Source organism: Rosa chinensis, chromosome 7, assembly GCF_002994745.2.
Source record: "Rosa chinensis cultivar Old Blush chromosome 7, RchiOBHm-V2, whole genome shotgun sequence".
Taxonomy (NCBI): Eukaryota; Viridiplantae; Streptophyta; class Magnoliopsida; order Rosales; family Rosaceae; genus Rosa; species Rosa chinensis.
In genome coordinates this window covers 54318817-54462995 of record NC_037094.1, presented here as the reverse complement: position 1 = coordinate 54462995, position 144179 = coordinate 54318817, and the positions used below count along the sequence as shown (strand labels likewise).

General features: G+C 39.4%; 4 protein-coding genes and 3 long non-coding RNA genes across 15 annotated transcripts; 3 read left to right on the top strand and 4 right to left on the bottom strand.

Annotated features, from left to right (window-relative positions):
* Positions 1–18224: 18224 nt before the first annotated feature.
* LOC112178181 (zinc finger MYM-type protein 1-like) lies at positions 18225–19592 on the bottom strand. The gene has a single exon (XM_024316367.1). It carries the CDS (start codon positions 19590–19592, stop codon positions 18225–18227), a length of 1368 nt encoding a protein of 455 aa, XP_024172135.1.
* Positions 19593–19673: 81 nt separating this feature from the next.
* LOC121050538 lies at positions 19674–20258 on the bottom strand. The gene is made up of 3 exons (XR_005803280.1): positions 20119–20258; positions 19945–20027; positions 19674–19825 (listed from the first exon to the last, which is right to left on the bottom strand). It is a non-coding gene; the product is annotated as an uncharacterized LOC121050538 (long non-coding RNA).
* An 8287-nt stretch (positions 20259–28545) lies between these two features.
* LOC112180819 lies at positions 28546–29966 on the bottom strand. Of its 2 annotated transcripts, none has more exons than XR_005804050.1 (4): positions 29835–29966; positions 29667–29720; positions 29084–29471; positions 28546–28945 (listed from the first exon to the last, which is right to left on the bottom strand). It is a non-coding gene; the product is annotated as an uncharacterized LOC112180819 (long non-coding RNA). The 2 variants fall into 2 exon arrangements; XR_005804051.1 differs by having other exon boundaries at positions 29667–29717; positions 29835–29965.
* Positions 29967–40652: 10686 nt separating this feature from the next.
* Positions 40653–44373, top strand: LOC112179341. Its single transcript, XR_005804250.1, has 3 exons — positions 40653–40805; positions 40912–40988; positions 43918–44373. It is a non-coding gene; the product is annotated as an uncharacterized LOC112179341 (long non-coding RNA).
* A 33452-nt stretch (positions 44374–77825) lies between these two features.
* Positions 77826–118552, top strand: LOC112179015. Of its 7 annotated transcripts, XM_024317312.2 has the most exons (9): positions 77832–78058; positions 78151–78480; positions 79494–79565; positions 87099–87572; positions 87672–87821; positions 93608–93664; positions 109686–109768; positions 117897–118144; positions 118316–118520. In XM_024317312.2, the coding sequence occupies exons 2-9, from the start codon at positions 78162–78164 to the stop codon at positions 118503–118505; spliced, it is 1593 nt and encodes a 530-aa protein (XP_024173080.1). In that variant the 5' UTR covers positions 77832–78058; positions 78151–78161; the 3' UTR covers positions 118506–118520. The 7 variants fall into 7 exon arrangements, with proteins under 7 accessions (XP_040367172.1, XP_024173078.1, XP_024173079.1 ...); XM_024317310.2 differs by having other exon boundaries at positions 77830–78058; positions 78147–78480; positions 117897–118521; XM_024317311.2 differs by having other exon boundaries at positions 77831–78058; positions 109689–109768; positions 117897–118520.
* Positions 118553–123892: 5340 nt separating this feature from the next.
* LOC112180577 (pentatricopeptide repeat-containing protein At1g03100, mitochondrial) lies at positions 123893–127435 on the top strand. 2 transcript variants are annotated; one of them, XM_040512177.1, is made up of 2 exons: positions 123893–126914; positions 126994–127435. In XM_040512177.1, exon 1 carries the CDS (start codon positions 124176–124178, stop codon positions 126561–126563), a length of 2388 nt encoding a protein of 795 aa, XP_040368111.1. In that variant the 5' UTR covers positions 123893–124175; the 3' UTR covers positions 126564–126914; positions 126994–127435. The 2 variants fall into 2 exon arrangements, with proteins under 2 accessions (XP_040368111.1, XP_024174898.1); XM_024319130.2 differs by having other exon boundaries at positions 126991–127435.
* Positions 127436–127769: 334 nt separating this feature from the next.
* On the bottom strand, positions 127770–138744 carry LOC112179740 (suppressor of mec-8 and unc-52 protein homolog 1). Its single transcript, XM_024318216.2, has 16 exons — positions 138593–138744; positions 138151–138361; positions 137123–137275; positions 136199–136247; positions 135606–135689; positions 134696–134799; positions 134263–134349; positions 134121–134174; positions 132271–132366; positions 131559–131686; positions 131080–131206; positions 130948–131007; positions 130727–130834; positions 129473–129573; positions 129040–129091; positions 127770–128169 (listed from the first exon to the last, which is right to left on the bottom strand). Exons 1-16 carry the CDS (start codon positions 138619–138621, stop codon positions 128071–128073), a joined length of 1542 nt encoding a protein of 513 aa, XP_024173984.1. The 5' UTR covers positions 138622–138744; the 3' UTR covers positions 127770–128070.
* Between the last annotated feature and the right edge of the window lie 5435 nt (positions 138745–144179).

The window sequence follows — 144179 nt, the reverse complement described above, 5'->3', positions numbered from 1 at the left end:
TTGCGAGGTATAGGGAGAAGTTCTGCTAGCAGAGTTGCGCTTAGCGGCGACTATCTTGCTTGCAAGATGGAAAGGGAGAAGTTCCGCTAGCGGAGATTATTTCGCTTGTAAGATGGGAAGGGAGAAGTTCCGCTAGCGGAGTTGTGCTTAGCGGAGACTATCTCTCTTGCAAGGTGGGAAGGGAGAAGTTCCTCTAGCGGAGTTACGCTTAGCGGAGACTATTTCGCTTGCAAGGTGGAAAGATAGAAGTTACGCTAGCGGAGTTACGCTTAGCGGAGACTATTTCGCTAGCAAGGTGGGAAGGGAGAAGTTCCGCTAGCGGAGTTACGCTTAGCAGAGACTATCTCGCTTGCAAGGTGGGAAGGGAGAAGTTCCATTAGCGGAGACTATTTCGCTTGCAAGGTGGAAAGGCAGAAGTTCCGCTAGTGGAGTTGCGCTTAGCGGAGACTATTTCGCTTGCAAGGTGGGAAGGCAGAAGTTCCACTAGCGGAGTTACGCTTAGCGGAGATTATTTCGCTTGCAAGGTGGGAAGGCAGAAGTTCCGCTAGTGGAGTTACGCTTAGCGGAGACTATTTGTCTGAGTCTCCCGATAATTGATGATTTTCCTTTCCGATGGTTACTTTGAGTAGACGTTTCGTGTGACGGCGTTCGACACGTGGCCAACATGTATTGGGTTAGCGTGTGGATTTATGTCTCTGCATCACGCCCATCGCCTCACCATAAATGCGGGTAATTATTGATTTTGTAACCAAGGCATCGTCTCGGTTAACCCGGAGAGTAAGTGTAAGCGTGGGGCACATGGACGGTTATCGTGCGATGTCGTTTTTTAGTGGACGGTCTAGATTGGGTTGATGTTGACATAAAAGAGAGGGAAACCTGGTGGTATGGCACTTTGGACTTTGATCTAGTATCGTCGTCTTCAAGCTTCTCTTTACGTTCCGAGAAGAAGATTGCTACAATTCTGTTTGAAGCACGAAGGTCTCCTGCAGTGAAGACAAGCGCCTTCGCTCGCACCAAGGTTTTCATCTTTGAGGTTGGTATTTTGAATCCTATCCCTGTTTTATTGGATTTATGTGTATGCCTCTATCAGTTTCTGGGTTTTCGATTTGGGGTGCTCTGTTCTTCTCTAGCGTGATTTGAGGGTGTGAAGCGAGTTTTGGTGTTTGATAGCGAGTTGGGATTTAGGGATTTGCTAGATGGTCGAATCTGGGTTGAGTGTATGGGTGCGCTTTGTTCTTGTTTTGGCATTTTCTGGGCAATTGTTCTTGATGTTCTTAGATGCAACTGAGATAGGGATAGTTTAGATCTTGTGTGAACTGACTGGTTTGGGTTTTAGGGTTTGGGATGGCTAGCGTTGTAGAGATCTCAAGCAGTGAGGATTCTGGGTCTGACGTGTCGCTCAACGTGGCGGATAGGGTGTTTATTGACACGTTGCGTCCATCTGCCCCTGCAGGAACCTCACTGTCCGATCCACTAGACATCGAACCACTACAAACCAGACCAGCGGATACTCCAATGGGTCGTTTCGGTCGTCCAGAGAGTTCTAGGGCACGTGAAGATGCTGCTGCCCGCAAAAGACGTGAGGAGCGGCTAGCGAGCAATAGTGCGGCTAGCGGCTCCGCTGAGGGGGAAGATGTAGGCGGAGAAGATGTAGAGTCAGCGTGGGTCCTTCGCGATGGGACGCCAGTTGACAAGGCGGGAGGTCCGATGACGGCGGCCGCCGTGGAATGTCTGAAACGCGTGTTTCGTCTTCCCGGTGTGGTGAAGCTGCGGCCGCCTACCAGAGATGAGAAAGCGTCCATTCTGTCGGCGGGGCATGCTGCTGTGCACGAAGCCATTTTCCGCCAAGGCGTGACGTTTCCCTTGCTGCCCAACCTTCAAATCTTGGTATGCGAGTTTGGCCTCGCCTTTGGGCAAATTTGTCCCAACATGTGGCGGCTACTGCTGGGGTTGAATTCTCTGTGGTGGTTGTCCGGTTGCGAATGACTGACTGTGGCGGAGGTGCTGCATTTTTATGAGCTAATGTATGTGAGGCACCAAGGCTGCAGTGGTCAAGTCAACCTTACTTGCCGCCAAGGGGCGCCCAAGCTAATCGAGAATCTAAAGGATTCCATGTCCGCCTGGCGGGGTACCTTTTGTGTTGCTACGTCGGGTTGGGAGTATGACGTGGGGGCGAATGAGGGCGAGCCGACACATAGGATTAAGTCGGAGTTTCAACCCATCTGAGGTTGACGCTAGGTGATAGGACCTGCCTCGGATTTCACCCCGAAATCCGAAGTGGCCCTGCGGGGCCCAACTTAAAAGAAATTCTACCAAAACTTTGGCGGAACTTCCCCTAAAAGTAGGCTACTCAAAACCTGTAGGAAAACATTTACACTTCTAAATCATCCATCCTTATTCTCCTGGAGCCACCTGCTCCCCAAATCACAACTCCAATTTCACATATAATGGTCTCAACCCCAATACAATATTGATCCCACAGATTATCAGAGCAATACGAACCCACTAGGTAACAACGAAAACAGAAATAGAATGAGTACGCGGAAGCAATGTTGTTGGCTATGCCTCAACTCCATGTACGCCCGACCTCAATTAACCTAGCCTGCAAACTGGGCATTTGAAAACGAAGGGCCCAGGGGAAAAGTATTGAAAACACGTTAGTGTGAGTGGACAAAAAATAAACAACTAGTTAAATAATTTAAAAGGAGTAAAGTTGTAATACTTTCCCGCATTTATTTAAATTTATAAAACTTCGATGCATGCAACGTTTATAAAACATATTTCTTTAAACCAGGGAACTGGAAACTGTAATTCAAACCTGCTGAGTATCGTATCATCGGACTAGACCCCGCTAGCCCAGAAGTAATATAAAAGTAGGGGAAGAAGATAACCATGCGAATGAGCCTCCCAGGCTCGGGTGATAGCCTCCCAGGCTAAAGTACTCCCATATACTCCCGTTATATACCCACACGCCACTAAGTGTAGCGATTAGGATACTGGGCTTTAGCATTACTGTCACAAAGATAGTAACCAGCGCCACAAAGGCGGACGGGCTTCGGTGATCCCATCACCTCGCCACAAAGGCGGAAGATCAATGCTAGCAATGATACTAGTCACCCAAAGTATGGCAAAAGAAAATCCGAAAACCACATAAATCCATAAAGCTTCCCCAACTCTCGCAAATGAATTTCCAACGACGTGTCCCACACGTTAGGAGTATCGCAAATCAATAGTAGAACGGCGAGATCAAACAAAATCATAATTCTCAAACCGAAATCATTACTAAGGCATTCCCAATGACAAAACCAAAGATCGAATAAAAAAACAAGAATTAATTCCATCGAAATCCCATTTCGAAAATCTCTCAGAAATCTCAAATCGACGAATAGAAACATAATATAAATAGTATAATTCCGGAAATCACCTCGGAAATAATTCGTCGAAAATCATGCTTTCAAATAAAAATCATATATCAGAGTTACTTATCGAAGGCTCAAAATCCATTTCCGAATCATAATTGAAAATAATGTATAATTAATCTCCGAAAATAAATCATATTTCCAAAATTAAATCATAAATCCAAATCCGAGTATAATAAGTTCATATCCGAAACTCATGAAAAATCAATGTTAAATTATAATCCAAGACAAAATATCATGCTCGATAAATAAAACAATAATTAAATAAACCAATAATTTCAAAATAAATGCATGCATCATTTACTTAAAAACAAAAGTCCACTCACAGTTCTATTCCGACGATCACGTATACGAGTTCCTTCATCGAGCAAAAGCTCGGTACCTCGTTCTGTACACAATTATTCGTACATAAATAATTACCGGACAGAAAATAATTTTACGATAATCAATAATTAAGTCTCAAAACCCAAAACCTCAACTTCTCCAATTCTCTTCCACATCCAACCAAACTTCTCCAACACTGCCCACTCGTCGATTTCAGACTATATAACAATTATGGAGAAAATCCGACAATCGGATTCACAATTAACATTAACCGAAATTCAAATCTTTAGAAATTTATAACCAATTCAAAACTCCACCAATGCTCACCAAACTTCATATATAAGCTCTATGATAATTATAGAATTCAACTAGCCAGAAACTGAAATTAAAAAGCTACCCTAGCCGCTGCTACTGCCGGCCACAGAGGCGGCACTGCCGCTGCTGCCACTAACTCCAATGGCCACCAAAATTTGGCAGTAGCACCTTCTCAACACACCCATTAATTCTTTCAACTACAACAAAGCCAGAAAATGCCTAGAACTACCTCAACAATTAAGGTGAAGATTATACCCGAAACGTGAACAGTGTCAAGAAATTCAAAACTTTGATTCGTCGATTTTTCCTTCGATTCGTGGAACAAGGCTTGGAGGAATGCCACCCCCGTTGCCAGGCGAGTCGATTAAGTCCAGGAAAGCCTCCGGAAATGGCCGAAATCTGGAAAATTGCACACTGCTATAGTAAACTTCAATAGTTCGATTTGTCATTTTTCCGGCCACAACTTTGCGTTCCACCACCACAGACGAGTCGAGGACGGAGAGATAAATCGAATGGTGGTTGCAGCTCGCTCCCAGGTGGCTGGACGCGAGCTTGATGATGATGAACAATAACTGGAGATGAGAGAGAGAGAGAGAGAGAGAGAGAGAGAGAGAGAGAGAGAAAGTCGAATTTATACTTTCTACCATCTACAGTAACTTTTGTTTTTCGCTCATAACTATCGCATACGAACTTCGATTTTTACGTACCACATATACATGCGTTCGGTTTAACGTCCTCTATGACTTTCATGAAGTACATTTTCTCAAATTTTGACCTGAACAAAAAGTCAACTTTTTAGGGCCACAAAAGTATCGAAACGACGGTAAAAGTGAAAGTAGTTATTGTTTACCATTCAAATGACTAGTAAACGGGTAAATTAAGATACGAGACGTTACACTAGGCCCCTTTGACTTTTGTTAGCGGTTGAGCTGTATCAATTGCCTTTGCCATACTCTGACGTCTCTTAAATTTATGCAGCGGGCCTTCGCTTCAACTTGACACGGGAGGAGCAGTGCCACCTAGCGAGGATCAGGGGGTGTTGGCAGAACCAGAATCTTCTAAACCTGCGCCTTCTTACCAGTTGGGAGCTGTTGGTGGACTTGAGATTGACTCGCTCCGTTGGTAAGAGCCGCCCACTAGCTAGTGAGGTTCTTTTTTTTTTGTACATTGGTTGACTAACTTGGCGTTATTTGCACAGATTCACCGCCAGGAAACAAATCTAGCCGGGACACTTTTCAGAAGTCCATGGATCGTGAGGAGATGGATGATTTCCTGGAAGATATGTACGCCGCTAGATTGGCCGCACAATAAACCACCGTCGACTCTCAGACATTGGCGGTGAGTCCGTCTGAGGTTCCGGTGGTGCTGCCGATGCCGCACTACTCGCACCTTGGTCCCGATGGTGTGCTTGTGGTCTGGACGGAAGGGCCTACTGAAGGTGATGCCGAGCAAGGAACTGTCGACGGTAGCAGAACAGCCGTAGTTCCCGTTAGGACGAAGAAGGTTGCAGCTCAGTGGCGGGGGCCTCTGATGGGGAAGACTGTGGCGCAGCCAGCCGTGACAATAGCCGGTCTGGAGCCACATGCGCCACCTAGGGCCGCTGGCGCTGGCGCCAACAGGTGGTCTGGCGAGGGAAGCGGAGGCAGAATGATGATGAGGGTGAGGAGGAGGATGATGTCGTGCCCATAGGGGCCCCGCAACAGAAGAAGGCGAGGAGGGATGCTTTTGGGGTGACGGTGGCCGTCGGCGGAGAAGTGCCGTCGGGCGGGCTGGATTCCTTTGCTGCCTATGCCGAGTTCCTGACCGACTCAGAGCGGGAGTTTTTGTTTCATCTTTGTGAGTGGTTGGGGTTTGGAGGGTTGGATGGGTCGGTCCGCCCGACCACCATTCAACAGTCGGCCTACAGCTCGGCGTTCGGGCACCTATCTGTCGGACTGTACGAACTTTTCCTGGCGGAGTCGAGCCAGCCTTGGGTCGAGCGGCAGTTAAGGGAGGAGATTAAAAGTCTTCAGGGGGAGCTGGCGGATGCCCAGGCTAAGGTGGTTGACGTGGAGCGACGCCTGACCAAGGCGGAGTGTGACGTTCTAGACGCCCGCGGCAAATTGAAAGTGGCCATCGATCGCCATGTTGATCGGAATGATGCCATATCTCGGCTGGAGCAAGAAGTAGCTTTGCTAAAGGATCAAGCTATGGCAAAGGAAAAGAAGGTTGAGATCCTTCAGCGGGAGTCAGTCGCCAAAGGTTCCGAGCTGAAAAATCTGGAAGACAAGGTTGCCCGCCTGCAAGCCGACCTGAGTCGTGTCAAGGCCACCGCCGTGGCGACGTTCAAGCAGTCCGCCACCTATAAGCAAGCCCTGACCGAGGCGGTGAAGGCTGGTGTCACCGCCAACCTGGACCTACTAAAGCAGAAAGGTGCCATAGATTGGGTTAAGGCGTCGCAGCCTATGAGTGCATCATGGCGGCTGACCGTGCAGGCGAGAGGGTCTTCCGCTGACGCAGGTGGGGTGCGCTCTGGTGGCGGAGAGAGTGGTCATGCCCCTGAGGACGACTCTTAGCGGACCCCGGCGCCCACCCAGTCTGAAGTGTCCCGGGCTAACATTTTGGCGGCGCACACCAGCCCGGATGGGACCATTATGACGCCAAGTCCGACAGACGATGGCTCCGATCAGAGAAGCTGCCAAGTTAACGCTCCACTGCCCTTGAGTGAAGAGGCTGATGCCGCCGACCCAAACAATCCCTGAAGACCTGTTTGTTGCGTGCCCCCCCTTTTTTTGGAATGTAATGCCACTGATGGCCCTTGCTTTGTACGCTTGTTTCGGCGAGTAGCGCCGACCCTGAATATATGAAAATTTGTTTTGAAGTATCATATTTTTGTTTGATGACTGTTGTTTGAATGTCGCTACACCGCTAGAGAATTCGACTTGTGCTTTTGTCACTCAACGAAACATTAAAGGAATTAAAATTGCTCCAAGTGCACGTTGTAGCTGACATGGTCCGCCGAATGTTGTTGGCTGCCAGTTCTTGTGCTAGACTTGGTGACAATGGTTTGAATAATTCCTCGTTTCATTGATAACTGATATGTCAGCGTTTTACAAAAAGTGGGGTTGTACCCTTTGGGTAGCTTCCCTTAGCTAAATATTGAGTCAAAAATTTAGCTAAGTCAAGATGCTCTAGGGTAGCGGCATGACTATTTGTAGTAATACCGAAGGTGTTCGGTATTCCATGGGTGGGTCGTTGTGACGCCATCCTTGTCCATTAGGTAGAAGGTGCCGGGGCTAGCGACTTCCACAATTTTGTATGAACCTTCCCAAGTTGGGCGGAGTGCCGTGGGCGATGGAATGACCTCCTTCATCACCCAGTCCCCCAGTTGGAGGTTCCGGGCCTTGACCCTGGCATTGTAGAAACTTGATACCCGTTGTTTGTTTTGCAAATTGTGCAGATGGGCTTTGTGTCGTTTCTCTTCTAGGAGGTCCCTGTCGAGGTTGATGCCTTCGCCGTTGGTCTCGGAACAATAGCCTTTGACTCTAGCGGTTGGTTGAGTTACCTCGATAGGTAGGACGACCTTAGTTCCGAACATCATGCAAAATGGTGTTTCACCAGTGGCGGAAGTTGGGGTAGTCCTGATGGCCCACAGAACTTCCGGAAGTTTCTCCGCCCATAAGCCCTTGGCGTCACCGAGCTTCTTTGTTAGCAGCTTCTTGATTATCTAGTTTGCTGCTTCGACTTGGCCGTTAGTTTGGGGATGAGCGACAAATGCAAAACTCATTTTAGTGCCTAGGTTAGCCGTGAAAGATATGAGTTCTTTGTTGTTGAACTATGTGCCGTTGTCTGTGATGATTGTGTAGGGGACGCCATAGCGGCAGTAGATGTTCTTCCAGAGGAAGTGAGTTACCTTGGCGGTAATTATTGCCGTTAGTGGCTCCGCCTCTATCCACTTGCTGTTGTAGTCAATGGCGACTATAATGTACTTGAACTAGCCCTTGGCGGTCTGGAATTTTCCCATCAAGTCCAGGCCCCAAGTTGAGTGAATCCATGGACCAATGATGATCGACAGTGGTTCCACCGGGGCGTGTGGGAGGTCAGCATATTGTTTACATTTGTCACAAGATTTTGATATCCTCCTGGCGTCGTCACCGAGAGTAGGCCAAAAGTAACCTTGTCGCATTGTGCGATTGGCCAAGGATCTAGCGCCCGAGTGGTTTCCATATTCCCCGCCGTGTATCATTGCCAGCACAACCTTTCCCTCTTCTGGGGTTAGACACCGGAGGTTGGGATGGGTGAATCCCTGGCGGTAAAGCTTGCCATTCTGGATGTTGTAGTGGGTTGCTCTCCGCTTGAGCTATCGTGCTTCAACTTTGTCTTTTGGCAATGTCCCATTGCGCTTGTATTCGATGATTTCGTCCATCCAACTAGGATTTACCTCGATGTTGAAGAACTCCGCTAGGGTTTTCTTGAAGCTTGGCCTGTCCAGACATTCCACCCTTGTGTCCGCTGGACTTTGGTGTGGCTGGGTGGTTGCTAGTCTTACCAGTGAATCAGCCTTGGCGTTCTTTTCTCTAGGGATCTGAGTGATGGTGTGAAATTTGAATTTTTTGAGGAGTGTCTTGACGTATCCCAAGTATGCCGCTAACTGTTGGTCCTTGGCCTAGAAAGTGTCATTGACATGGTTAACGACAAGTTGGGAGTCGTTGAATATGTTAACACTGTCAACTCCTAAGTCGATGGCGAGGAGTAAGCTGGCAATGAGCGCTTCATACTCCGCCATATTGTTGGAAGCTTTGAAATTGAACTTTAACGTGTATTCCACATTCAGTCCCCCTGGGCCTGTCAAGATGACTCCGACACTGCTTGGCCCTGGCACAGGCGGAGCCGTCCACGTGTAGGTCCCAGCCAGATTGCTGGGGGGCTGGTTCTTCAGCAGTTATCATTTCAGTGCTGGGCTCTATGCTGGGTTCAACTTGTCGCTCGGTGAGCTCAGCAATGAAGTCCGCCACCGCCTAGCCTTTAATGGCGGTTCTTGGTTTATAGTCGATGTCGAACTCGCTGAGCTTAATGGCCCACTTGCTGAGACCGCCCGAGTGTTCAGGGTTCTGCATTACCTGCCTCAGCGGTTGGTTTGTTAAGACATGAATTGTGTGGGCCTGAAAGTACTGGCGGAGGCATCTAGCGACGACTATAAGTGCGAGAGCGAGCTGCTCCAGGGGGGGATATCTTGTTTCAGCCCCATTAATGCATCTGCCTTGCGTAGAATACGGGGAGCTCATCCTGGCCATCCCGCTGGACAATGGCACAGCTTATCGCCGACAGTGATACCGCTAGGTATACATATAGTGTTTCCCCCTGCACAGGAATGGAGAGGAGTGGGACTGCTGCCAAGTACTCTTTTAGGCTCTGGAACGCCGCCTCAGATTCTGGGTTCCAGTCAATGACTTTCTTGTGGGTTGTCTTTAGGACTTTGAAAAATGGGAGACATCTGTCAGTGAGTCTGGTGATAAACCGAGAAAGTGCGGTTAGTTTGCCCTGGAGGCTTTAAACGTGCTTCTTCCACTCTGGTGCCTTCATGTTGAGGATGGCCTGTACCTTGTCAGGGTTGGCCTCTATGCCCCGTTCATTGACTATGTAACCTAGGAATTTGCTGGCGGTGACGCCAAAGAAGCATTTTTCTGGGTTGAGACGCATACCATAGGCCAAGAGAATGGCGAATATGATTTTGAGGTTTGCCACTTGTTCGCTGGCCGGCTGGCCCTTATGCTTTTTACCAACATATCGTCCGCGTATACCTCGATGATTTTGCCCAGATGTTCGGCAAACATGGCATTCATTAGCCGCTGGTAAGTTGCACCGGCATTCTTCAAACTAAAAGGCATGACATTGTAGCAGTACAGGCCCTTATCGGTGGTGAAAGAGGTGCATTCCTGGTCATTGGGGTGCATCTTGATCTGATTGTAGCCGGAGAAGGCGTCCATCATGCTGAGCAGCTCGTGTCCAGCGGTTGCATCGACCAGTTGGTCTATGCGAGGTAGCCGGAAGCTGTCCTTAGGGCATGCCTTATTAAGGCCCTTGAAGTCGACACACATTCGCCACTTTCCGCTTGGTTTTTTGACCATGACCAAGTTGGAAATCCACTGAGGGTAATTGACTTGGCGGACGAATCCAATGCTCTGGAGCTTGGCCACCTCTTCCCCTATTGCACGGTACCTTTCCTCGTCAAAGGCCTGTAGCCGCTACTTGACAGGATAGGCCGATGGTTTGATACTTAATTCGTGCGTGATGATTTCAGGGGAGATTCCTGACATGTCTGCGTAGGACCATGCAAAGACAGCGGCGTTGTCACGTAGAAACTGGGTGAGTTCCGCTGCTACCTCCGGGTCGAGCTGAGCGCCGATATTGACTGTCTGCTCGGGGTGCTTGTCGGAGATGCTGATAACCCTCAAGGATGTTTCTGGGTTGACAGGCTTTTTTTTGACATATTTCTTCTCATCATCTCTAGGGTTTTCAAAGATATCTGGTGCTCGTGCACGGTTTCCTCCTGTAAGGATCTCGTGGCGGCGCGTCGACCACGACACGGTTGTTGAATAGCATTCGCATGCGAGCTGTTGACTTCCCTTCACACAGGCTGTTCAGTTGGAAGTAGGGAACTTCATGAGGAGCATGTATCCGGCGATGATGCACTTGAGCTTGTTAAGTGCCGGTCGATCAATGATGGCATTATATGAACTGAAGCAGTCCACAATGATGAACTCTGTGTGGATTTCCGCCGTACGTGGACTGGTGCCGATAACCAGTCGCATGTAGTCAGAACCCAATGGTTGTGTGACATCACCAGAGAAGCTAAGCAATGGCTCATGATCTTGTAGTAGTTTCCTATTCCGCTGAAGTTTGTCGTAGCAACAATTGAAGATGACATTTACAGAAGATCTGCTATCGACCAGGACCCTTCCCACTGACCATCTGCCAAGTATGGCGTTGATCAAGAATGGATTGTCGTGGGGTAGGTGTACTCCGCGCTCCTCTTCCTCTGAGAAGGTAATGGGCTCCCAACCAGATTTTGGGAGTTTAGCAGACCTCTTATAGCGGATATTACACACCTCCTTGGGGTGGTTAGCACGTGCATAGCGTTTTTTTGCTCTGTGAGAGATATTGGTGATTGGAGCCCCACTGTCGATGGTGTTGATGCAGACCATGGGCTCAATGTTGGCGATTACGAGTGGTGGTTGGTGCACCTTGAATTGCTCCATTTTCCCGTCGCGGTATAATGTTTCAACAGCCGTTTTGAGAGCATTGCAATTATTGGTGTTGTGACCGCTGTCTTCGTGGTATTTGTACCACTTACTTGTGTTCTTGGGCTTTCCCACCCTTGGGGTTTCCCCATATGTGATAAACTCCGCTTGTGAATGGATGGCCGCCTCACCCATGACATGGTCATATGTGGCATTTGGGTGGTTGTAATTGAGGTGGTAGAGAAATGGACCCTTGAGTAGTCCTTGCTTGAAGGCGGCTAATGCCATTGTTTTGTCAAGATCGCGACATTGAGATGCCGCCGCGCGCCACCTGGTGACGAATGCCTTCAATGTTTCCTCGGTGCCCTGCTTGACATTGAATAATTAAGTCGTGTTATGGTGTCTGGCGGCCAGCAGGATGAACCTAGAGAGGAAGGCGTTTGATAATGCAATGAATGAGTCGATGGACCCGGGCGGGCACTCAAAGAACCAGCTCATTGCCTCACTGTCGAGCGTTTCGCTGAACAAATGACAGAGGGTGGCGTCATCAAATCCCTTGTTGTTGGTGACTTTTTTGAAGGTGTCCATGTGGACGAAGGGATCGATCATGCCGCTGTAATGTGACATTTTTGGTGTCTTTGCATATGTTGGTCTGACGGCCTGCAGGATCCTGGCAGTGAATGGTCCTGGCCTAGATGAGAAGAGCGAGTTAGGTACTAGCGCTGGGGCGCCTGCCTCTGCCCGGATCAACCTTTGCTCGAGTTGCTGCATTCTTTCCAGAATTTGGGCTGTTATGCTGTCAGTGGGCTTGTCCTGGAAACTCCACTGCCCTATCTCCTGCCTGTGAGCAGGAGGATTTTTCTCAGTTCTGGACCTAACTGCTGACCGGATGGTGTGAGATTGTGACTCCGCCTCCTGCTCCATCACTAAGCGGGGTAGGGGAGGAGGACCCATTCTCAACAGTGGTACCTGCATCTATATGATGGTAAGGGTGCCCCTCTGCCAGTGTTTGGTTGACTACGTCTGGTGCTCCGCGATTGCTCGCTTTGCGCTGGGTTGGCGTTTGCCTCTAATGCCCTTTTCAGTTCGTCGAATTTAGACAACAATGTGGCCACCTGCTTTTGGGCTTCTGCCTTCTCTCTGCGCTCCTGCTCATGCTCTCTGTTTTCCTTGTGGAGATCCGCTAGTGCCAGCTCATACATAGCGACGACGTCCAGGCCTGGCGGGCGACTGCCGCCCGGTTGCGCATCTGCTATTGTTTGGGTGGTTGGGACTTGCTGAGTTATTGGCGGATCCACATCGTGGTTTGCCGGGGTGTTGAACAGTGCACAGTTAACGTTGACCGTTGGGTTGACATTAACCGCGGGGTTGGCGGGATGGAAGTTGGCAGATTGATCCGCTTGCTCCTCAGCATTTCCCCCACTACCGTTAGCCATGGTGATTGTGGTGGGATGGCTCTTGTTCAGGTTCCCACAGACGGCGCCAATGTTAATGCTTAAGACTTAGCGGTAGCTAAATCTTGTTTAACCCTGATCCGATGGGCGGATTGATACTTGTGATGTTCTCAAAGCCTCCGCTACCTGTCAAGTAAAATACAGAGGGCATCAGAGGGAGACCGCGCTGGGCGGTCTTCTCTTCTCCGATGCCTAAGTTAGTCAATGTATTTATGTTGACAAAGTAACAGTAGGTAAGTATTGAATGTGTAATTAATGAGGAGAGAAGAGAGAACCTTTTATAGGTGAAGAAAGGGATGATCTTCTTCATGTTTTCGATGTGGAACTGATATGCTTCAGTCCCCAGCTTCTGGAGCTTCTGATGCTGTCTTGGCATAGCGCGTGGTGGCGTGTCAGCGGTGATCTGGGGGCAAGCCAGGGCTCAAGCGGTAGCCTGCTTGGCTGTGCTTCCGTAGGTCACTCCTTTGGCGGGAGTTGGTACCGTTGGCGGTAGCATGAGCGTGGCTCATTATAGCTAATTATGCTTGCAAATGCCTATGTAAGTATAGCACCCTAAGCCACGCCGTGTCAGAGCATGATATTGATACCCTACGGTATCGCTGGAGGCCTGCATCATTTGAGAACAGCAAAGGAAAAGGTGCAGATCGGTGCAAGTCTCACCCTCTTCTTTCTTGCTTTCTTCCTCTCCTCCACTGCTCTCCCTCTGCTTCTTCCCGGTCTCCTGATGCTGCTATGTTCTATTCCTTCGTCCTCCCCTTATTGTCGTAGAGTAAACTCTATATGTAGACAACTTTGTTTGCCAAGATGACATGATAGTGATGGAGTTGGACTCAAAAATATTGTCACGAAGGCTGAGAGTTTGTGATTTATTTGGAATCAACAACTCCACCTTTATTAACGCGTATACTTCACCTTCATTGTTGTATTCTTCTACTTGTCTCTTTTGAATTTGAACAAAGCTAGGGTAACCCAACGTCAGATAAGACTTCTAGAGTTCTGGAAGAAGGGTGCTTCTTTTACGCTTTTTTTGTTTACTTCACAGAAAATATTTTTCTTTATGAGCTTTTGAATTTTTTTTTTTTCGGTTTCAACAGAGTGAAATATTAATTCCAACACATTTTATACTTGGATCTTTTGAACCCTGATTGAGGTCAGAGGATCTTTCTTTTTGCTATTTTTTCTACAGATTTTGATCTTGGGGTGGCGATTTTACAAATTTTCTTACCAGTATACTTACCCGAAGGGATCTTCAAATGCAAAGAAGAAGAAACTATGAAAACATTCCAAAATGTGAATGTACTCAATGCATCCAAGTCATGTACATACAATGAAACAAAACCAATTTGTATGCATATGAAATAAAAAGCCAACACAATTCAATTGCTACATATTGCAAGTTCATCAGAAAACAAAGCAAAGCTCGTAATGCTGAAAACAGAAAGGGGCAAATTCTGGATATTTTATAATGCTTAATTTAGATAGAAAAGGCCAACATAGCCTTTGTATACATATTACATCTGAGTATATAATACGAAGGGGTGTTTCTACAAGAAACCAAAGTTGATTTGAGATTGCACACCATAAACTTTGCAATAGTGTTGCTTAGAGGTACCTTTTCATTTGGGGATCCTAATCAAACCTTAGGTTGGTTCCATAAGGTGAAATGCAGCAAGGATCTTCATTGTTTCTCACTCTGCAATCCAATACCATCAAGCCATTATACAACTTCTTCGATAAAGGGTCTCTGCCTGGGATTGGGATCTAGGCATTTACAGGCAACATCAAGTAACTCCAGAAGCTGCTTCTCATGATCCTTATTCCAGATGATATAATGGTAAAGCCAACGATTGAAGTGTTACTAATAATTATAAAGCCAAGTATGAAGTACATCTATAAGACATTTCCAATTCGTTATACTATTTTCTGGTGAGAGTAGAACACAGAGAAAAGAGTAGGTCAATAAACCACTAATCATATAATATTTGGATGCTAAACTCTAAACTCTCATGACCAAATTCTAACCCTCCTATGCTTTATGTTTGAAGTATAAGAGAAATTAGCAATCTTTGAACAATTCCTAATACTGTTCTACAGAGGAAAATGAATCAGTGGATTCCAGATACCACTCAAAATCAAAGCATGAAAATATGTGCTCAAAATATTCAAGCTGCAAAGACGCAATTGCAACATATATGCTCAAAAAATATTGCTCCCATTCCGACAGCTCGAATCACCACTTTGCAAACCCATATATTTCTCTGGATTCCCATTGCTCTGGACCTCCAAACCCGGATTCGAATTCAACCCATGTCTTGATGAATCCACCACATTCTCCCCAAAATCACTAGTACAAATTCACAATAGGCTGTCCTACCCAATATTGCTCTAATAACCTCCTGCCCTATGGACATAAGGAATACAAGATTCCTTCAACCACTGCTTCACAGAGCTAGTCAAAGTGGGCAGCACCATTTTGTTACATAACCATTCTCCATAAATCAGTCTAATCACATCCACTATCAAATTCAATGACAGTGATATGCAATATCATCAAGACAATCCAAATTTCTGGGATGCAACTCATCACAAGCTTGGTGTATATAATTCGAAATCTAAAATCATAAGAAACCATGTATCTTGATTGGAAGATTTTCCTTCAATTTTGATAAGCTCAATTTGCTTGCCATCAAATCCGATACAGAGGAACAGTGTGTTCGTGAAATTATTCAACCCCAAGGTTCTAAAAAACGCTAGGCGCTAGTCGGACGGTACCTCAAGGACTAGCGCCTAGGGGCCTAGGCGGTTTTTATTTTTTTAATTATTTTTATGACATATAATTATATAAATAAAAATATCTAAAGTCTAACAATTAATTATAAATTTAAAAATAGTTAAAATATAGAATAAAATTAAGAATTTAGCAATTACACATTTGTTATATGACATATATCCTTTTATTTAGATTGAATTTGTCATGTCAATATTCAGTAGACTATTTTAGTTGGTGTGTTGTATGACTACACTATTTTAGTGGGTGTTGATTGCTACACGTCTGCAAACTGCATGTATATCCTTTTATAATATTTGCAAATGAAACCTCCTTCGCTGGGTTCCAATTTCTCTCTCTTCTCTTCCTTCGCCTCACTGCATCTCCAGCTTACAGTCCCACATCTGAGCGGCCTCACTTGCACCAGAACCAAATTAACCCTCCCCCCCCTCTGTCTTTCTCTCCCTTCCTCCCTCTTTAATTTCTAGTCATCGCCGGAACCACTACTGTCCAGTTAAGTCACCGGTGCTGGGTTGTCAATTTTGAATCAAGGGCTTAATCGAGGACTGGGTTTAGTTCAAAGAAGTCTCTAAATGGTTTTGATTTTTGAATCTTCTTCTTCGTTCTTTTGATACCTGACTAGAATCAAAAGAAAAAAAAAACAAAATTCAGCGCCCAACAGATCCGCCTAGGCCGCCTACCCTCCGCCTAACCCGCCTAGGCGGCCGCCTGGAGGCCTGACGCCTAATCACTTCGCCCAGGCCAAAATCGGAACAGGATGCCGACGCCTAGCGCGTAGGAGCCGCCTAGCCCATTTTTTAGAACACTGTTCAACCCTGATGGGTACTATTCTCTTTGATGAAGACGATGAAGAAGTTGATAACTCATAGACAAAAACAGAATTGGGAGTGAAATCTGGGACAAAACCCTCTAATAGAAACAGAAAACGAAAGCCCATAAAGGAGATAGAACATAGAGATTAGCTAGGGAGGAAGATGAGAGCCATAAGGAAATCGCGAGGTTCAAATTCAATTAAATCTTCTCAGATCCAAAAAAGAATTGCAGACCCTATTCTTTTCGGCCTTACTCGAACGTGATGGACGGGCTGGAGGACTTGACTGTGGCTGATTTGATTAAACCAGACTCAAAGGACTAGATGGTGGATTGGCTGGAAGAGGTATTCTTTGCTGATGAGGTTGAAATGATTCGTAAAATCCTTTTCAGTTTGTGAAATCCAGAAGACCGGTTGATTTGGCATTTTGATAAACGTGGTTTGTACTCAGTGAAGAGTGGGTATCATGTAGCGAGATGTGTTGCCTCTTTGTCCTCTCATGTCTCTACGTCTAATTCACAGGGGGATACAGACTTGTGGAGGCGAGTTTGGCACGCTAGCAGGGCCGTCCCGTGACAAAGTGAGGCCTAAGGCAAAAGTAAGAGAGGCTTTCCTTAAAAAAAAAAAAAAATTAAATTAAAAGGTAACAATGTTGACAAAGACAAGAAGAGAAATTTTCATTTGAAGATCACTCTTCTTGCCTTTTGGGATGCAAAAATGTTGATTAAGTTAGTGTATTTAAACTTTTTGAACAATTTTCTTTCAATAGGTAACATGGCTAGTCCATTCAATCTTTCTTGTGACATGGTTGATCGTAAATATGATTTTATTAGTTTTAATTTTGAAAAGCTTCTTTCAGCAGAAGCAACTGTAACAGGAATAGTTAATAGTATTCTATAAGCAATCATGGTATTTGAGAAACAATCACATCTTTGAACAAAGTGCAGAACTTCAATTGGTGTTTCTACTTTTCCATCTAAATTTTGTTTAGCATTTTAGTTAACAATCTTAATTCTAAATGCAGCTCTGAACCATCTATATCAGAAACATTATCATGAGTAAGAAACTCTTCAAGTTTGAGACACTTAACTTTCAAATCAGTATCAACTAATGACTTTAATTATTTCACATCACATAAAAAACCAAAAACACTTTCATATAATTGAAATTGTTCAAATGTACTGTGAAGGGAAGATATGGCTTGGTCTACTATATATAAAAAATACTCAGTCCTAAAAGTATCTTCAACAAATAATGTTAGTTCATCATTTGCATTCTCATCAAATTGTTTTTTTCTACAAGTCCTACGTTTTTCACGGAATATAGGTTCTATTTCCATTTCAAGTGCAATCTCTCTAGCTGAAATCATAGTAGATGTAAATCCATATTCTCTATACTTTATAAAAAAAGAAACCAAGCCTTCTAACAATTTAATAGCATCACCAATATCCATGTCTTTAGATTGTAGCTTTTTACTAACCAAGTCAACAACATATTGCATATCATACCAAATAATCATGCCTAATAGAAATTCAAAGTTTGCAAAAGCATAGTCTGCTAACATTTCAGCTTCACATTTTAGTGCACCATCTAAGTCATCTACATTTGCTAATTGTTGTAAAGCAGCTCTAATTTGTGGAGCTTGATATCTAATAGCCTTGACACTTTCTACCCGACTTTCCCATTGTGTTGTAGCCAATGCTTTGATAGTTAAATCACTTACATTATCTTCTAAAATTTTCCACCTCTTTGTTGAAGAAGAAAACAATACATATATTTTCTATACAATTCTAAAAAAAGTTTTAGCTTTAGGACAAGAGCTAGCCATGTCAGAAAGCACAAGGTTCAGATTATGAGAGCCACATGATGTGTAGAATGCTCTTGGATTAATTTCTAACAACCTTTATGGACACCTTGATGTTTTTCCTTCATGTTAGAACCATTATCATACCCCTGCCCTCTAGCATCATTAATATCAAGTTCTAGTTTGGCTATAACACTTATAAGTTCATCAAAAAGTCCTTTTCCAGTGGTGTCATCTACTCTTAAAAACTCTAAGAAATATTCTTCTAATTTTGCTGGAGTTTTTGATATATTCACACATCTCAAAATCAAAGTCATTTGTTCTCTTTTACTAATGTCAGGAGTACAATCAAGAATGATAGAAAAATACTTTGCCTCTTTTACTATTCTTAGGATTTCAGTTTTAATTTTAGAAGCTAAGAGATTTATCAATTCATTTTGTATTTTAGGTCCAAGATAATGACTATGAATTTCATCTTCTTTTATACGCCGAAGATATTCTTTCATTATTGGATCAAACTCTCCAATTGTCTCAATAAAACTCAGAAAAATTCCATTGTTTTCCTCACCTATCTTCTCATTTGTTCCCCTAAATGCCAAATTGTTTTTAGAAAGACCTTTAACAACAACAATAATTCTTTTCAAGACTTTTCTCCAATGAGCTTTTTCTTTGTTAACTTCTTGTTGTAGAGCTCTATCAATCGTCTTATTTTTTAAGAGTCTGTCAAACCAACTACACATATTAGTGACATGTTGAATACTTCTTTCATGACCTTTAAGCCTGTCACTAAGATTTTGCCAATCTCTAAATCCTTCATTAGCTAACTGACTTCTACTATTCTTTGCATTAAATAACTTGCAACAAAAACAGAATACTCTATCTAAATCTTTTGAATAGACTAGCCATTTTCTTTCACGAATTTCACCATTCGATGATCTGCAAGTATAGTGTTTTGAAGCAAAATGTCTAGACTTTTCATCTTTGGGAAAGTCTAAGTCCTTGTGCCTAACAGGACCTTTTTCTACTAATAAATTTCTTAAGTTTGCATCAATGTTTTTCCATTGGCTGGGATCAAAAATATTTGTGTTAACATCATTGAATTGTGGCACCCTTTCTACTAAATTTGGTTCAACACCCTCTACCAGATTTTCTTCCACACTTGGTTCAACACTCTCTGCTAGATTTTCCACTACATTTGGTTCAACACTCTCTGCTAGATTTTCTACCACACTTGGTTCAACACTCCCTGCTACATTTACATTTTCAACTACACCTTCTTCGACAATTGGCACTGTATTCTCTACTGGACTTGCTACTATCTCTTTTACTGATCCTGTAGCTTTTTCTTTGACAGTAATATACTTATCTAGTGCTCCTTTTTGGGATTGAATTAGCTTTTCTATCCTTCTCTTTTTCTTAAGTTTATCAAATCCACATTCAAACTTCCTAGTAGACATATTCAGTACTAAAACAATTAAACAAATCAAACAACTATTAACCATTCAAGGCTTCCAATAAAAAAAAAACAAACAGGCATTTCAGATCCAACCAAAACAAGCAAATTCAAACCCAAAACAAAGAGAACAATTCAACCTTTCCAAAAAGATAAAGAACAAATAGAACCTAGTTTTATTAACCACAAACTTTGTGACTTGAGGCCTCGACAGCTTGTTGGAATTGTATCACCTTTCTGATTACATAATTAGAACAGAGAATGAAATTCAGAAATTGAGGAAGAGAAATATTGCTTCTATGCATCTATGAGGGTTTGTCAATGGTTTAAATAGATATAAAAGGAAGAAATATTACCGTTTATCTTTGAAAGAAGCAGAGGGGAATCAGAAATTTCTGAATCAACAGCAAACGTTCCATCTTTGCCCAAATTGGTGAAACTGAGAACAAGGCTTTTGGTTAACTTCTTTTCTAATCCCAGAATGATGAAGAAAGAGGAAATTTTGGGGTGTTTAACCCAATAACACTTACCAATACAAAAGAAAAGGAGGAAATTTGGAGGCCTCATATAGTCACGGGTCTTTCTTCATCGGTCTCGATGATGCGTTGTCTTCAATGTAGAAGACTGCGTTCTGGCGTTCTGCGTTTTATTTATTTTGGGTTCTCTTTTTTTTTTTTCCTTTTTTTAACATATATATATATATATATATATATATATATATAATGAGGATTTTGAGATGAGGCCTTCCCCAAACTGAGGCCCAAGGCCACTGCCTTGTCTGCCTTGGTCATGGCCCGGCCCTGCACACTAGAGTACAACCAAAGGTGTGAAACTTTGTGTGGAGACTTATCAAGAATATTGTGCCTACAAAGGTTAATTTGTGTAGGAGGGTGAACTTGGATGATCGTACGTGTCCTTTCTGTAGGTGTGAGACTGAGACTACGTTGCATGTGTTGAAGGAATGCAACGTGAGTGCATGCATGTGGCTTTTCAGCTCCCTTGGGCTGCGTGCTAGGAACCATGCCACTAATTCCATGAAAGAGTGGGTATTGGATATGCTGGAAGTCCTAAATAAAAGCCAGGTTGACATTTTCTTCATGCTACTGTGGGCCATATGGTCAGAAAGAAACAAATTGGTCTGGAATGGGGGTACGTTCAACCCCATGCACACCGTTACTTGGTCAATGCATTTACTGTCAGAGTACCAGCGTTGTCATCCTGAGAAAAGCCCACGCATGAGCCCTAGAGGAGCTGCAGCTAAATGGATGTTGATCCCGTGGGAGACTTAAAATAAATCTTGATGGTGCCTACAAGAGTAATGAAGGGTGTGGAGGTATAGGAGTAGTAGTCCGGGATGATATGGGCGTTTTCCGAGGTGCATGGTCAAGAGAGATACCTTATATGTGCTCAGCTTTCCATGGTGAAGCGGAGGCCTGTAGGACTGGATTGCTTATGGCCATACATCAGGGTTGGAAGCAGGTGGAACTTGAAACCGACTGCGCTATCCTAGCTACTGCTCTTAACCAACAAGTGGAGGATAACTCTGAGGTTAGTCGGATTCTAGATGATTGTAAGAATTATTTACATTGTTTTGATTGGATTAGAGTTCGACATGTTTATCGTGAAGCAAATAGTGTGGCGAATAGATTGGCACAACTTGCTAGTCTAGATCATGTTGTGGATCTTTATTTAGATTAGGCTCCTGCTTGTATACATGACGTTCTCTATGAGGATAATTGTAACGCAACTATGCTTGCTCGGGGTTCAGGTATTACGTCCCCCTCCCGATGAGGCAAAGTTTATTTAATAATATAAATAACGAACGTGGGACTGAGCCTCCCAGTTAGGCTGGGTTCTAAACCCCAATTCAAAAAAAAAAAAAAAATTGCAGATTACCCGCGCCCAAGGCGGCGAAGCAAATAAGAGAAAATAGATGAAGATGCAAGACACCTAGTTTCTAAACATCCCTCGTACTTGGCATGTGCTACATCATGCAGCCGCAGTAAAAGGAGTTTTACTCGAGCTCACTTTTTTAGGTCAGGCGTTAGACAAACGCAGCGTGCATAGCACGCGCTGTTAATCCCCAGTTGGATACCCACCTTGGGTGCCGGGTGGTCAGCAGACACTCCCCATTGACTTTTAAAATCTTGGGGAAGAATAGTAATGAAATTTTCCAGATGCATTGACTCCAGAAGCACATGACTTAAGATACCGAGGCTGCCACCACAATAATGCACGGGCCTCACGCATGAATAGCGGGGGTTGCACTAATTAGATCTGTGAGAAGTATATATAAGTTATTTAAATATTGATATATGTGATGACTTTTAGAATCTCAATGAAGAATAGTGATGACATTTTCCAGATGCATCGACTCCGGAAGCATACATGACTTAGGATGCCGAAGCTGCCACCACAATAATGCAAGGGCCTCACGCATGAATAGCCGAGGTTGCGCCAATTGTTTGTTTTCTTTTCTCTGGATTATTTTCACAGACGCTGAACATAGAATTGTCTTTGATAGGTTGACAGATTATGGCAGCACCAGTTGTACCGAACTGAATTGTTCCTGAAGTTCTCAAGTACTATAACTTTGAGGATTGGAGCATACGGGTCAAGACCTACCTGTTGGGGAAAGAACTCTGGGAAGTTGTTGAAGGCTGAAAACACTAGATGGAATAATAACTAGATGGTTTTAAGTAGTAAACCTAGTTTTGTGATTAAACTGCTCAAAAATGAAGAACACACGAATTGCTAACGCAGTGTAAACCTCACCACTGAGGAAACTTCACTGCGTGGCTTTTAACGTAGCCAACACGAGGAACAAATCCAATATGAATCAAATTGTTACAAATTACAAGTCGTGGTATTCAACACAACCACATTACAAGCAACAACGCTTAACTTGTATACAATTTGAATAACCTATTCTGTAAACTCAAATCTCTCAAAGTCAGGTGAGCTTTGCAGAATTAATCTTTCCCTTTCACCTTGTATCAAGGACACACTGATCTCAAATATGATATAAGAGAAAGGATGCAGAGAAATGAACAAGTAAATATGAAGGAGAGTTTTTCCAGAAATCAGTTTGTGAAGACTAAGCAACACATGAAACAAACAAAATACCTAACGCCCAAAAACCCCTGTTTTTCAATACAGTTCAAAGAACCTTTTATATAGGGCCGGGCAAAACTCCCCCTCTGTTAAATCTCTTCTTGTCATCAAAACAGGATAAATAAGGAAAGGTTTTTAATCTGTTTTGAATAAACAATCGAATCTTTCCTAACCAAAATCAGTCAATATCTTAAATTGATATGCATGTTGAAAACCTTTTAATGCAGATGAGAATGTCAAATCAATTTAACCAATATGCATATCAATTTAAAATCATGCAAAATGATATGGAATGAATACCATATTTAACTCAAGATCAGTGAGGTGATTCTCCTTGATCTTCTCTTCAAGATCCGATTATGCACTCTTCCTCTTTGTTTCCTTGAAGCACCGGGAAGGCAGGAGAATTACTTTTGCACCTTCTGTTTTCCTTGTGATCATGGGAAATCATGTGTTGAATGATAATAGCCCAAAATACTTACAATCTCCCCCTTTGGGCATTCCCATTCAACACATGATTGTTCCCTCTTTTTACCCTGCATGTAGACACTAATCACTATTCAAAAGGTGCTACTTGGATTAAGGAATCAGTTTCCATCCTTTTCCAGATCCAAGTTGCCAAACTAGATATCCAATAAAATAGTAATAAAAATAAGCATCCCAAATAGTTTGTGCTTATGCACTTACAATCCCAAAAACTAAAATAAATTTTGTCCAAGAAAAGTTAAGATGCAGAAACAAGTTAAAAAAAAAAAGAAAAAAAAAGAAAAGGTGAATAGGTTCTTTTACTTCTCCCCCTTTGAATGGGAAGGCACATCGAACTCCTCCAGCATCTTGGTCACGGTGTCTTGAAACTCCTCGCTGTCCATGGAAGAGTCGCTGGCCTCCTGTGCATCGTCCTCTTTGACCGCGGTGGACGAACCAGGGGTGTCAAACCTGGGGGGTGGCGCTGCATGTTCCGGACTTCCTTGAGGAGGTTGGTCAGAGTGTGGTTGGTACGAACGAGGAGTGCATATCATCCATATCATTAGTGAGGAAAGCGATGCGCCAGTCAGCCACCAGGATCTTGTCATGAAGACTGTCCAGAGAGACCGGAGGAAGAGGAGGTGCATTAGAAGGCTCGTCAGGTGGAGTCGGAAGAGGTTGACGAAGAGGAGGGCTGCGACTGCGTTCGCGATGCATGCCAAGATGGAGGATGATGGCCCTAGCAGTGGCCTGGCGGCCCTCCTCAAGAGGAGGAAGACGTCGGTGTCCTCCAATGTGTGTGGTGATCTTAGAGCGAACCATGATGAGAGAGGAAGAAGAGGAAAAGTCTGCACACTGAGACAAACCAGAGTGAAATCCGAGAGAGACAAGAGGGACATTATATATCGGACCAATAGGGTGATAGAAATTGAAGAGACATGCCGGTTGGAGGTAGCGTCTCCTGGAAGGAGAGACTTTATGACAATTGAGGGTTCCTAGAAACACGCATGCAAATAACGTCTCCCCCTCAACTTAGGCTTAACCAGTAAGGAAATTAAGTGTAACCAGATGGCAATTAATTAGAGAAAGACCAAGAGAAATAGAGATTCCCACAATCTGCAATTATATCACACAATCTATTTCCCTGCTAAATATCAAAGCCATGAATGCAGTTGGCATATCGCGATGAGAAAGGATAGCATAGTTGAAGCACAGAGAGCATAAATCACTCAGTGAAGGACACATATTTCATAGCATCAATCATGATGTATTCTAATAACAAATTGAATTGGTACTCAAAGCTAGTGCTTTTTTGTGTAAACAAGTGACAAAGTGAGTAGTCAGTATGTGGGGCTGAGAAACAGGTTTAGAGACGGAGAGAAGAAGCGAAGTAGAAAAAAAAATTTACACAAGAACTAAGCTCAGGAGATCTCCTAGGAGAATTAGGAAACATTGTTCCCAGGTACATATTTTAGTTAAGTCATTGACTTCTTTAAGTGTTAACAACAAAAACCCATGTAACAAGACCCTTCTCAACAACTCCCAGACCAGACAATCTTAGGGTACTAAGCATAACAAGGATGCTCCATGGAAAAAGTCCGGAGTTGTTGTTTGCATTTTCATATTTGACGTACAAAAATCACTCACCAACTCGTTTCTTGCAAACCTTGGAAAGTTCACCACAACCAAGGCCTGATTACTTTGAGTGATGGGATACAATTATCCATTCTCGTTTCTTACAAGCCCTAGAAAGTTCACCACAACTTGGACTTGATTACTTTGAGAAGAGGGAATGAGACAACTAAGCATTTTAGGAAATTCTCCTACTTCACCGATTCTCTCTTGACAAGAAACACGAAACATGCCACCACATAGAGCTATAAGTGAAGTGCATAATAAAGTTACTTGATTAAGTGACTAAACATGAGTACACAATTATTTGTCCAGAATAAGGCATGATAACAATGGACGCTTAATCGATAAAATATGCAATGCACTTTCATTTTTCCATAATTAGCCTCGGGAATTTTCTTTGTCCCAGTGGGCCTGGCATTGTTATTCAAGAAAATCTTATTTTGTCTCTCAGCCACTTGCAGTAGGCTTATCAACTTATTGAAGGTTGTGATTCTTTTGTTGTCATAATCCAACTGATACTGGTTCGCTAGTATAAAAGCTGAATTAGGAAAGGTGGTAAGAGTCTTGTAGATCATATCATCTTCTGTGATTTCCCTTCCACAAAAATTGAGACGTGCTTTTAAGCGCAACATGTCCTTGTTGAAGTCATTGACCTTTTTATACTCAAGCAAGCGGATTCCATTCCACTGAATAGCTAATTCTGGGAGTAAAGTGTCATGAATGTTCCCAAAACGTCCTTTAAGGGCATCCCACAATTCTTTGGGTGTCTTCAACTGAAGGTACTCCCAGCGTAGGCTAGGATCAATATGTCGCCTCAGAAACATTAAGGCATCTGCTTTCACCTTATTAGATAGTTCATCATCATTGGGGTCAGTAATGGTGGCAGTGTAGTCTTTTGCCACAAATGCAGTTTCCATATCAGAAACCCAACGATGGTACTCAAGTCCTTCTGAGTCCAAAATGTCAAACTCAGGTCGAGTTGGATCAGTCATCTACATAAAACAAGAGGGAAGATATAAATTACGCAGTCATAAAGACATCCACGTGAATTATTTTCCAAAAATATGAATTATATTTCAAGACCAAGATTCGTAATGGTCACATTTTTTTCGATGCATGTGAAAATACTTTATCACAGTAAGTGTGTATTTATAATGCGCATGAACTTTCATTATCATGGCAAAACGCAATTCTTTTTGTATAGAATTCTAAACAAGTAATAATCATAGCACTTAATAAATAATAAAAACATAGCATATATTAAAATAAACTACATGGCATGCTCAAAATCACAAATATATACCAAATATATATGTTACACATAATAATAGTAATAATATATCATGCGAAAAATAAGATGTAAATAATAGTATAATACAAAGCATGCGTAGACATAATTTATATAAGCGTAAATAAAATAAGGACATGCTCAAAATTTCATAATAAAAACATCATCAATAAAATATAAAGCATGCTTAAACATAATTATATAGATAACAAGGCATGCTTAAAATGATCAAAATTATCTTAACTAAACATGCTTAATAACAAAATAAAAGCATAAACAATGAAGTATAAAACATGCTTAAAAATGGAAAACATAAATAGATTTCACATGCTTGATTAAAATCATAAAGACAAAATAAAGAAAAACGTACTTGATTTGGAGAAAATAAAACGATCCTAGCGCACGCGCGTGTTGATGCAGGCGTGCGTAGTGATGTTTTTAAGCTTGAGAAAAAAAACTTGGCTGCTTCCTCTCTCTTTTTAGCAGTGGGCCTTGTTTTTGTTTTTTTTCTTTTGGGCCGGGTCACCCTTTTTTTCTGGTTCGGGTCCTCCTTTTCTCTTTTCTTTTTTCTATTTTCTTTTTTTCTTTTCTCTTTTTTTCTTGACAAAGATGGGCCGGAGGGCCTTTTTTTTCATTTCCTGGGCCGCCCTTTTCTTTGGGCCGGGTTTTTTTTTCTCTTTCTCTCTTTTTTTTTTTTTTTTTTTCCTCCTCTTTCTTTCTTCCTCCTGGTTCTCTCTTCTCCTTCTGGGCAGAGAGGGTGCTGTCGATTTGACCTCCTAGTGTGCAGCAGTTGCAGGGCAGCAGCGCCGGGGCTGGGATGTGACGGGGGGTTGGACAGGCGCAGAGATCTGCAGGCGGATGAGATCTGCAGGTGCGGGGCTACTGTCAGGCAGGTCGGGCACGCTGGAGGCCGGGCTGAGGTCGGCTGGCTGGTGAGGAGGGTTGATGCGGGGCTGCTGGGATCTGCAAGGTTGAACGAGCGCGCGGGCTGTTGCAGGCGGGGCTGGGCTGCTGGGCTGTTGCAAACGAAGGACGAGGCCGGTTTGGATTGGGTCTGGCCGGTTGTGAGCTTCGCGGCGGGGAGGAGAAATGGGGATTTGGAGGATGGGGGCCGATGGTGTTGACGCCGGGGCTGCTGGGTTGTGCAGGTAGTGGCGGTGCAGAGAGCAATTTCTCTTGGTTGGGAGGTCGATCTGCTACTGCAGAGTTTTTTTTTGTTTTTTTTTTGTGTGAAAGCGGCAGAAAAGAAGAAACTTTTCTTGTTTAGGGTTTTGGGTTTTTTTTTTTCTGACGGAAATAAACTAGAAAACTAGACTTTTTTTTCTTGGCTATTGGCTCTGAGCGTGCTGATAACGTGTTAAAGTAAAAATGAATTGGAATTGGTCTACTTATTTCATTCATAACTCCTTTATATAGGGATAAGATTACAACGGAAATATCAATTACATTGATGATACTAAATGCTGATTGAGCTGTGATTTGTAATTGCTTGATTCCCTCTTCGTCTGTTTCTTTGACGAAGGCACATAATGTGCTTTTCCTTTAACAAAAAATTAAATTTAGTTAGTTAATTTTTGACTTTTGCTCCAGCAGTGTTAGCAAAACTAAAAAAATTAAACGTGGAGTGTTTAGCTTTTTGTTATTTTCTCTCACCTCTCTAGCTAAATTTAGCTAGCGATTTTAACAAGTCAAATTTTATTTTCATATAGTTATTCTGCTAGAGTACTAAATTATCTACAATTAGTCAAAATTTTAACTTTTTGTTAAAATAAGTAGTCTGTTGGAGATACCCATTGCGGATATCCGCGCTTATTTAGTCTAGAACTCTGTCTAGAAGATTCACATGCGGTTCTATAAGAGCGTTTCCAACAATGATACAGCTATGAATATAAAAAAGTGAAATATAACTAGTTATGATCCAGCAGATCGAATACCTAAATCTAAAGTCAAATTTAGGTTTTAGTTAAATTTTCTCTCAAAATATATGTTTTTTCGTTGCGGAATATGTTAATTGGGGAATTGGTGTTGTGGGAGAGATTTGGGTTGAATTTGAGAAGTAATGGAGATAGGGATTTTCGAGGTTTCGTTTAGGTTCGTAATTATTTTATCGGATTGCCGTTTACGGAAATATAATTGTGTACAGGGCAATGTCGCGAGCTACAGCTAGATGAAGGAACTCGTTTGCGTGGTCGCCCAATAATACTGTGAGTGGACTTTTGTTTTAAATAATGATGCATGCATTTATCTTGAAATTATTGATTAATTTAATTATCATTTTATTTATCGAGCATGATATTATGTTTCGAATAAGAAAAAAAACAAAAACAAATTTGGTCCAAACCATATATTTTGATCAAGAAAAAAAACATAAACAAGAACCATATGTCGATCGATTGATGCAACTGAAAACATAATTACGTATAGAATTTAAGGCCAAAATTAAGCACAACAATATAACAGATATTGATAAATCCCTATCGAAAAAAACTGATATTGAATTATTGATAAACATATCCAGAATTAAAGCATACTAATTAATAATAGTTTGATCTGATGGATCCACCAGTACTCAAAGGATCCAATAATAAAAACCAGACACACAGCAGTACCTTAAGAGGATGGTGATGAACTCAACTAAAGCCTACCAAATTCATGAGAGACCGAGCCTTGAAGAAGAACTAGAACCAGTACCTAATCAATAACAGAATGCTAATAGTGATGTCGTTCACAGGATTTGCCTCGACCATCGGGCTGCCTGTAAAATTCCTGTGACCCAATACTTGAAAGTGTTGAGCTTCTTCCTTTCATCCCCAGCTTGATCATCTTTCAGACTTAACCCTAATCGAGCGAGAAACCTGTGCTCATTCAGTACAGCCAGAGCATTGCAAAATAGCAGTCCAGCCACAAATTAATAATCACCCATACAACCCACTTAAACAATCACCCAAACACATATAATTCCAAACAAAATACAGATTTGTGTACACACCGACCTTGAAGATAAGAAGGAGAGAGTGTGGGATTGGTGGCCTTCTAATACAGCTGATTGGTCTCCAAACCCGAGTCGATGATGAAAGGAGCAGCAAAGCAGCAGGGCCGGCCCTGATATTTCCGGGGCTCTAGGCGAAAAAACAAAAATTGGGGCTCCGTACCTTCTAATCAATTATGAACAATAGCATCCATCATCCCTCTGTTCTCTGGGTTAGACTTAATCAACCACCAATTTTTCAATTATAGTAAGGTTTCATGGATTAAGTTTATGTTAGCAGCAGAGAAGAGAGACTTCCATGTCCCGGATTATGTTTATGTAAGCAGCAGAGAAGAAAGACTTCAATTTCCAAGAGTCCAAAGACATAGAGATGGTCATGATTACCCTGCACGCTGTACACTCATCAACTCATTAGTATTCAAAACCAAAAGTCCAAAACGCAGACCAATGCAGCATAAAGAGAAAATCAATACTCCATTTATGATTCATGAGCAGAGAATGAAAAGAACCAAAAAAGAAAACTGACCCAAAAATCTTAATCATTGAAAAGTATGATTTGAATTGCAAATTTGCAAAGAAATACATACCCAACAAAATTGCTATATATTATTCTCCGAAGTCACAGCAATCGCTCTTTCCTTCTTGCCAATTCCCAAATTTGCCAGAAATTCAGAAAAATTAATAGAAGACCAACTGACGAAGAACAAGAAAATCAAATAATAATTTCAAATGATGATGATCTGATGATGAATTACCTGCCAATTATTTAAGATTTTAGAATTGGGAATTTGGGATTCTGGAGGTAGGAGCCGAAAGGCTTGAAGAAGAACAAAACTACAAAAGTCACGTAGCCGCGTAGGAGAATAAGAACGAAAGCTATTAGTCCCCCAGAAAGACTTTACTCCTTTTATATATATATATATATATATATATATATATATATATATATATATATAACATATGCTAAAGCTCAATCCACTGTTCTACTGTTTATACTGTTGACAACTGTTCATAAACGTGTGAAAAGACAGTTTTGCCTTTTGTGTTCCATCAATTACCGGCTGCCACTCTGAGTGCTATAAACACTGTACATGCTGAAGTACGGTTTTACCCTATATTTTTCTTGATTTACGGCCTGCCACTGTGAATCTGGATTAGAAGGTTAATAGATTTTTAGCATCTTCCCTCACGAATTTAACCTGAGAAAGAGAGAAACTTGGACATGCTTCTCTGCTCGGCTTAATTTGAGGTTAAATTCGTGCTTACCCAGTTGGTAAATAGATTGGTTTGACGGTGAAACTACGAAACTCCAGAAACCAATACCTATTGATCTTCCTGACCGATCTCCCATCTCCCACTGCTCTCTTACTTTTCAGGTTCATCAGACTTCACAACAATCAGGTAATGAATTTCCTTGCTACGTTTTGTGTGCATAGAGACTTGGGTATAGTTAGATTATGTTAGTTTTCTTGAATTCCTTACTACGTTTTGTGAGTTTTTTTTTTCCCCATGTGATTGATGGTTTCCTGGGTCTGGGTAATTCAGAGACTTAGGAGTGCGTGTTTATGAATTTCTATGTTAGATTGGATGTAGTTTCTGGGTTTTTTTTTTTTTCTCCATTTGTATTAGTGATTGGGAAGAAAAAGAAAGAAGAGGTGAAATCTTTATTTTGGTTTTTATTTCCAAAATACTGATTTCTCTTGAAACATTATATGGATGGATGGATGGGTTTAAGATAGCATTACGTTTTGTTTTGTTTATTTTGTCAGATGGAAAGTTTTGTTTTGTCAGTTTTAAGATAGGATTATTTTTTTTGTTTGATCACATACATAACCAACTTATGTACGAGAGCCATTCGGTACTCTAGAAGAAGGTAACGAAAGACATTTAAGTTTCAGTAATGAATTCCTGTCAATAATTAGAATTTTGATCGAGTTTTCTTACTCAACATTTCAATTTGTAGGCACAACTCGTTGGATGGTTCGTCAGCCTGAAACAATGGTTAGTATATTTATGTACATTGATGCATACATTTATTTGTTTTTGAGTTGCACCAAATTTAACAAGGGTTATAGTAATCCATACTATTTTTGTGACATTTTTCCGGTGTAATTGCAGGCAACTCTGGCTGATACGTTTCTTGCTGACCATGATTAGCTATCTGACAATGAAGCTGATCCTGTGAGTATTTTACAACCTTTCTTATGAGAAACTTATAATGCTTTTGTCCTTTATTAGGACTTGGCAGACTTAGAGACACTGAACTATTTAATATGGATACTGATGTGCAAACATGGAAGAAGATGTTGATGCAAGTGTGTTTCAGAATGACTCTTTTACTTATTCTCAGCAAATATTTTGGTCTCCAAAACTTTAAGTCTCTGTAAGCTTAAAATCTAAACAAAGAATAGAGAATCAGGGGAGGACTCAAAGTTATCTTTTATGAGAGTCGTGAGCACAAAAGAGTGAGAATATAGATTAAATAAGCTAAAAAACGGTAAAAACCATTTAAACTTCAATAGATTTAGTTCCATACCCTCCTAATATAAAAGTATGAATTAAAATTATAGTGTTTAGAATGCCATTCAGTACCATTTGCTCTCCTTGCTGTTTCTTCTATTTCTATTTTATTACTGGAATGTGCATATTGACATGTAGGTAACCGAAGCTTACAACTTGAATTCATTTACTGAGTTCTTTTCTTCAAAACTTTTTAGATATATGCAGATGAATTCTTTTTATTACATATGAATAGTATAAATTTTGCGGGGAAGAGTCATAAAGCAAAACATATCTTGGTCGGGTACTGTGCAACATTTAATATTATAGTTTTACCAAAAAACTCAGGGCCTCTATTGCAAGAAAACATACAGTATATAGTATTCATCATACATGAAATTGCTTAATGTATGAGAACTCTACATAAAAAATTCTAACTACAATTGACGTATCACACAAATAGCTTTTCATTCATTAGATGTCTTTTTATAAACTGTTCTAATGGTTTCTCTATGCTAACTAAAGCCTGCATGTATTTCTCTAACTTTTTTTTTTAGATGAATTCCAATTATGGTAATGTACTGTATATATAATCATCAGTGTTGTTGTGTGCTTATTCTAACTCCTACTGTTTTTTTTTTCTATTCTGGTTGAAAGTTACATCTTTTTTCTCTTTTGATTTTTTGGATAATAATTTGAGTAGTGTAGTTCAAAATGTACTCGAAGTTTCATGCTTGCAGTCAGTAGTTAGACACAACTAGAGTAGTTTAGCTTTTGCTAAGATTAGTACCTGATTGTAAGTGGTATTTGAGAAGGCTTAAGGAGTAGAGTATGTGATTACATAGACATTGTCTAAAGTGGCAAGTTTAGGTTTCAGATTTCTCTTGATCTTTAATATGTGGGTTTTGACTTAACCATGCGTTTTGCTTATTGTTACAGGAAGGACGCCGTGCACATTTCATCGAAAGAGACTTGACTGAGCTGGTGAGATGTTGCAGCTGGGGGGGGTGGGTTATCAATAAATTGATTGAGTTGGGTCTTGAGGGTAAGCAATTTAGAGTTCCTTTTTTGTTTTTAAATAGTTTGCCATATTTTATGCTCTTAGTGAATGTTAAGTGAGCAGAAATTTTTTAATCAACAATATCCATTTGTGGCTGCAGATTGTGCAAATTGTAAAAGTAAATGGAGATTGGAATTGGTCTACTCATTTCATTTCATAACCCCTTTATATAGGGAGAGAATTACAATGGAAAAAACAATTACAATGATGACATTAACTACTGATTGGTTCGTAATCCATGCTGATTGATGTTAATTAGTAATTGCTTGATTCTCTCTCCGTCAATCACTTTGACGATGGCACACAATATGTTTTTCCTTTAACACTCCCCCTTGTGCCAAGTCAAAAACGAAATGGTGCATGAGTTGTTGCCTCACTAAAAACCTTGCCAAGTAACAATAAAAACCCTGTGGGACAAAAATACACCTTGGTTGAAGGAAAATAGCACAACGCACCTTTTACATTTGAGTATGACATGTGTGTGTTAGACTCCCCCTGACGTCTACACCTCCCCCTAATACTTACATTAATCTAGGGAGCTTGAAAAGTCTTCGCATTCCTATGCTTTTCACATGTTTCTCAAATGTGTCCTTAGGCAATGATTTGGTGAACAAATTTGCCACATTCTCCTCAGACCTTACTAGATTCATTTGAATCTTGAGGAGAGTCTATTGTTGCTGATTGTAGGACAACTTTGGCGATATGTGTTTTGTGTTATCACCCTTAACATAACCTAGCTTCATCTGTTCGATGCAAGCTGCATTGTGTTCGTAAATGCAAGTAGGCTCTTCAGTGGTAGAACTCAAACCACTAGTCCCTCGAATATGTGCAATGATAGCTCTTAACCATTCACACTCACGAACCGCCTCATGTAGAGCAATGATCGCAGAGTGGTTCGAGGAGGTAGCCACAAGGGTTTGCTTGGTTGATCTCCAAGATATCGCCGTGTTCCCATTGGTAAATACATAACCAGTTTGGGAACGATATGTGGGTCAGATACGTATCCAGCATCAGCAAAACCGACCAAAACGTCATTTGGCGTTTTAGTGTAGTGAGTGGCGTTTTCGCCATCTACATTTCCTTTAGGGATTATAGTTCCATCTGCGGTCCCTCTTGTCTCTCTGTAGGGAAAGAACAGTCCCAAGTCAATGGTTCCTTTTAGGTATCGAAGATGTTCTTGATACCATTCCAGTGACGCTGCGTTGGCGCTGAGCTAAATCTAGCTAACAAGTTCACTGAGAATGCAATGTCTGGTCGAGTAAATTGGGCTAAGTACAATAATGCGCCTATTGCACTTAGATAGGGAATTTCAGCTCCCAACACTTGTTTGTCATCTTCCTTTGGACGAAATGGATCTTTCCTTGCATCCAAACTTCGACCGATCATGGGAGTGCTAGCAGGATGTGCTTTGTCCATGTTATATCGCCTGACTTTTGGACATATGCAGACTGGTGGATTAATATTCCACAAACTCGATGTTCTAGTTCAAGACCTAGATAGAATCGAGTTTTCCCAAGATCCTTCATCTCAAATTAGGATTTCAAGTAGCTCGCGGTTTCTCGTATTTCATCAAGAGTACCAGTTATGACATGTACTACTACAATTTGCAAATCCGGAACTTGTTTTCTTTATGAATACGCAGGGGCATAATTCATCGTTCTTATATCCTTTCCTAATCAAGTAGTCACTTAAACGGGTATACCATATCCGTCTGGATTGTTTCAATCCGTAAAGTGAGCGTTTCAACTTAATTGCAAACGCACTCTGTGGTTTAGAGTCACTTGACTTGGGTAATGTAAGGCCATTAGGCACTTTTCATATATATCTCTGAATCTAGATCCCCATAGAGATATGCAGTAACCACATCCATGAGCTGCATTTCCAGTCCTTCGGAAATTACTAAGCTAACTAAGTAGCGGAACGTTATAACGTCCATTACGGGAGAGTATGTCTCCTCGTAGTCAATTCCCGGGCGTTGTGAGAAACCTTGCGCCACAAGGTGAGCCTTGTACCTCAGGACTTCATTCTTCTCATTACACTTTCTGACAAAGACTCATTTATGTCCTACAGGCTTTACACTTGGTCAGGTTAGCACTACCAGACCAAATACCTGTTTCTTTGTCAGAGAATCTAATTCTACCTGGATTGATTCATTCCATTTAGGCCAATATGCTCTTTGTTGACATTTTTCAACAGAGCGTGGTTCGATATCATCATGCTCTATGATTCTTTGAGCAACAGTATATATCATCAATGTGTATGGAAGATCTTTCTATCAACTCATACGTACTCTCGTAATCCTTTGAGATTTCTTTGTTCTCTGGAATCATTTCAAACATCGGAGCGTCCTCCAGTATTGATTCATGGACATAACTATAATCAGAGACAATCTCATGAGAGGGATTCTATACATTGATGATTGGTTTGTGCCTTACTCACCCTCTACTTCCTTGGGTGAGTGTCAATCGAACCAAGTGACCTCCCCCTCTTCCTTGGGGAGCCACGGCCTCAACCACACCTCCACTAAGTGCGGTTACAGTGCCTCTATCTTCGGCACCGTGCCCCTTGTTGGGGACTTCTAACCTTGCAGGCATATTTGCAGCTGGTATATGTGATCTCGTCACTTTTACGATATCAGTAAACGCATCAGGCATCGAATCTGCTATGTTCTGAAGATCGATTATTCTTTTCACTTCACTTTCACTTTATGAAGTGCGGGGATCAAGATGAGACAGAGTGGGGACAAACCACGACAATTCCAGTCGTTCCCTTGGAAAATCCTTTTTCCTATCTCCCCCTAACGACGGGAAGACTGTCTCATCAAAGTAACAATCCGCAAATCTCTCGGTAGAGAGATCGCCTGTCAAGGGTTCCAAATAGCGGATAATTGTTGGGGATTCGTATCCAACATAAATACTTCATCGTCTCTGAGGACCCATTTTGGTGCGCTGTGGGGGCGCAATAGGCACATATACTGCTCAACCAAATATGCGTAAGTGTGAAGTGTCAGGCTCATATCCAGTTACCAACTGGTACGCAGAAAATGGTTGGCTAGTTGTGGGTCTTAAACGAATAAGTAAAGCTGCGTGCAATATTGCATAACCCCATGCAGATATAGGCAGGTTGGTGCGCATAACCAATGCCCTAGCCACCATCTGTAGCCTTTCGATGGTGGCTTCTGTGAGACCATTTTGTGTATGCAGATGGGGTACAGGATGCTCTGCATCGATCCAAATAATGCAATAATCATCAAATGCTTTTGATGTAAACTCTCCAGCATTATCAAGCCTTATAGACTTGATAGGGTGATCAGGGTGGTGAGCCCTTAAACGTATAATCTATGCTAGGAGTATTGCAGCATTTTTGTGGACAAGAAAATGACATGTGACCAGATTGTCGAAGCATCCACCAGAACCATAAAGTACTTGAATGGTCCGCATTCTGGATGGATAGGTCCACAGACATCCCTTTGTATTCTTTGTAAGAATGGAATGTTTTGTTTTCTAGCTTTAGCATAGGAAGGTCTTGATCCTGTTTTTGCTAAAGAACAGGCTTTGCAAAACGAGTGATGTGACTTTGAAATAGTCAATGAGGCATAATGGGAGGGAGGTAGTGCTTCTGGTACTTCAGAAGGCAATGACTGCATTTGAGCAATACTAGAATCGACACCTTGCAGTGTGGCAGATTTTTCTCCCATTTTTCACTCGAAAGAAGGGATGTCCGTGTGAGTTCTTTTTAAAAAACGGATCATCATGTCATGACCTCGGTGCCATAGGCGGTCATGCAAAAGCCTGTATGAGTCAGGGTCCCACATTTCATTGTTGGTGACAATATAGGATTCAATGATCCAAATCGTAGTGAGGTACAGTTCACTAGATTGACTCATAAGTTTCTCTAAAATGTGTTTCCTTCCACATTCATTAGAGTTAATATCAAGGTATTCAGTTCCATTCTCACGGTGTGTTGTTACATTATAACCGTTGGCACAAATATCTTTGAAACTTAACAAGGTTCGATTAGCTCTTGGTGCATATAGAGAGTCTGTGACTTGAAATGTTGCGCCATTATGCAGCAAAAATTTGGCAGTTCCTCGCCCTTTTATTAGTTGTGATAATCCAATCATCGTAGTCACAGAGGAATTATAGGCTATTAGTTCAATGAATAATTGCCTATTTCTTAATATTGTGTGGGTAGTCCCACTATCAATTAAGCACTCAAGTTCTCCTCCATTCATTCCTACAAATAAATGGGAGGTATTTAGAAAATATAACTCATATTCTTTAGAGTATTTCTTATTTGCGTAGAATGGTATTCTTTTCATTCTAATAATTTTTCTCTAGATGTATTGCTTTACATCTTTATAGTGCTATGTCGAACCATGTAAATATGTTTAGTAAATAAATTTGAATAAATTCAGTGCTTCAGAATAAATTCAAAATTTATTAATAAGCCAACGATAATCAAATCAAGGTCTTGTTCTAATCCATCAAACCATTATTGAAATAAACTTTAAGACCAAGTAATAGTCTAATTAAGAATGAAGCATTATGCCTTCACAACTGTCTTTGGAAAATAAAATGAATAAAGCAGATCAGTCAAGATTGAGAGCATCCATTGACTTAGCAAGTTCCCCTTTGCCATTGGAGTCTGCAACTGTAAGGTTGACGTCTAGGTCATGACCTCCTTCTTCCATATAGTGAGCCACTTGTTCTTTAGACTCTATACCTCTTGTAATTGGCTGCTACTCTGTTGTTTGCTTGGCAGTTCTTGTACCAACGCCCAATGAATCCACACCTATAGCATGGTTCATTGTCAACTTTTTCCTTTGGCATCTTGTTTCTATGATCCCCATGTCCTCTTTCCACGTGGTGCATTGTTGCCACGTGGGTAGGGATCAGCACGTCTAAACCCCCTTGCATTGGAGTTATTTCCACCTTTCATTTTTCCATAATTAGCTTCGGGAATTTTCTTTGTCCCAGTGGGCCTGGCATTGTTATTCAAGAGAATCTTATTTTGTCTCTCAGCCACTTGCAGTAGGCTTATCAACTTATTGAAGGTAGTGATTCTTTTGTTGTCATAATCCAACTGATACTGGTTTGCTAGTATAAAAGCTGAATTAGGAAAGGTGGTAAGAGTCTTGTAGATCATATCATCTTCTGTGATTTCCCTTCCACAGAAATTGAGACGTGCCTTTAAGCGCAACATGTCCTTGTTGAAGTCATTGACCTTTTTATAGTCAAGCAAGCGGATTCCATTCCACTAAACAGCTAGTCCTGGGAGCAAAGTATCGTGAATGTTCCCAAAACGTCCTTTAAGGGCATCCCACAGTGCTTTGGGTGTCTTCAACTGAAGGTACTCCCAGCGTAGGCTAGGATTAATATGTCGCCTCAGAAAAATTAAGGCATCTGCTTGCACCTTATTAGATAGTTCATCATCTTTGGGATCAGTAATGGTGGTAGTGTATTCTTTTGCCACAAAGGCAGTTTCTACATCGGAAACCCAACGGTGGTACTCAAGTCCTTCTGAGTTCAAGATGTCAAATTCAGGTCGAGTTGGATCAGCCATCTACATAAACAAGAGGGAAGATATAAATTACGTAGTCATAAAGACATCCGCGTAAATTATTTTCCAAATATATGAATTAGATTTCAAGACCAAGATTCGTAATGGTCACATTTTTTTTTTTCGATGCTATGTGAAAATACTTTATCACAGTAAGTGTGTGTATAATGCGCATGAATTTTCATTATCATGGCAAAATGGAATTTTATATGTCGTATTACAAAAATAACTATAACACATTTAATAATAAATAAGACATAGCATATATAAAAATAAACTACATGACATGCTCACATTGCACAAATATACAACAAAATATATGCAACATATAATAATAGCAATAATATATCATGCGTAAAATAAAATATAAATAATAGCATAATTTAAAGGCATGCTTAGGAATAACTATATAAGCGTAAATAAAATTCACAAAACATGCTCACAATTGCATAATAAAAAAAACATAAGCAATAAAATATAAAGCATGCTTCAACATAATTATAAATCATGCTTAAATATAATGATATAAAACATAAATAATAAGGCATGCTTAAAACAATCAAAATTATCTAATTAAACATGCTTAATAACAAAATAAAATAAAGGCAAAAACAATATGGTATAAAGCATGCTTGGTTAAAATCATAAAATAAAATAAAGAAAACATACTTGATTTCGAGAAAATAAAACGACCCTAGCACACGCGCGTGTTGATGCAGGCGTGCGTAGCGATGTTTTTTGGGTTTGAGAAAAAAAAAACTGTGTTTGCTTCCTCTCTTTTTTTCTTTTTTTTTTCAACAATGGGTCACAAAACCCTTTTTGTTTTTTTTTTTTTTTTTAATTGCTTTCTCTCTCTTTTTTTTTTTTCTGGGCCGCAGGCCTGTTTTTTTCTTGTCTGGGCCACAAGGCCTGTTTCTGTTTTTTTTTTTTGTCTTAGGCCTCAAGCAAGGCCTGTTTCCTTTTTCTTTTTTTTTCTCTGGGTCGGTTCTTTGGGCCAGGTCCCTTTTGTTTTTTTTTTTGTTTTTTTTTTTTATATAGTTTTTTTTCTCTTTTTTTCTTTTTTCTCTTTTTTTTCTCTCTCGCTCTCTTTTACCTTCTCTGCGTCTTCTTCCTTCTGGTTCTCTGATGAGTGGCTGGTCCTGCGAGCAGTGCGAGGCTAGGCGAGGTGGGCAGGAGGGGGGAAGGCCAATCTGGATGCGCTAGGCTGCTGGGATATGCAACGATGCAGGGCGGCTGCATGGCATGGGATACGCCAGGCTGCGGGGCTGGGTAGCGACTGGGCTGCGGGCTGGGCAGCAGTGTGTGCATATGGGAGGCGCGCAGGGGGAAGGCCGATCTGGAGGCTGCGCAGGCCGGGGAGTGACCTGGGCTAGGCTAGAGGCCGTGCGTGCTGCTGCAAGGCTCAAGGCGCAGGCGCTAGGCGGGGTTGCAACATGCGTGGCAGGCTGGGCTGGCAGGGAGGATGGTTGATGCGGGCTGTGCGCGGGGCTGCTGGGTGTCGCACGTAGGGCAGCAGCGATGGGAATGGCAGATGGGTGCAGAGAGTAATTGGTTAGGTGCCAGCAGCGATGGGGTTGCGGAGGAGGGCGCGGAGACTGAGAATTGCAGATGGGTGCAGCACGGGAAGTTTTTTATTTTTATTTTTATTTATTTATTTGACAATTGGTGGTGGCGGCAGAAAAAAGAAGAAAAAGTTTTGTTCTTCTAGGATTGTGATTTTTCCTCGATGGGAAGAAGAAAGAAACTAGAAAATTAGGATTTTTTTTCTTTTGGCTATTTGCTCTGAGCGTGCTGATAACGTGTAAAAGTAAATGGAGATTGGAATTGGTCTACTCATTTCATTTCATAACCCCTTTATATAGGGAGAGAATTACAATGGAAAAAACAATTACAATGATGACATTAACTACTGATTGGTTCGTAATCCATGCTGATTGATGTTAATCAGTAATTGCTTGATTCTCTCTCCGTCAATCACTTTGACGATGGCACACAATATGTTTTCCTTTAACACAAATGAGGTTATCAATTATAGTATTTGCTCAGTGGAGTTTAGTATCATTTTGTTTGGTATAGCCAAATTGCAGGTACATGTTTCTCTGTAATGAAATTTGCCTAAACATAACTTTAATCCACAATTCTCTGGATTAATATAAAGCTTAAATTTGTATGATTCTGTAGGCAGAGAATCATAAATGCCTAACTATAAATTGCAGCAAAGTTATGGTTAAGCAAGCATTCTAATTTCCTGATTGAATTATAGCCATAAGAGAGAGCAAAACTGAACTTTTAGTCAACTGCATATTTTATGTTCCTTAACGCTTTTGGCAATGCAATTTGGTTATATCAAATTTACCGGTTACTTTCATTATACATAATACGTACCTGCATTTTCTTGATGAAGGAGATGTGTAAATTATTTTGTGAATTTTGTAGATTAGTTCTACTGGAGGTCCTATGTTCTGTATGTATAATGGTTTTAGCTATTTATACTTTCTGCTTCCTTGAAGAATTAATCATGGTTGGGATCCCTGATCAGCAGAATAATTGGAAATTTGAAACTTCCAATTTCAAATATTCGCATCAGATATGAGGATGTTGAGAGGTAAAAAGAAAACTATAAATTTCCTCCTTATCCTCCTTAGTTTTTATATCTTGCATGTATGCCTTATGTCTTCAATGCTGTAGCAATTTTGGTCATCTGTTTGCAGCAGGCATAACCTTGGAGAGACTTTCAGCCATGACAATTGATGATAGTGAAAAGAGACATTAGAGCTACTTTTAGAAGGTTATACTTATATAAGAATCAAGTTGCTAATAGTAATTGGATTGTTTTCATTAATTTAAACATCTTAGACTTTTATTTTGTTATCGTTGTAATTTATAACGATTAATGTTGTCACGCCCCTGATTTTATACACAATAAAAATCGATATATAACCCCATAATTATATATGCGTGAACGTTCAGCCATCAATACAAAATACTTAGAAACTTTTTCCCTTTTAACCCAAGTACATATTGATGCCCTGAACCCACAATTCCAATATTGACTTGCTCCACAGAGTCACATATACATGAGCTTATGAATTAAATTGTCAACAACAAAATAAAACGTAAATGCTCTTTAGAGCTCATTACAAGCGGAAGTCTTTATAATAGTAAAGTCACAAAATTGACTTCTTACCGTTAAGCTACAAGAACACTACCTCAGCATCAGCCACGATTAACCTGACCTGCATAAATAACCCCTACACCGTTTGAATAGTGTCCCGGGTTGCCACACAACAAACCCGGTAAGCTTTTGCAAGCCCGTATGAGTAACTCAAAACCACACATGCACAACTCGCCCAACGAGGAAACCCATCAACTCGTAAAAAGGGACACACACCCTGTTTTCCCAAAAGAAACAATAAAGGTCATACCGTGACCAAATCATATAAATTGAAACTCTGACAATTAAATATGATAAACAAGTCCTCCCAGGACATTTAAAAGAAAGAATCCCCGAAACTCTCTTTTAAAACACATTCTCAAATCAACACAAGTCACCCCGTGACAAAATCATAATAATTGAAACTCTGACAATTAAATATAATAAACAAGTCCTCCCAGGACATTTAAAAGAAAGAATCCCCGAAACTCCCTTTTAAAAACACGTACTCATGAGCATCAGATAGCTCCCCGCTACCCCCCATGATGTACCATGGCAACAGACTAGAGCTCTAACTGATCGTATCCACAAACCCGGCCAAAGGCGTGAAGTCCCGATATATATGCCTGAGGTCACTCCCAGCAACCCCTAATCCTCAGACCTCCCCGGTCGTCAGATCAAAACCTTTCAAAACTGTCACTCAGGACCCAAAAGTTACTCAACTCACACAAAAGGAGATGTCACCCCGTGACCTCCAATCATCAGACCTCCCCGGTCGTCAGATCAAAACCTTTAAATCAAACCAAAAGGAGAAATCACAATCTATGACTCTCACATCCTCAGACCACCGGTCGTCGGATCAAAACGTTAAATCAAACCGAAAAGGAGAAATCACAACCTGTGAATCTCAGATCTTCCGACTCCCGGTCGTTAGATCAAAACATTCAAATCACATCAAAGCAACTCACACCAAATCTTGACACTTTTCAAAACATTAGAAATTCCCAATTCCCACACAAGGTTTCTCAAAAAGTCAAGCCCCAAAACAATGGAATGAAACCCATCAATACCTACTGCTTCAATTCACTCATCAACCCACAAGAATATACATATTCCACGTAAATATATATACGTGGTCATTCATTCAGGAAGGCCACTAATACCAACTATAGTTTGCAGTTAACTAAATAACTCTCAAAACAATAAGGTCAACCCGTTCGTGAATGAACTTCGTGAGATTACTCACCTCGAAACTCCTGCTGCGTCTTCAATACAGAACAAAGCAGCCAACCCACAAAACAATCGTCCAAAATACTTCGTCAAGTACCTAATCACATATGGTTTCCACTCCGTAACAATTCACAACCGATTTAAGTCCGAAACCCCTGTTTTGAACTAAAATCCCCCAAAGTGGCGCCAATCGAGGCGAAACCACATCCGAGACCACCCAATGTCTCCAGAATACTTCTACGATCGATATGCCAAAACCACAAGTCGATCGGATAGTCGGATCCTCACGGATCGAATCATCGAACGGTCCGAAACCGTAAAAACCCTAACATACTCATACGATCTCCAAAAATTACAAACAATATATCAAAATGCTCGTATTGACGAGTAGATCGAACTCAGGAACAGAAACTATCCCTGAGGTGGTCGGAAATCGTCGGAAAACAACACCACAGTGGCGTCACCGCCGCAAGACTAAAGTCTGAATTTGACAAAACTCCCAACACCAAATTTCTTCATCTCATCTCCAATTTAAACTTTAATAACCACACAAAGTCTAAATCATAACCATTTGCCCGGAATTTACCTCACAATATCTGAAATTCGATGAACCCTAGAATTTCAAAGCTTCGATTCATCCTCCACAAGTGAAATCGTCCCAAGCCGCTTTGGGAGAAGCATCAATGTCCTATGGGCTTCAAAAGCCCTCAAGAATCACCGGCAAAGGTGGCCGGAAAAAGAAGAACTGATGGAGGCGATTTCGTCCCCGGCGAGGTTCTCTTCTCGGCCTTGTAGCGCCTCCTATAACTCGTATTTCACTTTGATTTCTTCTACAAACTCGTAAAGGGGGTCGAGACGAGAAAAGCCCACTTTGTTTCACGTCAATCGGTGGCCGGATGAGGAAGATATGGCCGGAAAACCAGAGAGGAAGAAATCTGGGTTCGAGACCGAAGAGAGAGAAAATCCTTCCGAAAATGGAAACTTGGCTTTTTTTGAATTTTTCCGGAAATTTCTCATATATACCAAAATGGAAACTTTTTCCAATGGCCATAACTTCTTCATACGAACTCCGATTTCGGCGTTCCATATATCCACGAACTCGTATCGATGCGCTCTACAACTTTCGTGAAGGAAGTTTTCAGAGATACTCAATGTATAAAAAGTCAACCTTGAACCCCCCCCTCTAAAGTCATACTTTCCGAATAAAAATTCGTCTGAAACACTTCCGCTCCATCCACGAGCCACGAAACCATTCAATAACCACAAATTAGATTCCTGAAAATCGTCGGAAAATAAATGCGAATTTCCGGGGCATCACAAATGTGTCTTATAGGCGGATCTCAATTACACATCAGTTCTATAGTCAACCCCCCGCAACTGGCTCAAAGACAGGTTAGTCTGGTCTAATTATTATTGCAAATAATGCAATAGATTAGGGTCATGTTGATATTAGAGTACTTACATTGAGCAGACTGATGTTTGGGGAATTCGTGAGCATTAATTAATACAAACAGGTTAATTGATACAAATAGCGAAAATTCTCTGTGTGGCTGTTGTCTTTCTAGCAAAAGGTTTTATTACTTCAAACAACAATCATAAAAAAGGTTTGACCAAATAGGCAAATACAGTTTTCATTTACAAAATTTTTTCCTGTAATTTGATTGACATGTTTGACGATTAATTGTGGTTTCTCAATTTTATTGAATAGGCAATGGTATACTTTTGGCGCTGACAAAGCAGTTGTGTGACACCAATGAAATTCATGCATCATCAGTTTTGAAGATCCGATATGCAGAAATGGAATCCATAAGAGTATATCTCTTTTCTCTTCTCCAATGAGTGGTGTGAATGAACAAATAGCTTGGTTGTTTGATTTGATTTGGATACAAAATGTAAAATTTGAATACTGTATATCAAGGCTAGGACTAGGTGACAAACAATTGTGTCTAAGAAGACTGTACAAGGAATGCTTTCATGTAAATATTTAGTTACTTCAACATTGAGATGCAGGTTGTAAGTGTATAGTGTCTCATATTGAACAGAAATGACCATTAACTAGATTCCAACTTTCTAGAAGTTGCTGGAGTTCCAGAAAATCTAACTACCTGGTATTTAGTACTAAAAGGTATAGTAATGTAGTGAAAAATGGGGGACAGAAAAACCTCAGAAAAAGGTAATTGATTCCCAATCAAAAGGGATAGACAAATAGGATTCTGAACTTCATGTGCCTTATGCTTTTGACTCTTTGTATTAATTTTTCTTTAGCCTAGGGCCTGCATATATGTATAGGAGTAATATTCCACCTTAACAGATTCATTGAATCAATATCTTAGTTGTTTCATTGCTTTCTGTGTGTTAATCCTTTTCATGTGACTTATATGCAACACTACTATCTGCGTGTTTTGGCTTTCGAATTCTGAGAATTTTTCGTTTCATTTAAACACATCTTAGTTATCTATGATAAATCAAACACTTCAAAACGTACAAAATTTAACAAGCATAAAGTAGAAATTCTACCCAGCGGCATCGCGCGGGTTCTTATTCCTAGTACATACTAGACCCCAAGTTGATAATTACTTAAAAAGTTATTCCACAGAATGTGAAGAAAATTGCTGCATATATTCATATATTTTTTTTAATTTTTGATTTTTTTTGTTAAATTTCTTTTGTTTTTCTTTTATTTATGAATTGATCATTATGTCTTTTTCAAATATTTCAATTCAAATGTTTTTTAATATTTAAGAGATATTTTTTTAAAAAATTTCTATTTTAGTTGACAAACTCTCTTCTCTTAATAATAGATATATATATATATATATATATGTGTGTGTGTGTGTGTGTATATATATATATATATAAGGAGGTGTGATATTTTTGGGGATCATAGGCATAGGCCTGCTGGACCTATATCCAGGGCCAGCCTTGCAGAGTAGAACCCCCCTTCAGCCATTGCCAAATTGATCAAGCTGCAAGCAGTCTCTTAAGCTCTGATTACGGCTTCAAGCCCTCCGATAAATCGGACCCACTGTCATCTTCTAAGCCTCCAAATTTTGATCTCGGATCTACAGGATCCTCTTCCAGATCAACTTGCACCTTTAATTCCTTCAATGGGCCCTTCTCTGACGATCACAACTCAATCTTCTATCCCCCAAAGCACAAGATTTTAAGCGAATTAAAGTGGATGAGTCCAGAACGAAGATTCGAACATCATCAACACGTCCAAGGTGGGGTCGCAGTCGAGGAAGCAGTTCTCGACAAGAGAGAAAGCGGAGAGTGCGAGGTAGAGAGAGAAAGTAGAGAGAGAGAGAGAGTGTGAGGTTTGTGTAGTGAAATGACATTGGAGGTGAAAGATCCGACGATATTGGGTTTCGGGTATAAATAGTGAGATGTCCATTTTGCCCTTCTTATGGGTTGAAAATCTAAAAAATGGGCCACGATGTTGGTGCCACGACATCATCTGACGTCACAATTTGATGGATTTATGAGAATTGGACACTCATGATGCATTTAGGAAGTCCAGGGATGATCCTGATTAAAAACAAAAATTAGGGACTAACATGATTTCTGCCTCTAAATTGGAGTAGGCAAACTGAATTTAGTTTATATTTTAACCAAATAAAACTAAACACATAAAAATTAGATTAAATTCAGTTTAGTCCCTTGAACTTTAGGGCTAAAATCAGTTTGGTCCCTCTTTCTGGGAAATTAACCACGTTGGTCCTTGCACTTCTAATTTCCATCATCCGGGTCCAAAATTTTAATTTGGCTCAAAACATGACGTAATGTGCTGAGTTGGAGTCGACATAGAGTCCAACTTTTTAGACTTTAAACCTCCTAAGAAGGGCAAAATAGACATTTCTAATCTCTCTCTCTCTCTCTCTCTCTCTCTCTCTCTCTCTCTCTCTCTCTCTCTCTCTCTCTCTCTCTCTCTCTCTCTCTCTCTCTCTCTCTCTCTCTCTCTCTCTCTCTCTCTCTCTCTCTCTATATCGACGACCAACGCCAAAACCCCTTCTACCACTTCCACCTCCCTTCTATCTAAAGCTCCACCTTGTCTTGATCCTCATCTATAACCTCAGCCAAACCACCTTCCTCCTCAACCTCCTCATTGTCAGACCAATTCGCCTCAACTGAAGTTGGCATTTTTTCCATTGGGTAATACCCGCGGGTAATATACCCACCCAGCAACCAAAATGGGTAATACCCATGACACCCATACCTAGTCTTTTTTTTTGCGGGTATCTCCATACCCACCCATTGGGTAAATGGGTACCCAACTACCCATCTGTTTGCTTTAATATTTTTTTTTTTTGCTAAGAAAAGCATCTCTAAGAAGAGAAAAAAGAAAAAAAAAAAAAAAAAAAAACTACTCTTACACTGGGATTGTGGGAATGATTTCAGCAATTCCTTCAATTTTTCATCATATGTGATTGATCAGATGGCTCTCACTACATCACCACTCCTGCACTCCTCTCAAATCCTTGTCTCTGATTCTAGATGTCGGTGGCCACCGAGTTCATGAAGAAGATGTGCGCGTAGGACTTAGGCATCACCGCCGCCATTCTGGCCGCGATGAGAGCCATCGGCGCATGCTCTGTGACGTTGATGGCGTCGAAGCCGTAGACGACGAAGATCGGGAGCTCAATTTGAAACCAAAGGAGGAAGAAAGAGAGCAGTCCATCAACAACGAAGATCTAGAGCTCTATTCGAAATTAAAGGGGGAAGGAATGAAGATCTGGGATTTCGAGAAGATGAAGATGAATCTGGGAGAAGATGAAGATCTGGGATTTAGAGAGACGTGAAAAAATTTCTTTCTTTTTCTTTTTTTTTCCTTTTTCATCTTTTTTTTTTTAATCATAAACTTAATTTTGATTGAAAATTGTAACAAAAAAAAAAGTGTAAGAATATAGCTTAATAAGTTTTGATTAAAAAAAAAAAAAACAATTTAATAAGTTATATGGGTATGGGTAACCGCGGGTATACCCATACCTGAGCGTGTATTCAACACCCATTACCCATTTACCCATGGGTAACTTACCACTACAAATACCCCGTGGGTTTTTATGCCATCCCTAGCCTCAACCTTGCATCGATCACATTGACACACAAACCCATAGTCCTCTGCTAGCTGAATAACCCTGGTTAACAGGAAAGTAGCTCAGGAAAAACGTGGCCTTGGGATAAATTCTATAGGCTCTGCTCGATCTCAGCCCAAATTCCCAAGGGGCCGGGCTCCAGCAATCCAAACGCATTCATCTTGTCCTTGCCCAAAAGCGCCACCATGAGCTTCACCTAAAACAGTTGCTGCTGCGGCGGAGAGTAAAGGGTCGAAATTAGAAAATGTAGGAACTGAGCGTAGGTGGAGTCATGCAGCTGACCCTGAAGAGACAGCAGCACCTGGAAACTCAATGATGAAGTGACAGCGAGGTTATAAGCGGCGATCAAGAAGCGAACTTGGACCTGACGATCGGTGGGCTGCCTGGAGAGCAGGGAGTGGCAATTTTATAATTTCGCTAGGGATTGGTAGTCCGATTGAGTGTGGGAGGAGGATTGGACTGCGGAGAGGCACTTGGGGCTGTAGAAGGCGTGGAGGGAGCAGGAATGGCAGAGTGAAATGGGGGCGGTTTGAGGGTTTAGGGTTTTGAAGCAGCGGTCGCAATAAGGGGGAGGAGAGGGGTTGAGGAGAGGAAAAGCTGAGTAGAGGAGGAGAGGAGAGTTGCGGAGAACGATTTGGCAGCTTTTGAGCTAGGGAGAGAGAGAGAGAGAAGAAAAGAGAGGAAAAAAAAAAAACAAAGAGGAAAAATTTTAAAAACTAGAAATGTCTATTTTGCCCTTCTTGGGGTGTTTAAAGTCTGAAAAGTGGGCCTCTATGTCGGCTCCAATTTAGCACATGACGTCATGTTTCTAGCCAAATTCAAATTTTGGACCTAGGTGATGAAAATCAAAAGTGCAAGGACTAACGTGATTAATTATTAGAAAAATGGATCAAACTGATTTTAGCCCTAAAGTTCAAGGGACAAAACTGAATTTTTTCCTAAAAAAATTTACAAAATCAAACTGAACTGATTAGTCAATAATTGAACCGGATCGAGACTTACATTGCAATTTTCAATTAGTTTTTATGGCAAATCGAACTAAACTGCCAATATATAGTTAGTTAGAATTTATAATTTTATTATAAGTGGTCAATTCCTATGAGTTTCTAATTTATGTTATAAGCTCTCAAGCACTATATCATCTTCTCTTACTCTAACTATAATTTCTATAAATGCATTTTTAATTGCCTATAATTTTTAATTATTTTATGTAACGTTTATGTGTTTGAGGGGAAGAGACAAATATTAAGCAAAAATTATAATGATGCCCCTACTCGTTTTGGGATACAGCAGAAGAATGTAACTGAAGTAATCTCAGCTATTAGGCAATTTAGCATAGTTACAACAATACGAACACATGAAAAAAAAAAAATTCTAAGATTTTTGGTGTTTTTTGTTTTTTTTTTTTTGTTTTTTTTGTTTTTTACTCTGTTGCTACTATAGTACCATCTCTTCACTCTTCACTCTTGTGGATACTCTCAAGGCTTTTGGCCCTAACGTCTTATGTTCCAACAATTGTTAATGCTGTTGGTTTATTCTTTGCACCGAGAGGTCGGCCACAGCAGGAAAATTTGGAGGACTTATAAGTTGCTTTGAACCAAAGTAGGCCATTAGATCTAATCCCCAACCGTATTATCCTGGGAATCCAAAGGAGAATCAAAGTGGACCTTGTAGGTTATATTCTCTAAAAGATCTCTGGCCTCACATATCGTTGACGAAAAGAATGGCATACCAAATAAGCACCACCATCAGCAACAAGCAACCGCTCTAGAGTTGTAAGATCCACATTCATGGAGTGTTTGGAGTAAGGCTGGCCATTTGAGCAGAGTTTGGGCTAATTTCGGACCGAGCCAAACTGACTTAAGCTGAAATATTTAGCTCGGCTGAGCAGTACCAAGAATATCCTTCGGCTTAGTTACGATATGAGAATTTGCATACCGAATATATGTATACATACCTCTGAACCAAAAATGAAATAAGTTTTGTGAGAGGCAACATCACGAACCTCTCACCTCTCACCTCTCACATAGAAACTTTGATCTCAACTACTAAACCAGGAATTGCTCTCTTTTTTTTTTTTTTTTGTTGAGAATGAGAATCCTTTATTGAAAATAACCAAGATTACATAATATGGGAATGACCGGTGGTGGACATGAACTCCCTACTCTCCTCCCTAAAAACCGAACTAGTTCCGAGTTCGTCATCAAGAATGACATCCATGAGCCAAAAGAGCCCAACCCCTAACCACCTATTTCGCCCAACCTCACAGGCTACAGATAACCCCGAGAAACTCGATAACACCCCATAGACAACCGCCAGAGAAACCAGCGCCCTCTTCCACACCGCGTTCCAATGAAACCTGACCACGTGCAAGGATTGCTTATTAGCACATTGACCATAAGATAAAACCGAAATTAAACTAACTCGTCTCCAGCAATGACACCACATCCATGGCACATCAATTTGGCCCAACCCTACCTCAAACGAGTAGGGACCAACTATTGACCAAAGTAACCTAACCAACAACCTAACTAAAAACAAGACTCTAACCAAAACAAAATAGTCGCCGCCACAGTACTGCTCACCCTTGTCATCAGGTGACCCACCAGCAGGCCACCACTGCAGCCCCATGTCTTCGAGCGTCCCAAGTTCAAGGTGCCTAAACCATACAGCAAACCACACCAAATCTATCACCAAGAAATCGATGAAAGACTCACCGTGCTTTGCCTCCGCCATGCCCACCAACTTGAAAGCCCAGATCCACCACAGCTGCCACCTCCAGCGACCCACCGTAGATTAGAAGGCAGCGCCATACGATCCATGGTATACCGCCACCATGATCTGGGCCTCTGACCACTTTCTCCACGCCGACCGCCACCCATTCGTCCTCTACACAGATGACGCCACCTGAGAGAAGCGAAGAAAAATACCCAGCCTTGACCAACAAAATGAAGAACAGAGTAGGACCCCTGAGATCCCAAGACCCCGTCCGGCAACACCCGCCACTCGTCGATGAAGCAGAGAGCCACGACCGACGCGGGGGCTCCGCCGGACAGGCTGACAACTTTCATTAACTCTCTCCAACCCTAGTTTTGTCCTATTTTATCGGTTCTCTCTTCTCTCTCTAATTCGTACTCTATAGGAGTTGTTCTCATTATATTGTATAGAATTTCTAAATTTATACACTTCTTACATGATAGAAGTAAAACAAAGAAAAATGGTGAACCCTCATTCATCGATTTGACTTTTTACCATCAGATTCTTTCTTCCAATTCGATCTTCCTCCTTTTCTTTCATCCAGTTCTTTCATCCTCTTTTTCTTTCTTCCAGTTCTTTCATCGTCCTCTTGTTTCTTCTCTTTCCTCCATCTCCTTCTATTTTTCTCATCATCAATAATAGCATCATCAGATCATCCCCATCTACAACATCAGATTTGCATATTCATTATCATATCTGCATCTTTATTAACATATTTGCATCTTCATCATTTGATTCTAGATCTAGCTATCCTCTGATTTCTTTCCATACTTGTTATGACTGAAATTCGAGGCAAATTTTGGTATACTAATATGTTGGTAAGCAACAACAGCGGTTCGGTCTCGGTTGCAAATTTGGGAAACCGCCCAAATCGATCGATAGCTGGTTGATGGAATTTTTGATCCGTTTTTCAACCAGTTCCAACCCTAGTTTGGAGGCAAGAATTGAAGCCATGCCTTCAATATTATAAAGAATGTGTTTCTTGCAAAAACCCTATAGAGAATATCTTAGAAGAGCTCCTAAGGGGGGTGTATTGTATTTGGATTTGTGCAGACTTTTTTTTAAATGACTGACTTTTTGAAAAGTCCACAGACTCTTTAAAAAGTTGATAGACTGTTATGGATTTCTTAAAACCATTGATTTTAGCAACAGACTTTTATTGATTCATGAAAATCTATATATTTTATTATGAATGACTTCTACAGATTTCCTAGGATTTACAAAATATTAAAAAAACAAAAAACAAAAACAAAAAAAAAATAAAACAAATGCAACTCAAACACAAAACAAAATAATAACTTGTTGTCTCTTCAATGCTCCAGTATCTTCTAATAGAAATTGACTCAAATAAATGATTGTTAGTCTGTCTAGCGAGTTTGTTCTCATTCCTAATCTCCCAACAACTATTTTCGCCGTTTAACATATATTGTAACAATATTGGTCAATGTCTTGATCTATAATCAATCAATTGAAATTCAATTGTTCAACATTTTTTTGAACTATAATATAAATTCAAATTAATGAGAATAATTAATTAATAAGATAAAATTTAGTATGGTTCAAGGTCTTAGGGTTAGACCACAATATTTGAGTTTTAGGGTTCGAAGTATCACAATTTAAAAAAAAACAAAAAAACAAAAAACAAAACAAAACAAAAATCGCATTCAACAACTATAATGAACATGTTGGGTATCAAAAAAGGTTGATATCATAAAAAATTAGAGAAAAGACAAAAAATTAAGAAAGAGAGATGATGAAGGACAAACTTCTTCGTGCGTAGAGAAAAGAACTTTGATAGACTTTTTGAAGAGGAAACTTTGATTGACTTTTTGAAATCTTTAGTCTAGAGGCTGGAAAATTATTGGAGTTTGGTATGTATAGTTAATACTACAAAGTCCATGATTATCCATGATTTTCTAATTCCATAAGTATGAATGATATTTTGAATACCTCTGTACGTTTATTCATTTTTAAAAGTCCTAATTGAATACCCCTAGATTTTGGTGGAATTCATGAAGTCTTTAAAAATCGTAATTGAATACCTCAAGACTTTCATGGACTGTTAAAATTCTATATTGAATACACCCAGACTTTTAAATTTCATAGATTTCTTTAAAAGTTCCACTAATTCCATATACAATACACCCCCCTAAGACTATTAACTAATTATATTATGTAACATGATATTAATTTTAGGTTTAAATTGAAGATAGGTTGGTATATATTTTTTTTCAATTGCCTTTCTTTATGGCTTTCAATGAATCCTTTTCGGTTCACATTAAAATTGTGGATATTAAGTTTGATTGGATAATTATTAACTTACAGTAAAACCTCTATAAATGAAAAATGTTGGGACTAGAAAAATTATTGCTTTAGAGGAGCTATTATATTATGAATAAATAAATGAATTCATTTATTGATAAATGAATATTTATTACTTTAGAGAGAGTTCTATGTAATTCCTAGTTGAATTATATAACCTAGTCTAATTTGATTACGTTGTCTATCAAAGATAATCAAGATCCATTTGACAATTATGCTATACCAAATGTTTATTCGAATGAGACGTTTCAAACAGTGATCACTTTGAATAACTACTTGCTAGAAAATGAAAAATAACATACCAAACCTGGTGCATGCATTGCAATAAATTGAGAATGAATTTCAATTCGGTTAAGACACAAGGAAAAAGCAAAGGACTATACAATTATATTTTGAGAATTGTTAAATTGAGAAAATGTAAATTGTTAAAAGTTCTTTAATTATTATGTATTTTGAATTCTTATATAGTATTTTTTATGTGTTTAATCAATTATTAATATTTTTCACTATATTATTCATTTATTCATCAATTATTACTTTACATATTCACTGGGTCATTAAGGATGTCTATCGAAGATAATCAAGATCCATATGACAATTATGCTATACCAGATGTTTATTCGAATGAGACGTTTCAAGCAGTGATCACTTTGAATAACTACTTGCTAGAAAATGAAAAATAACATACCAAAATGCATTGCAATAAATTGAGAATGAATTTCAATTTGGCTAAGACACAAGAAAAAAGCAAAGGACTATACAATTATATTTTGAGAATTGTTAAATTGAGAAAATATAATTTGTTAAGAGTTCTTTAATTATTATGTATTTTGAATTCTTATATAGTATTTTTTAGGGTTAAATACTGTTTACTCCCTGAACTTTTACCTAAAAAACACTTCAGTCTCTATCCTTCTAATTTCACACATTTACTCCTTGTACTCTCAATTTTGGACCAATAAGTCCATTCCATTACTCTCTATCAAAAAATTTCATTAAATCATTGACATGGCAGACTTTTTTGGGTCAAACGCCCATTCTACCCTCGTTTTCTTTTTATTTTATTTAATTAATTAATTAATTTTTTGGAAAAGGATTTTTTTTTTTTGTCTCTTCATCTATTCGATTCCACCTTCCTCAGATCTCTCTCTATCTTTTCCTGGTTCTCAGAAAAGTCAACAGCAACTTCCTTTCTCCTTCTTCCAACCCAATACGACTAAGAAATTCCAATTCCTAAACCTCAATTTTCCCTCAAAATTAACCCAAAGCAGCGAAAGTCCAATTCATTTCAGGGATGAGGCTGTGAATTGGGATTAGTCAGTTTGGTGGGGTTGAGTCGATTTGATGGTGTCAGGTGACTCAAAGCCTCAAACAATCAAACTCATCTCTCGATTCAAAACCCAGAAGCTCACCTTAAATTCCCAAACTTTATCAGTCCCCAACCTTGAGCATACCTCTGTAGGAAGAGCAATGATTTCGTCGTCGCTTCGCCTTCATCCTCCGCACTCTCTCACAGTGATACAGTCTCACTCTCAGCCTCTAGCTTGATAGCTTGCATCAGCGTATTCTCGTCCAACAACAACCATTTTTGCACAAATCGGTAAATCTAGCTCTAACATGGTCCAAATCTCTAGTTCTTGAATTCGAATTGTTGAATGCAGAAATCTCCGACTTCGTATCTTCCATGTTCAGCACAGCAAGAAGAGATAAGGCATGCCAAGAGGTGCTCTGGAATAGAGGAGGACGTAGTCACTAGGGGGATGATTAGAGGAGGCGTGATGGTCGAAGAGATTGTTGATGAAGCAGCTGACGTCACTGTCGGAATCGGAGGCAACGTCGAAGCTGCGGGAATCGATGGGATCAATGAAGGGGTTGAAGTTGTGATGGGTGCACCAACGGGTGAGTCAGGGCGGGTCGGGTTGGTTTGGTGGCTCTAGGTAGCTAGGTAGGTGAGGAGCCTCGGCTTTAAGGCGTTGACGACTGAAACGATGGCTTTGCGGCCGAAGCCATGGGCAAATTAGTCTGGGCTTGGAAATGCAGAGCAATTCGAAGTTAAGATCCCGCAATGGAGGAGTAGGAGTGGAGAAGGGGACTGTGGTGATTAAGTAGAGGAGAGAACGGTTTGGGTAAGATATTCCGGTGCAGCAGCATGGTGACAAGTGATGGAGGAAGAGAGAGAGGAAGAAGAGAAGGAAGAGGGTACTATCAAAAAGCTCTGATGTTGACCCTAAAAAAAAAAGAATAAATGAAAAAAAAAGAAAAAAGAGAGAAAAGAATTAATTAATAATTAAAAAATAAAGTGAGGGTATAATAGTTATTTTATCGCCGAAAAACTACCACGTCAGCGCTTTAACGAGATTTTTTTAATGAGAGTAACAATAAGGACCTACTGGTCCAAAATTTTGGAGTACATGGACTAAACGTGTGAAATTATAAGGATAAGGACTGAAGTGTTTTTTGGGTAAAAGTTCAGGGAGTAAACAGTATTTAATCTGTTAAAGGAAAAACAGATTATGTGTCTTCGTCAAAGCAACTGACGGAGAGGGAATCAAGGAATCAACGATTACCATCAATCAGCACAATTAAAGATCAATCAGCATTCAATGTATTTAATGTAATTCATATTTCCGTTGTAATTCTATCCCTATATAAAGGGACTATGAAATGAAATGAGTAGACCAATTTCAATTGTCATTTTACTTTAACACGTTATTAGCACGCTCAGAGCCAATAGCCAAAGAAAAAAACCTAATTTTCCAGTTTCTTTCTTTCTCCTTCCTGTTGAAAAAAAACAAAAACCTAGAAGAAAACCCCAAACCCTAGAACAGAAAAAAAAAATTTATCTTCCTCTTCTTCTGTGCCGCCACCCTAAACCTAGAAAAAAATCCCTCAGCCCAGCGTGCCGGCACCTGCACAGCAGCCCACCGCGCACGGCCTCACATACCCTTCCAGATTGATCCGCCGGATAACAACACTCCACTGGACGCCCGCCAGCGGCCCACCGCGCACGGTCTCGCATACCCGCACTTGCACAGCCTCTGCTCAGCGCGCTGCCTCGATCTCGATCTCGATCTCGTCGCTGCTGCCTCTGCCAGCGGCTCTTCCTTCCCTCGGTTCTCCCTCCCAACCCCAGTCACGACCTCCATCAGCTTCAGCCTAGCCTCACTGCCTACAGCCCTGCGCCCAGCAACCTCCGGCCTCAGCCTCCAGACTTGGCTCTGGCCTCTCACCAGCAATGCATGGCTCCGGTCTCCCACTTGCTGTGCACGGCTCCTGCCTCTCACCTGTAGCGCACGGCTCCAGCCCACCCTCTCATCGCGCCGAAGCACATGCACACCCAGAGAAAGAAATGCAAAAAAAAAAAAAAAAAACCGAAAAAAAGGGGAGCCTCTGCCTAGACGAAGGAACAGAAACAGAAAAAAAAAAAACAAAGAAGAAGACGCGAAAAGAAAAAAAAAAGAAAGAGGAAGAAAAGAAAAAAAAACCAGGCCCAAAGCAAAGGGCGGCCCAGAAAAAACAATAAGAAGAAAAAAGGCCCTGCGGCCCATCTCTGTTAGTAAAAAAAAAAAAAAAAAAAAAAAAAGAGAAACAGGCCTTGCGGCCCAGTAAAAACAGAGGAAAAAAAACAGACCTTGCGGCCGAGAAAAGGAAAAAAAAAAAGCCCACTACTAAAAAGAAAGAGGAAGCAGTCAAGTTTTCCTGAAAGTCCAAAAACATCGCTACGCACGCCTGCATCAACACGCGCGTGCGTTAGGATTGTTTTGTTTTATCGAAATCAAGTATGTTTTCTTTATTTTCTTTTATGATTTTAATCAAGCATGTGAATTTTATTTATATTTTCTATTTTTTTTAAGCATGCTTTATACCTTATTATTTATACCTTCATTATATTTTGTTATTGAGCATGTTTAGTTAGATAATTTTGATCATTTAAAGTATGTCTTGTTCTTTATGCTTTATATGATTATCTTTAAGCATGATTATATATTTTATTGTTTATATTTTGTTATATATTATTTATGAAATTTTGAGCATGTTTTGTGCTTTTTATTTACGTTTATATCATTATTCCTAAGCATGCCTTTACATTATGCTATTATTTATATTTTATTTTTACGCATGATATATGTAGCATACATTTTGGTATACATTTGTGAAATTTGAGCATGCCATGTAATTTATTTTAATATATGCTATGTTTTTATTATTTATTACATGCTATGATTATTACTTGTTTAGAATGCTATACAAAAAGAATTGCGTTTTGCCATGATAATGAAAGTTCATGCTCATTATAAATACACACTTACTGTGATAAAGTATTTTCACATAGCATCGAAAAAATGTGACCATTACGAATCTTGGTCTTGAAATCTAATTCATATTTTTGGAAAATAATTCACGTGGATGTCTTTATGACTGCGTAATTTATATCTTCCCTCTTGTTTTATGTAGATGGCTGATCCAACTCGACCTGAGTTTGAAATTTTGGACTCAAAAGGACTTGAGTACTATCGTTGGGTTTCCGATGTAGAAACTGCCTTTGTGGCAAAAGACTACACTGCCACAATTACCGATCCCAAGGATGATGAACTATCTAACAAGGTGAAACCAAATGCCTTAATGTTTCTGAGGCGACATATTGATCCTAGCCTACGCTGGGAGTACCTTCAATTGAAGACACCCAAAGAACTGGGGGATGCCCTTAAGGGACGTTTTGGGAACATTCATGACACCTTGCTCCCAGAACTAACCGTTCAGTGGAATGAAATCCGCTTGTTTGACTATAAAAAGGTCAATGACTTCAACAAGGATATGTTGCGCCTAAAGGTACGTCTAAATTTATGTGGAAAGGAACTCACAAAAGATGATATGATCCAGAAGACTCTTTCTACTTTTCCTACTTCAGCAATTATACTAGCGAACCAGTATAGGCTGGAGTATGACAACAGCAGAATCACAACATTCAATAAGCTGACCAACCTACTGCAAGTGGCTGAGAGGCATAATGAGGTTCTTTTGAACAACAATGCCAGGTCTATTGGGACAAAGAAAATTCCCGAGGCTAATTATGGCAAAGTGAAAGGTGGAAAGAACCCCAATGCAAAGGGGGTTGGACGTGCTAATCCCTACCCACGTGGCAAGGGACGTGGGGGTCATGATATGGGTCGTGGAGGCCCTCCCAATGTATGGCGGAAAGATGGTGGTGCTGGCCTTAGTGGTCATGGAAACAAGATGCAAAGGGCACCTAAGAACCCTTCAGTCAAACAGGATAGAGTTGGCAATGAACCATGCTATAGGTGTGGAATCATTGGGCATTGGTACAAGAACTGCCAAGCAAGCAACATAGTTGCAGCCACTTACAAGAGATATAGGGAGTCTAAAGAATAAGAAACTCACTATATGGAAGAAGGAGGCCATGACCCAGATGTCAACCTCACAATTGCAGACCTCAATGGCAACAAGGAACTTGCTCAGTCAATGGATACACTAGATTTTGACTGACCTGCTTTACCTATTTATTTTCCAAAGACAGATGTGAAGGCATAATGCCTCATTTTTAATTAGACTATTACTTGGTCTTAAAGTTTATTTCAATAATGGTTTGATGAATTAGATTTATGAACAAAGACCTTGATTTGATTATCGTTGGCTTATTAATAAATTTTGAATATTATTCTGAAACACTGAATTTATTCAAATTTATTTACTACACATATTTACATGGTTCGAAATTGCACTATAAAGATGTAAAGCAATACATCTAGAAAAAGAAAAAATTATTTGGATGAAAAGATTATCATTCTACATAAATACAAATACTCTAAAGAATATGAGATACGCTCTGCATGCACCAAGAGCTAATCGAACCTTGTTAAGTATCAAAGATATTTGTACCAACGGTTATCATGTAAAAACACACTGTGAGAATGGAACTGAATACTTTTATATTACCTCTAATGAATGGGGAAAGAAACGCATTTTAGAGAAACTTATGAGTCAATCTAGTGGACTGTACCTCACTACGATTCGGATTATTGAATCCTATGTTGTCACCAACAATGAAATATGGGACACTGACTCATACAGGCTTTGGCACGACCGCGTAGGGCACCCCGGTCGTGACATGATGATCCGTATTTTAAAGAACTCATACGGTCGAGTGAAAAATAAAATGGGAGAAAAATCCGCCACACTGCAAGGTGTCGGTCCTAGTACTGCTCAAATGCAATCATTGCTTTCTGAAGTACCAGAAACACTACCTCCATCCCATTATGCCTCATTGACTATTTCAAAGGCAAATCACTCGTTTTGTAAAGCCTGCTCTTTAGCAAAAACAGGATCGAGACCTTCCTATGCTAAAGATACAAAACAAAACATTTCATTCTTACAAAGGATACAAAGAGATATCTGTGGACCTATCCATCCATAATGCGGACCATTCAAGTACCTTATGGTTCTGGTGAATGCTTCGACAAACTGGTCACATGTCACTTTATTGTCCACAAGAAATGCTGCAAAACTCCTAACACAGATTATACGTTTAAGGACTCACCACCCTGATCACCTTATCAAGTCTATAAGGCTTGATAACGCTAGAGTTTACATCAAAAGAATTTGATGATTATTGCATGTCTACCGGGATCGATGTAGAGCATCATGTACCCCATGTGCATACACAAAATGGTCTCGCAGAAGCCACCATCAAAAGGCTACAAATGGTGGCTAGGGCATTGGTTATGCGCACCAACTTGCCTATATCTGCATGGGGTTATGCAATATTGCACGCAGCTTTACTTATTCGTTTCAGACCCATAGCTAGCCAACCATTTTCTGCGTACCAGTTGGTAACTGGATATGAGCCTGACATTTCACACTTACGCATATTTGGTTGAGCAGTATATGTGCCTATTGCGCCCCCACAGCGCACCAAAATGGGTTCTCAGAGACGATTAAGTATTTATGTTGGATACGAATCCCCAACAACTATCCGCTATTTGGAACCCTTGACAGGCGATCTCTTTACCGCTAGATTTGCGAATTGTCACTTTGATGAGACAGTCGTCCCGTCGTTAGGGAGAGATAGGAAAAAGGATTTTCCAAGGGAACGACAGGAATTGTCGTGGTTTGTCCCCACTTTTTCTCATTTTGATCCCCGCACTTCACAAAGTGAAAGTGAAGTGAAAAGAATAATCGATCTTTAGAACGTAGCAGATTCGATGCCTGATGCGTTTACTGATATCGTAAAAGTGATGAGATCACATATACCAGCTGCAAATGTGCCTGCAAGGTTAGAAGTCCCCAACAAGGGGCACGGTGCCGCAGATAGAGGCACTGCAACCGCACTTAGTGGAGGTGTGGTTGAGGTCGTGGCTCCCCAAGGAAGAGGGCGAGGCCACTTGGTTCGATTGACACTCACCCAAGGAAGAAGAGGGTGAGTAAGGCACAAACCAATGATCAATGTATAGAATCCCTCTCATGAGATTGTCTCTAATTATCGTTATGTCCATGAATCAATACTGGAGGACGCTCCGATGTTAAAAATGATTCCAGAGAACAAAGAAATCTCAGAGGATTATGAGAGTGCGTATGAGTTGATAGAAAGATCTACCATACACATTGATGATATATACAGTTGCTCAAGGAATCATAGAGCACGATTATATCGAACCACGCTCTGTTGCAAAATGTCAACAAAGAGTAGATTGGCCTAAATGGAATGAAACAATCCAGGCAGAATTAGATTCTCCGACAAAGAGACAGGTATTTGGTCCGGTAGTGCTAACCCCACCAAGTGTAAAGCCTGTAGGACATAAATGGGTCTTTGTCAGAAAGCGTAATGAGAAGAATGAAGTCCTGAGGTACAAGGCTCGCCTTGTGGTGCAAGGTTTCTCACAACGCCCTAGAATTGACTACGAGGAGACATACTCTCCCGTAATAGACGTTATAACGTTCCGCTACTTAGTTAGCTTAGTAATTTCCAAAGGACTGGAAATGCAGCTCATGGATGTGGTTACTACATATCTCTATGGGGATCTAGATTCAGATATATATATATATATATATATATATATATATATGAAAGTGCCTGATGGCCTTACATTACCCAAGTTAAGTGACTCTAAACCACGGAGTGCTTTTGTAATTAAGTTGAAACGCTCACTTTACGGAATGAAACAATCCGGGCGGATATGGTATATCCATCTAAGTGACTACTTGATTGGGAAGGGATATAAGAACGATGAAGTATGCCCATGCGTATTCATAAAGAAAACAAGTTCCGGATTTGCAATTGCAGCTGTATATGTCGATGATATGAACATAATTGGTACTCTTGATGAAATAAGAGAAACCGCGAGCTACTTGAAATCCGAATTTGAGATGAAGGATCTTGGGAAAACTCAATTCTATCTAGGCTTTGAACTAGAACACCGAGTTTGTGGAATACTAATCCACCAGTCTACGTATGTCCAAAAGTCAGGGCGATATAACATGGACAAAGCGCATCCTGCTAGCACTCCCATGATCGGTCGAAGCTTGGATGCAAGGAAAGATCCATTTCGTCCAAAGGAAGATGACGAAGAGGTGTTGGGAGCTGAAATTCCCTATCAAAGTGCAATAGGTGCATTATCGTACCTAGCCTAATGTACTCGACCAAACATTGCATTCTCAGTGAACTTGTTAGCTAGATTTAGCTCAGCGCCAATGCAGCGTCATTGGAATGGTATCAAGAACATTTTCGATACCTAAAAGGAACCATTGACTTGGGACTGTTCTTTCCCTACAGAGAGACAAGAGGGACCGCAGATGGAACTGCAATCTCTAAAGGAAATGTTGATGGCGAAAGCGCCACTCCCTACACCGAAACCCCAAATGACGTTTTGGTTGGTTTTGCTGATACTGGGTACCTCTCTGACTAACATAAAGGTCGTTTCCAAACTGGTTATGTATTTACCATTGGGAACACGGCAATATCTTGGAGATCAACCAATCAAACCCTTGTGGCTACCTCCTCGAACCACTCAGAGATCATTGCTCTACATGAGGCGGTTCGTGAGTGTATATGGTTAAGAGCTATCATTACACATATTCGACAGACTAGTGGTTTGAGTTCTACCACTGAAGAGCCTACTTGCATTTATGAAGATAATGCAGCTTGCATTGAACAGATGAAGCTAGGTTATATCAAGGGTGATAACACAAAATACATATCGCCAAAGTTTTTCTACAATCAGCAACAACAGGCTCTCCTCAAGATTCAAGTGAATCAAGTAAGGTCTGAGGAGAATGTGGCAGATTTGTTCACCAAATCATTGCCTAAGGCCATTTTTGAGAAACATGTGAAAAACATAGGAATGCGAAGACTTTCCAAGCTCCCCTGATTAATGTAAGTATCAGGGGGAGGTGTAGACGTCAGGGGGAGTCTAACACACACATGTCATACTCAAATATAAAAGGTGCGTTGTGCTCTTTTCCTTCCATAAAGGCAACAACTCATGCACCATTTCGTCTTTGACTTGGCACAAGGGGGAGTGTTAAAGGAAAAACAGATTATGTGCCTTCGTCAAAGCAACTGACGGAGAGGGAATCAAGGAATCAACGATTACCATCAATCAACACAATTAAAGATCAATCAGCATTCAATGTATTTAATGTAATTCATATTTCCGTTGTAATTCTATCCCTATATAAAGGGACTATGAAATGAAATGAGTAAACCAATTCCAATTGTCATTTTACTTTAACATAATCCTATTTTTTATGTGTTTAATCAATTATTAAAAGTTCTCACTATATTTCTTTCATTTATTCATCAATTATTACTTTACATATTCACTAGGTCTTTAAGGATGTCTAGAAAAATTATTATCTTATGCATTTAGCGAGGTTCTTAGTAATATACATTGGCCCTGAGTCGGGATTGGAGAAATTTATTATTTAATCAAGGTTATTAATTTATCAAACACTCATTTATTGAGATTTTACTGTATGTAAAATTACAATTAAAAATGTAAAACTTTAGTTTTTTTTTTTTTAGTTTTTTTTTTTTATGCAAAAAGTCAAATTCTATTAGAAATACGTCCACGGTTTGAAACTTAGCGAAACCGAAGGAAAGAACTTCGATGACCAGGGCTGGTCAACGTGGGCTGACCAAAGCCAATAAAAGCATGACAGCTGTCCATTAAAAAAAAATTTGGTTGAAACCCCAAAACAGAGAAAAGAGATTTCATTCGCATCCAAATCTATATCTTAGCTCTTTTCATGAGTTCATGACCATATTAATGTTCCATAGAGCAACACAGATATATACCACTTTGCTTATATCACTCCGATCATGAACTTGCTTCCAGTAATCCATGCAGTGATACACATATTGCAAAACAAAATTAAACCATCACAAATTCACAATTAAACAAGTTCGAATAAGAGCATGCCTATTCAATTGCTCAGTAAAATTGAACATCCACACACTTGAAAAAATATGCAGATTACTGCAACATTCCTACCGAGTAAAATAACCAAAACCCCAAGATGAACAAGAAGTCAAATTTCAGCTCAGCATTGTTACACAAATTGCAAAACAAATTTGAACAATCACAAAACAACAATCAAATTCTACCCTAAATCCAATACCCATCGCTCCATCGCTTCGAATCCAATACCCATCGCTTCCAATCCCTATAATTCAGTAGTACAAGTCAGAAGGAAACCCGTATTGGAAGAGAGAGAGAGAGAGAGAGAGCGAGAGCGAGAGCCGGGGGCCAAATATGCGATTCCCATCTCCCGGTCCTCCGATAAAACGTGACGCCGCGATACTGCGAGCTCCAGAGCCTCGGTCCCCGGCGGTTCTTCTTGACCTTCTCCGGGAGAGGCACGATCCTCTGCTCCGCGAGCGGCGGAGGAGGAGGAGCACTGTTACGCTGCGGTGCTGACCCGGAGGAGAGCCTCAGCCACTGCTTGGTCGTCGAAGACCATAGGGGCAGGGGTTGAGGAGGGAAGAGCTGGATGGTGCCGGGGGGGTTAGATTTGGATGCAAATGAAATCTCTTTTCTCTGTTTTCGGGTTTCAACCAGAATTTTTTTTTTTTTAATGGACAGCTGTCATGCTTTTATTAGCTGTGGTCAGCCCAAGCTGACCAGCCCTGGTCAGCGAAGTTCTTTCCGAAACGGAATAGAACTGATATGCTAGTTAAAAAAATTTTTATCATGTTTTTGGTTTTATTAGAAGTTAGTGTGCAAGAATACATATATAGGGACCGTAAATCCTATGAATTCATTTTCTTTTTATAAATGTGGCAATAAAATGAAAAACAAATGTATAGGGACCGTAAATCCTATGAACTCATTAGTTCAAGGAGGAAAAGTTGAGGTCCACAAAATTGACTTTTGCAGACTCCCTCTTAAGGTAGAACCGAAGAAGTCTTAGAATCAATTTTGAGATAATTATATAAACAAAACGTATGGTGTCCAACCAAAAAATAAATTTTATGGGTGTGGTGTTTTCTTTTTGTTTTTAACTTGAGTTTTTTTTTTCGACTAGATTTTTAACTTGAGATTTCTTCTACCAACATATTTTGATAATTTGATATGTACTGCAGCGGTCCTATTCCATCGATTTGCTTCACATCTCCGCCGCATTTTGGGTAATATTATCTACCGCGTTGATTTTCTTCATATTTTTGTCTAAACATGTCTACAGTATTTTTGACCAACACAACAAATTGGTCTACAGTGTTGCTAATCATCTATCATTTTGTTGTGAAATAGGAATCTCACGTATATATCAAATGAAATTGACTCATACTCGATTCAATGAAATTCTAGATTGCATGTGCCAAGCAATAGACAATGTGGGCAGTGATCCGTTGCAAAACAGCTTTGTGCAAAAAGCAATGTTTCAAGCCATAGAACGTGGACATGTTAAGTTTATAAGAGTTCTATGTGAGAGAATTCCGAAACTCATTGGCGTTATGGATATAAATCATAAGGGCATGTTTCCCTTTGCCATTGAATGTTGACGAGAAGAAATTTGCAACTTTATCTATAAGTTTCGGGATTTTAAGAAAAAAATTGCCACAATTACTAGAGTAGACAAGTTCCACAATAATTTGCTACATGCAGCAGGGAGGGTATCACCATTTGGACAGCTTGATAATATCCATGGTGCAGCCTTACAGATGCAAAGAGAACTACAGTGGTTCAAGGTCAGAATCTCTAACTATATAAATTTGAAAAATTTTCCTACTTATTCATATAATTTCTGCAAAGTGATATGAGAAATGGCATAAAGTATGCAACTCACAGAGTTCTGAGCTCTCTTAGAGTATTAAACCCAAGAAAATTTTGAACTAGGATTCAAGATGGAGTATGATTAAGAAGGCTAAGAAAAGAGAGAAAATATAGAAATACGGCTTAAATTAACACCTTTTTTGCTTTTGAAAACCACACTAACTCTTTCTTTTTGGAGAAAAATATACAAACAGTACCCGACTATGCAAAACTATTATTTGGGTACCTCAAGTTTGAAGCCCGACCCAATAATGGTACATGACGACATTAACTAACAATCCACGTGCTATATTTAGAGGGGTATTTTGGTCATTTTGTTACCCAAACTTTCTCTTATGCAAATCCCTCCTTCCTCTCCTCGTCTCCTTCATCTGAGTTCTGGGTTTTGTTAGCTTGTGATTGGAAAATTCCAAAGCACTCAAACATACAAGAGATCTCAAAACCAATCAAGCAAACATTCCATTAACAAGGAAGGGAAGAATGGATTCAGAATCATGGGTCTGGATTCTCTTGACAGCCCTACAAGTTCATGAGGAACTTTGCGCTGCCCGCTACCGCCACCACATCTTCCCGCTAATCTCTGTCGTCTCTAGCTGCTTGCTTCTCTTCCTCGTCGCTCTGCCTCTCCACCACCACAATCACCTCTTGCTATTGTGTTTCCACGCCTCGTCGGTACACATTACTCACCTCTCCTCCAATTACTTCACCTCCGATTAATTTGTAACAATTTGGATTGAAGAGACTTTGCTCTACTTGAACTTGAACAGTGAACCACAATGGTTCAGTAACTCCAAAATTTCAATTTCTGCTAACCACGGTGAGTTGAAACCAAATGTAGCTGGAAAACATGGAAATTTTCCGCAAAACCAAACATCTTCTCCTCTTTGATTCTCTCTCCCAAGTTGACAGATGGACAAGAAGGTACCATAGGCTTCTTCAACTTGCTAAGATGAAGCTACCACCACCGGTCTAGCTTGCAGCAGTGGCTGGTGTCGGAAAATATGTCGGAAAACTCGAGAAGCTTTCGGGCTTCATCCTGTCATCGTCACTGCTAGTTCAGAGAAAGGAGGACTGGGCTCCGCTTTGCAGCTCCTTGAGGAAGGTAACGGCGCTAGTACGACTTTGGCAGTGATCGGAGAGTGAAGAAATTGTCGGTTCCCGGTCGGAACGAAAACGGGTGGATGTCAGAGATGCATCTCGAGCTAATCCAATACCTATTAACCAATTCAACATTCAATCTTCCTCTCCCTCCTTCCTTCTGTATGATCACACAAACAAGGAGCAATTATGGGGGAGAGGATATCTCACCTGTTGCACAAAGAGAGAACAGTGAGGGAGAGAAATCAAGTTGGTATGAATAAAAAAAAAATCTGGGTTAACACATCGAGCTAGTGACAAAATACCCCTCGTGGTTTGTCACATGGCTTGAGACTTAACGCCGTTATTGACGGCGTGTACCATTCTTGGGTCGGGCTTCAAACTTGGGGTACCAAAGTGATAGTTTTGCATAGTCGGGTACTGAAGTTAAGAGTGGGCCTTAGTTCGGGTACTGTTTGTAAAATTTTCCCTTCTTTTTGTTATATACATTTTTCAGTGATCTTTGCCTGGTCAATAACTAACCAATAAAGGTATGCCTAATTACCCTTATGTTTACATCTAAGGGCGAAAAACAAAAAAAATTAACTTAAAATTATATTTTTATAGTTGGTTGAGCATAATTTCCTTAGTAAATTACTGACCATGTGAACATTATTGGTACATTTTCTTTGCAATGACACTCATGAAAAAGAGTGGGAGTAGTTTGCAAGGAAGAAGAAGAAGAAGAATTATAATAACAACAACAAGAACAAGAACAAGAAGTAGCCGTCAATATCATCCTCTATAATTAAAAAAAAAAAAAATTGAGAGCATTATGGTTTAAAGCTCTAAGTTTTGGGGGTTTGGATAACTTTCGTAAACCAATGCTTTTAACATGTTTCTAGAAAGTGGATTTAGGCAATGACTTAGCAAATAAGTCTGCCACATTATCTTTAGATCGAACTTGGTTCACAAGGGGGAAAGACGACGTTGGCCGACGGTAGAAGCAGCGGTTGTGAGGGTCTAGGTGCATGGTGGATCCGAATCCATCATGTCATACACTGTTCTCTCTCTATAGGGATACAATATATATCATACCTCTTGAGTATCGAAAGATATCCTTCACGCCAGTCCAATAGCGTCGCGTTGGCGCAGAGCTTTATCTAACTAACAAATCCACAGCAAATGAGATGTCCAATTTTGTGCATTGTGCTAAGTACAATAATACGCCTATTGTACTTAGGTAGGGCGCTGATGCCTCTAACACGTCTTCGTCATTATCCCTGGGATGAAACAGATTCTTTTTAGGGTGAAGATTACGGACGATCATGGGAGTGCTCGCAAACTTAGCTTTATCTTCATTAAAACGCCTAAGTATTCAACGACACGGTGCTCAAGTTTCAAACCAAGACAAAACTATGTTCTCCCAAGATCTTTCATCTCAAACTTGAATTTCAAATAGAAAATCTAGAACTTGTCATAAAAACGCACAGGCATAGTTTATTATTGACATATCCCTTCCCAATCAAGTAATCACTTAGATGGTTATACCATATCAGTCTTGATCGTTTCAATCCATATAGTGAGCGTTTCAACCTTATTGCAAACACATTCAGTGGTCTAGAGCCACTTGACTTGGGTAAGTAAAGTCCATCAGGAACCTTCATGTATATTCTTGTAACTAGATCCCTATAAAGAAATGTTGTGACCACATCCAATAAGCTGCATGTTCAATTTTTCAAAAACTATCAAACTGACAAGATAGCGGAACGTAATAATGTCCATTACGAGAGAACATGTCTCCTCGTAGTCGATTTTAGGGCGTTCAGAGAAACCTTGAGCCACGAGGCGAGTCTACAACTCGTTTTTTCTCATCATGCTATCTCACGAAGACACATTTGTGTCAAATAGGATTCATGTTAGGTGGTATTGGCACAATAGGCCTAAATACCTTCATCTTCACTAGAAAATCCAATTCAACCTAGATTGCAACCTTCCATTTTAGGCTAAATTACTCTAGGATGACATTCATCAATGGAGGAAGGTTCAATGCCATCAGACTCAATAATCACACACACAACGGAATACGCGAATACATCATCACTAAAGATGGAGATTCAATCACGTCCCTTGTACACTAGTGTAGTTTATAGAGATCTCTACATTCTCAGGAATAGGTTCTAACGTTGTGGCGTCCCCTAATGATAACCATAATCCAAAACATATTTATGAGACAGATTTTGAGTGTCGATGATCAAAGGATCTGGTTGTGCCAAATTCACTCTCTTTCTAGGGCGAATATCCTTCGAACCTACGGTCTCCCACGCTTCCTAGTTGGGGCCATGGCCTGCAACGCCATAGTGCTACTATCTATTGTGTTGGCGTTATACACACTTCTATTTAGGAAGCCGTTACATTATCTCATAGGGATGTCAATCCTTGCAGGCATGTGTGCAGCAATTATGTGTGATGTCATCACTTTAGAGGGGATCAAGATGAGACAAAATGAGGACATACAGCTTACGGGGCTCCAGCCCATAATTGCGCCACCATAGGGGGTCGCTATCTAGGATGAAGCCAGTGGTGGACGGTGCTAGCAGTCTGCAGCGGTGGTCATACGTAGTCCAGGAATCAACTTTTAATTCTTGCTTTCTTTCACTCGAGAAATGATGTCCGTGTAAAGTCTTTAATATACGGATCATCATATCACGACCAGGATAATCTAACCTGTCATACCAAAGTCAATATATATCTGAATCTAAGTGATATTCTCTTATAATATTATTGGATTCAATAGCTTGAATAGTGGTGATATAAAGTTCACTAGAAAGGCACATAAGTTTCTCTAAGATGCATTTCTGCCAGCATTCATTAGAGATGATGAAAAGGAACTCAGTTCATTCTCACTATGCGTTTTCACATGAAATCCGTTTGCGTAAATAAAAGCTTAGAATTAACATAGAGTCGATATGAATGAACTCAAAATTTTATTCACAAGCCAACGGTAACATCAGATTTTCTAACTATGAAAATCTAATGCAAAACAATGGTCATCACTTAACTTCTTTTGGTAACTCCAAATTAGACATGACTAGGAAAGAAGGAAGAGATGTCGGTGGAGCAAAGCTCTCTTAAGCACCACTAATCTCAACTACTTTTCTAGACATCATGCCTACTTTGGATGAGCCTAGCTAAAGGAAAGCTAATAACCAATTGCATCTACTAAAGTCAATGGCAATTGCCTTATTACATCAATCTTAGAAAAATGAAAGACTAAAACAAAATCAGCGGTCTCTTGATCTTGACTAGAGTTGAAGATCTTCATCTTGATCTTCTTGTTCCACATTTTGAGCTTCTCTTACTTTGCAATATGCTTTGTAAGCATTGACATAATACTCTCAGAGGCTCTACAAATATGCTCCTACTGACTAGATGCTCCACATCGGAAACACACATCTTTATGGTCGAACTCCCTTGATTGAGGCATGCTATTTGCGTGAGTAGAATGTCCCCTTAGACACTTAACAGCAACAACTTGTCTCTTCCCACGACGGCCTCCTCGGTGTTGTGTCCGCTTATTCTAGCAGTCACCTTCTTGAGCAGAGCGATTATACAGACCAAAACGTCTAAATTAATCTCTATAGTTAGGATTTAACTTACGGCGTCCTCCCTTAGAGAAGCCACTATAATTGGACTCTAGAATAGTAGTTGTTTCCACGGGTTTCAAATTATATTTCTTCACAAGAATGTTGTCATGCTTTCCAGCAATAGACATAGCTCCAATAAGCTCATGAAATCTAGTGGTCCGTCTTGCATTAACATCAATCTGATAGTTCTTAGCAACCATCAGTGCAGAGACAAGGAAGGTGGAGACAGTCCTCTCAATCAACATAGCATATGTGATTTTTTAACACAGTACTCCATCAAAGATTTGATGCGATGGGCTTCCAAATTGTATATAAGAACGAACTTGAAATCATAGAAGCAGAGATTAAGCCATCTCACTTCTAAATCCTAAAGTAGGGAGTCACGAACATTCCCTCAGCCTTAGCAAATGACATATCATCAGTATGATTATTTTAGAATGATTCACTTCCATAGCATCAATAGTAGCTTAGGTAAGCACGTCAGTGGTGCGTTCTCGAATCGCATATAGGATCCTTTAGGCCCTGAGATGTTCTCGGACATCACGAACCTATTTGTGATATCCAGTGCTCGTTGTCCCCAATGGAGCAAAGTCTAGTTTGTTTAGGTTACTCATCCTGAAAAAGAACAAGGAAAGGGATAGTTTCGGAGCTTAAAGCTACCACAAAAACAATATGAATTTCTAAGCATAATCGCTCCCAAGAATTCAATTCCAACAGATCTTAGATTAAATCGAAACAATGTGCAGTGGTCGATCGTTTAATAAAGTCTCGATAAACTGAAGTTTGGAGATAGCATGAACTCCCATAGTTTGGTTTAAGAATCTCACGTAAGAAGAATGTGGGAGGTAGAAGAAGGGAGGTTGCAAGTGCCCAGAGAAAAGAAATTACAGAAAACTAGATGAAAGCGGGAACTTTAATTGAAAAATTTTCCTGAAAAATTACCCCAGAAAGAGTTTGTCAGATATTGGTCGGAAGTTGGCCGGAAAAAGACTGTTGGTGGCCAGGTCTGGCTACTGCTGGATGATCGTGGGAGGAGTCTCGTTGCTGCTAGCCGGTGTGTGGCCGAGGCTAGGGGTGGGTTGGATTCCAATCAGTTACGTTCCTAGCCTAAACCGCAAATCGAACCGAATTTAGAATCGGTGCGGTTTTTGTATTTTGAGAAGTTTCCACTGAAAACCGAACCAACCCAAACAGTTCGATTCGGTTCGGTTAGGCCCAGTTTAGGTTTTTTTATTTTTATTTTTTTTATTTTTAAAAAACAGATTTTTACCAAATATACTTCTTTGGTATTGTAACTCAAGAAGTTTTTGTTTCTTCAAACCTATAATAATAATCTATCACAATGAGTTTAGAAGTTTACTAATGCATGCTTTGTACTTCAATGGACAATAATCTATAATTCCATACTCCAGAGTCCATATAATTCAATTGATATAGTCCAATAGTCCATAAAGTTCTAGCATCAACATATGAAATGGTCAAAAAATATAGAGTCCAAAGTTTATAAAAGTCCATCATTACATCCACACTAACCTCACAAATTAAAAATGTATAAGTTCACTAAAAGATTAAACATCACAAAAAGAATGAACCAACATCAACATATGAACTATGAAGGAGGGCAATGGCATGATCTCAAGCTCGAAAAGATAAAGTCTTCAACTTTGGAGGTAACATTCTGCTCCGACTACTCCCCACTGCAGCTCCACATGGCATCTTAAGCATCTCTACATTAGTATAAGAGAATAATAAAAAGAAAAACATTAGAAAAAAAATACATGCAATCATATATAAGATAAATTATTACAACTTCATTAACCCAAAAACCTTTAACTAAGAAAATAGAAACTATTACCTCTTTCCGCTTCTTCACACAACTCCATCTCCCCAATAGTAGGCATATGATGTTGATACAAATCTTCACTTCTAAGCCAATTTTGTGTACATATCAAAGCCTCCACCATTCTAGGACTTAGGGAGATACGGTACGTATGGATCAATAATCCTCTCACTTGTGCTAAAAGAAGATTCCGAAGCTATGGTTGACACCGGAATAGCTAGAATATTATTTGCAATGCGGGCCAATATAGGATATTTACACACTCCATTCACCCTCCACCAATTCAACAAGTCAAAGCCTTTACCATCTCCTTCAATAGGATCTCCAAGATATCTATCTACATTGTTGTTTACAATCTCGGCTTTCTTTGCTCTTCTCCTTTCCTCCTTCTCTTTCAATCTTCTTTCTAATTCCGTAAGACCCTTATTTGAACTAGAACTGGATATCCCCTCACTTGATACTTGAGGACCACCAACCTCACCAACACTTCTTTCCCTTCCCTCTTCCTCCTACACCTTGTAAAGGTCATACAAGAGATCTTTCACACTCTTTGTGTTAGCTTCCACCTTTTCATCCATATCCCCATCATCTAGAATCTCAAAATAGTCAACAACTTTCTCAAGTTTATGACGTGGATCAAGAACAATAGCAATGAATAGATAGTGATTCAACTTATCAAAGCTACCCCAGTACTTTTCAAACTTGTCTTGCATGGGTGATGCAATCTCAGACAAACATGGGTTCTTTTGTTCTTGTAAGAGACCATAAATAGAGAGTAAATCACCAAAAGTATTATGAACGGTAGGAGAATTAGAACAACATACCTTCAAAGTGATTTCATAAAATCGTCTCAAGAAATCCACAAATTGCTCCCCATATTGCCAATCAACACTCATAGGTGGCCCTTCTTTTGGCTTTTAACCCTTGTCACCTTGGAGCCATGCCTAAAAACTACCCGCATCTTCATCCACCATTCTATAAAAAACTTTTTGGAATTTCAAAGCCTTTTCCAACATCAAGAATGTGGAATTCCACCTAGTAGGGACATCCAAAATCACAAGCCCTTTGCACTCTAGTTTCACCCTTTCAACACATTCCTTGAAAAAATCAAGCCTTTGTGGGGAGGATCTAACATACCTCACCGCATTGCGAATGGCCCCAATGAATATCTTCATCACACTCAAACCATCATTGACAATCAAGTTCAAAATATGGGTCACACACCTCACATGCAAATTCTTCCCTTCATGCAAAAGTGCATTAGAGACACCCCAATCACCTATCCTCCTACTCAACTCCTTCAATGCAATATCATTTGATGAAGCATTATCAACGGTGATTGTGAGAATATTCTCTATACCCCATTCCAACAAACAATCCTCCAATAGCTTAGCTATAGCCTCTCCCTTATGATTTGGAATCACACAAAAATTTAAAATTCTCTTATGCAACACCCAATTATCATCAATGAAATGTGCTGTGAGATTTAGTGAGAACCATATAATTAATGTTTTGAATAGAAGTCCAAGTATCGGTTGTAAGAGACAACCTATATCTACTCAATTGATCCATCAATTTTTCCTTTTCCCCTAAATAAAGCTTTAGGATATCATTTGCTATTGTCTTACGGGAAGGAATTCTCCAATAAGGAAGAGTTCTACCCATCAAACGCCTAAACCTCTCTCCCTCCACATGAGAAAATAGTAGCTCATCTAATATAATGTACTCCACACATAACATAGATGGCTCTTCCTGAGTGCATTCTATAGTACACAACTCACTAGTTGGTTTTTTAAAAGAGAAAATCTTTTGCCTTTTAGCTTTCAACATCTCAATATTAGGGGGATACTTTAGACACTTTTCCATATGATTTAGAAGGGAGGTTGTACCATTCTTCCTAGGATCGGAATGGTAATCTTTCCCACGATAATTACAATTACCCTTAATTCTACCATCCACCACCTTCCTATCAAAATGATTCCAAATATCTGACCTTTCTTTTCGTTTCAACGCCACAAGGATGCTTTCCACACTTCCATCATCTTGAAGCTTGGTTTCTTCACTTCCTTGAGTTCCTTGAACTTCCGGAGTTGCAGTAGAAGTTCCTTCGTGCGGAGGTATTAGTGTTGTAGATTCACCAATACTAGTGTTGATCTGCAAAACATAACAGAAACTGCAATAAGTAACAAAAAACAAAAACTGCAAACATAAACAAAATACAAAAACTGCAATAAGAGACAAAAAAAAAAAAACAGAAACTGTAGTTTTGGTGCGCAAAACACATACTGCAAATAAAAACAAAAATACATAAAACTGGAATAAAAAACAAAATATAGAAACTGCAGTATTGCAAACCTCAAACTGCAAACAGTTTTGATATATAAGAAACAAAAAATAGAAACTGCAGTTTTTAAGTGCAAGACAGAAACTGCAAACATAAACAAAATGCAGAAATTGCAGTTTTTAAGCACACAACAGAAACTGAAATAATGACAGCACAAAATAGAAACTGCAATAATGACGGCACAAAACAGAAAGTCAAACTGCAAAGTGCAAACAGTCTTGATATATAGACCAAACAGCATAAACATGTGTAATATGATTATCTCAAATCCAATTTCCAGAAAATCCAAATCAAATTTCCAGAAAATCAAAATCCCATAGCACTTAAAAGAAACAAAATTGGTACCTGAGATGAAGAAGTTGATTTCGGATTAGCACCTGAACTAGTAGCAGAAGATTTAGATTGCCTCCTCATAATGTTTGCTACTGATCACTCCTATTCAAATTCAATGAGTTGCAATTTCAATTAGCTTACTGCATATAAAAACAGTAATATATAGTCTAGTATAACCTATTATTGGCTATTTAGCTTATTGCCTTACTCCATTATTCAATGATTCAATCTATTAACAACAAGTTTTACTCCATTATTCAATGATTCACAACATAATTGGCATAAGAAATGTAATTTTCTGATACTGCAAATATTTGCTATGGTGGAAAGCAGAACAACTAAGCAAGACTACATACAGTGCGGCAGACAGTGGTGATGAAGACCTGTAATGCTTGCTTCATTTTTTCAACTGCAAAATCAGAACATCAGTAACTAAAAATTGCAGAACATCACTACCAAACATCATTACACAAAATACAGCTAATCAAACCACCCCTAGATATAGACCAGTTAATCATATTCAAAAACCATCGTAAAACTGTGAATCACAACACTCAATTTTCATCACTAGCAGTAGCACCAATTCATTGACATAACTATAGCTGTTAATCCAAAATCTAATTAAATAATAATCACAACTTTTCTAAACCAAAGCATTTCAAACAAAATAAGCTCCAAGTATCCAACCGCAGCAAAACGCTTAGATTAACAATCACATAATAAGCATCAGAATATGAAAATATGAAATATGAATAACGTCTGAATCCTACCCCGATTTGAACATCAACCAAATCAACACCAACAACAAAAGATTGAGAGCGAGAGAATCAAAGAAAAGAACCCACCCTTACCGGCGTAACGATCCGAACGAGTATACTGAGGTGGAGGTGGCTTGCTGCTGTGGAGGAGAACTAGTCCAGAACTCCAGAAAGAGAGGACTAGAGGAGGCGAGGAGAATACGCTGGTGAGGAGATAAACTAGCCCAGAAGTCCAGAACACCCCTAAATATCAGATCGATGACGTTCAGCAAAATGAGAAACTCAATCAGAAACTGAGTGAATCAAGTCATGAATGCACTAAGTTAGTCAATGTATTTATGTTGACAAAATAACAGTAGATGAGTAGTAAATGCGTAATTAATGAGCAGAGAGGAGTGGACCTTTTATAGGTGGGGAAGAGACTGATCTCTTCCTCGTTTTCGATGTGGGACTGATATGCTTCAGTTTCCAGATTCTGATGCTTCAGTGAGCTTGTATTGGCGCGGCACATGGCGGAGCATCGACGGTGATCTGGGGGTGAGCCGGAGTTCAGGCGGTAGCCTGCTTGGCGGTATTTCCGTAGGTCACACCGTTGATGGTTGTTGGTACCGCTGGCGGTAATATGAGCGTGGCTCATTATAGCTAATTATGCTTGGCAAATGCTTATGTAAGTACAGAGATCGTCACCTCCCTCACCTCCACCGTCTGTAAGAAGCTCGCCTTCAACCTCATCCGCTCCACACGCCTCACCGCACCACCCAAAGCTGGTTTGGACACCCAAAGTTTTCTGGGTGTCGAAACCCCAATCACAAAAACTACTTCATTACTCAAATTATCGCCAACATAACACCAACCAATCAATTGTTCATTACTGTATGAACTTCAGCTAAGGTACCTGAATAGCCTTGTGCTGGTGAGCCAAGACGACACTGTCCTGATGAAGCAAACAACACCCTTCCAAAACTTGAAGCGCAAGTGAAACCTCTAGGTCAGTTGAAGGAGTGGTGATTTTCAGAGGATCCACACCGAAAATGTGATCCAAATTTCTCACCATCTCATCCTCCGCCTCTTTGAGTGGGTGTTGAAACAGAATCAGGCCACTGAAACTAAGAAATTAAATCCCAACCATCAGAAATCACATAATTATAAGAATGTGAAAATCGAAGTGCTAAAATTGCGAGACCTTGAAGATCTAGAATACATTGGGTCTGGAAGAAGAGGTTGATGGTGGAGTCGGACTCGACGACAGATTGGAGGAACTTGAGAAGCGAGCGAATGCCGCGGACTCAGAGGAAAAAGAACTCGACGTGGACCTCTCTCAGGCCACTTCGGAGTGCGCGCGTGACCTCACAGTAAACTCTTTGGGTAATCAACGAGTTGACCAAATCGCAACTGATTTGAATTTGATAGCAACTGGGTTTGATTTTGGGGTGAAGAAGAAGAAGAAGAAGGAAAGGGAACTGGATGGGTTTGGTGGCGTGGAAGAGATTTGTCCGATTTCTGGCTGCACAAAGACATCCTCTGATTTTATTTTTTTTAAATCTTTTTTGTAAGAATGTCCATTTTGCCCTTCTTGTGGGTTGAAAAGCTGAAAAGTGGGCCCCCATGTCTGCTCTAACTCAGCAAATGACGTCATTTTTTTATCCAGATTCAAATTTTGGACTCAAGTGATGTTGTTTGAGAGTACAAGAACCAACGCGATTAAAAAAAAAATGCAGGGACCAGATTGACTTTATCCCTAAAATTCAGGGGGTTGAAATGAATTTAGTCCTATTAACTATAGCCTATATACTTACGGATATGGTACCACTTTTAGATGATAAACTGTACGTATGCACCGGTCACCTGTGGAGATTGTGTCTACATGACACATGCATTCTATCTGGATTCATTTGATGAGTTTGGCTCATTAGGTGAGCCAAATGAAACTTTTCGTTTTTATTTTGTTCCATTTCTTGTGGAAATTTTTATTAGTACAAGTTAGAAGCCTTTGTGTTTTTTTTCCTGAGGATCAAGAAATATTTGTTAGTAAAATTTGAGAGCCTCTGTGTTTTTTTTTCTCTTAAGGATGAGAAAATTTTTCATCAGTGTCAGGAAATTTGCCTTTGTGTTCTATATGATCAAGAAACTTTTGTTAGTACAAGTTGGGAGGCTCTGTGTTTTTCTATTTTTCTGAGGGTAAGGAAATTTGCCTCTGTGTTTTTTTTTTTCCTGAGAATCAAGAAATTTTAAGGATTTTTGTCTTTATGGGTCAAGGATGGCCAACTCTTATGTAGTAAATATTTCAAACAATGAGCCTTGATTTATCTATTCTAATTTCCAAGTTGGTATGGCCCTCAGTCTCATCAATCAGTACCGCATTACATGGTACCAAATAATGCAAAGGTAATTTTCAAGCCAATAAGATAGGAAATCCAATCCACTCGATATAAAGATGCTACCTCAATTATTTGTCCAGCAGTATCAATTATTGTAGGGACTGGAGAGGAACAAACGATTGGACAAAACGAATTCAAGATGATTTTTGTAAGAAAAAGGTTCTATTTTAAGGGGAATCATGCACTAAATCAGACAATCAGTGCCCTAAATAAAGTTGGAAGTGGGTGGCCTAAAGAAAAAATTGGGTTCGAATTAAATGACTAATGTTCTTTTTTTTTTTTAGAATAAAATGACTAAATGCTAAAAGTGCAATCAAAATTAAAGAGCAGTAATTGGTAATTGTATTCTTTCTTACCCTAACCTTGTATGTGAAACAAAACAAAAGAAGATTATTAATGAAAATGGAGCGGATTCTCTGAGGCACTGACGCAATAACCACCAGTCCACCATCACCAGTTAGGACATGACTTAAAGTCGTGTTTAACATTATGATATTTTTAGAATCTGGATGAAGAATAGTGATGACATTTATGCATTGACTCCGGAAGCACACATGACTTGGGATGCCGACGCTGCCACCACAATAATGCAAGGGCCTCACGCATGAATAGCCGGGGTTGCGCCAATTAGATCTGTGAGGAGTATATATAAGTTATTTAAATATTGTTTGTTTTCTTTTCTCTGGATTATTGTCACAGACGCTGAACATAGAATTGTCTTAGATAGGTTGACAGATTATGGCAGCAGCAGTTGTACCGAACGGAATTGTTCCTGAAGTTCTCAAGTACTATAACTTTGAGGATTGGAGCATACGGGTCAAGACCTACCTGTTGGGGAAAGAACTCTGGGAAGTTGTTGTAGGCACTGAAACTGAACAAGAAGACGACAAAGCCAAATCTAAGGCATGGAGGAAGAACAATGCCAAAGCTTTGCATGTAATTCAATTCTGCTGTGGGGATGATGCCTTCTCCTGCATCAGTGGCCTCAGCACGGCCAAAGAAGCCTGGCAGGCTTTAGAGGAAGAGTTCAAGCGACCTGGAGTAATCGAATTCTTCGGTATGTAGGCAAGTCTATTAATTTGTTATATACACCAGTTAGCAATTTAGCATCTCCAACCGTAAAAACTTTTTTTCTAGCTAAATCATCTCAAACTTAAATTTAATTAGTAAATTTCTAGCTTTTGCTAAACTAAAATAAAAAATTAAAAAATTAAAAATTGAGTGTTTAGTTTTTTGTTATTTTCTCTTTCGTCTTTAACTAAATTTAGTTAGAGATTGTAACTAAAGCCAAATTTGACTTTTATATAGTTATTATGCTAGAATGCTAAACTATATCAAATAAGTCAAATTTTTAACTTTATGTTAAAATAGCTAGTCTGTTGGAGATGCATTAAGATCAGCCTGCCTCTTGTTAATCAAATTGGAATGTTTTTTTGAAGGGTTTCAAATTGGAATGTTTAAAGAGGCAAGGTTTCGGGGACATACATGTACCCTATTATATAGGAGAACATAATGTAGGAAAAAACGTTAGATGACTAATCACTTAGGTTTCCACATGTTGTTCTATTATAGGGAGGTCACATAAATGAGGTGGCGTTACTGTAATATGGAAAAACTTCTCATAGTGTAGTTGTAGGCCACTGATAGCCCTTAACCTCCTTTAGGTTTGATTTTGTTTTTTTACTATTTGATCTTAAAGAAAGTTTACATATTCCCGAATGTTTCGACAGATCTCAAATTTGGACTTGTGTTGGCCGTATAGCAAGAAGATATTTGATTTAGTGATCGATGAGATTGTCATTAGTGAGTTGGACTTATCATGTATCATAAGTTTATAACCAACTCACTCAAAGACTTTGTCATCAAACCCATTAGTTTTAAATCAAAAACCCAAATGTAGTAATGACGTTGCTTAATCTCAAAAGATGTTGTAAATCATTCTCAAAGAAAAGAGAAAAAGGTATGCTGTATATATAAATCTCTAAATTTTTGGATTTGTTGACTAAGTACAAAAATTATATGTTAATTAACTGGTGATATTTTAAGATGCATAACGCAATCTTTTTTCAGACGAAAGACTAGTTGACAATGATGCTGAGCCAGGTGATGAAATTGAAATCATGGAAACAGAAACGACCGAAGGTACATTGTTGTTGTTGAAGACAATTTGAAATCTTTTTTTTTTTTTGAATAAAGACAATTTGAAATCTTATTAACTTCAAGTTTTAATACACTTCGGTAAAAAAACAGAGACTAAATAACAAGTGAATAGGAGTCCGTTTGACCTATACTTTTGCTTAGTTCGATTAGCAGAGGCGGAGCTACATTGGGGCACGGTGGGTCCCGTGCCCCAGTAAGATTTAGTATAAAATTTGTCTAGTTTGGCATGAATCATAATAGCTGGTTTGCTGTAGTGGTAGACTCTTTTTGGCATGTGGATGTGCTCCTAGGTTCGAGTATCACCAGCAACAATGCATTTTTTTCAAACATTAATATTTTTATTTCTTCTCAACAAAAAAAACATTAAATTTTAAATTCATAGATAAATTATATTTCCATTATGAAAAATTGTCTAAAATCTAAAAACTATAAGTTTGATTGATAAAATACTAGCCCCTTAACATGTGCGGAGTCAATTGGCTTTTTTATTTTTTATTTTTTAAATTTTTAGTTACAGCAGTTTCTCTCATAATTCTGAGAAAGTTTCTCGCTTTTTTATGGGAGGTATTGCAATCTTTTGAAATATGATATAGTCAATTGACTATCTTATCCTCATATATAAATAATTTATTTATTAATATTTATATGATGTGAGAGCATATATGATAGTTCAAAAATGTAACCATTCCCTCAAGAATTGGCTTAATTATATAAGATGTAATTTTAAAAAAAATATTGATCTTTCCGTAATATTATTTTAATTTTTCATTTCTATTAAAATTTTGATATATTTTAAATTTCAATTTTTTTTTTTAAACTTTAGAGTGCCCCACTGACTTTAAATTTCTGGCTCCGCCACTGTCGATTAGTATATCTTTTTTTTTTTTTAAGAAGAACTTTTATTAATCCAAATGATTAGAACTGTGGGAATAGCTACATAAAATATCACCTACTAGAAAAGAGGATCTACTCATATTCCTAATATAGAACCGACGATTATAGATACCATTAGTCAATAGAACTCAAAATCTAGCCACAAGAATCATTATTTCTTTTGGGCTATAGACAATCAACCTATTTTAGAAGTCCCGAAAAAGGCCAACCACAAGAAGACCCTGATCTGTTTTCGCACGTTATACCAAGACCACATTGGCTAGTACATATGCAAGGTAAGCTCCCTATTACATTGACGACAAGAAAACACCGAAATGAAAACAAATAGTCCCTGAATATGAGACCCAATAGCACAACCACTACACCAAAAAATCCAAACTCACGCTCAATAGAGGAGAGACTTTATTAAACCTACCCAAAAGCCAAAAAACAAAAACCTAATAAAATTACAATATAAGCTGCCACGGTTTTCTTTTTAACAAGCTTGACTCTAGTTTTCCGGTAACCTCTGCAATAAGGGAGAACGCAAAATCAGTAGACTCAATTCTAAAACTATGGCACCGAGGCCAAGGACTAAACCACCACCCATGACATGCTTGATCTGACCACCCAAGCTGAGATCTGCCACCATAGGAGCAACAACCTCTTCGCCACCCACCTACTCAGTAGATGATCACTCCCTTCAGCACAGATCCCGGCAGCCCATCTCCAACTACGTAGATAGATCATATTCCATAACCCTCTCGTCCTTGGAAAATGAAATAACAGTCCCAACCACTGTGCCACCATCCATCTCTAACCAGACGTCTGAGCAGCCAAATCTAAAGTTAAGAACTAGATCGAACTCCCATCCTGTCTCTTGTCAGCAAACCCCATCTTGCAGGGATCACCAAAATCGACTTCGCTACTACTTGAGAACAGAAGAAAGCATTGCACCATCGCCCCATTTGCTGAAGACCAGCTAGCAACGACAACGTAGAAGCTCGTCCAGCCATAGCCCGCAAACATCGGTGAATGCTGGACGCCACCTTTAACGTAGGGGCTTAACCGAACAAGCACACCACAAGTCCTCCGTTTTCCTTACCCTAGGTTGCATCGAAAATTTTGGAGAGGTAAAAAGAAGACGTCTTGTATAGGGGAGGATTCAGAGCACCAGCGTGCACTTACACCAACATAAATGGAAGGCTGTATTATATTAAATACACTTTTTATTTATTAAAAAAAAACTATTGAATATAAATATCAATGGTTAAAATCATCTTATAACTGTTGGGTCAAGTACATCGCCGACGCATAGAAGAATTTTCATATCTTCTACTTATCTACGCTAGTTCCTCGTTCATGAGTTGTTTGCCTTTCAAAATATGATGTGAACATGTAGTTTTTTCCTTTATGACATGTGAACACATGTTGATGTTATGCAAATGGAATAATTGATGTTGCAGCTAAATTGGTGGACTTTGGTTACAAAATGGAAAAATTGAAAATGACCAACTTGGGGCTAAATATATGAGGCAAAAAAAAGCCCAATACAACAGAAACTAAATAAGGCTGACCTGAAAATTTGGGTCACCTGAATTTTTCGGCCCAGACCAATTACATTCAGTTTTCAGTCCAAATTTTGAGCCACCGAATAATACGGTTGGATGCGGTTTTGGCCTAAAATCGAGCCGAGCCACCCGCACCCATCCCTAAGTAAAATCACAGTCCAAAGTCCCAAACATCAAGTTCGAAGTACCAGACAGAAATTTAAAGTTACAAACCAAATTCAAATTGTTTCCAAACCATAAATTTAAGGGAAAATCGTCCGTACAGTACCTGACCTTTGCCCCATTCTAAACTTCAGTACCTCACATTTAGAAAATATCATAACGGTACCTGACGTTCTAACCCCGACCGAAGATTGGTACCTGGAGCCGTTAGCTCCGTTAAAAAAATTGACAGCTGCCATATTTTGTTCATTAAATGACCAATTTACCCTTCCCCCCCCCCCCCCTTTTTTTTTCTCATATAATAAAATAAAGCAAAAAAAATTTGTTTTATGAAAATGCCAAAATGAAAGGGTGAGGACTGAGGAGGGCCGTAGGTGGGAAGGGGTCAAGCGGCGACGACGGGAAAGCTCAAGTAGTGATCTGCCCCCAGCAATTTCAAGGCGGCAGCGCAGCACTCCAACAAAGTCGGTGAGCAATCATCCATCAACTACAACCACCATCACCATTACCACAACAGCACTCCAACAGAGTCACTCGAGAGGCGAGAGTGGCTGGCTTCATTAGAAGGTAGCGGAGGAATTGGAAAGTCATCATCCATCAGCCACCATCACCACCACCATAGCCAAAACCACAACCACACGACCCTATCCCCAAACTTTTTGATTCAAACAACACCCATAGCAAATTTCAACCCAAAACACCACCAAAGTGATTAAAGGAAAACAACTTGAGAAGATTTCCATCTTGATCACTTTGATTTCCCGAAACCCAGACAAAGCCAAGTCCTTGAGCTAGTCATTGGGTTTACTTCTTGGCCAGGTTTAAAGTTGGGTACGACTCTGATTCAATGCAGAGCAAGAAGAAAGTGGAGCTACTAGAGAAGATAGTGGAGGAGAATGAGAGAATGGTGGGTCTGGTGATTAAACTGGTTCACCGAAAAAACAAACCCGGCTACTAAGGTCGCTGTTGCAAAGGGTAAAGCAGCTGGAGAGGGTTCTCATCAATGAGAGATTTAGGAGAAAAGGAGACATGATCCGTCAGCTCCGTCCATCTCCCCTCCTTCTCCATCCTCAACTCTACCATCAACTTCACCTTCTCCCAATACTTCGTCGGCCGCAACCCTAGCCGCTCGCCGCCTTCCGCCACTACAACAGCACCAAATTGGCTTCATGTTCATCGCTTCCAGCAAAATCGAACACGGTCAGACCGAGTACATAGCCGCCACTTTCGTCGTCAACTCCTTCTCTGTTTCCAATCCCAATCTTTCCAAGGCGGTCCATGGGCCGATGGTCTCTCCCGAGTTCGAGGACGGTCTAAGCGGATTTAACTGCGGCGGAGGAGGCGGGTCCACGATGGAGATAGAGTCGAGGCTACAGACGAGAGAGAGAGAGAGAGAGAGAGAGAGAGAGAGAGAGAGAGAGAGAGAGAGAGAGAGAGAGAGAGAGAGAGAGAGAGAGAGAGAGAGAGAGAGAGAGAGAGAAGGGAAGAGAAAAAGAAAAAAATAGAAAGAAAACAAATGAACGATAGGGAAGAGAGAAAAAATAGAAAAAAAATGAATTAGATAAAACAAAAATGGATTAAAATATGAAAGGACGAAAATATCCTTTAACTCTTAGTTTTTGTAACGGAGCTAACGGCTCTAGGTACCAATCTTCGGTCGGGGTTAGAACGTCAGGTACCGTTCTGATATTTTCTAAATGTGAGGTACTGAAGTTTAGAATGGGGCAAAGGTCAGGTACTGTACGGACGATTTTCCCTAAATTTAAAGGCAGTTCAACTTGAATGAAACCTTCCAAAAAATTTGAAAACAGAAAAAGCTTAATCCTTCCAACAGCTTGATCCATTAGAGTCCGCTTTGCGATGTTCCACTTCCCTAAGAGTGAAATCAAAAAATAAAATTAGCATCAATTTAACAGAATCATACTCAAACTAAGAAGCATCAAAGTCAGAAATTGGAACGAAACGAAAGCCTAAACCCTTAAACAAAATCTTTAAATTGGAGGAATCCCTTAATGTCTTGTAGTTTTGGGTCAATTGAAGCATCAAAGTCATACACAAACTATACTTGAAAAACAGAAACGAAAAAATAAAGCCTTATTTTCATAATGTGAAATTGGAATCCCCTAATCCCAACCCTTTGAAATCCCTAAAATCGAAACCCTATTTCAATTTCTTGAAAAACTAAAACCAAAAGAAGAAACCCTAATATCAGAATTTGAAATCGGAATCCTTAAACGGCTAAACCCGAAACAAACCCTTTGAAATCCCCAACCCTCTTATCTCTCACATCTTTTCCAAATCCCCAACCAAGAATCAAAATTGGAATTCAAAAAATTGAAATCAAATTTGGAACTTACCGAGTCCATCTAGACTGACAGAGTCAGCGGCGTTGATGAAAATCTTCCAACCTCGGTCTTTTGCGTAGAGATAAGAGAGTCGAGAGAGATGAGATTTGAGAAAGTCTGAGATGAAATGAAATCGGCCACAGGTAAGTCTTTAGAGCAACTCCAACGATTCCCTATATTTTGATTTTTCTCTACTTTAGGGAAAAATAAGCTTATTTTGTTCTAACAGATTCCCTATAACTATCTCTATTTTAGAGAAAGTGAGGAAAGAGAAAACCAAATTCCCTATATTTACAACAAACTCTAAAATTTTAAGGAAGAATATGGAGATTTTAGAGATTGTTGTAAAATAGGGAATTTGTTGGAGTTAGAGAAGAAAAAGAGGCTAAAGTTTTGACTTTTGCTTCCCTATAATATATAAATTATAGAGAAGCTGTTGGAGTTGCTCTTAGGAGTTTAGGGTTTTCTCCTATTCATTGAAATAAGGTGTGAAAGGTCCTTTATCAGCCAATGACAATTCAACAACCATTAAAAACATTATTAATTTATATCAAACTAACATTAATTTAAATAAAAACTAATTATTTAATTATTTGGCCGGTTCCTTTTTTTTTTTTCAGTCAGTTCAGAGGTCGAACCTAGTCTCGAACATGCAAAATCCTATATGTTTTGGAAAAGTGAATTTTTTTGCCTTGTTTACTTCGGTTCAGTCCCCGAGATGGTTTTCCGAGCCGATTTTTGCACCTCCGATTCAGTTTATGCCCAACCCTTTTATATCATGATTCTGGAATTACTCCTTTGTAATCAAGCCATATGAACTAATCTAGTATTATTTGGATAGTCTAGAATCATTATATTCTGAAAGGCAAACAAACGTAGAAAGCCACGATCTTTTATCTAGAACGAAATCTTATGATCTTTGTCAGTAAGTGGAACTGACAAGATGATCAAACTTGTATCTGAATTTTTTTTTTGAAAGGGTGCGGGTAGAGAAAACGAAATATAATTTTTCTTTACAAACAATTAAATTTATTAAAAGGCTTTCTATCATAGGTGGGGTCTGAACACTTGGACTTCCAAAATGATCAAATATGTACCTAGACTTCTAAAACCATATCAATAAGGTGCTTCCGTCTATTTTCCGCTATTCCTCATTAAGTGCAAAATCAGATATTTCACTCAGATTAATCATTAAAATGACTATTATAACCTCATCTGACGTGCACAAAAAAATTATACCAAATATGCCAGTCCCAAATTGGCGTCTAACTAAGATCAAAGGCAAAAAGATCAACCAGCCATACATCAAAAAGAAGAAAAGATTCCATCTATCTAGGATGAGTAAAATCCTTCACATATGTATTTTTCGTCATTAACCCCTTGCTCTATACGTGAAGCGGAGTACCCAAGCTAGCTCAGAATAAACAAACCATACCCACACCACCATTTTTTTTTTTTCTTGCCTTGCAACTTTTCTCCGTCACTGCTTTTTTTCCATCACCGACTTTTGTTTTTCCATCTAGCTTGCTCTGTCAGCTCAAATCCTAACTAAACTCCTTCCCTTCCATTCCATGACATTTTGTCTGCAAATTCTTCCCATCTGATCAATATTATACACTCCAAAATGCCACTTGTTCTGAGCATGACTTCCCTGAGATGGGTAATAATGCTTCTGTTGATATTGTCAGAGTCCTCATCGTTGCCGCGACGGAGAGAAGAAGCAGCAGCAGCAGCAGGGCTCGTAGATTCTCTGTTTCGTTGTTAGTCTAAGCATTGATTGCTTTGAGCCCATGTTTTTCTCACAAAATTCAGTCATACTCATACCCTTTTGTCCTCAGATCGACCAAAGCAAACCCACTTTTTCTTTATCTTCTTCTTCTTCCTCAGACTAGCTTCTAGTGATTTTTTTTTTCGTGCTTTCTTAATCGAGAGAAATAGGCCCTGGTGGGAGATGAGTATTTTTCCCTACGATTTCTCCATGTCTATCAGAACCAAGAGTTTCAGATCAAAAGCAGAGAAGCCTGATTCCGAGAACCTGACGGAGCTCGTCGACTGAACTTTGCAACTTTGATATGAAATTTGGACCTCTTGTGCAATAATCTCACCGGAAAATTGCCTCAGGTGGGCTCGCTGGTGAACGAAGCCCGATGTCGGAGTACCAAACGGCGCCGTTGCAGGCGACGTAGGTGTCGAGGCGCTCGCCGTTGCGGCAGCGATTCCGACATCGGATCAAGGCAGCAGATCCCGATCTCGAGAGGCTGTAGTCGCCGTTGAGGGCCTCGACGACGGTGTATTTGACGCGGTTCTTAAGGCTCAAGAGGAGGTCGAGGTTCCGGAGGCCGATGTTGGCGACGCGGTTGCTGAGAGAGAGAAAAGAGGTTGTAATATGAGCTAAATCAAAACAAGATATTAAAAACAAGTCAATACTATCTTGACAACAAACTGAATTTTACAATCCGAAAGTTTTATTATCATTGGCACGATCTTGCCACGCTTATGTGGCATGATGTAGCATTTCTTCTGACCATTGTTTTATTTTATAAAATTCACATAACTCATTGCAGGGGAGGGGGATCGATCGAATTTCTTCCATCATTTGGAGTGTCGTAATTGGGATGCCGCAATGGATTTGATTCGCCGATATCCTAACTTAATAAGGGCCAGAATTCCATCAACAGGCATGACAATTCTTCACATGGTAGTCCTTTATAATCCCGGGAACGTGAGTATTGTAAATGAATTGATGCAGTTGATGAAAGCAAAAGACTTGGAAATACGAGACACCAATGATTGCACAGCTTTAACATTAGCTATCGAGCAAAACGTTGACATCCAAATCGCTCATAAAATGGTTGAAAAGAACAAGAGTCTACTTACCATGTGGATAGCCCCTCAGAACAGGATTCCAGTTGGCTACGCTTTTGCTTGGAACAATTGGAAAATGGTCGACTATCTCTATCCTCTCACTCCACCCGAAGCTCTAAACAGTGTCCATGGCGCAGAATTGCTTACCCGCTCCTTTTGCGCACTAAAATTTGGTAGGAATTTCAATTATAATCGTTCTATTACAAACTATATAGGTCCCTTCATTGATCTGTTCCATATAATTTTCTTTCTTTCATTCTATTGCAATGCAGATATGGCATTGGATTTAATTCAACGCTATCCAAATCTGGCCACTGTCAAAGACAACCATGGTGGAACTCCTCTAGCTCAATTGGCCGGTATGCGTTGTGCATTTTTAAGTGGAAGTCAACTTAAATTCTGGGAAAAATGGATCTATAATGGTTAGTGCCTTATTCCTTTTTCTCAATTCATATATGTATTTTTTAATTTGTAGTTTCATATCCCCACTCCACCAATTTTTATAGGATAATGAAATTCGCACTCCTAAATTTACAATTCACGCTCATTTTTTCATTTTTAGAAATAAATTTACACTTCCAACTTTCATTTTTTAGAAAGAAATTTACGCTTCCAAAATTAGGTCCTTACAACAAGACAAAATTTAAATATTAAAAAAGAAAATATGGATTGTGGATTATAAGATAAGGAATGTGAATTTCACTGCTCTTCTTATATTATATATTGCTAATAAGATTCGAACTCAACCTAATTTCACTAGAAGCAACACTATTTGTCACACTTTATGTGTGCTTTTCAGTTAAAAAAATCATCCATTATGCAATTCAACCAAAACAATAACGACATGCTCATAAAGGTCTTCAAAAAGAGGCATTACATAGAGCACACAACAAAGTCTATCTCTAAACATAGAATAAGCTACATAGCACACTCCTAACACATCCACATTTTAGGATTATGCCCTAAACAAAGGAAATTAGTACCTCAAAAGAAAATAAATGGACAACAGAGCCACTATTTCCTTTGCTAACTCTTTACTCAAAGAAAGACAAAAATGGTCATATTCCCCTTTGATAAAGAAGGAACAATGTGTTTTCAAAAAAAAAAAAAAAAAGAAGGAACAATGACCAAAATCAAAAGAAAAAGAGTAGCGCTAGAGATCCCAAAAAATTATACCAAATATGAATCCCAGATGACGTGGCAGCTGCCACATAATCTCTTTTAACTTTTTTTTTTTTATCAAAGAAGAACTTCATTAATAATGAACTGCTTACAACGAGTTTTAGGCGACATCTCTTAACCAAAAATGGCCTCTAGACTTCACACTGGAACTCTATAGTGACTGACTCTAAACTGGCACTACAACTGTATGACAAAGACAAAAAGCGCAGGAGCAGTGAATCCTTGACAGCTCACCTCTCGTCCAGCCAATAAGAACTCTAAACTGGACAACTCACTTGTGTCGACACTAAACTCACCAACCAGAGTCTTCTTGACCAGCTTTGAATCGACCAAGCCAACACTCATTGTGACCTAAACTCGACCAAAAGAATTACCAGACATTCAGACCTGGGACTAAAGAAAACACCATCACCACCCTATTGTCAACACCATCCATCCACCACTGCTCCAAATCGCCATCGCTCCAACTCGATCACAGACAGGAAGGGCCCACTAGAAGGCCAAGGATGATTGTCTATAGTCAGACGTTTTCGCCACCGCTGTTGACCCAACTCTAGAACAGGAACTACCCCGAGACTGTGAAAGAGAAGATTGTCGCTGCCACATCCTTAATAGTGCCTTATTACCGACGACACACCAACTGCCAAACAAACAAAACAAATAGCATTAAAACAAAAAAACCCAGGCCCAAATACCACCAGGCCCAGGCCGGGCCCACACTCAGATTAAGGCCCAGTCCGCCACCACTGGACACTGACCGCCGCCAGCAACATACCATCTTCCCTTCCGCCGTAAACCAGATCAATATCGAACCAGCCATCACCCCTGAAGGAGCGGAGGACAGATCCCATCATCCCGCCACCGGCAGCTCCGCCGCCACCGCCTTGACGCCAACCTTCCATCATCCCCACTACTCAGGCAAGGCGCGCCACCCCACCCCACCCCAGACCCAACCCAAACCTTCCGAATCCGATCGAAGCAAACTGACTGGATCGAAGGCCCGAAGAAACCAGCAAAGCCGCCACCCGGTTATCACCGCCAAGAGACCTCCGAGCCCGCCACTCTAACTCAGAACCACACCCCGCCGTCCGCACTCCTCCCTCGGATAGAGCAATACCGATCCCACTTGCCTGCCGCCAACGTCGATGTCGCCAAACGATCTGGTTTGCTCCGTCATCCCCCGCAATCTCTTCTCCGACTGGACCTCTCACAATCGGGTACTAAGTCCCTTCTGTCCCGTCCGACGACGACGCCGGAGGGCGCGCCGCTAGACAGGCGCTGCTCACTTTCTGTTTTGCCTAGGGTTTTTTTGCTTGTGAGGACTTTAGAGGCTTCCAATGTAACAACAAATGTGAATCTCTTTTAACTTAGTAACTTCCAATGTGTAAATAAAAATTAATTTATTTGAGGAACCAATATACTTTTTGAATTAAAATCCTAATATTAGCAAAACAGAAGAAGAAGAGGAAATAAACTCTACACACAAACAATCAAATTCCAACAATCCCAGTACTAATAGCACCGATTCTTAAAATCACAAGTTATTGTCATCAATTTTTTTGATGCAACTCCTCAATTTGGATTCCATTTAATAGAAAGTGATAGCACCAAAAACTTCACTTGATCTAATTCAAGGAATCATCTAAGCTTTTTAATATTTTGAATGGCAACATACACAATTGTAAAGGAGACAACTCCATTTCAAGTGAAGATTCTTGATCAAAACACTGTTTATATAATCTTAAGAAACAGTTATCAGAGTTGGTCGGTTGCTAGCACATTGGAGGATTTGGCAAGAAGTCTCGTGGTTGTTAGGGTATTGAAAGTAACTTACACATAGATATTAATATTAGAGAAAATTTTACAAACAATACCCGAACTAAGACCTACTCTAAACTTTGGTACCTGACTATGCAAAACTACAAATTCATTACCCGAAGTTTGAAGCCCGACCCAACATTCATACACACCGTCCATGACGGTGTTACCTAACAATCCACATGCTAAATTTGGAGGGGTATTTGGGTCATTTTGTTACCCATACCTTATCTTTTACAGATCCATTCTTCTTCTTTTTTCTTCTTCTTCTTCCTGATCTTTTGCAGATCCTTTCTTCTTCACCTGGGTTAGGTTGTCATTGGAATATGGATTTGAGTGCTTTATTTGATTTGAGCCTATGTTCTTTCCCTCTTGAAAATTAGGAAAATTCTACACAATAATGAGAGAAACATCTAGAAACTTGAAGATTAATAGCAGCTTTGACATGAATCATCTGTGCATAAGATCAAGGAGCATCAAACAGAAACTTCAAGTCTCTACTTTTCCTGAAAAATCTACTACCTTTCTTTCCCAAACTGGTTCTGACGATGGTTGATGGAAGAAGAGATTTGGTATCAGGTGTCCATTTCATATTATGAGAATAAAGAATATGATTGAGAGTGTAGAAGAACCACCCACCATACGAAAGCTTACAAGATTGAAACCTCAGAGTCTTCAAATTCTCACAATACGAAATCAGCCAACCACACACCATCCATCCTATGATCACAGAAACTCAAATCTTCCAACATAGGGGCATTATCATTACCACATAAGCTGAAAATTACCCTACCCAGATCCCTTGTGGTGAAATTCTGAGATAGTGATAGTCTCGTCGTCATCCTCGGACTCAAAACTGCTTGACCAAAACCCTACCACCGCCGTCGTCAAGGTCCCTATACTCGATGTCTTCTCTACTTCTGCTTACGTCGATTTTCCAAAACTCAGGACGTCTTCTCTACTTCCCTCACACCCAAAAAGCTCAAGCTTCACTAGCCTAGTACACTCCTGAGCCAAAATCGTCAACCGGAACAAGCAACGAGCACCAAAAACCCACCATGATTCAGCAAAATCCTCTCCTTGAAGATTAGCTCCACCGAAAACCCAACTCACCATTTCCCTTGTACACAGTCCCGTCATTCTTCTCTTTGAGCTCACACTACCAATGTCTAAGATTGTGATTGCAGAGCCCATCTATGATGGGGGAACATAGGAAAAAAGACCCATTACAAGGTATCTCACTATGGGCAGTAGGATGTTTGACATGTTTGTTGAACTGGGTTTTGGTTGGAATTGAAGATGGACTGAGAAATCAAAGCTAGTGATCGAGTGCTAGGGAGTAGTTTAAACAGTGACTGGACCGAATTACCCCTCAAAATATGCAACATGGTCAGCTAGTTAATGCCGTCATGGACGGCGTGTATGAATGTTGGGTCAAACTTCAAACTTCGGGTACCAAAGTTGTAGTTTTGCATAGTCCGGTACTAAAGTTTAGAGTGGGTCTTAATTCGGATACCGTTTGTAAAATTTTCTCTTAATATTATTCCATTTCTTTTAAACAATTCCAATTATAATCTAATTATTGGGGCTTCAAGAAGATGGGACCTGAGATAAAACCATATGATCATAATTGGTGTGGTTGAGGTTGTTGAGGGTCTTAACACACCAAGGAAGGACGTACATGGATTGAAAATACTAGTTTGATTGCGGAAGTTTTGTCCAAATTGGAGAAAATAACTCTAAAGTTTTCACTCTCTAGCTAAAAAATGGGATACAATGGAGGAAGTTTTGGTTGTAGCTACTGTTTAATAACTAAACACTTTTTTTTTCTCTTAAGAAAAATATAATTTTACAAAAACATATACCATGTGGAAATTATAGGGTGATGATATGGCAAGTGCCATGTCATTTGGGATCTTATTTTGGTATAAGTTTTTTAGATCTCTAGCATTTTTCAAAGAAAAAATAAACCACTAGGAGCGCTCCTCCATCTAATGTTATTCCACTTCTAGAAACTGAAAATTTCACAAACAGTACACCAAGTAAAAGCCACTAATAATTCTTATACATAAAGTTCCAAACCAATCATTTCGGTACACGAAATCTGAAACTCAACCCACTATCAGTACACGACATCAATGACGCCGTTAATTTGACACCAAAATGTCTATTATGCCCTCAGTTTTTTTTTAATAATTTTTTTTTTCTGTTCTTTTTTTTTCCTTCGTTTTTATCTCTTTCTTCTTCCTTCTTCCAGATCCACAGCAAGAAAGAGAGAGTTTTTTTTTAATAATTTTTTTTTTGTTCTTTTTTTTTCCTTCGTTTTTATCTCTTTCTTCTTCCTTCTTCCAGATCCACAGCAAGAGAGAGAGAGAGAGAGAGAGAGAGAGAGAGAGAGAGAGAGAGGGAGAGAGAGGGAGAAGGATCTGAGGAAGGAGGAATCGAATAGATGAAGAAAAATCAGAAAGAAAAAAAGGAAAACTAAAGAACAGAGGTGGGTTTCGAAGTGGGTGAGCTCGGGCTTCTTCTCACATGAAGAATAGAGATGGGTTTCGTGGAGCTGGAAGAAGGAAGAAGAAAGACATAAAAACGAAGGAAAAAAAAAAGAGAAAAAAAAACTGAGGGCATAATAGACATTTTGGTGTCAAATTAACGGCGTCATTGACGTCGTGTACTGATAGTGGGTCGAGTTTCAGATTTCGTATACCAAAATGATTAGTTTGGAACTTTATGTATAAGAATTATTAGTGGCTTTTCCTTGATGTACTGTTTGCGAAATTTTCCCTGATTTATTAGATGAGTAATGCTACATACACACAAAAGTTATACAAAAAATAAATACTAAATTATGTGGCATCTACCACGTCACCTTTAATTAAATAATTTTTAATATATCTATTATTTTTATTTTTAAATTAGCCTAAAAATTTAATAATCATAAAAATAAAAATAATACCTTCCTTATTATAATCACTGATCATCAAGGTTTCATCCAAATCTTCCACGGATGTATGTGGATGAACCAAACCACCTTTGTTGGAGATGGCACAATAATCTGCCCACAAGAATATTGCCAGCAATTGTCTGCCTAAAAACTTCCACTCCAAGAACATTTGCAATCATCTGCTCTTGTTCAGTTCAAGTTCAAGTTCTTATCACTCCGGCCTCTTAAATTATGTTAATTATGTCTCTTTCATTTTCTTGATAGGTATACGAATTGAAGGGTCCCCTCCAATCGATAATCAATGGTGTTGCATTTTCCCAGGTAGGCTTCAAGTACATTTGTTAGCCAAAGAGTGCAAAATGCAATAATTTTTTTTTATACATTTTATTCTAACAATGTGTGTGTGTAACGGGAGAACTTCTACTGAGAACTTTCTAATCAAAGATTTGGAAGACCCACTTTTCAATTACATTATTGTAAATCAACCGTAAGATGTTTATGTATGCATGAGTAGATGACTGCTGAAAAATTTCTTCTAAATTGCTAATCGTTAAGGTACCAAATAATCCAAATTTGTCAAACCTGAATTGTTCATGTTCATAAATAATAAATCATGATTATGAATGTCTTAACAATTTCTAATTTAATTAAAAATTTTCATAACTGATTTACATATGAATATCAAAATATCTAACGGTTGATTTGCGAAAATGTTATCGAAAAGTATGTCTTACAAGAAAGTTCTCATTTTGGTTCTCATCAGAAACTCTCTCGTGTATGTAAAGCAGGCTAACACGTGCACTCTTATTTGTGATCATAAGAGCAAGTCCATCTGTTGGGTCACCGGGTCACTTACCATTCATTGCTTTTTATATTTATTTTTACCCTCTGGGTCATGGGCACAATTTTCAAACTGACCTGGATCACTCTGGGTCACTTTCTGAGTCAATTTCATGACCTACAAACTGACTCGGTGACCTAGGTCAGTTTGGAAACTGTGCTCGTGACACAGAAGGTGAAAATAAACACTAAAAAGCAGTGAATAATAATTGACCCGGTGACCCAATGGGTGAACTTGCTCTAACCAGACTGTGTTTTTTAGTTACCTAAAGTTTGATTTACTAAGATTGACACCCAGTATACAACAATTCCGCCAATAGAATTTGAAGGCGTTAAAAAACTAAACAAAAGGATCTGATTATGAACTCTAACATAAGTTATCATAGACAAGTTTGCGGCGTAATAAGTAGGGCTCGATCTTGCATTTGAGTGGTCAAGTGTTTGACCCTTTCCAAATGCATTGAGGTAGCAGTTTTGAATTAAAACTCTTATCTCGATCAGTTCAACTTAAACCTAACCTTTAGTTTATGAGAACCGAAACCAGACTAAACCCAGTCACTTGGTTCAATTGTGCACAGCCGAACGTTCAGTTCTAGCTACCTCAATTTTTCATTTGACAAGGTTCCATTCAACCGGTTTCAGCTCAGTTGGTAATAAAACAGTCAGCTCTACTCTATACCGTGTTCAACAATAAAGGACTTCCCCACTACCGAAAAAAAATAACAATAAAGGACTTCCAAACCAAAACAACGAGCTAACTCACATTTGAAGAAGATATGAGTTATAGTTACCTCGTTGCCATTGAAAAAAAACAAAAAACAAAAAACAACACCCTCTTCGAACTACCATACCTCGTCTCATAAGGTTATACTTCACCATCACGAAGTTCTTACAACAATTATGTAGGAAGTGATAGATCTTATTAGGTGCGCCCAGCCCCAAACCTGCTTCCATACATTAGAACTCACACTAGCTAAGCTCGAGCCCCAAACCTCCTTAGTTATTCGATAATCCGACTTTACGATAAAGTTTCATGCTTTGTGAAGTGCCATCACTACATCCCCATTTACTTATCAGCACTGACAAAATAGTTTGAGCAATTTCTCGCTCAAAAACAACTAACAAACAAGTTTCATCTTCATTGCTGGCCGGGCCCGTCCTGAATTTTCAGAGGCTTGGAGCAAAATAAAACAAATAAAGAAAGAGAGTTCCCTGAGGTTCGAACCTAGGTCCTGGCAATTAAAAATCTAAATGAGGCCTATTAATTACAGGATTAAAAAAAAAACATATATTAAAAAACTTGGTAAAAAAGAGATGATAAAAATGAACAAAAACAAAAATAAGCCCCTCAAAGGGCCGCCCCTGATCTCTAACAGTGAAAGCTGTTTTTGTAGCTAAATTATCTAAAAGTTAAATTTAGTTAGTTAATTTCTTACTTTTGCTCCAGCAGTGTTAGCTAAATTAAAAAAATTGAACGTGTAGTGTTTAACTTTTTGTTATTTTCTATCACCTATCTAGCTAAATTTAGCTAGAGATTTTAGCAAAAGTCAAATTTGACTTTCATATAGCTATTCTGCTGGGGTGCTAAACTATCTACAATTAGTCAAAATTATAACTTTTTGTTGAAATAGCTAGTATGTTGTGTAGAAAGTGATTTTCATTGCCTTTGTTTATACAACTATACATCTTATATAGCAGCAGATATGCTGCTGTTACATAGAGAGAATAAAATGCATTTACAACAAATATAAAACAAATCCTAAACTGATGCTATCACAGTAATTACACAGTAAAGCAGAAACGGTAGCCTAGGTTATGGCTTGATTGTAGCCAATGATTTATGCTCTCTAACATTCCCCCTCAAACTTGACGGTCTTGGACAGACAAGTTTGTGAGTAAGAAGAGCATGACGGTGCTTGTGAAGTGGTTTTGTAAGAAGATCGGCTGGCTGATCAATGGATGGTATAAAGCAAACACGATGACTACCAAGAGCCACCTTCTCACAAACATAGTGATAATCAAGTTCAATATGCTTAGTGCAGGCATGGAATACTGGATTAGAAGCCATGTATGTTGCACTAAGGTTACCATAATGCAGTAGAATAGGAAATTGGATGTGTGCACCCAGTTCATAAAGTAGGAAGGCTAACCAAGTGGTCTCGGCACTAGCATGAGAAAGAGCCCTGTATTCAGACTCGGCGCTAGAACAAGCAACGATAGGCTGCTTTCTGGAACACCAAGAGATCAAGTTAGTGCCGAGATAACAAAAATAGGCAAAGGTAGATCGGCGAGAATCAAGACAACTAGGCCAATCAGTATCCGAATAGGCAGCAAGATGAGTAGGTTGACGTTGGGGACTAAAAAACAAGCCATGATCAAGAGTCCCTTTGATGTAGCGAAGAATACGTTTGGCAGCAATCAGATGTAGTATGCAGGGGTGACTCATGAACTGAGAAATAGAATTCACTGCATAGGCAATGTCAGGGCGAGTGATTGTCAAATATTGGAGAGAGCCAACAATTGCTCGAAATGTTGTAGGATTGGCAAGAGAGTCTCCTTCGGTGGCAGTAAGGATGGCCTTGGCAGACATGGGTGTGCTAACCGGTTGACTAAGCAACATATCATGCTTCACAAGTAGATCATGGGCATACTTGAGTTGGTTGATGTGAAGTCCATGATTGTGAGAGGAGACCTGTAAACCAAGGAAGTAATGCAGAGGACCAAGGTCCTTAATGTCAAAACCACAGCCCAATGCATCAATAACTCCTTGGAGAAGCTGATTGTCACTACCCGTAACCAGTGGCGGAGCCAGGAATTTAGGTTCACTGGGGCACAAAAAAATATATATATAAAAACATACAAAATGTTTAAATATAATTTCTATCTATTACAAAGATTTTTCCTCGACGATATTTCATATTTTGAAATCGTTGCATGATGGTCTCATTATCTATATACTAGTAAAAATGTCTTTCTCAATATGAAATCAAGTAATCATTCATAAAGTTTTCACCCATTTGACTACGTAAACGAGTCTTTACAATGTTCATAGCAAAAAAATACTCTCTCTACACTTGCAATCGCAACTGGTAAAATCAATGCTAACGTCAAAAATAAGTACACCGGTGGATATGTCACATCTATTTTGGTCTGAACCATATGTCACAGATTTTTATTATATATTTTTAGAATTTTTTTATTAGATTTAAAAATTTGTAAGTAATAAGAAAATAAAAATCTTTAATTGTAACAATTTCTATTATTGATGTCAAACAAATTTGGGAAAGAAAAATATTGTATAATATTACTAAAAGGTCGGACGTGTGCTTCCTCAAACAATTCCATCAAAAAATTAACCCAAAACAAAACAAAAGAAGAGCTCCAGAGCAGAGCACGTGAAGTTGATGATTAAGTTCAGAAAAAAATAATATAAAAATATATAATACAAATCTGATATTAATATAATATTAAACTATATACATATATTAATGTCTTTTTTTAAATCTGAGTGGGGCACGGGACCCAGTGGGCCCCTGCCTGTAACCACAATGTCGTCAACATACAACAAAAAATAAATAGTGTGTACTCCATGACGAAAAATGAATAGAGAAGAATCTGCCAAACTTTGAACAAAACCAACCGACAATAGGAAAGACGTCATTCAGTGAAACCAAGCACGAGGAGCTTGCTTGAGACCATAAACGTGAGATGGCTGGGTTGGATCAATGAACGCTGGTGGTTGAGTCATATATACATCCTCCTTGAGAAAACCATGAAGAAATTCATTCTTGACCTCTAATTGACGAAGTGACCAGCCTCTAGATACAGCAAGACAAAACACAATTCGAATAGTGGCAGGTTTAATCACAGGACTGAAGGTTTCTTCATAATCAATACCTTGTTGTTGATGAAATCCTTTAGCCACAAGACGGGCTTTGTGACGTTCTACTGTGCCATCTGGATTATGCTTCACTCGGAACACCCATTTGCAGCCAACTGTATTCTGTGATGGAGAGGAAGGAACAAGGGTCCAAGTGTTGTTTTTCAACAGAGCATTAATTTCATCAGCCATGGCAGCACGCCACACTTGTTGTTTGGGTGCCTCAGTGTAACTGGTAGGTTCAGTAGAAGCAAGAGTAGTAAGAAGGGCACGAGGAAGAGGGTACTTCACTATGCCATCAGTGCGAACTCTTTGCTTAATAGTGCCATCCTGAAGGCGTGTTGTCATGGGATGAATGGGTGGAGGGACTGGAGGAGCTAGTGCAAGAATTGGTGGGCGGCGACCGGAGGAGCGTCATTGGTTAGTGGCTGAGCAGCGGTAGACTAAGCAGGTGGGTCAGATGCAATGTTAACTTGATCAGCAACTGGGGTAGGAGACATCACCGGTGGTTGCGCGGCAAGAGCGGAATCCGGTGAGGGAGGTTGGGATGCTGTCAGCTGACGATGAGGACGACGCCGACTGTACTGGAGAACTGGTGCTAGGGGCGACTGAGGCCAAGGGGAAGTCGATGACGAATGAGGAGCACGGGATGCCGGCGGAGATTGAGGAAGAAGGGATGCCGGCGGTGACTGAGGAGGATCCTGGCCGAATGTCAGGCTGGAGAGGGGAGAACCGCGGGGGACGGAGGGAGGTGAGGATGGAATTGCCGAAGAAGGTAGCATGAGATCTACTAGGCCAGTGGTAGGTGGAAGGCAGTAAGGGACGACCGAAGGAGCACGACTGGTGGGCGGCGGCGGCGACGGCAGTTGGGTAGGTGATGAAGGACGCGGAAGCACGAGAGTTGTGGAGGGCGGGTCTAATGCGAGAGACACTGTGGGTGAATGTTGACCAGATTTTGGACTTGGGGTATTGGGCTGTGAACTTGGGCTGCTGGAAATTGAGGCTGTTGAGGTAGGAAGTGGACCTCCACTGGTCAAAAGTTGGAATTCCAGCGGGCCAGGAAGTGGTACCTGCAAATTTTTGTATGGAAAAGATGTTTCATTAAATAAAACATGCCTAGAGACATAAACACGATCAGTGGTGGGATCTAGACAACGGTAACCCTTATGTTGAGGACTGTAACCCAGAAACACACACTCTATACTACGACTCAAGAGTTTGTTGGAGACATAAGGACTAAGATGAGGAAAACAGGAACAATCAAAGACTCAAAGAGAGGAATAAGAAGGAGGATGACCATGGGGACGTGTATGAGGAGTATCCCAATTTAGAGTAGGAGTGGGAAGAAGGTTAATGAGATATACAGAGGTGAGAATAGCTTCAGCCCAAAGATTTTGAGGAGCACCCGAGGTGAGAAGGAGAGTGTGAGTCATAGTGGCAATATGTCGATGTTTTCTTTTAGCAAGGCCATTTTGTTGGGGAGTGTATGGGCAAGAAAATCGTTGTTAGATGCCTAAAGAGTCACAGAACTGGGAGAAGGCATTGTTGACATATTCTGTACCATTGTCACTTTGGAGGTATTGGACAGAACTGTGGAAAATATTTTGAATCATGGCAACTAATTTTTGAAAGTGAGTAAGGACCTCATTTTTCCGGCGCATAGGATAGAGCCATGTATAACGAGAGTATTCATCTGTGAAAAGAACATAATATTTGAAACCAGTGACAGACAAGGTAGGAGACATCCAGACATCACTATGAATTATAGAAAATAAAGAAGAAGTGGAAATATTTTTGGAAGGAAAAGGTAATTGATGGGACTTGCTAAATGCGCAAGTATTGCAAAAAGAATTAAAAGAAAGTTTGGAGCCAAGAGTAGATCCTAAACGAGCTAAAACAAAAGAGGAAGCATGACCTAAGCGATTGTGCCAAAGAGACGAGTGAACAGAGGAGAGTGCATGAGGAACTGTGGACTCGGAAGACAAGCGTAGTGGGTAGAGACCATCTTTGCATGGGCCCTGAAACAACAAGCGACCAGTATGTAAACAATAGATTTGATAGAAATCTGGAGCAAATAGGAAGAAAACAAGATTGTCCTTGGTGAAACGAGCAACAAAGAGAAGATTTTTACGAATTGACGGAATGCGAAAGACATTTTGTAGAGAGAAATTAGAAGAACCTAACGACAAGGGGAGGTTACCAGTATGGGAAACGGGCATTGAGTCCTCATTACCCATATATACACTATGAGGCCCTCCATAAGATTGGGGATTGTTGATAGGCATGGCTGTCATGTGGTGGGTTGCACCGATGTCCGGGTACCAATTTGGATCAGCAGCATAGTGGACCCCAGCAAAATAGGGAGCAATACTTGGGCTGGATGACCTTTGTGGGCATGGAGAAAAAGTGGAAGCCCAGGTAGGAGAAGAGAACATGTGATGCTGCATGACGTAGAGAGGCCAAATCTGATATGGTCTGATCAGGAAAAGCCAAACAATTGCAGGGAGGACTGCAAAATGATGTCAGCGAGGCCTGGGACGGAAGTAATGCAGGCAATCTAAAGGCGGTCTGGATTGAGAAGGTTGCTGGTCTTGGCTGCAAAATGATTGTTGTTGCTGAGAGAGGATTAGTGCTGCTGAGAGGCAGGAATATTGGAAAAGGAAGAAGGAGGATTGCTACTGGGAAAAAGGAAAACGAAGAGATGCAAGAGGACAAGATTGAAGAACAATACGTGAGAAGAAGATTACACACAGGTAAGGATCCAAGACCTAGGCTGATACCATGTAGAAAGTGATTTTCATAGCCTTTGTTTATACAACTATACAGCTTATATAGCAGCAGATATGTTGCTATTACATAGAGAGAATAAAGTGCATTTACAACAAATATAAAACAAATCCTAAACTGATGCTATCACAGTAATTACACAGCAAAGCAGAAACGGTAGCCTAGGTTATGGCTTAATTGTAGCCAATGATTTATGCTCTCTAACATGTTGGAGATGCCCATTGCCGGTATCCGCATTTATTTAGTCTAGAGCTCTATCTAGAGGATTAACATACGGTGCTATAAGAAGAGATATATTAGTATACCTAAAGTAGAAAATATGCATACAATATTTCAAGGTCTAAATCCAGTTTACCTTAGGGGCAGAAATCATGTTAGTCCTTGATGTCTTTTCTTTTTTTTAATCAGGATCATCCCTGAACTTCTCAAATACATCATTCGTATCCAATTCTCAGAAATCCATCAAATTGTGACGTCAGATGAGGATGTGGCACCGACAGCATAGCCCACTTTCAGTTTTTCCACCCAAAAGAACGATTAAATTCCCAAAATAACCTTTGAAAAAAACAAAGCTAAAACAAATTTGGTCCAAACCATATATTTTTGATCAAATGTTTTAATTGATTTTATGCATAGAATATGAAAGTAATATTCAATATCAACAAACTCTTGTGATGATATAAGTCCATCTGTATATCGGTATGTTTCTACCTCTCGTAAGAGAGTTTTCTCCTCCGTCTCTCTTCTTGGCTAGCGGCGGTGGGATATCTACGATCTGGCAGGATGGGTTTTCCTCCTTGTCTGATCCAAGTTGTGGTGATGAAGGCGGGGTAGTCCGACGACATCTACCTAATTTCCTCTCTCAAGCCCCGGATGGTGGCCATGAGGATGATTTGGTGCCTAACCAGAAATGGATATGCAGCAGTGGGTTTGTGGTTGAAGTGGATGGCGGTGTTTGTTGCTTGACGATGCTTTGGGTTGTGGCAACTGAGGTTTGTAGGCGATTGTGGGGCTTGGCTCGGGCATGGACTTTGGTTGGCTTGGTTCCGAGTCGGAGGTTCTCGTTGGGATTCCCATTCGACGGGGGTGGTGGGGCTAACTTGGCCGTGGTGGTCAGGGTGATTTGGCTAACGGTGGTGGCCGGATGGACTTTTACGGCGGCGGCTGGCTGGAGCTTTTTGCAAGCTTTGTGGAACCCTAGCTTTGTTGGGCTAGGGTTCTTAATGGCTTGGGTTGGAATATGGTGGACTCGATTGTTTTCGGCCCACCTGAAAATTAAGGTTTTATTTTATATTTTATTTTTAGTCATTATTCCTCTTTTTTATAAGGGGGTCTGACTAGACTATTGGTTCTTTTTTAATTTTAGTTTGGGTCGCAAAAACTAGTGCCTTAGTTGTTACCTTTTATGCCTACTTCGAGGTTTCTGGTTTTTGTTAGAATAATGGTGCGTGTATTTCCTAAAAGGTGGGTGTACTAGGGACTTTCTGAGATGCTATTCGTTTAGAATAGGGTTTTTTGAGGTTCTAAGGAACAATTGCTTTCTGTTGACCCCATCACGATGTTTCATTCTTGTACTGCTTGCTGAATTTAATGAAAGAGCTGACCTATTTTCGTTCAAAAAAATATTTTTTTGATCAAGAAAAAAAACATTAACAAGAACCATATGTCGATCAAATGCTACAACTGAAAACATAATTAAATATAGAATTAAAGGCCAAAATTAAGCACCTTCAACAATATAATTGATATTGATAAAACCCTATGGAAAAAAAAAAAAAAAACTGATATTGAATTATTGATAAACATATCCAGAATTAAAGCATACTAATTAATAATAGTTTGATCCTCAAATGATCCAATAATAAAAACCAGACAAAGTAGTACTCTAAGGCTATGTTTGTTACATGGGACTGGACTGGATTGGAGTAACTTATGTAAGAAAATAAGACTCATCCCATGTTTGGCACACATGAGGACTCAATTAAATGAGATTAGAGAGTCCCCGCATCAGCTCCCAACCTTCTTACATAGAATCCCCAAATCTCATCGGACTATGGAAGCACGGGCTTCAACAACGCATTAGTCTCTCCTTCCCTTTTGCGCGCTTCAGCCTTATCTCTCCTTCTCTTTCGCGCTTCAGCCTCGTCTCTCCACTCTCGATCGCACATCATCCTCCTTGAACTTCTAGGTTCAATTTCTTTTCTTTGTCATGCTCCTTTTGCTTTGATTCTGATTCACTCTTCCCTTCGACCCCATCTAGCTTCTTCTTCTCATGTATTAACTGTGATTTGTTAAATTAAAGACTGGATTTATTTTCTATTAACAATTGTTTATGGGTTGTAACAATTGATGTTTGGGTAGCTTGATTTGCTAAGAATTGATCAATTTCAAGATTGGGTTTTTTTTTTCTTTTAACAATGTCTGTGTTTTTATCTTCTTCTTTAGTTGGTTGTTTTCATTGATTTTGGATGTTGATCAATTCTGGGTTTTTTCTTTCTTTTAACAACGTCTGTGTTTTTATCTTCTTCTTTGGTTGTTTGTTTTCATTGATTTTGAATGTTGATCAATTCTGGGTCAAGTAACTGTAACTGGTCACGTAACTGACCATGTAATTGACCATGTCACTGACCAAGTAACTGTAACTGGTCATGTAACTGGTCACGTAACTGACCATGTAACTGACCATGTCACTGATCAAGTAACTGTAACTGGTCATGTAACTGGTCACGTAACTGACCATGTCACTGACCAAGTAACTGTAACTGGTCACGTAACTGACCAAGTAACTGTAACTAATCACGTAAGCGATACAATTTCTGGATTTCTCTTCAGCTTTCTCATTCCAATTTGTCTTCAGATTAGGATTTGTCTTCAGCTTTCTCATTCCAATTTTCTTTTCTTCTCACAAACTCATAAAATCGTTCATGTCTCTACAAATTACCAACTTTTAGTCCAATACACAAACAAACATGGACTAGGACTATTTTGACTATTCTGCTCTTTAGTCCTAAACAGTCTCAAACATGGGTCAGGTATTAACATAGCATATCCCAAGTTAGAAGAGTCCTAGACTATTATAGGAAATAAGGTGAGAGATAATAGTCCCACGTAACAAACACCACCTAAGAGGATGGAGATGAACTCAAATAAAGTCTACCAAATTCATGAGAGCCTTGAAGAAGAACTAGAGCCAGTACCTAATCAATAACAGAATGCAAATAGTGATGTCATGTCGTTCATCAATATGAGGATTTGCTTGGACCAACGACTGCCTGTAAAATTCCTGTGACCCAATACTTGAAATTGATGAGCTTCTTCCTCTCATCCCTAGCTTGATCATCTTTCAGACTTAACCCCATTCGAGCGAGAAACCTGTGCTCATTCAGTACAGCCAGTGCATTGCAAAATAGCAGTCCAGCCACAAATTAATGATCACCCATACAACCCACTTTCACAATCACCCAAAACATATAATTCCAAACAAAATACAAAATTGTATACACACTGACCTTGAAGATAAGAAGGCGAAAGTGTGGGATTGGTGGCCTTCTAATACAGCTGATTGGTCTCCAATCACGAGTCGATGATGAAAGGAGCAGCAGAGCAGAACTCCCCTTCAGCCACTGCCACATTGGTCAAGCCGCAATCAGTCTCCTAAGCTCTGATTATGGCTTCAAGACCTCCGACAAATCGGACCCAATGTCATCTTCTAAGCCTCCAAATTTCGATCTCGAATCTACTGGACCCTCCTCCAAATCAACTCGCACCTTTAATTCCTTCAATGCGCCCTTCTCTGACGTTCACAACTCAATCTTCTATACCCCCAAAGCCCAAGATTTTGAGCGAGTTGAAGTGGATGAGTCCGGAACAAAACGGCGAACATCATCATCTGCGGAGTCCAAGGTGGAGCGGCAGTTGAGGAGGCAGTTCTCGACAGGAGAGAAGGCAGAGAGGGTGAGGGTAGAGAGATAAAGAGAGAGAGAGAGAGAGAGAGAGAGAGCGTGGTTTTTGTAGTGAAACACCATCGGAGGTGGAAGATTCGACAAGATTGAGCTTCGGGTTTAAATAGTGAGATATCCATTTTGGCCTTAGTGTGGGTTAAAAATCAGAAAAATGGGTCAGGCTGTCGGTGCCACACCATCATCTGACGTCACAATTTGATGGATTTTTGAGAATTAGACACCAATGATGCATTATCTTGATTAAAAACAAAGATTAGGGACTAACATGATTTCAGCCCCTAAGTTGGAGAAAGCAAACTGAATTTAGTTAATATTTTAACCAAAATAAAACTAAACACATAAAAAATTTACCAAAATCAAACTGAACTGACTGGTCAATAAACGAACCGAATCGAGATTTGCATTGCAATTTTCGGTTAGTTTTTATGACAAACCGATAAATCGAACCAAACTACCAGTGTACAGTTAGTTAAAATTTATAATTTTATTAGATAACAAAAATCCGATTCTGGGTTTTGCTTTGGGAGGGTTCAACGTAATTTTATACGTATACTATCAGTAAATAGAATAAAAACTTTGGTAAGTTCTTATGATTCAACTAAAGGGCATATAATTTGTATATTATAAGTGGTCAATTACTATGAGTTTCTCATTTATTTTATAAGCTCTCAAGCACTAAATCACCGTCCCTTTTTTTTTCTTTTTTGGTTAACAGAGGGCCAGAAAGGTCAGCAAAAGAAAAAAGAAAAAGCTAACTAAACAGCATCAGAATCATGCCCAATTTTCATCTTTTGTGATCTACCAACAGAATCCAGATCATCCAAGTAAGCCTGCAAAGCATGAGGAGGAGGGTCAGCAAATTCAATCACTCCATAGTCATGGTTAATACTGTTTTTGGCCAAGCAGTCAGCCACCATATTGCACTCTCTATAAATATGATTAAGAGAAACTGTCCCTTTTTTTTTTTAATAGAAGTTGATTGCATTAGTAATCAAGCCATGAAGACTTTTATTGCAACACATACATCCATACCCACAATATGCCAATACTTTTGAAAGAAAAACGGAGACATACAATCAGTCTCGGGCTCTTTGAATGGTGCATTTGAAACAACGCAGCCTTGATTTCATCCTCAGTGTATGGCTGAAGACGGGCGTCATTCATCTCAGTAGTTACCCTCGGCGAAGTGGCCGAAATCACTTCATCAATGGCCTCCACATTAACCCTACTGCTAGTGAAAACTTGCTTGTAATAGTTCACTAATAAACCTCTAACAATGACAGGGTGAGTCTACCAAACACCTTGACCATCTTTCAAACCCTTAATTGCATTTCTGGTATGTCTATTAGTAGCCTTCCTGTGAAAAAAAAGCCAAGTTACGATCTCTAATATTTTTCTTGCTGAGCCAGAAGCTGAATAAGTTTGACATGAAGGAGTCTTCGCTCCTCATATTGCTTTGGAGAGTATAGTTCTTTCATGATGTCATTAAGCTTTTCTTGTACTATACGCAACTCGACCTTTTGCTTCTCGGTTCACATTAAAATTGTGGATATTAAGTTTATTTGGATAACTATTAACTTACAGTAAAACCTCTATAAAGGAATAATGTTGGGACTACGGAAAATTATTACTTTAGAGGAGTTATTATATTATCGATAAATAAATTTATTCATTTATCAATAAATGAATATTTATTACTACAGAGAGAGTTCTATGTTATTCCTCGTTGAATTATATAACATAATCTAATTTGATTAAGTTGTCTATCGAAGATAATCAAGATCCAAATGACAATTATGCTATACCAAATATTTATTCAAATGAGACGCTTCAAGCAATGATAACTTTGAATAACTACTTGCTAGAAAATAAAAAAAAATACCAAACCTGGTGCATGCATTGCAATAAATTGAGTATGAAGTTCAATTCAATTAAGACACAAAGAAAAAGCAAAGGACTATACAATGATATTCTGAGAATTGTTAAATTGAGAAAATATAAAATGTTAAAAGTTCTTTAATTATTATGTATTTTGAATTTTTATATAGTATTTTTTTTTTATATTTCATCAATTATTAATGTTTGAGCCCAAAAGTGACTTTGGGCTAGGTCCAAGAAGGACAAGCACCATGGGCTGAACTAGCGGCCCAAGCTGGAAAGGACTCACCTCGCGCCGTGCGGGAAACCAAATGGAGATTCCCGCGAGAGCCCAAAATGGAGCCCATGACCCGCGGTGGTGAACAGTAATCATCAAGATTCCTTGCACACATGACTATTGAAGGGAAACAGTGAAGGCTTCCCTGCAAATAAAGGAATATGTTGGGCATATAGGACCACGCGATCACCTTTTATCGCAGAAAAGCAGGAATCTATCATCATGACTATACTAGTGCGTGACCATGATGGAATTCTTGCGAGGATGAGCTTAAATAGTATATCCCAATTGCCTGCATCCAATAGGGGGTCAGCTTTACTCTTATTCTAAGCATATCCAGATTAATTAAACAATTAATCTGAGATATTCGCTATGACTCCCGAGGTAATGCGTCTACAGGTCATATACTCCTGATCTATAATAGAATATTCTACATTCTTCCAGCAAGAATAGCCTATATAAAGAGGCTAGCACGAAAGAGCAAGAAGACAACCAATTCATCAATTAATCTCTATGATTATCCAATCCCCAGAGGTGAGCAACCCCTCTCCTTCTCTTACCGATGATCACACTCCAGTCCCAGTATCCTAAGGAGCCGACTATCAGTGCCACCAAACCCTCTATCAACGTGCTTCGATGCTAGTCTCCTCGGGAGCCGACTGTAGTACCGCGACCACAACGGTTACAGAACCAGCCAAGCAAGGGTAACGCCCTTGCAAACCAGCTAAGCTAAAGTCACGCTTTAGCAAGTTCTCCCCACTTCCCAGTGATTTTCGCTTTGCTCGATCTACGACATCGAGTATCGATTGTGTGATTTTGAAGAAACATTTCTCCTCACTCGGATCTTCCTTGAGAAGATTTCTCCTCACTCGGATTTCCCTTGAGCCAATAGTCAACATTTGTTCGCGGGGAAAATATTTGTCCGCGAGGAACACGGTGATAGAATTCTCGCGGAGCTCAAGGAGAAATTCTCGCAGAGCTCAAGGAGAAGGCCAACGAAATCTTCACAAGAAATATTTGTTCGCGAAGAACATTTTCGCCAAGCTCAAAGAGATTTCTCCTCACTCAGATCTCTCTTGAGAAGATTTCTCCTTACTCAGATCTTCCTCAAAGGAAAAAGTGAGTGAGGCTTCGTGGGGAACAAGGAGATAGGATTCTCGTCAATGTTTGAAGAAGCTTAGCAAAAGTCCTCACCACGAGGCACAAAGAATCCCACGACGAGGTTGGTGCTCTCCTTATCCACAATCACTCGAAAGAAGTCAGGTCAAGGGACACCCCCGACGACCGCACCTGAACAGTGCTGGCACGCCCGCGCAGAAAAGAGACTGTTGACCAGCTGCAACAAAACTAGAGCCAAACAATTAATATTTTTCAAGATATTTCTTTCATTTATTTCATCAGTCTAGAAAAATTATTATCTTATGCATTTAGTGAGGTTCTTGGTAATATACATTGGTCCCTAGTCGGGATTGAAGAAATTTATTATTTAATCAAGGTTATTAATTTATCAAACATTCATTTATTGAGATTTTACTGTATGTAAAATTACAATTAAAAAAAAATTTATTTTTTTATGAGAAAAGTGAAATTTTTGTTAGAAATACATCCACGATTTGAAATTTAGCCAAACCGAATGGAACTGATATGCCAGTTAAGGAAATTTTTATCTGTTTTTGGTTTTGTTAGAAGTTAGTACGCAAGAACAAATATATAGGGACCGTAAATCCTATGAACTCATTAGTTCAAGGTGGGGGTTGGTCAGAAAAGTTAAGGTCCACAAAATTGGCTTTTGCAGGCTCCCTCTTAAGGTAGAACCGTAGAACCATATAAACAAAATGTATGGTGTCCAACCAAAAAAAATAATTTGATGGGTGTGGAGTTTTCTTTTTCTTTTTGGAAAATTCTACAATATGTTAACGTATGACATGCATACAATTGCCTTAAAAGTGGTCAAATGAATCCTCAAAATAGTAATATTAGTCCTCAAAATAGTAACATGAGTCCTTAAAGTGGTAAATTTTCTTAGTTACCACATGAGTCCTCAAAATAGTATTATTAGTCCTCAAAGTGGTAACATGAGTCCTTAAAGTGGTAAAAATAGTTGATGTATGAGAAATGTTAACATACCATAGTTTTACCCTTTATTTTTAACTTGAGATTTCTTCTGCCAATATATTTTGATAATTTGATATGTAATGCAGCGTTCTTATTCTGTCGATTTGCTTCGCATCTCCACCGCATTTACCCAAAATATCTACCGCATTGATTTCTCCAAATTTTTGTCTAAACATGTCTACAGCATTTTTGACCAAAACAACAAATTGGTTTACAGTGTTGCTAAATCATTTTGTTGGGAACTAGGAATCTCACGCATATATCAAATGAAATTGACTCATAATCGATTCAAGGAAATTCTGGATTGCATGTGCCATGTAACAGACAATATGGATATGAGCGTTGATCAGTTGTGTAATAGCTTTGTGCAAAAAGCAATGTTTCAAGCCGTAGAACGAGGACATGTTGAGTTTATTACTCTTCTATTTAAGAGAAATCCGGTACTCGTCGGCGTTCATGATATAAACAAGAAATACATGTTTCACTTTGCCATTGAATGCCGTCAAGAAGAAATTTATAACCTTATCCATGAGTTTGACGATTCTAGGAAAAAAGATGCCACAACTACTATGGACATTTTCTACAATAACATTCTACATGCAGCAGGGAGGGTATCGCCATTTGCAAAGCTTGATAAAATCCAAGGTGCAGCCTTACAGATGCAAAGAGAACTACAGTGGTTCAAGGTCAGAAAATCTAACTATATAAATTTGAAAAATTTTCCTACTTATGCATATAATTTCTGCAAAGTGATATGAGAATTGATAAAGTAATTTCGAGAGTAATTTCTAACCATATATCTAGTAATTTTGAAATTGCATAAAGTATGTAACTCACAGACACTCTTAGAGAGTATTGAACCCGATAAAATTTTGAACTAGGATTCAAGATGGAATATGGTTAATAAGTCTAAGAAAAGAGAGAAGATAGAAATACAACTAAAATCAAACACCTTTTTTTCTTTTGAAAACCGCACCTACTCCTTGTTGTTATGTACATTTTTCAGTAATGTTTGCCTGGTCAATAACTAATTAATAAAGGTATGCTCAATTACTATTATTTTTTTTTAAAGGGGTTTGGAACCCAGCCTAGCTGGGAGGCTCAGCCCTACACCTGGTTCCATTTATTATATTAATAGTATGATTTTGCAACGGGGGGAACATAAAACCTTAACCCCGTTCTACAGGAAAACACTTACAATAATCCTCGTAGAGAACATCCTGAATAATAGCAGGAGTCTCCTATAACCAAACATCATCAATAGCAAACAAACTAGCAAGGTACGCAAGTCTATCAGCAACACCATTTGCTTCACGGTAAATATGACGAATTGAAATGTGCTCAATTACTATTATATTTACATCCAAATGTGAAAAGCAAAATAAATCAACTTTAAATTATATATTTTCATAGTTTTTTTTTTTTGGGGGGGAAAGGAGGTCATGCTTTTATTGATGATAATGAAAGCTTATACGATACAAGCGTCAGCTGCAAGTGCAGCTTGTACGAAAGAAGGAGAACAAAAATTTAGAGAGCTGGAATAAGCTGCCATAAGATTAGCCACTTTGTTGGCATTTCTTTTGGTATGAACCTCCTGCAAATTAGCATGAGCCTCCAAGATGACTCCTATATCATCGTAAATTCGCCCTAGCATTGAAGTATTATAGCCATCCCTGAAAGCCAATTGCCTTTCAACTACCTGAGAATCAGTCTCCAACAGGACTGGAAAGAAGTCATTCTCCACAATAAAATGAATTACCACACTTTGCAAGCCACAACCTCCGCATGCTCCAGAGATATCAAACCCGATAATGACTTATCCCTTCCAGCAAGCATAGAGCCTTGAAAATCTCTAACAACAAATCCATAGCTATCTCTCCTTGTTGTATGATTATATGAGCCATCCACATTAACCTTAAACCACCCCACAGGAGGAGCCTTCCACCTAATCAATCTCCCAGTCCTCACTCCTTGAGCTTTAATTAGATTGGACATTGTGAAAACGAAAAGCTTGTAGCTTGGATGTTGTCATAATCATAACATCATTATCTACCTTAATTTTGCGTTCTCGGACTCTACAATTACTTTCCTTCCACACTTTCCACAATAAAAACATCAATTCACCAAAGTTCTTCAATGACAATTCACTTGCACAAAAGCTAAACCCCTCCAAAGCATTCTAGTGCACAACATGAGGACTATAACATACCTGGAACACAAACACCATTTGTCTGTAGCAATTGTTTAGTGAAGGGACAGTCACGGCATAAGTGAATGGTAGATTCAACAGTGTTAGAACAAAGTGGACAAACCAATGTCTCCAAGACAACCCTCTTGGAGACCAATCTCTCCATTGATGGAAGTATGTCATGACATATTTTCCAAATGTGGACTTTAGCTGAATTAAGAATTAACACACTCCACAACTTCTTCCAAAAACTCACACCAACCGGCAGCTCAAAAGGGCTTCTAGCAGAAGAAGTAGAAAAAGAGAAACAGTAAGCAGTTTTTACCGTGAATTTTCAATGTTTTTTCAAGGCTCTATATGGCTCTGTCATTGACCTCTCTTGAAGATAATGGAATAGATAGTATCGCCTCTGCTTCCTTTACTAGAAAGCTGTCACGAATCAAAGCAGAATTCCAAACACCTGTTTGACTTATTAAGTCACTCACCAAGCTAATATTAGAGGATGCTGCATTATCCATTTTAGGTCTATAGTTTGGTACACCAAGCAACCAAGAATCAGTCCACACATTAACAGCTAGCCGTGCCATTACCAATCTGCCAATAAGTGCCCTTCCGTAATAAATCTCTTGTAGAGAAGATGCTTCTCCAAGAGAAAGAAGGAGAAGGAAGAGGCTCCACATTCCAAAAAGAATCTTCTGGAAAATATTGTTCCTTGTAAATCCGGGCAATCAAAGAATGAGGGTTATTAATCACGAGCCAAGCTTACTTTGCAAGCATAACCAAATTGAAATCAGGTAAGCGTCAAAAGCCTAGCCCCCCTCTTCTTTAGGGTTGCACAAAGCTTTCCAGGTTTTCCAATGAATTTTTCTTTTATGTTCCGCACTACCCCACCAAAATCGTGCACACATCTACTCCAAATCTTCACAAAAATTCTTTGTCAAACGGAATACACTCATTGCATAAGTAGGTAAGGCTTGAGCCACGACTCTTATTAAGATATCCTTGTCTGCTTTACTTAACAATTTCCCTTACCAGTTAGCAAACTTCGTAGCCAAATTCTCCTTGATATTGGAAAGTAACCATTTTCTTCTTCCCAATATAAGTAGGCAGTTCCAGATATTTCTCATGTGAAGCCACAACCTCCTACCCCAAAAGACTAGAAACTTCCTTTTGCATTGAGACCAGTACATTCTTGCTAAACACCACAAAATTTTTATCAAAGTTGACCAACTAACCCGAAGCTCTCCCATATGTCTCAATAACATCTTGTATCTCATAGCAATCCTCCAAAGAAGCGTAAGCATAAAGCATATTGTCATCTGCAAACAATAAATGGTTAACTGAAGGAGCCTTATTGCAAACTTCAATACTAGGAAGAAGACCAGAAGCTTGCTTCTGTCTAAGTAAAGCCGAAAAACCTTTAGCCCCAATGAGAAATAAATATGGAGATAACGGATCCCCCTATCTCAAACCTCTACTCGGAATCACAAGACCCCGAGGCTTGCCAAGCACCAAAAAGGAAAATCTCACAGAACAAACACATTGCATCACCATCTCAATCCAAGAATGAGCAAACCCAAATCTCTCCATTACTCTCCTTAGGAATAACCACTCCAGTTTGTCATAAGCCTTGCTAATGTCCAACTTCAACACCATATAACTGTCACTGCCCTCTCATTTGTTGTGTACAAAATGAGCTAACTCATTCACCACAAGGATACTATTGGTGATTAACCTACCAGGGAGAAATGCAATCTAGAAAGGAGATATCAAATCCGATAAAATTATCTTCAAACGATTAGCAATGACTTTGGAACAAATTTTGTAAATAACATTGCACAAAGCTATAGGTCTCAAATCTGACATGTGCTTCAGATTACTAACTTTTGGAATAAGACATATGTGAGTGAAATTGATCTGCCTGAGAAGCTGACTTGACTGCAAAATGCTCTGAATAGCCTCAATGACATTTTGTTCCAATAGTATCCCAATAATGTTGAAAAAAATATAAGAGGCATCTCATTCGGTCCTAGTGATTTAGTAGGGTACATTTGAAGAAGTGCACACTTTACCTCATCCAGCAAATATGAAGCACATAGCAATTCATTTCTTGAGAAACACAGGGCTGAATGGCCTCCAACGTAGCTTCCATAGCCTCATAGTCGATCTCTGAAGCAGTAAACATCTTGGTAAAGTATGAAGACACCACCCTTTCCAAGCCTTCATCATCTTCACACCAATTTCCTGCTTCATCATATAACCCCTTTAACATATTCTTTCTCTTCTTGTTTGTAGCCTTGCGATGAAAATGACCGTATTCCTGTCACCCTCTTTCAACCAAGTTACCTTAGAACGTTGTTGCCAAAAGGATTCCTCTTGTGATAGCAGCATCTGCAGCCACTCCATCAACTGTTTCTTTTCAACTTGAACTACCTCAGACTGCGTGACATCCAAGAGCTCCTCCAGTCTTACTCTAACCCTTAACATTTGTTGTTGCCTTTCCTCGAAAGTGTGTTCTGCCACTTATCAAGCGTTATTCTAGCATGTGCTATTTTCTTTGTTGCTTGGAACAGAGGTGATCCGACCACATCAGTCATCCAGGTAGCTTTGACAACCCCGTGACACTTTTCATGCAACAGCCAATACGCCTCAAACTTGGAGCAGTGATAGCATAGCCTGTTGACTAAAGGCACAATGCTTACATGAAGTAAGATTGGTATATGGTCTGAGTCGCTTGGAGCAAGATGCTGCAAATAAGCAAACCCATATATATTACACCACGACGTTGTGCAGATGGCTCGGTCCAACCTCAGCTGCATTTCAGAGTTCCACCACGTTGTTTGGGGTCCATGAAACCCTAGGTCCAACAACTCACAGTAACCTAGGGCTTCCCTAAAACCTCTCATTTGGCTTTCTACACTAACATTGATTTTTTTAGAGTTATTAAAGATTTCATTGAAATCGCCAATCACAATCCAGGGTAGCGCATCCAGATCCCTCAATTCACGAAGCAACTGCCACGATCTATCACACTTCGATGTTCTAGCATAACTGTAGAACCCCGTCAGACTCCATCTACGGTTACCAGCCCCGCCATCAATTTCAATGTTGATATGGTGCTGGGAGAAAGTACCAACCTGCACCTTCACATCCTCACTCCAAAACATCCCCAACCCACCTGAGTGCTCGTCGCTCAGAACCTCTTGGCAGTGAGAGAAGCCTAGTGCATGATAGAGAGTAAAGAAGTCATCCATCTGACTGATTTTAGTTTGAAACAGGAAGACGATTTGAGGCCTGTTTTGTGCAATCAGATCCTTCAAAGCCCTAGCAGTACTGTCGTTGCAAATACCTCTGCAATTCCAATTGAGAATTTCCATATATCCATGGTAGGTTGTTACTTGCTTCCTAGAAACCTAGAAAGAAACCCTAGCAAAGCACGCTAGGTCAGAAAAAAAAATCTTCAGAGACTTTTTTATATATAGTTTCATAGTTAGTTGAGCATAATATTCTTGGTCAGTTACTGACCATGTGAATATTATTGGTACATTTTCTTTCCAATGACACTCATGAAAAAGAGCGGGAGTAGTTTGCCAAAAATAAATAAATAAATATTAGTAAGAGAAGAGACTTTGTGAGCTAAACTGAAATTTTTTACTTTTATACCCTTAAAATATTAAGGATTAAATTCCGTTTACCCCCCTGAGGTTTGAGGGTAACTTCATATTAGTCCTTGTGGTCTCAATTTAATCAGAAACACCCCTGAGTTTTCCAATTTCAGTTAGCCGTGTCTAAACCGTCTAAATTGGACGTTAACTCTAACAATGGGGTCCACTTTATGGGGTAAAATTGTCATTTGAAGACAAAAAAATTTAGGGCTGGGATTTTAGACCCGAAAAACCGAGGAACCGGTCCAAACCGACCCGAACGGGTCAGTTCAGTTCGGTTTTCTCTCTTAATTTAGTCATTTTTTTCCGTTCGGTTCTTGTGTAATAGTAACGGTTCGGTTTCGGTTCCCTTATTCAGTTTTTGCCTTTACCCGAACCGAGGTGCTTTTATTATATTATTGTATATTTTTACCTTGTTTGATGTCAGCAAGTGGGCTCTCTCCCATCTCTCCCATATTATTGTATATTAAACTCATCCTTTTTGTCTCTCTCTTTCTCATTCCCATTTCACCCCCTTTCTTTTCCTCTTTCTCCCATTTGTCTCTGTCAGCCCTTACCCCCTTTCTTTTTCTCTTTCTCCCATTTGTTCTGTCAGCCAGCCACTCACTGCCTCCCTTTTTCTTCTCTTTCTCTATCCTTTATTTCTTTTTAATCATTCTCCCCCATCTCTTCCCTCACTACTTCCTTTTCTCTCTCAGTTTCTCTGTCCTTTATTTCTTTTTAATCAGTCTCCCCCATCTCTTCCCTTTTATCACAGCAACCATTCTTCTTCTTCTTCTTCTCTCCTCCTTCTTCACTTCTTTGCCACAACTCTTCTTCTTCTTCTGTCCTCCTCCTTCTTCACTTCTTTGCCACAACTCTTCTTCTTCTTCTTCTTCTTCTTCTTCTTCTTCTTCTTCTTCTTCTTCTTCTTCTTCTTCTTCTTCTTCTTTTGTCCTCCTCCTTCTTCATAGCAATTATTTTAATTTTTTAGATAGATTATGAATAGAGGAACCAAAAAATTGAGGAGCCGAAAAACTGAGGAATCGAACAAGGAACCGAAAAACCGAGGAACCGACCCGAGCATGGTCAGTTCGGCTCTACCTCGGTTCTTGATCCCAAAAACAGCAAACCCAAACATATAAGCAATAATCGGTTCCGGTTCCGAGTTTAGTACTAGAAAATGCATAACCGACTGAGGCCAGCCCTAAAAAAATTGCAACAAAAAAATCCTTCTTCTTCTTCCTTCAATCCTCTCTCTAACATTTTCTGATCTCGATTCCCATTTCACCTCCCTCTAAACGTACTCCCTCACCCATAAACTCCAGACCCTAGAGTCCTAATCCCCAAACCCTTCTTCCTCTACCTCAATCCCACAAACCCAAAAACCGCAAGACCCATCTCTTTTCTCTAATCGGGTCCAATCCGTTTTGTGTCTCGCGGCGTGTGAGCTTTTTGGAGGGTCTGAATCTGTCCCCATCACCATATCGATGTGGGTTCTAACAAGAAGCACATTCACAACCTCTCTCCATAAGTCTTCGATCTTCTGCTCGCTTTTGAAATTTTGACTGCCTTGAATTGCACCACTCATTGGCTTCACAAAACCCATTTCTCAACAAATTCATCTCCTTCCATGGCGAATTCTAGAGTTTCTGCCAGTAGGTATGCTAGGTTCACTCCGAATTGACTGAATTCTCATCGAAAATGGGGTTTGTTGTAACACTTGAAGTTTAATTAATTTGAGGTTCAAACTTATCTACTCATAATTTCGCGATGGTTTTACCTGGAGATTCAGTGGCCGGACTTGTTGTTGCAAATGGTGTCTTCAACTTATTGAACTTATACAAAACTTTATTGGTCTGGAGGCTTGTGTTGGCCGGTGGACCTCCGCGTACCCAATCCTTATCGACCAAGCTCTCTTTTGTCTCAACAAGTGTGAATTCCCTCTCAAGATCCAGCTCATCGTCTTCCTCGAATAGTTCTCCTGCTCGCACTTCACATCCGACCCAGATTCTCTTCTTGTTCTTCATTTTGTGTTCTTCGTTTTTAGTTTTCCTCATTTGCTATGTCTAATTTAGTGTTCTGTAGCCACTAGGTATGAAGGAAGGGTGGTGGTTTTGTGAGATGAATTTGATTCTATGATGGTTTCAAAGAAATCGTTTCTAGTGGCTGATTTGGTTTTATAAAACGAGTTTAATTTTGTGATCGGTTTCAAAACAAGGGGAGAGTGATTATTGTGTGTTTTGCAACTTTTGCCCTCTACTTACTAGTTTAGGTATCAAGGAAGAAGATAAGGGCTAAAAATATAATTTAACTCCTCGAGTGGGTCCAAAATGTGAAAGTTAACATCCACGTCAGCAGTTAACGTTCAATTTGGACGGTTTGGACACGGCTGACTGAAATTGAAAAGCTCAGGGGTGTTTCTGATTAAATCGAGACCACAGGGACTATATAACATGAAGTTACCCCCAAACCTCAGGGGGGTAAACTGAATTTAATCCAAATATTAAATAACTTCATATCTCTATCTAAGGGATAAAAAAGTCAAAACATAAATAAATAATTAAAAGAAAATTTATTATTTTTTGGAAACTAACTAGCACTTCTAGTAGTAATAATAATAAGTGGTTATCAATATTATTTGGTGTAGTGGCATAGTCTTCCCTTCGTAAGTGGGTGGTTTTGAATTCGACTCACGAAAGACTAGTTGTAGCATTTGAGTTGTTTATCTGATAAAATATATATATATATATATATATATATATATATTTATATATATATATCATCAAAAAAATGAGAGCATTCTGGTTTAAGGCTCCGAGTGGAAAAGCCAAATAGGTACATTAAATAGAGCTAATTAGTTAACTTTGGGAGCACCAGAGCACCATTTCATATTATACATTTGTTTATTAATTACTTAAATGTAGTATTGTTTGAATAACTATATAGTTTTTTTTCTTATATTTGTAAAATTAAATGCAGGAGGTGGAGAAGATTGTACCCTTTCATATTGTTGAAAATAAGAATTTTAAAGAACGTAAGACAGCACGTGAACTATTTACCGAAAACCACAAAGAGTTAGTGAAGGCAGGAGAAAGTTCAATGAAAGATACAGCAACTTCTTGCACAGTTGTAGGTGCTCTCATTGTTACCATAATGTTTGCTGCAGCATTTACAGTGCCCGGTGGAAATAATGGAAATAGCGGTGCCCCAATGTTCCTAAATAAAAGGTTGTTTATGGTTTTTATAGCTTCAGATGCTATATCACTTTTTTCTTCTACGACATCAATAATGATATTTTTGGGAATCTTTACATCACGTTACGCGGAAGATGATTTTCTCAAATCCTTACCTACAAAGATGATAGTCGGCCTTCTCAGCCTTTTTCTCTCTGTCACCAGCATGATGATCGCTTTTGCTTCTGCTCTTTTCTTGATGCTTCATGAACCATGGATTGTTGGTCCACTCAGTTTCCTTGCAAGTGTTCCCATTATCACCTTTGTGTGGATGCAGACTCCCCTTTTTATTGCAACGCTCAAGTCTACTTATGGAAAAGGAATATTCAACAACAAACTTAAACGTAGGAATTAAATATATATATATATATATATATATATATATTTGTGTGTGTGTGTGTGTGGTGCACTGTTTTATGTCTCTTCTATTTTTCTCTAATCGAGATGCTTTTATAACTCAGCACTCAACACTGTATGTGAATGACTGAACCATGCGTGCGTGTTCTTGATCCTATAATAAAATTACAATTCAACTTCAATTCCATTTTAGTCAATTAATTTCTTTCAAGTCTTATATGAATATTTTCCACTTTTTCATTTCAGCCTAATTATGATATTTTTCTCCATTAGGCTTTTAGCATTCACAAGCAATTGACCAAAGACTTGTTCACTATCTACTAGCAATGGAAACTATAAAGAGACGTCAAAACAGAGCCGTGCTTCTTCAAGGAGTATCAATTTCTATTGTAGGTAAATACCTGCGAGGTTATGAACATGATGGATGAGTGGCTAACAGTTGACTCCCTTGGCCAACAGGCAACCTTGTATGCGTAATAAATGAAACTAACCCTCAGTGATCTGGTCTTCTTCTAGCTAGGAGGGATATGGCTGCCTGCAGTTTAGTTGGCCAGTCAAGCTGCCTTAGAGAGGTAGGAGTCGAGTGGTGCAAAGTCTCTTTTATTCAAATGTTTTCTTCATTAAAAAAATAATATCTCTTTTGTAGATTAAGATATCAAAAAAAAAAAAAGTGTTTATTATGTGGAGCATGAAAAATGATGAGCACCAATGCACCATACTAATAATAGAAAATTACATAGTAGCACATGACCAAAGATATAAACACAGAAAACCCACTTTCAAAAAGATTTATACAAATAAGGACATGAGCCCAGACCCAAAAGCCAAATGATGCAAGTCTGACTCCCAATTTTAATGAAAAATGACCAAAATGCTCAGTTTGATGAAATATTTACGCATATGCCACTGACCAAATACTGACACCCAAAATGAAAACCCCAAAACAGACCACCGTCAATTGTCCCGACGAGCCTAGCCTTGGCTGCGACCTCTACAGAATCAGGGACCTAATCGATCTACCCGACAGAGATCGAACCATCTGTCCGGCGTGGTGTGATCCATGTCCTTAATTTCTCGATCCGACGTCGGACGGCGACTATTCGAAGCTTGAAAGTTTTGAGTATCTCGGCGGGTTCTTTGCAAATTCCGGCGGTGATGCGGAAGCGGACCACCAATGTTCGAATCATCTTTGTGTCTCGATCACGTCTATGGTTTAGGTTTTCGCAGATAAGCTCAGATGAAGTCGAATTGAAGCCGGAAGTCTCAAGCTTTCGGGCGAGCTTTCTAGGAATTTTTCAACAAATCCGGCTAGAGACTGAGCCATGCATGGTATGAAACTTAATCTCCACCACCTTGCGACTTCGGTTATTTCTGAAGAAGACGGCGAAGAAAGATTCTGTCGCGGTTCCATGTGGTGATGGAATTGTAATAGAGTTCAGGATTCTGAAACCTCTGAGATCGAAGAGTGAGAGTACTGCCAGATTAGCTGAGAAATTAACCTTCAATTTCACTGCAGAAACCTCACCCATACTATACTCATGGTCATCCAACGTTCACCGCTATCACTGTAATCTACCATGAGATAACAAGTTGCACTATATTGAAGCTCAATAATGGAAGGCTGAAATTTCACTTGGGCATTTTCTCGAACACTGGGTGTGCATGGCTACTCGTTATTATTCTTGGGCTACCTTGGCAAGTAATTAAAGAGACTATGAGTTGTGGCATTGAGTTTAGAAATCTAAGACAAAGTTGTTGTAAATCGCTGTGGCATTGTAAGAGTGATCGTAATTGGAGCAACTGGGAATGCACAATATTGCACTCGTAGTATGAGGTCATAACAGTAGCAGGATTGGACGAGTGTAGTAACAAGATTATGCAATGATGAGTGCAGTAACAGAACATGAGTGTGAGGGCAGTAGCAGAACTGGACAAGAATGAGTGCAGTAGCAGGATTGGACAAGCGCAGTAGCAGGATTAGGCGATGACGAGTGCAGTAGCAGAACACGAATACAAGTGCAGTAGCAGAACTGGACGAGTATGAGTGCAGCGAGCACAGTAGCAGGATTAGGTGATGATGAGTGCAATAGCAAAACATGAGTACAAGTGCAATAGCAAAACTGGACGAGTATGAGTGCAGTGCAGTAGCAGTATTGGACGAGTACAGTAGTAGGATTAGGCGATGACGAGTGCAGTAGCAGAACTGGACAAGTATGAGATTATTCTCAGGAGAAAAAAAAAAGTAACATAAAGGGATTAGAAGTCAAAAGAAGTAGGGAAAATGCTCATTTACCAAATTTTAGCTTAAAATTTGCCCACTTGCTCCACTAACTGTTTTTTAACCCTGTTTACCCAAAACAGTCTAAGGGATTATTTCCCCTTTACCCAATTAATTCTTTTTTTCTTATTTTTGGGACTTTTTTGCCCTCTCCCCCCTCACCAATTTCTCTCTCCTCCCCCCTCACCGATCTCTCTCTCTCTCTCTCTCTCTCTCTCTCTCTCTCTCTCTCTCTCTCTCTCTCTCTCTCTCTCTCTCTCTCTCTCTCTCTCTCTCTCTCTCTCTCTCTCTCTCTCTCTCTCCAGACGACGTCAGATTTCTCTCTCCCTCCCTCCATCCCTCCAGCAGGTCGCCCACGACGCCTGCTCTCGCCATCACAGCGCCGAAACTCGTCGTCGTGCTCGACGCCAAGCCAACGGTCCTCGTCTCTTAGAAGCTCGGTGAGGCCGGGGTTGACCTTATGAAGGAATCGACGACGGACTGAAAACTGCTATATGCTATTGTGCAGTCATAACCATAAAAGTTGTTACATTAGTGCCCCCAGTAAACTTTGTATTGGGGGCCAATGATGACTGCTTTACTTATTGACGGACTGAAAACTGCTATTCCAAAGTAAATGTAGTGTTAAATTGCAGTAGTTGATAAATGAAAAAATTGTGTGGTTTGTGTCAGTCTAGTGGGGGGCAGTAGACAGAATATTGACCCTCAAAATGTGGGTTTTTAGACATTATCTGTTGTTTTGAGTGTGAATAACTTCTATAATCTGTGAAACATAGGAAGCGGTGTAATGTTTGATGGTCCATTGGGGGGGAGTAGACACATTAGTGCCACCCAATAATGGTCTTTCTTAGGAGACAGTAATCATCTCTTGTTGATTTGTTTGTGATAAAGTGCAATACATTGTGAATCCTTGAAACTGGTGCAAGTTTTAATGGTTTAGTGGGGGGCAGTAGACACATTACTGCCCCAAATAATGTCTTCATACGAAGTCAGAACCCTTCACTTAACTGGTGCAAGTTTTAATGGTTTAGTGGGGGCAGTAGACACATTACTGCCCCCAAATAATGTCTTCGTTTTAAGTCAGAACCCTTCACTTAACTATCATTGACAGATTATTGTACTTTAATAAACTCAAAGCAACATAAGACTTATCAAAACTCTAATTTCAGTGATTAATTAACCACAATTAAGAAATTAGTGGGGGGCAATAATCTGTCTATTACCCCCCAATAGACCACAATTTTGACGTCGTCCGAGACCTACAAGGGAAGCCCAGACCCGATTCCGGCGTGGAGCTTCGGAGCTTCCCAGACATCTGACGAACAAAACCGGCGAAGCCCAGACCCGATTCTGGCGTAGAGAGCTTCCTGGACATCTGACGAACAAAACCGGCGAAGCCCAGAGGGGTTGGGATCGTGGAGTTAGATGGCGTCATCCTCCGGTGGTCCGATGGTGGGACGGAGCGGCGACGGTGGAGGCCGACATCGACGGTGGAGTGGTGGGCGTGGTGGCTCAGAGAGAGAGAGAGAAAGAGAGCCTGAGACGAGGTTAGAGAAAGAGAGAGAGAGAGAGAGAGAGAGAGAGAGAGAGAGAGAGAGAGAGAGAGAGAGAGAAATCGATGAGGGGGAGGAGAGAGAGATATGAGTTTAATTTGTTAATTAAAATGAGGGCAATACTGTCAAACACTGTTAGATTGGGTAAATGGGGTTAAAAAACTCTTGGTGGAGTAAGTGGGCAATTTTTAGCCAAAAATTGGGTAAGTGGTCACAGCCCCAAAGAAGTAATTAAGGGTAAAAAAGTAAATTAACTCATGTTATATGGCAAGTGGAGAGCAGATTGTCCTTATTTGTAAGATTTAATCCTTATAAAGGGATTAGAAGTTAAAATAAGTAGTTAAGGGTAAAAAAGTAAATTAACAAATGACATGTGGAAAGTGGAGAGCAAATTGTCCTTATTTATAAGATTTAGTCCTTATATGTTTAATTCAATCTTTAAAGAATGTATTTGTTAAGTCATCTTTTACTAATAACTTATATGTAATTTGTTATACTAATAAATTACGTAAAACAAAATGTGGTTTCTAAATATTGTCCACTGGGCTAGAGTGTAGAGCTAGCCCATTAAAGTCCAAGCTTCGAAGTTGGAATATTAGGATTATACGTAGAACAGATACAGCTAAATACAGCTATGTGAGTAGCAGAACTCTCCTAAACGACATGATACCAAGATTACTCCATGAACCCAAGTCCAAACAAGAGTTAAGGAATGGGAATCCTAGTTAATCTCCCCTTACTTGAATAACAAGTAACCAACCTTGGGTTGCTTATACAAAAGCTCTTTTACTATTACTTTCCCTCCTCTATACAAATTAAGAGCATCGAAAGTTAACAACAAGGTCATGAAAAAAGTCTCAGTGATCCCGTCACATAATTGATCTAGTGCGACTCGATCTCCACTAATATAAGCACACATAGGGCAAAAACCACCTCCTCTAACACTATTGAGTAACGACAAAAGCTTGAAGGCTCTATTGCCATAACTAGTAAGTAGTAACACATATCACTATTCACCTGAACTCAAACAAAAATTTACATAAGACACACATTGGCTTTATCGACATACAAATTAACATACCAACATGCCACCAATAGGGTTACCAACCTTCACCTGTCAACACCTTATCTATCTTCCAATAGACTAAATAATATTTTTCCTATAGTTGTGCCTTCGTGGTTGGGAGTGATACAAAAATTTAAGATTCTTTTGTGCATTCTCCACCCAAAATCAATAACATGTGCCTTCACCACCATGTAGTTGACATTTTTACCAATGTCAATGTATCAATTGTGAGACAGACTATGCGATTGCATAATTCTAACTTCAACCTCTCTTTTTTCATTATACATTTCCAAAAGCTTCCTCACAATTACACGCCTGAATGAAATTTTAAATGGAATGGCAACTACGGTGGCTCGTGGGGCTAAAACAGTAAATGCAGTTCTATGAATGTGAATATAGGTTTGTAGCTATATGGGTTACAATATTTATGTGCCTAAACATAAATGTAACAGCTCATAGAAAAATATAAACGGCTTAAAAAAAAAAAGGCTATATTCACTATTCAATGTCATTCGCCCCTTACCGCAGGTTGATTCAAAGATATTCGGTTTGTTTCTTCACAAACTCGAACGCGAGCGGCCGCCGGTCACAATTTCTGGTATCGACTCCGGCGACGATTCAGGTTCCATCCTTCCTTCTATTGCCTGGTCTCAAATTACAACTCTTTAGCTACTAATTGGTACTATGGGTTTCCCGCCACCGCGAACTTGATCAGGAACAATTGAATTGAATATTAAGTTAGATTTTGGATTTGTGTTCTGTCTGCTTAAGATGCTTTCTGCGAGGAAATTCAGCCACGGGAGAGCTTCAGTTTGCCCTTGTGTTTTATATGTTGTACAAGCATCGTATGCTAGTTTAAGTTTAGCTGGGTTGTTTGAATCTCAGGTTCGAGCTTATTCAAATGTTGGGTATGTTTCTGGGTCTGTTACTTCTTATTGTTTGGCCAAGCCCATTGTGCAAGATTGTATTTTGGGATTACCCAAAAAGTCCATATCTGAAGTCGGTTCATTTTCGACTATGGCTGGAACAATCTTGGTCCAGGCTCGAGACCCGGCTAAGTTAAATGTGGAGATACAAAATGCAGTTGATGAGCATAGACTAAATGATGCGTGGAAGTTTTATGAGCAGTATATGCAGATGGATGGGTTTCCTAGGAAATCTGTTGTTAATAAGCTTTTAGCGGGTTTTGTAGAAAGCTGTGATGTTCAGTGGCTTGAGAAGGCTTATGGGTTGGTAGAGCAGGCTATTGGGGAAAGCAAACAGAACTTGTTGGAGAGAAACACGCTGATTTATGTTTCTTCTGGTCTTGCGAGAGCTGGGTTACCAGTTCCTGCATCGACTGTTTTGAGAAGAATGGTAGAAATGGAAGAATACCCTCCTGTTGCTGCTTGGTCTGCTGTCTTGGCATACATGTCTCAAACAGCTCAAGGGGCTTATGTTGCTGCTGAGTTGATTCTTGAGATAGGTTACTTGTTCCAAGATCACAGGATCGACCCACGTAAGAAGTGTAATGCACCTCTGATTGCTATGAAGCCTAATACTACTGCTTTCAACATTGCTTTGGCTGGTTGTCTCTTGTTTGGAACAACTAAGAAAGCAGAGCATCTCCTTGACATGATGCCTCGAGTTGGTATCAAAACGGATGCTAACTTATTGATATTAATGGCACAAATATACGAGAGAAATGGACGGAGAGATGAGCTTAGAAAACTTCAAAGATACGTAGATGAAGCCCATAACCTAAGTGATGTCCAGTTTCGCCAGTTCTACAATTGCTTGCTGGCATGCCATTTGAAATTTGGGGATCTAGACTCTGCATCTAACATGGTTTTGGAAATGCTGCGGAAAGCAAAAGAAGCAAGAGGTTCTCTTGCAGTAGCAACTCTGGTATTTGATGCTGCTGGAAGGGGAAGCAAGTTCCCTCATGGAGTTAATTCTGGATCCTGGCATTATTCAAGCCATGGAGAATCATATGCTTATGGAGACAATAGGTTACCAGGTAATCTTGTATTATCTTACGAAGAGTTTTCAAGGGATAGAAATTTCTTGAGACTTGAGGGTGAGGCTAAGGAAGTGCTGGGTGCATTGTTAGCTAAATTGCAGAGCCAAGTTGAATTGGTAACAACTGACCGCGGTATCCTCCAGCCAACTGAAAAAATATTTGCGAAATTAGTCAAGGCCTTTCTAGAAGCAGACAAAACCAAGGATTTGGCTGCCTTTCTTATAAAGGCAGATAAAGAAGATTCCCCAGCTTCCAATGATGACTCAGCCTTGGTTCATGTCATTAATTCATGCATATCGCTTGGATGGTTAGACAAGGCACATGACCTTCTTGATGAAATGTGCTTGGCTGGTGTAAGAACTGGTTCTTCTGTATACGCCGCTCTTTTAAAAGCATATTGTGAAGCAAACCAAGCCGGAAATGCAGCATCACTATTAAGAGATGCTCGTAAGGCTGGTATCCAGCTAGATGCAAGCAGTTATGAGGCACTGATCCAATCGAAGGTGCTTCAAAATGATACACAGGGAGCTCTTCATTTGTACACAGAGATGAGAGAGGCTAAGATTCCAAAAGCCGGTCATCAGGAGTTTGAGAGGTTGGTGAAGGAATGTGCAGAGGGTTGTGAACCGAGGTTGATGGTAAAGCTGTTGCAGGAAATAAAGGAAGGGCAGGTGACGTTGGATTCTGCGGTTCATGACTGGAACAATGTAATCCACTTTTTCTGCAGGAAGAGATTGATGCAAGATGCTGAGAAGGCTCTGAAAAAGATGAGAAGTCTGGGGCATGCCCCAAATGCTCAAACTTTCCATTCTATGGTTACTGGGTATGCTGCTGTAGGAGGAAAGTATATAGAGGTAACAGAGCTGTGGGGAGAGATGAAGTCTCTAGCTTATAACACCTCAATGAAATTTGATCAGGAACTCCTGGATTCTGTTCTTTACACTTTCGTTAGGGGTGGGTTTTTCAGTAGAGCAAATGAAGTCTTGGACATGATGGAGAAAGCGAAGATGTTCATTGACAAGTACAAGTACAGAACACTCTTCTTGAAGTACCATAAAACACTTCACAAAGGCAAAGCTCCCAAATTCCAGACAGAATCCCAACATAAAAGGAGAGAAGCAGCATTAGCATTTAAGAACTGGATAGGAGTGTGCTGAGTGAACTGTCTTTGTAGTTTGTATTATCTGCTTCATGCATTCCGTGGCTTGAATCTGACGAACTTGATGCTGAAAAAATCTGGGAAAGAGGATGTTGATCGGCCGTTCTAGACCATTATCTTGATGTAGTAGTAATACAGAGATTTACTTGGTTTATGAGGCAAGTATACTAATTTTCAGAAGCAGGTCTATGGTTGTGACCGGGACTGATCTCAGAATTGTTGTGCTGCAGATATCAAAATATATAGAAGTTTGTTATGGACCAAAAATGGTGTAATTCAGATGAAGGAAATAATTGCCACCAACAAATTAGAGTCCGAGAGCTTGAGATGATGCAATCTCATAATAGAGGTAAAATATTCCGTATTCTCAAATCGACCTTGAATTCTTCTAATGTGAAATTGTGAATGTCTTGGTTTTTTGTCAGAAGAGACCGCTGATTATAGAAAGAACAGCATAAAAACAGATGACTATGAGTAAGTTGCTCCACATGGGGATTCTTTCAGTACGCAATTGTGTTTGATCAGCAATAAATCAAACCCAACTTAAATTTCTGGGGAGAGGTATGGACTGTGTTTTGACTTGTTGGTACCTGAAGGATGGCATCGTTTGTACCATGTCAACTCAAAAACATTTTGTTTCATTTGAGGGTTGATACACAAGCTACCAAAACAGCAACATAGTTGCAGACTATTTCAACGTTATTTCATGAGCATCGGTGCCACATTTAGGACGATGTATTCCGGTCTAAGCACGCATATAAGTTAATCTGTAGAGGCAATTTAAAACAACCCCCAATCGCCCTTCAAAACAAAAAAGCTTTTCTGGACTGGTTATCGCAACACTCACCCGCCTTGATAGCACCATCATCTCTATTATACTCAAAAGTAGATATTGTTCCCTATTTTTAGTTTCTTTTCCCTCTGACGACGTATTTTAAGCACATCAGCAGCCAGATGAAATTAAGAGAGCAAAAGGAATAGAAGCATGATCATTATGAATTTAAGAGACTAAATGGGCCAAAGAAGTGCAAAAAAACAAATCTACAACCTTTTTCAGTTTTTCTTCTTAAATCCGATGATGAAATTGAAAAGCCCCTAGTGTGCCAACTTGGGATTGAACATTCGGAGCAGGCTCAATACACATCATGATTCATTCCGAGTTCAACTTGAAAAGATATTATGCAGAAACCTGGTTCTAGAGATGTTTGGAGTGTCAATGGTAACTTATCAAACTGATATCATGAATTTAAAGAATCAAATCAACACATCAAATCATCATACGGCTCATCAGGCAAGTGATCAACATGAATATGAGACTCAAAAGGCTGATATTACTTGGTCTAAAATTAAAAAATTAAAAAGACTAGTATTACTTGGTTGAGCACTGCTGTACAAAATCTCAATTCAGCTCTAGGCCTTGGTGAGTTTGACTCGTAAATATCAACCAGCATTCCAAATTCTCCCATTAACAAAACCATATATTGGACATTAAAGGCAAGGGGTATTCAAGGCTTCCATAACTTCATTGTGCAGTCTTCACCAAATGTGGCAAGAAGATTCCTGTGAGGATGATGAGCGAGACCTATAACATCCTTTTCATGGATCTGCAAATGACATGAAAAATCAATTCAAACTCACGACATTAATTTATGAATTTCAAGTTTAAATCATATCAGCATCTTTGACGAAGAAAGTAATCAAAAGTATTTCTGGAACCATAAAAAGAACGCCTTTAAACAGTGCAATGACTGCAATCCAAGTCATCCACACAGAAAACATGGTGTTACCAGCACCAGCAGTAATACGCTGTCGCAAGTGTTGCAAGCATCCTATATAACTCTAACCTAACAGGCATGCATGAACAGAGAGATTTCATTTGATATCTGTTATGTGATAAACAGATCTAACATACAAGTACAATGATATACGTACGCTAACAACTGTGTCAGACAGCACATAAAGATACCATCAAATACTATCTCGGTGAGCCCTAAAGATCCCTCAAAGAATTTCATCAACCAAGTCAATGTAGATCAGCTTGTGAAGAAGGACTTTCTAGCCTAGAACTGTCTGGGCCCTATCTATCAAACTAGAGTGACCGAATATTATTTAGATACGGAGCTTAATAATTATATACGTTTATACGCATGTCGAGCAGCCAGCACAGAATAAGACATTTTCAATCAGTAAAGAAAAAAAAAAAAGGTTGAAGGAAAAGTAAGGCAAAGGAAACAGGTGGAGCTAAGAAGATCCTGGCCTCAAACAAGTTTGGAAAATGCCAATGACTCAACCAAGTAAACATTATAACACATACTGTCAGGTATCTTCTAATCATATTCTCAACTTAGAGTAATTGGGACATTATCCAAAATTGTAAACATTTTAATGATTGTTCTGATTGAAGATACATGAAATAAGTAAAGCAATCTGATGCCCTGGTTGAATACAACTTATTCTCCATTAAGAAGACATACCTTCATTAAATGCTCTAACTTTCCAGATTGGTAACTGAAACAATACAGATTCCTGCATATGCAACAGATATTGCATCAGATTATGATCAGAAGAACAGAGACATGTTGCAGCAACAACATCTTTGTAGTGCAACGGTTTCAGGAAACAATATACAGCGGACATGATACTGTAGTAATAACAGACACCTCAAACGGATCCATTAGATACTATCTTTAGGATGCCAAATTTCCAGAGCATGAATGAATCTAAAGCCACTAAGAACTAGAGAAACTGGGCCTCTTGAAGATATGGAAAACACTCGTGTAATAACCTAAATATGTCTTTTTTTTTAAGTCATAGCAGATAAAGACATGCATAGATAATTATATAGATGTATATAACAATGTGAAATAAGAGCATGATAACTCTAGTTAAAGAGTATACGGATATTACCTGTCTTCACCAACACAGTAAATCCATTCCCCTTTTGGTGACACACATGCAGCCATAAAATCTCCACCTTCTCTTTTACCAGATGAAAAGCTCTTCACAACCTAAACAACATAATCAGAAACAAGTCTCATAAAGTTACTCAAACTCAACAGGTATATTATGACTGCAAAGGTCATAGCTCTCGACATAATTCCTATCTCAGTACAGCTATACATAAAATCATTCAATGCCATGCCTCAGGCTCAGATTGTTGTTTTTTGTTCTTTGTGGGCTTAGGCCCCCATTTAACCAAAAAGATCAAAGAAAAAGAAAAGACAAAGAAGTCAGTCAGGCTAAATATGTTTATGATGACCTGCCCAATATTGTGATGAAATTTGTACAGGTAGTTGAGTTGTGATGATTTTCTTTTCCCACAAGAAACAAAAGTTATTGATTCAAAAGAAAACTACAAGTGCATAAAAAACAAAAACATCAAACAAAGATACCAATACAAAACAGAATTTTATTTTTTTTGAAAGGACAAAACAGAATTTTATTGTACTAAAAGAAAGTTAAGGGTTGGCATAAGGAATCTTTGATATTACTTATATGACTTATTAGAAAGCTATTGGGAAGTTGAAACTGTGAACAACCTTATAAAACATTAAAGATTATTGATTGCAACATCTTAAGAGTAAATACAAAACTTTGAGAATTCTTTAAAGAAATTTAAAATCATAATTTACAACACTCAATATAACTAGGCTAAAGATAAAGAAGTAAGAAGGTTAAGCATGATTGAAGCACACAATTAATTGCAAGCTGTGGTCTATATACAGCCCCGTCCGCATTAAGACATTCACCTAACTACTTCTATAAAGAGCCGATTACATCCATCAAACCGATGTATAATCAGTCACTAGTAACAATGTTTAACCACTTTTCTTTTGTAACATTTGCATGACACTCAATCAAGCCATTGGACCATATCAGGTGATAAAGTATCCTGAAAGTGCTGATTCCATTACATTTATATGTATATAACTAGTAAATCTGTTGACATCCCTTATAGGGCCAACAAGATCATGATGGTAACTAAAAACACATGCAACAATTTATATATCAACTATGCAAGCTCAGATATCAAGTGATAGGCCGAACTTTCAATATTTGCTCCAATTTTCAGGACCAAAATCAATGGAAAAAGTTAAACAAAGATACCTGAAAATATGTTCTCTTGTAATTGGTGCAATAAATATAAACATATATTCATACCTGTCCTTGAAGTGTCATGATATATATCGATGAAGTCTTATTGCATACAACGATGTGATCATTGCTTTTTGGGAAAAGATGAACAGAATTCACCGAAGCATCACCTCCCTACCGGTCAAGAAAGAATAAAAGCCATAGATTAGAGAAAAGCAAATGTTCAAGGCCCATTAGTTAGTTTCCTCTAGGTAGTAAATGCACGATATAAAAAAGTCAGAGCGCACCCTTAAAGGAGGAGGTGGTTTAAATGTCTGTAGACAGTCGGCAGTCTTCGAATCCCAGACCTGTAACACATGTTTTGTTATGCCTCAAGAAATTGAAAGGTTGCATTCTAACCCATCAGTTAAAGATCTTACCTTGACTGTGCAATCACTAGATGCGGTAATTACGCGGGCACCATCACTTGTAAAGATTGCATTATTAACATAAGATGAATGACCGCGAAATTCTTTCAACAGCTTCCCCGATTTTAAGCCATGGATCCTACGTAAGCCATATCAAACTTAACTTCAGTAGCATAACAGAAAAGCCACAGTAAAAGCATGCAACAACCAATTATACAAAGCTTTAATGTGAAAGTCATTGTGTATGTGTCAGTGTGTCAGTGTGTCTGTGGAAGAGTGATGCATCTGGCAACCAATTAATTTACCCTTGTATAGCATAATTGTTATTTAACCAGTACACCTCACATGGATCTAGTTTTAATGAAACGCACAAAATCAGTCAAAAAGTTAACAAAACAAGAATGGTGATGGGAGAAAAGATTTGGGATATGAAAAAACTGCCACTCAAGCAAACATGTACATAAACAAATGAAAATATAGTTCAATGAAACCTTGCAGTGCTGTCAAATGATGTACTAAGTATTTGGCTTCCATCTCGAGAGAAGGTAACACTGGTGACACCCTTCGAATGTGCATGTTCAAGACGCCGCAAGCACTGACCAGTCCTAATACGCCAAACCTAGAAGAGGAAAAATTTAATCATACATGAAATTACACTAACATTTCCACATTGAATAAGAAGCGTTATAAATAGTAAGGCATTTAAATGAACTGGAAAACACTAAGCATATATCTTCTGGATTGAAGTAAGGCCCAAAAGCATCAAATACATTGGGGATTATAAAGACTAGCAGTAGAAGCATATTTAGAAATCTTCACAAAAACACTCGTGAGATATCCTATATGAAACAAACCAACTTATGTATATAAATGTTATATGTAGCAAAACTTGACCAAAGATAACCCTGCCAAATACTCATCAAATAAAGAAACAGAACATTTGCATGAAATAAGCCACTCCCTACACAACACCCCATGCAAAAGAATAACCACAAAAAACCAAAACCAAAATTTACATGTGATTTGCTATACCATGTATACAACATCCCATATGCAATAAGCACAGACGTGATCATAGCAAGAAGCAGACGAAGTCAACCAAAAGTTGAGGGTTAATCATAATAGCAACAACTAAATCACTTGCCATAAAAGAAAAACAATAAAATATTGCCCTGTGTCCAAGAAACCAAAAGTAGAACATACTTTGATCTTGCCACATTGATCCCCAGATGCAAGCATCTCTGAATCTCTGCTAAAATCAGCACACAGGACTGGATCGTCATGGAGCATGAAAGCTTCCTGAAAAGTGATAACATGTCAAAATAATGCAGAAGGCAGCATGTCATAATACAAGTTCAAACAAATCAGATTTAGGAATATTCCATTATGATCTCAGCAACACAGTAGTGTGTTGAACCAACGACCTATTAAATAAAGAATACCATAAGCTAAGTCAGGATGGTTAGTATTCTCTACCATCCCTTTGGACATGTATGTGTGCCAAAGCATTATTGTTACATTTGATGCCCGGTGAATGTTTAAATAGTAAATGCAAAGTTGAAATAACAAATTCATTTTACACCAACCAGATCAATTATGTTTTACAATTATTACTCTTTGGGCATGTTTGTTTCACAGGATTGTGTTACCCAGTCTTAATTTCTTTAACAGTCCTGCACTCCACAAGCCTGGCATATGCTATGTAATGCCTTGACCCATGTTTGGTGCCAGTAACCAAACACCATCAACACCACCAAACCTACAAAACCAGCGAAGCTCCAAATAGTGACCTGATCATAACTCCGCCGTCAGGCCACCTCCGGCCAGTGCACCGGTCGGGTTCGATCCGTGTTGTAGTCGCCGACGTGCCTCTAGCCTCAGTTGGTCCAATTGGTGGGTCTGGAGAGAGAATCAAATGCCAAAAGTCTCCGGCAGTTTGTCTACAAATTCCGGCGGCTCCGGCGACATTTTGAGGTGCATGAGGTATGAAAGTTGATCTACTCTTTGTGTTCTACATGCTAGTTTACATGGTTTTCAAATTTGATTATGTTTTCGAAGAATTGGTTTCTGGGTGTTTCAGCCATCGTCGGATAGAACTGTCTGTGGTAGTGGTTTTGGGTTTCTTTAGGCTAATTTTGACTCAATTATGAATGTTGGGACTAGAAATGAGGTCAGTTTCTGCTTAATTTCAGAATGGGTGAAAGTTCTGGAGAAGGCGAGCAGCATGAGATTGATTCAATTGCTGTGTTCTTCATTAAGGTAGTCAGATTCGAGGAGGTAAAAATAATCGATGAACTGAAGCAAAGTGTAGAGTGAGAATGAGGCTTCCACAATCCCATGATTTTTGGTGTCTCTATGGTAGAAGGTGTTGGGGGGTTTTTGGGACTCTAGAGTCTCATTTAATATAGTCCTTGTTGTTGCCAAACATCGGAGAGCTTATCTTCCACTAGATAAGCATGTCCAATCCTCCCTACCAAACGCCCCCTTTATCTCTTCTCACAGTTGATAGCACAATACTAAATACAGAAAGTCAGAGAACTACTGTTGGGAATCTATATAAAAACAACAGGCCCAGCAATATGATTCAAATTCTTCTCTTAGAAAACATTACATTTCTTATGCGTGATGCGAATGACTAGAGATTGTCTACAAAAGGGGTTTGATCAACAGATAAAATATAAAAATCACATGGTAAGTTATTTAGTAATGTAAAACACACTAGATTTAAACTTTATGCAAATGACGGTTGCTGCCATAATTCTATCTGTTTGACCTCGACATATTTGTTTTTCAGAAAAATAAAAAATAAAAAAGCGCCAAACTGAAGCTTTGCTTTGACTCAATGAGTTTCAATTTTGGAATTATGAAAAGATCTCATAAAATCACAGGTTTCAACTGTGAACCATACTGCTCTGTAAATTTGCAACAAGAAAAGAGCATGCATGCAAATACATATGCCTACATACATACATGCATGCATATACATATATATAAAATCAAATGTAGTATGAAGCACTGTGATGAATAGACTTCATAAAGAAATAAGTGCTTACATCAGCCTGGTATTGAAGATCCTTCTTGAGTTTCCCACTTATGTAATCCCATACCTGGTAGTGACACGGTCAGAGAGTGGCAATGCCTTCGAATCTCATCAAATAGTTTCATCAGGAACAAAAGAAACTCAATGATACATACCTCGATAAATCCATCAAAAGATGTAGAGACAAGAAACTGGCCATCTGGTGAGAACCGAGCACATTCTGCATGACTTTTGGTCCCAAACTGCAAAAAAAAAAAAAAAAAAAAAAAAAAGAAGATTAACCATAGATTAATCCAAGTAAAAGAAAAGAGAGGCTATATGATGCTCCACTTAACAAATTAAAAATAAAAATGGGCAAAGATGCTACATTCTAAGACCAGGTGTGCTACATGCCTACATTGTGGCAACACTGCTCTATCAAAACGAAGGTTTAACTGCTGCCGGACAACACCTCCTGAGCAGCAGTCTTTTGGCTGCAATTTGAGTAACTTGGATGGGAAGGAGCAGAAGGATCTTAACAACTATATTAGTGGGGGGTGGAGGACCTTCGGGAGTATTAAAATGAATACCATTCATGTGTATCCTTACCTTAATTGTGTGTTGAAGAGTTGTTGGATACAAGTCATCCACATCCTGTTTCATGGCTGCCGTTCCCCTAAATAAGTCAAACTGTGTTCCTGGAGGAAGTAATCCTGAAAAAGAAAACAAAATTAACCACATAGAGAGAACTTACACAAAGTAAAACTGTGGAAACATTTTGATTTATGGAAAACAAAAAAAACAATTTCAGTAAATAGAAAGGACTTAACATATGTACATTGAACAAGCAGTCCAGTTGACAAGAAGCAGAGAAGCAAATCTAAAATGTAAAGTTCAGAGTATTGCCAAAACAACAAAGGAACAACATGCACACTAAAATACAGTCAACGAGACCACGACATCCTAAGAGATAAAAGAAGCTTCCCGATCCAGAGTTTAAAAAAAAATACGAAAAACAATCTCAGCGACACCTAAAATCTAGGCTTGTCCCACAGTAATTCCCGCTTCCACATTTTATCTTCAACTTAAACTGTTTCTTTCTGACCAAACCACCTAGATGGCACCTTGCCCTTCACTAAAACCTCCAAAGACGGAACACTTCTCAAGAAATAAAAGATAACAAGAGGATGGCACCAGCGAACTAACTTTTATATCCCTAACCTTCACCCGCAGTACAGTTCTTTCATCTTGATGCATATTTGATCCATCCACAAGATATGTTTTGCAGCAAACTATTAGAAGATGAGACTTGGCATGGCAAGATAGATGAAGCTACTTTTACAGCTAATGAAGAAACTATGCCCAAGAGATAAGCAAAGTACTGCAGATGTCACAGAGAGAGCGAGAGAGAGAGAGAGAGGAAAAAAAAAATATGTAAAACATTTCAACTCAATTAATATTTGCAAGAACCATTAAACCAAATAACAGAGAAAGCAAAATAATACGTGAACAAAGAAACCTTGGTGCTGCTGCCACTTTAGAGCCTGACCAATTAGAGCCATTAATCTTGAAGGTGGCACCACAGTAACTTCAGCAGCAAGTGCTGAGAAATGCAAAGAAAATAAAACAAATCAACAAAAACAGAAATTGCAGCAACAAAAAAAAATAATAATAATAAAGCATGTATTGTTGTTTGACCCTTTCCTATCTATCTTTTGTCAGATTTCAATATCTGACACCTCTGACTGTATCTCACACATAAAATTTCCATATCCGGGGCAACAGGTAGAATAAGAACAACAGAAGAATGAAAGAATAACATTCAATAACACGGAATCTTTATACTCAAGTGATGCCACTTTACAAAAGTACAAGTAACTTCAAGTTCATAGAAGCTCTTGAGGCTGCAAGCTTTCGAGCATGAGTCATGAAAGCAAGAGTGTAAGTTTCAGCTGCGGGTTTTGATGAATATAAACAAAGCTTTACATCATTTTAATTTTCTTCCTGTTAGTTATGTACCCTACAGGTGTACTATTTCCTTCCAGATTAATAACTTACTGAAAATATTCCGAACTAAATCTTATGGCAGTGAGAAGGGACATAAAGTAAAACCTTGAGCAATTTGTGCACGCCGTTTCTCTTTTGTCGAATCTTGATAAGCCTGAAATAGAGAAGATAAACTTGATATCATTAGTTCAACTAAAAGCAGAATATGCTCCAATAGTATATGTTTTTCTTTAGAATAGAGATGACCAATATAAAATCTTCAAATAGTGGACAAGAAATTCACAGCCAAGAAAACAAGAAATAATATGACCAAACACATTAATCTAGCAACAAAAACACAGCAATTACTCCACCACAAATACAAAGTCGTGCAAAATAGTTAACAAATAAATTTTTTGTAAACTTCTGCTGGTTGTTCCACCTCAACCCATCAATAGTTCTCAAAGAATCCCACTGTCCTCAATCTAAATAACCCAAAAATTATGTCGTCCAGAAAGAATTGGCTTTTCTGCCCTTCCACAAACTCTTGAACTGAATGTTCAACGACTCAAAACACCCCATTTTTTTGCTCCAAAAAAGACTTTTTGAAATAACCAAACCAGGCAGTTATTCTTTAAGCAGCCAACATACAAAAAGATGTCCAGTGCACCATTACTTAACCTTCAAATTATTGATCACAACATAATCATTTTATTTCTTCTTCAGGTGACATGAGTTGCATCATTAGTTTATCTAATCTTGGAGATTGCCAGCTCTATGAAAAGAAAAATATTAAAAAAAAAAAAAATCACAAGGACAATGACAAGATCAGATTTGGTGAAATACTTGGTTAACGTTTCTTGAAACAGTAGACAACTAACCCATTTCTCACATTTTTGTTCTGTAAATTAGATAGGCAAGAAAACCAATACAAGATACCACCACAGAAGTCTCATAGATATAGATGAACAAAAGGGTTGAAACTCTTGTTTGCTATGACAAGTCTAAAATAACTCATGAATCCAATAATTAAACAAAAAACTTCCATACCTCATTTGGATCGAAATAAGTTCTGGCATGGAGATGCTCCAGTCGCAAGTATCTTTCAGGTTGTTCTTGCTTCATTACACCCATTACCTGAGTGTTTCTTAAAATAGAACGAGCAGTCTCTACTTCTCGAAGTTCAATCATTTCCAGTACAATCTACAGAATTTACAAGGAATAATCATGACTTGTGTAGCTGAAACTTAACAACAAATATCTAACTTAATGTACTATCATGTAGAGAAAACTTTAAGTTCAGAAACTACTATCAAGTAGAGAAAACTTGGCTACTAAACTACTTAGCCCTATACACAATACTACAAAAAAGCAAATTTATTGTCCACTGGTTTAACAGATAGAACTCCCCCCCCCCCAAAAAAATAAAATAAAAATTTACCTCCCGATTGAATCTTTTTAGTGTGCCTCCAATCTATGAATCTGTTTACTCGTCTTTCACGATCATAACTTGCCTCTGATTGACTCTCGTGCAGAGTGTCTTGAGGTAGAAATCTAAATGGCTATCTATAACTAGTCTTTCCACTCAATAAGCCTCAACTACATTCCTCACCTTATGCCTTATTGCGAGGAAGTTAAAACATTTTCTTGGACTAGTAAATCTACTTTTGTACTTCTACAATTAAAACTATTACAAGTGTATCTTTGCATATGCTATGTTCCTCACTTTTAGCCTAATCACAAGCATCCATCAAAAGTAAATACTTTCTTATCTCCTGGAAATTGAGCCCTAATCACTATCAACCCGGTAACCATCATTGTAATATCATACATCCTATCAAGATTCAACTTCATTTTGGTATCCACAACAAAACACAACACGTTTTCAACCCGCTATGTAGATCAAAAAGTATAACATGACGGAAATGATCACATAAGTTAAGCAACATGCAAAACAAGTACATATACATAACAGCAACGAGCTAATACAGGAACGCTACTTTCGCTATATCCGAAAGTGAAAGGACTGACATTGGAATTGCAATATACAACTCTAAAGGTAAACTATCGCTACGCACCTGCTCATACAAATCCTCCAATTTATTCCTAGACAGCTTAAGCTGAGCCACTTGGGGCAAAACTGCATCCCACCTTCCACTATTTATATCAGCTACAAACGTCTCCACACTATCAACAGTGTTCAGCGAAACCTGGCACTCGCTCTGTAATGTCTGAAACGTTTGGTGCAGAGAATTCTCTTTGCAAAATTGAAGCACAATCTTGATGACACTGAAACCACAAAAACTAAAATTATCAACTGGAAGCTACTAGAACAAATTACGAACCACACTGCCACTTTTGGTTGCCGAGAAATTGAGAAAAGAGAAGTAGGATCGCGACATTGAGCCCCAGAGAAGAGGAATTCATAATACGAAGACTCAAACAGAGGGCAATTGGAATCTGTGGAATAAGAATTTGAAGAGTAAGAAACGAAATCGTGAAGTTGAGGAGAAAACATACTCTCGAGCTTCGATTTCCAAGGTAGACATCGCCTCTAAAACTGGGGGTATTCCAAGTTTGAATGAGAACAGAGAAGGAAAGGTAGGGAGATTAGGGTTTTACAGTAACGTATAGGGTCCTACCGACTCCCTGGGAAAAAACGCGAGGAATAAACTTTTATTTGAACGGTGATTTTCAACCTTTAAAATTGATATTTTGATCTCTCCTTCTTTTGTTTTTTTTTTTTTTTTTAGCAATTTGAAATTCAACCTACTTAGGAATGGCAAAAATCTTCATCGGTTATTCGACCCTAACAGCGAGAAATTCGGGAAAAATCGGGTAATGGGGATGGGCATCTCCAGTTTTCAAATTCTGAAATCGGGTATGGGGCAGGAATGATATTTTGATCCTCATCCCCATACCCACCCAATAAGAATTATCTGAAATATATATATATATATATATTTATATTTTGATATTATTTATAAATAAATATTTATGTATACTTCATCTTTTTGTCAACATTTAAATTCGGTTAATAAATATGTTCAAAAAAAAGAATAATTCTTTTAATAAAAAATCTTTTTCAACATGTCAATTTTCCTTGATTTGATTTGACTTAAGTTAATAAAAGTCTAGTTTACCACCACTAAATTATGTTATAGCTAGATACTTATTTGTTTTAGTAAAAGAATGATCAAATATAAAGGGTCTAGCTTTGTGTATGGGGTCATGAATGATGAATTGTTTGATCCCTGCTGATTTTGGTTTATTTGTTTTTATAACTCAAAAACCAACTAGCTTTTGTTAACAAAATGCTAGAGTAGAACACAAGTGTTTCTTACAAACAAAAGCAAACATTTACCTGTTTACATTCTTTGTCAAAAAGAAAAGAAAAAAATAGTACAGATTGTGCTTAGGTTTCAATAAGGTTACATAGATAGCTACAAGTACTATATTTACATTAATACATGTTTCCAAATGTCACAATACATCAATTTCTTATTTATGTTTTGTACTTATAACTTCTTTGACTTGCTACCATTACATTTTGCAAAAGTGCAAAAATTTCCAGCAATTGTCTTTAGCTCGTTGTGTTCCCTCTTCTTGAGTCTCTTTGGCTGGAAGTCTTGTTAAAACCTGTAACACATGCACAAAAACACATTAGAAGAAAGAAAAAAATCTGGAATGTTATTTTGTTTTATTTAACTGTTGTGTCACCTAGTAGCTTGTTAGAAACACATGTGTACACACTTCTAACCACAATTAAGAACCAGCAGACATAAAGTTAAGTGTGTGAAGCAAGTGGCTGCTCTTAGAGCAGCTTAAAACTTGGGCAACAAGCTCAAAGCAGGAGCTGGCAATTTGGGATAATCCTCAAATGATTTTTCTAAGTAGGAGCTGGCAATAAGCTGCTCCCAATGCTTATCTAACTGACTGAGCCAAACAGGAGGTGGCTAGTCTACATATAGGTTCTCATGATTACATCTTCTAGAATAAAAGAGGTTCTTACCTGCAGTAAGAAAACACAAATTAGAAAACATAGCAGAAAACAATTTAGAGACTCTAGAATCAGCAAAGTCCAGAAAACAAGCTTTGAGAGGTCTAGAAACAAAGCCTCAGCTTTACTAAACCAGGTTTAAGGTAGGGGAAGTTTTGGGGAACCTCAAGTTTGATTATATCAGTCTATTGATATGATTTTGAGTGATATTTGCTACTGATCAGATTGTTTATGTTGTGTAAAATATTTGTTTAATTCATTACCATGTTGTTTTATCTAATCCTAGCTTGAAGAAAGAGTGAAAATGGTTGTGTAGTTGAGTCTAATACTCGTAAGGGACCAGCAATGTCAGCCAATGGTATATACACTTGGGGAGAGAAGCCCTGTCAATTATTATTGATAAAAAGATCTATTGTTTGGCAAGAAGACACTGGTGACCGAGATTAGTACAAGATTACTAACAACCAGAGTATAAGAAGTTATTTTCTGTATTGCATCATCACTAATTATATGTTTGACGTTTGCTCTACTGAGCTTTAAGCTCACCCCTTTTATGATATTGTGCAAATCATGCTCTTGAGGGTTATAATTTAATTTCTGGAAATCTGGAAGTAGGAGAAGGAGAAATAAATTTTTAGTTTACTGTTTTGTTTTATCTTTGTACAATAAAGCTTATTTCCTAAGCTTGCTTTTGTTTCTCTTGTAAGTACTTACTTATGTAATAAAGAGTTCAACCACAAGTCACCTCTGATTCTTATTTTTTTTCAATATAGTTTTTATTTGCCAAAGTGTTTCTTATCTTTGACAATTAAAAGCTATTCACACCCTTACTCAAAATATTAAAAAAAAAAAATTGCAATTTTCAGGGTTAGGGTGTGACACCCAAACAGCTTCTGTATTGTGCCCAATTGCCTAACTTTCTTGTATTACACTATTACTTTAGGAAAAGACTAATAGGGATAGGTCTTTTCAAGATAATGCCTTCTGTATCCTATGTTGACCCGTAGTTTTAAAAATATTATTCTACAAAAAACTTTGCTTTCAACTAAAAAACAAAACAAGACTAGCCTTCAACATGCCTAAGTTTTTCACCTAACGGTTACTTTAACAGGCGGAATCACTACTGCTTGTTCTGATTCTTGGTTTAAAACTGATCTTTTCAGTTGAATAGTAAAATTAGAACCTTGGGTTTCTACAGGATGCATGCATCTAGAAAACGAAACATAATGACAAACAAATGTTTGATTAAATGGGTGAGCAACCTGAATTTATTTATTCAAATATAAATACATGTTTAAACATTCAGAGCCTCATTCTCAGGTAAACAGCAAAAGGCTGTTTAACTATCCATAAGAATGAGAACAGGTACTTACTTGAAAATAAAGCACATTACTTCACACTTGGACAGAAATGGAAGCACACCGCTATACTATTTGAGAGAAGACTCTTCTGCTCAGTTATTATGATTTTGTTTTTCTCTCTCTCTTTCAGAATGCCTACTACTGAAACTAAGGCTCCTTATATAGGGAGCGGACTTCAAACTAGAATTCAAAACATAAAATGTACAGAACAACTCTGTGATTCTTCTGCTTTCCTGAGTGCTCCTGATAATGGAGGTCGGCCGGGGAAAAGCAAAATCTTTTGGGTGAAATGTTTTTAACTTTCCTTTTGGAAAAGCAAAAGTAGCTTTTGTAAGTCAAAAGGTCTACAGTTGCCTTTTTTATGTTTTTCTTCTTTTCACCTATGACTTTCCATATTCTCATCAGTCTCTGAATTGTGGCCAAAGATAAAGGAGTTGTTGTCTGCCTGGGCCATTCTAACAGTTGTTGCATTATCTTCAACATCAGTATCAACATACATCTTACAGTGATTGTCCTTTTCAAGTCTTTCCACCCACTGTAAGCATGCCAATGTCGAATCTATCTCTTTTCTGGAGAGAGATAGGAATAGGTCACTGCTGATTACGTCAGGATGCGTAAGCAGTGATAATAGTTTTTTCTCCTGCTGCCAGGAAGGTATTGTTGATATCTTTAGAGATGATCTTTTTGATGTATTCCAGAGCCATGGCTTTCATCCATGGGATGCTTGAATTTGGCTGGCCATTGTACCCAACACAGGCAGGCTGAAGATGATTCCTTTGAATAATTCTCACATAATGATATGGAGAAATATATTCAACCTCTCTGTTTGCCTTTTGAATCCATTCTGGAGGAGTGGATCTGAACTTCAGACGAAGCATGCAGTCATTCTTTCTAATATTTTTGACTGTGTTGACAATGATAGGGGGCAAGCCTTTGAGATCATAATTTGTTTTAGTCCACAGATTATGGACAAAACCATTTTCTGTGATGCCCCGGAAATTCGTATTTATTTTCCGAGGATTTTCCGGAATTTAAATTATGGGTATCGGACGGTTTCATGGCTCGTGGACGGAGCGGAAGTGTTTCGGACGAATTTTTATTCGTAAAGTGTGGAATTAGGGGGGTTTCAAGGTTGACTTTTGATACGTTGAGATTCTCCGAAAACTTCCTTCACGAAAGTTGTAGAGCGCGTCGATACGAGTTTGTGGATATGCGGAACGCGTAAATCGGAGTTCGTATGAGGAAGTTATGGCTATGGAAAGAAGTTTCCATTTTAGTATATATATGGAAAATCAGATTTTTTTTCATTATTCCTCATTTCCTTTTCCGGAAACCGCATTCCCTCTCTCTCTTCTCTCTCGTCCGCTCCCTCAGAGTCGAAGATTTTCGACTGACCCGACCCGAACCCGGCCGATCCGACCCGGCTTTTCCGGCCAACTGCGGCTGTCTCCGGCCGTGAAACTTGGCCAGCAGGGTCGCCTCCTCCGTCTGGTTGTCTCTGTGGTGCTCTCTAGCGCCGATTCATCTCCACGGCGGCGCTGCAAGGTGGTGCAGCCTTGTGTTTTCGGACCCGGCCGGAAAACACAACTCCGGCGACCTCATGACTTCAGGCTTCTTGGGTTGAGTTCAGAACAAGCTCCCTGATCGATCCTTGGTGTTTGTTTCGACCGGTTTACGTGAAAATTCGATCAACTCGGATTGGATTACTGTTCACGGCTTGTGAGGTAGTTTTCGATCCCTTAGGCTTGTTTTCTGACTTCGATCCAGTTATGAAAGTTCACAAGCATGCTTAGATGAAGCTTTTTGATGTTGGGAGTTTTGTGAAATATTGAGTTTTGGCCGGCGGCGGTACGCCACCGCCTGTGGCGGCGTTCCGGCGGTGTTCCGGCCATGTATGGGACTGTTTCTGGTATTATATGTCTTCTACTCGTCGATACGAGCGTTTCGATATATAATATGCAAGTTTTGGAGTTCGTTTGGAATTGTTATGATTTTTGCAGTTTCATACCGATCGATTTATGCTATCCGTGAGGATTTGAGCGTCCGATCGACTTGTGGTTTGGTCACATCGATCGTGGACGTATTCCGGAGACTTTGGGAGGTCTCGGATGTGGTTTTGCCTCGATTGGCGCCACTTTGGGGATTTTAGTTCAAAACGGGGGTTTCGGACTTAAATTGTTTGTGGATTGTTGCTAAGTTGAAACCGTATGTAATTAGGTGCTTGACGATGTAGCATTGGACGGTTGTTTTGTGGTGTGGCTGCCTTGTTTTGTGTTGAAGACGCAGCGGGAGTTTCGAGGTGAGTAATCTCACAAGGTTCATTATGAACGGAATTACCATTATTGTTTTGGCGTTAATTATTTAACTGCAAACTATAGTTGGTATTAATAGGCATTCCTGAGCGAATGACTACGTATATATATATTTACGTGAAATATATATATTCTTGTGGATGATGTGTGATGAATAATATGCATGATGGGTTCATATTATTGTTGAATGGGACTTTTCATAGAAACAATATTGTGGAAAAAGATGTTTTCTATTGTTTGAAAAGCATTGAGTTTGATGTTACATTTTGGAGTCAAGCGTGACTCATTTTAAATGTATTGGTCTTTGTACCAAGGGTCACAGATGGTGAGCAGGGATGGGGAAAGCCGGAACTAGATGGTCGTAACGTTTTTAGGTCAGGTGTGACTTACTTAACGTTGACTTGAGACCAGATGGGGTCTGAAAAACATGGGTC

Excerpts from the sequence above, each read along its gene's own strand:
- LOC112180577 (XM_040512177.1), top strand. The coding sequence starts at position 124,176 with ATGCTTTCTGCGAGGAAATTCAGCCACGGGAGAGCTTCAGTTTGCCCT.
- LOC112179740 (XM_024318216.2), bottom strand. The coding sequence starts at position 138,621 with ATGTCTACCTTGGAAATCGAAGCTCGAGA. Across the intron at positions 132,367-134,120 it reads ATCTTCAATACCAGGCTGAT|GAAGCTTTCATGCTCCATGA; the intron begins GTAAGCACTTAT and ends ATCACTTTTCAG. Across the intron at positions 131,008-131,079 it reads CTAGTGATTGCACAGTCAAG|GTCTGGGATTCGAAGACTGC; the intron begins GTAAGATCTTTA and ends CATGTGTTACAG.
- LOC112178181 (XM_024316367.1), bottom strand. The coding sequence starts at position 19,592 with ATGTCTACTAGGAAGTTTGAATGTGGATTTGATAAACTTAAGAAAAAG.
- LOC112179015 (XM_024317310.2), top strand. The coding sequence starts at position 78,162 with ATGGCAGCAGCAGTTGTACCGAACGGAATTGTTCCTGAAGTTCTCAAG. Across the intron at positions 79,566-87,098 it reads GGAAACAGAAACGACCGAAG|GGGAGGGGGATCGATCGAAT; the intron begins GTACATTGTTGT and ends AACTCATTGCAG. Across the intron at positions 93,665-109,685 it reads ATGGTGTTGCATTTTCCCAG|CAGGGAGGGTATCGCCATTT; the intron begins GTAGGCTTCAAG and ends TTCTACATGCAG.